This window comes from Telopea speciosissima, chromosome 8 (genome assembly GCF_018873765.1).
Source record: "Telopea speciosissima isolate NSW1024214 ecotype Mountain lineage chromosome 8, Tspe_v1, whole genome shotgun sequence".
Lineage (NCBI taxonomy): Eukaryota > Viridiplantae > Streptophyta > Magnoliopsida > Proteales > Proteaceae > Telopea > Telopea speciosissima.
Window position 1 is genome coordinate 28,061,439 of NC_057923.1, and position 144,179 is coordinate 28,205,617.

The 144,179-nt window shown below is 42.8% G+C and overlaps 1 protein-coding gene and 2 long non-coding RNA genes across 3 annotated transcripts; 2 read left to right on the forward strand and 1 right to left on the reverse strand.

The window, feature by feature from the left end:
• The first annotated feature begins 40,019 nt into the window (after positions 1-40,019).
• Positions 40,020-61,215, forward strand: LOC122672932. The gene is made up of 3 exons (XR_006334514.1): positions 40,020-40,033; positions 48,278-48,282; positions 61,036-61,215. It is a non-coding gene; the product is annotated as an uncharacterized LOC122672932 (long non-coding RNA).
• Positions 61,216-63,028: 1,813 nt separating this feature from the next.
• Positions 63,029-89,224, forward strand: LOC122672768. The gene is made up of 3 exons (XR_006334474.1): positions 63,029-63,040; positions 77,370-77,377; positions 89,089-89,224. It is a non-coding gene; the product is annotated as an uncharacterized LOC122672768 (long non-coding RNA).
• On the reverse strand, positions 86,289-91,856 carry LOC122672767. The gene is made up of 8 exons (XM_043870256.1): positions 91,426-91,856; positions 89,177-89,314; positions 88,959-89,027; positions 88,796-88,867; positions 87,937-88,019; positions 87,162-87,293; positions 86,659-86,872; positions 86,289-86,401 (listed from the first exon to the last, which is right to left on the reverse strand). Exons 1-8 carry the CDS (start codon positions 91,843-91,845, stop codon positions 86,357-86,359), a joined length of 1,173 nt encoding a protein of 390 aa, XP_043726191.1. The 5' UTR covers positions 91,846-91,856; the 3' UTR covers positions 86,289-86,356.
• Between the last annotated feature and the right edge of the window lie 52,323 nt (positions 91,857-144,179).

A 144,179-nucleotide genomic window follows, 5' to 3' on the forward strand; every position in this document is an offset into this window, starting at 1 on the left:
CACAGCCATGTTTGGTCATTCTCTGTGATGTCAGAACCCAAACCAACTCCTAAATGGTTAACCAAACTTTGAATCCCTTAATCCCATCCCATTCAGCTCTATTCAAGTGTTATAGCCCCCCTGAGATCATCCATGGTCAAATTATGGCCAAACCGGCAGCCAAATTCTAATTTTGAAGCCAAAATCCCGTGTCCCACAGGCACTGGGAGTTTGACCCAAACGCCCAGTCAAACGCCCAGTGATGTTGTTTGGTCCCAGATCTGTTTCCAGTCTTTTGGACCATCACCAGCAGGTCTAGAATAGTCTGGATAACATGTAAATGACCTAAAAACCCTACCCCATTAATCCTTACTGTCATCCATACCTTGGGTGCACAAGTGGGCCCCACAGAGCCAGGAACCCACACACAAACTTAGCCCAACATGAACTGGGAACCTTAGTATTGTTTTATGGGATTGTTGGGACTGTGTTTAGGCAAACTTAGTTGTTAGACTCTTAAACAAAACATGGGTTCTGTATCTCTGGGTGATGCACTGGGAGTTTGACCCAAAGGCCTAGTGCAAAGTCCTAGAGAATTATAATTACTGATTATGTATTCGAAACTAGATCCAATCAAACCTAGACCAACCCTAGGACATTAACCTACTTTTAAACCATGTTTGACATATTTTAATGGTCCAGTTAACTTAGTTTATAACCCCGAGCTCGAGGTGCAATGTCAGATACCGGCTAGGACCAAGCTGACTGAAGAGCAAGTGGGACTAGTACAAGGTGAGTGGAATTACATGACGGGTGTAGGTGTAACATGACTGATGAGTCATGACAACAACAGTAACATTATTTACTGTTTTACTTATTAAATTGCTTTATATTCTTATTGACTCTGATATGTATCTGATGGCTATTGGAATTGAATGTCAATGTTATACTTGTGGAAATGCTAGATTAGATGTTATAGCCGGCTTGGAAATGAGGCCTGTGGCAGCCCGTAGAATGGGATGCGGTTGACACCACCTGACTCATACTATGCCATATAGAATCATTGGACTAGAGTATCATCACCCGTGCTACGAACCCTTGTCAACAGGGGTTAAGGTGTTGGATGTCTGTGGGAGAACCTATATCAAAAGAAAAAGGAAAAGAGAAAAAGGAAAAGAAAAATGGAAAAGAGAAAAAGAAAAAGAAAAATGGAAAAGAGAAAAAGGAAAAGAATTACTTTTCACCGAAAATGTGATTACTTGGCTGAATGCCAGAGAAAGGAAAAAAAAGGTTATACCAAATGGTGAAGGGTGATCCTATAGGCTAATCCCAGAGGGCTGGTCGGGCTGACCATGGAGAGCATGCTGGAGCTGACTGGTCCTCTCCGACAACTCAATGGATGCATCGCAGGACGGGGTTAGAAGCCTGCACCAGGGATACATGTATTAGGGATTGTAGTAGCACTTTTACCCACCTTAGTTGTGATGCTAGGTTGCTAAATAATAAAATGGATCGCATTGCATGTAGGACTCATTTGGATGTGCTTGCATGTGCATGCATGGTTATATTTCATTCACAGGCTCGGTGGAGCTCACACTCTTGTATATTTCTTTTGTTAGATGATATTGCAGGTAGATGTTATGATGGCGGGGAGGCTCATTTTGAGCAGGAGAGTCATGCTGATTATGACAGTGTGTGTTTGGACCCGGACGGAGGTTATCCCTCTGGTGCGGGTGATTACGTGATTGTTGAGGATGGCCCTTGAAGGGCAAACAACTGACTTCTTCTAACCTAGGGATTCTTTTGATGTAGATAGGAATCTACTGACTTTTTCCCTTTTTGTGTAGCTTTATTTGGGGTGTATGTTGTCTTGCCCTTTGTGATTCTTTTGTAAAGCTATTGCTTGGAAGTGTTGGGACTGCCAGTCGTGTGATGTGAGAGAACAAGAACAAAAGCAATGTTTGTATATATTTGGCCTTGATGGCTTAGTGTAATTAATAGCTTCCACAACACTTTGATGTTTCTATTTTATCCGTTGTTATGGGTGTGTGGGTTTGTGAATGTTAGTAATAGCTTCTGGATCCTTGGGGTTTGGCGGATTGCTGCCGTGCAATTTGGGTCACCTACCTAATCCTCCCAGGGGGTGGTTTGGGGTGTGACATGACCACCCGTCACCACCCATCTCATCTTTGCAACAAGAAAGAGATAGAATGTTAGAAACTGGAAAAAAAAAACAGAGATTTAAAGAGGAAGAAAGTTAGAAACTTTTTTCTTTTTTTAAAAAAACCACACAAATTTACCTTATCTTCTTCTTCTTCTTCTTCTAAGGATAAGAGACGAGGGATGAGAGCAGCAAACAAAAACTCGGGCGCGGATTTTGAAGTTGTGCTTCTTCTTGTGTCTATTAAAGTCTAACTTCAAAATAAAGCAAGGAGAAGAGGCGAGGGAGGAGAAGAGATGGGGGATGAGAGCAGTAAGCGAAAACTCAGGCAGGAATTTTGAATCTTGAAATTTAACTAATGATTACGGTTTTTATTACCCCTGCCGTATATACATATACACGTGTTTGCTTGTTATTGGTCACTTAACCACTCATTCCACCGCGGCTAATAAAAACCATGGCCATATACCAATACTTAGCCATAGTTAATAAAAACTGCAACTATATATATATTTATATAATCCAAGAGTAGTCACAAAAATTATATTAAATAATAAATTAATATTTTTAAAAAAAAAAGATATATACACACACAAATCATATAATGTATTATATCTTTTTTTGGGGGTGAAGTATAGATATATCTACAAAACAAAAAAATATATATATTTTGAAAGTGGGATCCGATGACATTGAAATCAGCTCAATCGAAGTTCTAGGGAAAAAAATTTTGTTTCGAGAGTCGTCATTGGCCGACAATGATATGATCAAAACATTGTGGGGGGACCATGGAAAATTGATAATCCTAGGTCTATACTACCTATATTTTTTAAAAAAGTGGTATCTAATGACATTGAAATCAGGTTAATTAGAGTTCCAAATTAATGTTCAAAGACCCTCATTGGCAGAGGCACACACACACACACACACACACACACACACACACATACTATCAAACCTGCCCCTGATTGACTAGGAATTTTGGATGAAGGATAGGGACCTCTGACCAGTCACCCAAACACATTGTGGAGCATCACTCCAATGGTTGAATTCAATGGAGAACCCCCGAGGATGTCCTCCTACATACCTATCAGAAGATGGGTTGCAGACCCATGCAACTGTACTGCTCACAGCATGATGTACTGCATCAACCCCAGGTACTCTCTCTCCTATTCATATATGTGGGGCCCACACCTATTCAGATGTGTGTCAGACCCTGGATAAGGTGCTAGTGCAATGCCCAAGCCATAGGCCAAGCACCTGTGCAAGCCCAGGGCCTATACGGCAATGCTGCAATCTTTGGGCAATGCACTGGGCGATTGGCCCAAAGGCCCAGAGAATTGGCCAGAGTGGCTGAAATTGGTTTATTAAACTCCAGACATGTGGGGACCACCCATACAGACCATGAACACCCTTTAGAGGTAGATGAGAATTTTAGAAACCATTACCCACCCCTGGAGCCATGTGGACCCCACCAGTGTAGTCAGAATGGCCCAGAATGCACTTAAAAATGCATTCTTGGGAAATGGACCCTGAGGCCAAATAGGCCTTAGTCAGCCCACCTCTATAAATAGAGGGGGGGGGCAACTGCCATTTCGTCCTTGCTGCTGTAGCTGAGATAGAAAGAGAAAAGAGAAAGAGAAGGAAGAAGAAGAGAAGGAAAGGGAAGAAGGAAGAAGGAAGGGGGACCTATGCTGCATACTGAGCACTGATCTAGCTGCATACAACCTCCAGGTAATAATCACAAACACTATATGTTGCTGTTCTCTATGTTTGATCTCTGATCTTTGCTCTGATGGTAGTATCCCTGGCTGGTAATGCTCAGAACACCATGGGAATGCCTAGGGAAGCATCAGATCTAACATGCAAAGCCATTGCATGTAAGATCTGATCATGATATATCAAGTTGTACTGCTATTTCTACAGCTGGGACTGAAGTCAGTCTCAGTGCTTGACTACACTGCACAGTTGCACCCAGAACAGGCAGTCTGGGTATGGATCTTTGCATGCATGGTGATCCTTGTATATCTTAGCATAAGATCAGTGTCATACCATGAAAATACACGTGAAACAAGCCCTGCATGCAGCCTAAACTGGATCCTTGAGCTTGAGCTCAGCCTGGACAGCTTTCTCTGTGCTGCCAGAACACCTCCTGGCTTCCAAATGGGAAAACCAAACCCAAAATTGATTGGACCAATGGATTGTACTTTAATTATGGTCTATAATCATTCCCCATGCATCCCAGATCAAAATCATGGCAGCCCCTATTGCAGAATCCAAGAAAAAAAGCCTGAACCTGTGTCAAATAGGCTCTGAGCGATGCACTGGGCGATTTCCCAATCACCCAGTGAGACGCCCAAAGATATAAACTGGGTTCAGACTGTGCCTGCCTTTTTGGACCTCACCAGTGATCTATGGGCAGTGTGATGGGGTGGTAAATGACCAAAATACCCCTCTCCACTTATGCTTGTTGTCATCCATACCCTGGGTACTCAAGTGGGCCCCACAGGGCCAGGTAACCATGCCCAGGATTAGTTTCAGCTGAACTGCTGACTTGGGTACTGGTTTGTGTGGTTGTTTGGACCATGTATTGGCAGATCATGCTATCGTGTACCACGTCAGTTAAATTCCACATCTCTGGATGATGCATTGGGAGATAGACCCGAAAGCCCAGTGCAAGACCCAGAGGATACCCAAGTAATACCAGTATGAATACCAAGTCAGACCAGTAAGCCTAGACCAACACTAGCATATTAATGTAACTTTAAATATTAATTGACACACATTTATGACCCGATGAATTAGGTTTTGATCCCATGCTCGAGATGCACAGTCAGACACCAACCAGAACAGAACTGACAGCTGAACCAGTAGGACCAGAACAAGGTGAGTGAAATTACACCGTGTGTGTAAATGCAACATGGCTAATAAGTCAATACAAGATATAATGATTTTATTACACTGTTTACTTAATCCAATTACTGTGAATTCTATTGAGTAAAGAATGCTTGTTTGGTGAGTACTGTGTATGGATAATCAATGTTGTATGCGAATTGCTAGACTAGATGCCGTAGCCGGCTTGGAAATGTGGCCTATGGTAGCCCGTAGAATGGGATGTAGTTGACACCACCCAATTCATACTATGCCATATAGATGCATTGGGCTAGAGTATCATCACCCGTGCTATGCACCCTTGACAATAGGGGTTAAGGTGTTGGATGCCTGTGAGAGTGACCATATGAAAGAGAAAAAGAAAAGAAATGAAATGAAATGAAAAGAGGAAAGAAAAGAGAAATGTTATACACCAAAAATTTGGTTATGGGCTATAAGCCAGAGAAAGAAATGTGATATGTGAAAGAAAGGATGGATGCCTCACAGGTTAATCCAGAGGGCCGGTCGGGCTGACTTTGGGAAGGGATGCTAGAGCCGACTAGTTTTCTCCGACAACTCAATGGGTGTATCACGGGAAGGGGTTAAAAGCCCACACTAGAGATACATGTATTGGAGATTGTAGTAGCACTAACCCACCTTAGTTGTGATATTAGGTGGCTAATAAATAAAATAAACTGCACTTCATGTAGGACTCATATGGATGTGATTGCATGTGCATGCATGGTGATATTTCATTCACGGGTTCGGTGGAGCTCACACTCTGTTATATATATTTTTGTTAGATGATCCTACATGTGGATGTTATTATGGTGGGGAGGCTTATCTCCCGGAAGCGAGCTATGGTGGTAGCTGATGAAGACCCGTGAGGGGTGCAGCTGACTCTGTTTTGACTGTGGGACTCCTTTTTGTTTTTTTTTTGGAGTTTCCCTCTTTTGTACAGCTTTGTTTTTGGGGCTTGGGTTGCCTTGCCTTGTTTATATTCTTTTGTATAAAGCTGTGTCTGATGGAGTTAGGAGCTGCAGATGTTCTCGGAGTGAGAGAGTGAATGAACTAAAAATACTGTTGATGTATATATTTTCCTTCCTTTGTTTTCCTTTTTAAATTTAATGTTAATATAGCTTTCCGCAGCACTCTGTGTTTTACATGTTGTATTACTGTGGATGTGTGTGTCTCTGAATGGATTAACAGCTTCTAGATCCTTGGGGTTTGGTGGATTGCTGCAGTGCAATTCGGGTCACAATCCTCCCAGGGGGTGGTTTGGGGTGTGACACACACACACACACACACATTTATATATATATATACTAGTAAACTTTCACGTGCAAATGCACATGGACATTTGATCGATGGTGGGGAGAGAAAATGTATCCAAGTGTAGAGATCTAATATAATGGTAAAATGAAACGTATTGAACAAATTAATAGAATTTGAATTATTTGAACAATTTATTCATATTTCAATTAAATATCAAAATTCCTTTTTATATTGCTATCACCATATTTAAGATTATCGATACTACTTGTGATTGCCGAGGGTAATATATCCTAAGTGTCCAAAAAATGGTCTCTACTATAATATTTTTACCCCTTTTGCCCTTTGGACTGATACACCAAGAGCTACAATACTCCATTGCATAATGTCCCCTTGAACATGAAATGTCCAAACCAAACGAGATCACCATTAGAACACATCTCTATGGACATTAGATATGTTTGTCACAAGAATTTAAGAAGCAACTTATGAAAGATGGATTCATAATATAGAATGGTTTTAAATCACCTTCCAACTTCCAAGCACTACAAGAGAATTACATTTTAGTACCTCTACTTTAATACCCTTGCATCTCCAACAAAAACTCTAGGACATGTGTGATAAGAAACAAACAATGCTCTCCTTGGAGTTACAGAGTTGAATGGGGAGAGGACAAAAAACCAAGAACTTTTGCATGAGAAAGTCTCTTACTAATCCTATGGTATCTTTACAACCAAGTTTTTGAAAGAAATACATGTTACACAATTAGAGATTGGAATATATAGGAATCAAGAGCAAAGACCAAGGACTTTTGCTTGAGAAAGTCTCTTATTAACCCTATGGTGTCTTTACAACCAAATCCTCAAACATAACCACATGTAGACAATTTTTTTTTAACAACCACACTTAATTAAAGAATAAAAGCATGCTCATCCATGGGTAAACTTATTATAGATTTATGCCTCAGATTACATGGCAATGACAGAACCCCATCTTCAACAGGACTTGCCAGACGCTGCATTTCAAGACTGTACTTCATTGTTAATATTAAATCCTCGTGAACACATAGTTCTTGTCCCATATAAAGTGCATAAATTGAGTTCCTATAAGAAGGAATTGTGACCTTAACTGTATCTTCGATATTGTCATTCCATCTAGTTGCTTAATCATTTCTATCTTAAGAAATACTTAAGGCTCCATTTGGTTGCAAGGGGAATTAAAGGGAAGGGAAATCATTCCATATTTGGTTATTAAAATCCACTTTACTTTGCATCTAATTCCCTTTGGTTTAAAATGTAACATAAATATTACATGTAAAATATATCATTATTAAATATGGTACGAAATTTATGTAGTTTATACAATCACATGGGGTAATGATTACAAAAGGTTTTTTTTTAGGTTTAAAAATTTTCCCTTCCCTTCCCTTTGATTCCCCTTGCAACCAAACGGAGCCTAGGAGTGTCGGGATTTACGAATGCCTACAAATAAAACTGGCCTATTAAATACAGCGAATAAATGATCGCTGAATCATGAAACTGAAAGACAACGAAGAATCTAAAATCCAAACTTAAACTATAATAACTATTTCTACATCCAAAACCCTGAATTTTTGGAAATCACACACAATAGAGAAAACAATACCAATAAATTGCAGAAACTTAGAAGAAAAAAAAAAGTTAGTTTGAAGCCCTAATTTGATCGAATGAAGAGCTCACCTAAAAGCGTTTTAGATTCTTAGTTTATAATTGGAAGACTTTGGCAAGGACTTTGGTTTTCAAGTAAGAGTAGAGGATCGATGGAAAGAGAGGTGGATTCATGGATTTGATTTTCTACTCTCCCGCCATGCAAAACCCATCCCTTGTAAGAGAACAAATTGTACTTGTCAAGAAAGGGGTCGAAGAAGAATCATACTGGAGAAGATAAGTTTCCCCAATTATCGTACGTTACCCATCTTTTCTGTTCTGTGTTGTGGTCTTTTACATGGAAACGTCGTGTTTGAGGGACTGAATCTGGATCCTATCCAAGCGTGTGCATAATATGACTTTTGAGAGAGAGAGAGAGAGAGATGTATTAGTGTTGGGATCCTATCCCTAAAAGGAGCGTGTGCATAGATATACGATTTTTAAGTGAGAGAAAGATGTGACTGTAAAGAGAAAATGGGAGGGATTAGAAAAAATAAAGATGGAGATGAATCGTGACTCTTGAGAGAAAATTGGAGGGATTAGAAAAAATAGAAATGATTAAGGAGGGGTATTTTTGTCATAAAAAAAATATACAAAAACAAAAAGTAATTTGAACTTTTAAAAGTAGTAATGATAATGATAATATATATATTGATTTTATCTTTCGTTGCTCTGATTCTAATTTTATTGTTGATTATTGGACTTTGAGAGTTTGTCATTGCATCTGCGATCCTGGTTGATATAGAGATGTAGGTGTACAACCGTCACATTTTTCGGGGATTTTGGAAGTGGGGTGTGACACATGATCCTCTTAGGTACTGGGTCTCGGTGACACATGTTTATCACAAACCTAATTCTGGCAGTAACACCTGAGGGAATGGACAAAAATAGATTATTTATCAATACACATCCATATGTGTACTCAAATTTGTACTCTGACATCAACATGTCTAGGCGCACCCAATGTGATGACCATATAATAAGGGTGTCTAGCCCAAACCCTAGTCGTGACTCCAATTTAAAATATATACTTAAGGACACATAATGCTAAAAATATTTATATTGCATGTGATAAAATTAAATTAAAATAAATAAACGGTTCATTTTAAAATAAATCGGATTTGATGGACACATAAATCCAACAACCTGGACCTGTTTTGTTAAGCCGTAATCCCCCAAATAGAAGCCAACTCTAAATATAACACTTACTAATTGTTTCCTACTCATAATAGGAAATCGGTTCCACAACATCTTAGCAGCCTGAGAAGACTCGATATACCAAAGATTCAGTTCCCAAATAAGAAAGGGGGTCTCCTCACAACCTCTAAATTAATATAGTTCTACACAAGAAAGTTCCTCCACATCTATTCCTTCTCCCAAAAGGAAACTACTAACTAAGGCAAGACGATGATCCAAAGAGAGATTCTCATCACCGCCTCACAACACAAGGTACTTCACTATGAATAGACTCTCGCTCGAACAAGTACAGATCGAATTCAAACTTGTATCATTTTACTCTGCAATTCTTCATTGTTGCCAGAAAACTGACTTAGAGATCAGAGGCCACTCCAATCATCTCTAATGTCTTCTCTTTGAATCCTGCAAGTCTGCCAATGTTTGCAGTTTATGCAACCGCCATTGTAGTTTTTCTGCTGCAAAACTCATAATAGGACATTTATCAAAAGGGGTTTTTTTCACGTACCTCCCTGAGGTTTGACATAATTATGGAAAAATCCCTCACTTTTGCAAAATTCTACGTGCCCCCTAAGGTTCTTAACAGTTAACATATTCCTCCATTCCGTTAGTCTAGGTCTAACAGTGTTAAAATCAAGGGGAGAACCGACAAAATTACCCTTACAAGAAAAATTTAAAAACAAACCTACAACTTATCTTCCCCAAATCGATTTGGGGAAGATGAGTTGCAGGTATTGAAGAAGGGAACACCATTGATCTTCACCATTGGGCTTTCTCGGGACTTAGGTTTTGATAGGTTTTGTTTTTTTCCAGAATAGAGTTTTGGATACTGTTGCGTCAAGAAATCGTCGAGCGGTCCTGCGAGTGCCGTCACCTGCCAGTGGACCAAAGGGGTCAACAGAGAGAACCGGTGTGGTCCCGGCCTAGGGCTCTCCGATGCCAAAGTTAGATCTCCTGGCGCAAACAGATGAATAGTGATTATTCAGTATGAGTTTTGATGTCCCTCGATGGGGTTGTGTACCTTGCCTTTTATAGTAGCATATGGCGGTGTGGAGAGTCCCAGTTTGATGGCAATTGTGCCGTTGAGTGGATAGAGGCCCTGGGTAACGGGGCTCTATCCTGATTGGCCATCTCCCCGTGGGAGGGAATGTCCTGGTGGCATCAGGATCCTTGGTGGATAGATACCCGCGTGTGGTGATAACGTCCTTGGTGCTTGAATCCGTCTGGATGACGTGACTTCTAAGCGGTGGCCTAGAGTCCTGGTGGTGACATGAGTCTTGTAGCGATACGATCGGGTCATAGGTGAGTGGCCCCCACCTCACGTTTGTGTCCACGATGCTGTGCCTGGGTGAGAGGCCGCTCTTGGATGTGGCCGCGCCTGGGTGGTGGTCGCGCCTGGGTGAGGCCGCGCCTAGGTGAGAGGCCGCGCCTCGGTGTAGCCACGCCTGGGTGAGAGGCCGCGCCTGGATGTGGCCGCACCTAGGTGAGGCCGCGCCTGAGTGGTGGCCGCGCCTGGGTGTGGCCGCGCCTGGGTGTGGCCACGCCTTGGTGAGGCTGCGCCTGAGTGGTGGCCGCGCCTGGGTGCAGGCCGCGCCTGGGTGCAGGCCGCGCCTGGGTGCAGGCCGCGCCTGGGTGCAGGCCGCGCCTGGGTGTGGCCGCGCCTGGGTGCAGGCCGCGCCTGGGTGTGGCCGCGCCTGGGTGCAGGCCGCGCCTGCTTGGGTGTGGCCGCGCCTGGGTGCAGGCCGCGCCTGCTTGGGTGTGGCCGCGCCTGGGTGCAGGCCGCGCCTGGGTGCAGGCCAGGCCGCGCCTGGGTGCAGGCCACGCCTGGGTGTGGCCGCGCCTGGGTGAGAGGCCTCCTGGGTGTGGCCACGCCTAGGTGAGGCTGCGCCCGAGTGGAGGCCACGCCTTGGTGCTGGCCGCGCCCGGGTATTGGGACCCTGGTTCGTTTCCCTTGGTTCTGGAGCGGGTCGCCCTGTGACACGTGGCGGCCGCTGATTGGCCCGATGAATATTGGATGTATCATTTGCCCCCCACTCTCTTGGGATAGGATGTCCAAGAGAGTAGATGCCTTTACATAGTGAGGGGTCCGCTGCAAACAGACTTTCCTTGCAGGGCTTGCCTGTAACTCTAGTAATGAGGTAGGAGAGGTTGGGGGTTCAAACCGTACCTCCTACACTTTTTCTTTTTGTTTTTTGTAGGTATATGTTCCTTCCTCTCCCTTCTTCTTTCACTTCTCATTTCTCTTTCTTACTTCTTGTCTCCCCTTTTGCTCTCCTTTAATTCCTCCTTTTTGTCTTTTGTCTTCTCTTTGGTGCCCACCATGTGCTTGTTTTTGGGTCACCTCCACTAGTATCCATTTTGCTTGATTTTGGGTCCTTGTGTTGGGGTTGTGTTATCTTGGTGCCTTGGTTTGCTTGAAAAGCTTGAGTGGTGCTTGGCTTGAGTGCCTTCCCTCTTGTGATCTCTATTACTTGATCGTGCCCCAGTGGTGTGGCCGCGTCGTCGTGTGCCTGCCTCCCAGTGCGATCGCCTTCCCCTTGAGGTAAGTTCGGACCCCTTCTCTTTCTTTTTTCTTTTTTTTTTTTTTTTTTTTTTCTTTATGCAGGGCTGCGCCTAGGTGAGGCCGTGCCTGCGGGAGCGAGGCCGCGCCTGTGGGGCGTGAGGCCGCGCTTGTGGGGCTTGAGGCCGCGCCTGGGGTGGCCGTACCTGCGGGCGTGAGGCCGCTGGGTCGCCGCTCCTGCGTGAGGCAGCGCCTGGGTGGCCGCCGCCTGCGGGTGTGAGGCTGCCCCTGGGATGGCTGTGCCTGTGGGTGTGAGGCCGCGCCTATGGTGGCCACGGCGTGGGTGTGATGGACCCTCATGCTTGTCCACTCCCCTTTTTCTTGTCTGTGATGGATCTGCTGTTTATACTTTGCAGGTGGTCTTCATTTCATTTTTCTTGCTGGCTTCTTGTCTGGGAGATCGTTGCTCTGAGCAAGTAGCTAGTCTGCTTCATTATTTTATCCATGTCATCACCTAATGACTCTGATCTGACTGCGGTCGTGGTTGGATCCCTTGAGGAGTCTTCTTCCCCCGCGGATACTTTTTCTTCTTTGCCTTCCCCTGTTGGTAGTGAAGGGGAGGAGGAGGTTTCTGGAGATTCCACCCCTAGTAGGGGTCGTAGGGCCTCCAGAGCTTCTATTTCTGTTGGTGACCTTAGGAGTAAGTTGGCTTTCATTCCTAGCGTCTTGACTTCTTCGGACTTGGCGGTTCGCATCCTGGAGAAGACCCGTGATTATGACTTCTCAAGGTTCCCTGAGGTCACTACGCTGCTACCTGAGACTGCTATAGTGGCTCGTGTCTCTCCTGAGGATGATGTTGTGGTGACAGAGGAGGGTGCGGTCTTACCAGAGGAGAGTGTTGCTTGTCCGGCTGAGGCTGATATGATGTCTCCTTCTGGATCAGAGGCTGCTCCTCCATTAGATGCCCCCTGATTTTATAGATGTTCTTTCTGGATGTTGACTTTTTTGATAACTTTTGGATTGTGATGCTTGCTTTTGTATGTACTTGACTCTTTCTTTAGATGTTGATATGGTTTGATCCTTGTCGCTTTGATATTGATTGCATTGTCTTCTGGTGATCGTTTGCGCGCCTTAGGCGTAGAGCCTCAGTGTTGGTATGACGCCTTAGGCATACAGCCTCAGTGGTGGCACGTCGCCTTAGGCATGTCGCCTTGGTGTTGGCATGTCGCCTTAGGCATGAAGCCTCAGTGTTGGCATGTTGCCTTAGGCATAAAGCCTCAATGTTGGCATGTCGCCTTAGGCATGAAGCCTCAGTGTTGGCATATCGCCTTAGGCACGAAGCCTCAGTGTTGGCATGTTGCCTTAGGCATAAAGCCTCAGTGTTGGCATATCGCCTTAGGCACGAAGCCTCAATGTTGGCATATCGCCTTAGGCACGAAGCCTCAGTGTTGGCATATCGCCTTAGGCACGAAGCCTCGATGTTGGCATATCGCCTTAGGCACGAAGCCTCAATGTTGGCATATCGCCTTAGGCACGAAGCCTTGATGTTGGCATATCGCCTTAGGCACGAAGCCTCAATGTTGGCATATCGCCTTAGGCACGAAGCCTCAGTGTTGGCGTCTCGCCTTAGGCACAAGGCCTCGATGTTGGCATATCGCCTTAGGCACGAAGCCTCGATGTTGGCATACCGCCTTAGGCACGAAGCCTCGATGTTGGCATATCGCCTTAGGCACGAAGCCTCGATGTTGGCATACCGCCTTAGGCACGAGGCCTCGATGTTGGCATATCGCCTTAGGCCCGAAGCCTTGATGTTGGCATACCGCCTTAGGCACGAAGCCTCGATGTTGGCATACCGCCTTAGGCACGAATCCTCGATGTTGGCATATCGCCTTAGGCACGAAGCCTCAGTGTTGGCATGTTGCCTTAATGTAGTGGCCGTGATTCGATTGAGTGGTAGGAGAAGACAAGTATTCTTGCAACATTTCTTTATTTTGACTGAAATTCACATTGTCCTTGATGTCGTCTACTGCTACTCCTACTGCTACTGCTTCTGTTATCACTACCACTACTGCTATGCTTCTACTGGTAGTACTTCTTTAGATGTTCTGAGTTCCAGGTACGGTCTACCTTCTTGCCCCCTGGAGTCTTCAAGCGGTAAGTCCCTGGGCGTATCTGCTTGGAGACTATGTAGGGTCCTTCCCAGTTGGGTGATAGCTTCCCCGCCTTCTGTGGCTGCGATGCCCTTGCCCGCCGTAGTACTAAATCTCCCTGGTGGAATAGCCTTTCCTTGACCCTGGCGTTATAGTACCTGGCAGTACGTTGCTGGTAGGCGACGTTCCTTAGTAGTGCTCTTTCGCGGACCTCATCTATAAAGTCTAGGTTGGCCCGCAGTCCGTCGACATAGGTGCGTTCATTGAAGTGCAGAACCCTATGGGACATGGCGCAGACCTCTACCGGTGCCAATGCTTCAGTGCCATATGCTAGGCGGAATGGGCTCTCTCCTGTGGGCGTCCGCACTGTAGTTCGGTATGCCCACAGGACGCTTGGTAGCTCTTCTACCCACTTGCCTTTGGCTCCTTCTAGCCTTTTCTTGACTCCTTCCAGTAGCGTTCTGTTGGTGACCTCCACCTGACCATTGGCCTGTGGGTATGCTACCGACACAGGCCGATAGTCGATGTTGTAGCTGTGACAGAATGCTTGGAATTTAGTGTTGTTGAATTGTTTCCCATTGTCTGAGACGAGGATCCGTGGTACCCCGAACCTGTAGATGACGTCGTCGCGGACGAACTTCTCCATCTCTGTCTCTGTTATCTTGGCCAAGGGTTTAGCTTCAACCCACTTGGTGAAGTAGTCGATCGCGACGACCAGGTACTTTCTGTTTCCTGGTGCTGCGGTGAAGTTGCCCAAGATGTCTAGTCCCCACATGGCAAAAGGTATGGGGTTGAGGATTGATGTCAGCTTGGTGGCGGGTAGATGGGGTACTGGGGCGAACAACTGACATTGCTCGCACTTCTTGGCATATTGGATGGCCTCCTCTTGCATTCGTGGCCAGTATAGTCCCTGGCGGAGGATTTTGTAGGCTAGGGCTCGTCCCCCCATGTGGCTTCCACATATCCCCTCATGGACTTCGGCTAGGGCGTACTCTGCCCCCTTGGGTCCTAGGCACCGGAGTAGTGGTGCTGTTGCCCCCCGCTTGTACAGTACCCCATCTAGGACGGTGTACTTTGCAGCTCTCATCTTGATCTTCCTTGCTTCGGCCTTGTCTTCTGGTAAGACATCGTTCTGGAGGTAGTTGAGTAGAGGGTCCATCCAGCTAGGTCCCTCCGTGATCTCGTTAACCTGCTTTTCCTTATACGTTGGCTCATGCAGGATCTCCACATAGACTGCGCTAGCCAAATTTCGGAGTTCCTCATTGGCTAGCCTGGATAGGGCATCAGCGGCGGCGTTCTCCTCCCTAGGAACTCGAACCATCTCAAACTTCTCAAAACCCTCGATCAATGCTTGAGCGCGTGCTAGGTATGATGCCATCCTCTCATCTTTTGCCTCATACTCTCCATTCACCTGATTCACCACGAGCTGGGAGTCGCTCCGGGTGGATAGGTGTGTGACTTGGATGGCTTTGGCCACCCGGAGTCCAGCTAGTAATGCCTCGTACTCTGCTTCATTATTGGATGCTTGGAAGGTGAACCGCAGAGCATATTGGATACGAAATCCCTCGGGGCTGGTTAATATGAGCCCAGCGCCGCTTCCTGCCGCATTGCTCGACCCGTCCACGAACATGTCCCACGATCCGTGATCCTTCTCTTCGGGCTCCAATGTTTGTGACTCGATCTCAGACTGGGTACACTCTGCAATGAAATCTGCAAGAGCCTGGCCTTTGATGGCTGTCCTTGGTTGGAACTTGATGTCATGCTCACTTAACTCCACCGCCCATGCTATCAATCGTCCGGAGACGTCCGGCTTGTGCAATATCTTCTTCAAGGGTAGGTCTGTGAGGACTGTGATGGTATGGGCTTGGAAGTATGGTCGTAGCTTCCTGGCTGCCATTACCAATGCATAGGCTACCTTCTCGATCCTAGTGTACCTGGTCTCTGCCTCGATCAGGACATGGCTGACGTAGTAGATGGGCCTCTGGACTTTGTCTTCTTCTTTCAGCAGTACTGCGCTGACCGCGACAGGGGTGGCGGCCAGGTAGAGCTGCAACTCTTCGTTAGGTTCCGGTCGCCCAAGCAGGGGTGGGCTCTCTAGGTACTCCTTCAATTCTCCGAACGCCTTTTGGCACTCTTCCGTCCATGTGAAGTCCTTAGGGCTTCGGAGGTTCTTCAATGTTTTGAAGAATGGTAAGCACTTATCACCTGATCGTGACACGAACCTGGAAAGGGCGGCGACCCTTCCATTCAACCTCTGCACTTCCCTGACCGTTCGAGGAGGTGCCATCTCTTGGATGGCCTTGATCTTGGATGGGTTAGCTTCTATTCCACGGACTGAGACCATGAACCCCAGGAATTTTCCTGATGTTACCCCGAAGGCGCACTTTGCAGGGTTTAGCTTCATCTGGTTCCTCCTCAGTACTGTGAATGCTTCCTCTAGGTCGGTCAGGTGTTGGTTGGTGTGGACGCTTTTTACGAGCATGTCATCCACATATACCTCCATGTTGCGCCCGATCTGCTCCTCGAACATCTTGTTGACCATTCTCTGGTAGGTGGCCCCTGCATTCTTTAACCCGAACGGCATGACGTTGTAGCAGTAGTTCTCTTTGTCCGTCCGGAATGCGGTGTAAGACTCGTCATCCTCATACATGAGGATCTGGTTGTATCCGGAGTAGGCGTCCATGAAACTCAGCATCTCATGGCCGGCGGTGGCGTCGATCGAGGTCGATCCGGGCGGTGGGTACTCATCTTTTGGGCATGCCCTGTTCAGGTCGGTGTAGTCGACACACATCCTCCACTTCCCACTTGGCTTTGGTACCATGACCACGTTGGCGAGCCAGGTTGGGAACTTCTCCTTTCTGATGAACCCTGATCGGCTTAACCTCTCGACCTCCTCCTTGATTGCTGCTTGTCGGTCAAGGGCGAAGTTACGCCGCTTCTGTTGAATGGGCTTCCTGGTTGGGTCGACATGTAGTCGGTGTTCCACTATGGAACGTGGTATTCCTGGCATGTCGGAGGTCGACCATGCGAAGACATCCATGTTCGCTTGGAGGAGGTGTCCAAGCCCTTCTTTCTGTTCCTTGCTTAGCAACGAGCCGACCTGAACGACCTTGGAGGGGTCATCCTGGCTGAGGGGCCATGGGATGAGGTCTTCCACTGGCCTTCCCCTTCTCTCTGTCAGTTCATCTCTCTGGTCACTGATCATGCTCTCTAGGCAGAGTGCCATTCCACGTGTGTTGCCATTATTCTTTTTCATGAAGGTGGCGTAGCATTCCCTTGCTTTCTTCTGATCTCCTCGGACTTCGCCTACCCCATTCTCGGTGGGGAACTTCATCTTCAGGTGAAGTGGTGATATGACTCCTCTAAGGGCTGTCAGTGATGGTCGCCCTAGGAGGCCGTTGAAGGACACCACGGACTTGACTACCATGAAATTTACCATGATGGTTACTTGTTGAGGGTGTACCCCGAAGGTGACGGGTAGCTCTATGGTACCTCGATGGAGGCGGTGGCACCGAGAATCCATGGGGATAAGTGGGCTCGGTTTGAGCTGGTCGTCCCCGAACCCGAATTGTCGATAGGCGCCCAAGGAGAGTACGTCAACGGACGCCCCTGTGTCTATCAGACTCGTGCAGGTCGATTGGCTACCTCCACCTGTACTACCAGGGCATCTTCATGCGGGAAGTTTAGTCCTTCCAGGTCTTCATCCGAGAAGGAGATCACCGCCTCAGTCCTGGCTATCTTGCTGGGCTTCTCTGCCACTCCCACGAACCTGGCATGGGCTTTAGCTTTTCTGGTGGACTCTTGCCCTGGTCCTCCAAGTATGGTGAGGATAGGAGGTCCCTTGGTGCCACTAGGTTCTGTGGCATCTCTCCGCTCTTCTGGGCGGTCTCTCTCTCGATCTGTTCTTCTTTCTTCTCGTCTCGGCTCCACTCTGTCTCCGTCGCGACCTCTATCTCCTTGGCCTGAGCGGTTGTCACGTCTCCCCTTCACATACTTGTTCAAGCTTCCTGCTTTTACCAGTTGTTCTATCTCTCTCTTCAATTGATAGCACTCCTCTGTGTCGTGCCCATTCTCTTTGTGGAAGAGACAATATTTGTTAGGGTTTCGCTTCTCTGGCGCTGCTAGCATGGGTCGTGGCCAATGGAGTAGGTCACGGTCCTGGATCTGCATGAGTATCTGGGACCTGGTGGTGTTCAGTGGTGTGAACTCAGGGGTGCTTGCCCTCTCGCTTCTCTCTGGGCGGCGGTCTGTCCTCCTAGATGGGCGGTCGCTCTTCTCTTGTCGGCGCTCTGTCCTCGACCTCTTACTCTCGTTGCGGTCATCAGGTGCTGACCTCTTGTTGTCCTGTGGCTTGGCCTCGATTATTTTTGTTCTAGCTTGTAGTACCTCGGCCATATTTGCAAACTCGTTGCACCGCTCCAGGAGTTCTTTCATAGTCCTGGTCTCGTGACGTGCCAGGTCCTTGATCAAGTCCAGGTCCCTAATACCTCCTGCTAGGGCTGCATGCTGTGTCTGGTCATCCAAGTCTCGAACCTCCAGGGACTCCTTGGTGAACCTGGTAACGTATTCCCTGAGAGATTCCCCAGGGTTCTGTACCACGTTTAGTAGATTGACGGTGGTCTTCTTCTGCTTGACGCTGCTTTGGAAACGGGTGACGAACTGTTCGCATAGCTCTGCGAACGAGCATATAGCTCTCGGTCGTAGCCTGGAGAACCATGATGTGGCTGCTCCCTTAAGGGACGCAGGGAATGCCCGACAGGATACCACGTCCGACCCCCCATATAGCGTCATGATGCCATTAAAGTAGTTGATGTGGTCATTAGGGTCAGTGGTACCACTGTAGAGTTCAAAGGTGGGTAGTCGAAACCTGGAAGGTAGTGTGGCTGACATGATCTCTGCCGAGAAGGGGTGTTGTCCAGGTATGGAATGTGTCTCGCCTTTGGTCTGCTTCTTCAACCCTTCCAGCTTCTCATCCAGGTCGCGGAGTCTTTGATCGAGCTCCTCGTCCCGTGTCTGCCCCCCACGCCTGGCCGGACGTTCGCTGCGACCTCGTTCACGCTCTCTCCTGGATGTCCCCTCCCGCCTTGAGTGTTGGTGGGATGGGGAATGGTCACGCCGTGATGAATCCTGCCGTGAAGGTGAGGGGCTTTCCTCTCTGTAGGTCCGGCTTCGTCGTGGTATGTGACTTTCTTCCAGTCGTCCGTCGAACACGGACCTCCGGACCGATCTCTGCGGGCTAGACACCCTCGCCCTGGGTGTTGGCGTCCTCCCACGTTCTGACCGTGGTGAGAGGTCTCTTGTTCTCCTGGGATGCTGGGAAGGCTCCCCCCGCTGCGGAGTGGGGGTTGCCTGTCGCGCAAGTCTCTCTGATCTCGCGCCCCTGGGAGATGATCTCCTAGGGTTTGGCTCTTGTTGAGGTATGGACTCCACCCTTGCTGCTGGTGAAGTCCTCCGACGGTGAGATGTCGCACGCTGCGTCAGGTATTCTCGAAAGAGTCGTTGTTCACCGAGGATCTGTCGTTGCAGGTCGTTGATCTGACCCACAGTGGCTGGAGCATTGGGGTCAAGTGTCACCTCCACCACCACATCGTTGGCCTCGTCATTGTTGGGCTCGGCGATCACGAACTGGTCATTAAGGGGGATCTCCTCCTCCAGAGGGACATGGTCCTGGTCGTTGGCTCTGCGGCGAGAGCCCTCTGGGGGTGGTGATCCATTCCTTGCTCCGTTGTTGGTGGTGGTAGTCTTCCTTCGTGCCATTGAATGAGTATGGAAGCGAGCTAGTAGTCGTAATGGCTAGCGTCGTTCCCACAGCACGGCGCCAATCATTGCGTCAAGAAATCGTCGAGCGGTCCTGCGAGTGCCGTCACCTGCAAGTGGACCAAAGGGGTCAACAGAGAGAACCGGTGTGGTCCCGGCCTAGGGCTCTCCGATGTCAAAGTTAGATCTCCTGGCGCAAATAGATGAATAGTGATTATTCAGTATGAGTTTTGATGTCCCTCGATGGGGTTGTGTACCTTGCCTTTTATAGTAGCATATGGCGGTGTGGAGAGTCCCAGTTTGATGGCAATTGTGCCGTTGAGTGGATAGAGGCCCTGGGTAACGGGGCTCTATCCTGATTGGCCATCTCCCCGTGGGAGGGAGTGTCCTGGTGGCATCAGGATCCTTGGTGGATAGATACCCGCGTGTGGTGATAACGTCCTTGGTGCTTGAATCCGTCTGGATGACGTGACTTCTAAGCGGTGGCCTAGAGTCCTGGTGGTGACATGAGTCTTGTAGCGATACGATCGGGTCATAGGTGAGTGGCCCCCACCTCACGTTTGTGTCCACGATGCTGTGCCTGGGTGAGAGGCCGCTCCTGGATGTGGCCGCGCCTGGGTGGTGGTCGCGCCTGGGTGAGGCCGCGCCTAGGTGAGAGGCCGCGCCTCGGTGTAGCCACGCCTGGGTGAGAGGCCGCGCCTGGATGTGGCCGCACCTAGGTGAGGCCGCGCCTGAGTGGTGGCCGCGCCTGGGTGTGGCCGCGCCTGGGTGTGGCCACGCCTTGGTGAGGCTGCGCCTGAGTGGTGGCCGCGCCTGGGTGCAGGCCGCGCCTGGGTGTGGCCGTGCCTGGGTGCAGGCCGCGCCTGCTTGGGTGTGGCCGCGCCTGGGTGCAGGCCGCGCCTGCTTGGGTGTGGCCGCGCCTGGGTGCAGGCCTCGCCTGGGTGCAAGCCACGCCTGGGTGTGGCCGCGCCTGGGTGAGAGGCCTCCTGGGTGTGGCCACGCCTAGGTGAGGCTGCGCCCGAGTGGAGGCCATGCCTTGGTGCTGGCCGCGCCCGGGTACAGGCCCGCGCCTACTTGGGTGCAGGCCACGCCTGGGTGTGGCCGCGCCTGGGTGAGAGGCCTCCTGGGTGTGGCCACGCCTAGGTGAGGCTGCGCCCGAGTGGAGGCCACGCCTTGGTGCTGGCCGCGCCTGGGTATTGGGACCCTGGTTCGTTTCCCTTGGTTCTGGAGCGGGTCGCCCTGTGACACGTGGCGGCCGCTGATTGGCCCGATGAATATTGGATGTATCAGATACCATCTAATAAACAACAAAAATCTATACCTCCAGAACAGAGTTTTGGGATTTTGACTTGTGGATCAGATAGCCATGAGATTTCCCTTCACCAGTACCTAGCGTGATAACCACCACCCAAAACAACCCCAGCTCTCTTGCAATACCACCACCACCACCCATAATCCCAGTTTCGTTAACACCGCTTCTTGCTACTAACCCACTTCCATTGTCGACGTCCGTCGCAGTCCAAGCCCAGTTACGGATGCACCTGATTCAGTTCTATCTTTGCCGACAGTTCTCGGCCTCTCTATGGACGACCCTTCTCTCCACTGGGATGACCCTTTACTGCCTCATCTTCTGTTGTTGCAATCGGAGGATTGGGATTCCATTACATGGGGTTTCGGCGAAAAAGACGATTTTGCTTCCATGTCCTCCCAAAACCCCAATCCCCCTCACGCTCATCGTCTGACTCCTACTTCCCTGTTTCTTCCGTTGAGCATCCTAATTTTAATGCCTCTGCTGTGTTCTCTTCCAATCGAAATCCAAGTTTGGATTTGAACCACGACTTCGACTATGTACAGTTTGGATAAGCTCATTAGAGCAGCTGAATGCTTTGAATTAACGCAGTTGCAACTTGTTCAGGTATTGAAGAAGGGGACACCATTGTATTCTGTTGAGGTGCCAAAAATTAGTTGAAATTTCAAGGGATCCAAACAGATAGGCTAGCGAGTTTTCGTATCATTTATTCTTGCCCGTCCAGTAGAATCTACACTAGTTTGATCTTGTACTCATTTGCAAGAAATGACAACATAGATCTACACGGATCTGTCGTCCAATTCGTTGTTTGTAACAATCCCATATGATCTGGATTTCATGTATTATCTCCAAGTCCTAAATTTGGGACATAACAGACTACTACGAACCATCCCCGATAGCTTGGGAGGCCTTAAAGAAGTTAGAGTTCTTGATCTGAAGAAGCACGGACTATGATGAAGATAGTACTATGGAGTGAGGAGAGAGAAGCCAAAAATAGAGAAATAATGATCAACAGAATACAATGGTGTTCCCTTCTTCAATACCTGCAACTCATCTTCCCCAAATTGATTTGGGGAAGATGAGTTACAGGTTTTTTTTTTTTTTTTTCTTGCAAGGGCATTTTTGTCGGCTCACCCCTTGATTTTAACACTGTTAGACCTAGACTAACGGAATGGAGGAATATGTTAACTGTTAAGAACCTCAGGGGGGCACACAACATTTTTGAAAACTAGGGGTTTTTCCATAATTACGTCAAACCCTAGTCGTGACACCAATTTAAAGTATATACTTAAGGACACATAATGCTAAAAATATTTCTATCGCATGTGATGAAATTAGATTAAAATAAATAAACGGTTCAATTTAAAATAAACTGGGTTTGATGAACACATAAATCCAATAACCTGGACCTGTTTTGTTAAGCTATAATCCCCCAAATAGAAGCCAACTCTAAATAAAACACTTACTAACTGTTTCCTACTCAGAATAGGAAATCAGTTCCACAACATCTTAGCAGCCTGAGAAGACTCGATATACTAAAGATTCAGTTTCCAAATAAGAAAGGGGGTCTCCTCACAACCTCTAAATTAATATAGAAGTTCTGTGCAAGAAAGTTCCTCCACATCTATTCCTTCTCCCAAAAGGAAACTACTAACTAAGGTAAGACGATGATCCAAAGAGCGATTCTCATCACCGCCTTACAACACAAGGTACTTCACTATGAATAGAGTCTCACTCGAACAAGTACATACCGAATTCTAAGCTGTATGATTTTACTCCGCAATTCTTCATTGTTGCCAGAAAATTGAGTTAGGGATCGGAAAGTCCCCTGGGAGTCTGCTCCGATCAGCTCTAATGTCTTCTCTTTGAATCTTGCAAGTCTGCCACCATTTGCAGTTTATGCAATCGCCATTGCAGTTTTTCTGCTGTAAAACTCATGATAGAATATTTATCAAAAGGGTTTTTTTTTCACGTACGCCTCTGAGGTTTGACGTAATTATGGAAAAATCCCTCAGTTTTGCAAAATTCTGCGTGCCCCCCTAAGGTTCTTAACGGTTAACATAATCCACCATTCCGTTAGTCTAGGTCTAACAGTGTTAAAATCAAGGGGTGAACTGACAAAAATGCCCGTATAAGAAAAATTAAAAAAAATCTGCAACTCATCTTCCCCAAATTGATGTGGAGGGAACACCATTTATCTTCACCATTGGGCTTTCTAGGGACTTAGGTTTTGATGGGTTTTGCTTTTTTCCAGAACAGAGTTTTGGAATACCATCTCATAAACAACAAAAATCTATACCTCCAGAACAGAGTTTTGGGATTTTGACCTGTGGATCAGATAGCCATGCGATATCCCTTCACCAGTACCTAGCATGATAACCACCACCCAAAACAACCCCAGCTCTCCTGCAATACCACCACCACCACCCATAATCCCAGTTTCATTAACACCGCTTCCTGCTACGAACCCACTTCCGTTCTCGACATCCGTTGCAGTCCAAGCCCAGTTACGGGTGCACGTAATTCAGTTCTATCTTTTTCGGCGGTTCCCGATGTCTCTTTGGACGACCCTTTTCTCCACTGGGATGACCCTTTACTGCCTCATCTTCTGTTGTTGCAATCGGAGGATTGGGATTCCATTACATGGGGTTTTGGCGAAAAAGACGATTCTGCTTCCATGTCCTCCCAAAACCCCAATCCCCCTCACGCTCACCGTCTGACTTCTTCTTCCCTATTTCTTCCGTTGAGCATCCTGATTTTAATGCCTCTGCTGTGTTCTCTTCCAATCAAAATCCAAGTTTGGATTCGAGCCATGACTTCGATTGTGTACAGTTGGATAAGCTCATTAGAGCTGTTGTATGCTTCGAATTAACACAGTTGCAACTTGTTCAGGTATTGAAGAAGGGAACACCATTGTATTCTATTGAGGTGCCAAATAATTAGTTGAGATTTCAAGGGATCCAAACAGATAGGCTAGCGAGTTTTCGTATCATTCATCTTGCCCGTCCAGTAGAATCTACTCTAGTTTGATCTTGTACTCATTTGCAAGAAATGGCAACATAGATCTACACGGATCTGTCGTCCAATTCGTTGTCTGTAACAATCCCATATGATCTAGGTTTCATGTATTATCTCCAAGTCCTAAATTTGGGGCGTAATAGACTAATACGAACCATCCCCGATAGCTTGGGAGGCCTTAAAGAAGTTAGAGTTCTTGATCTGAAGAAGCACGGACTATGATGACAATAGTACTATGGAGTGAGGAGAGAGAAGCTAAAAATAGAGAAATAATGATCAACAGAATACAATGGTGTTCCCTTCTTCAATACCTACAACTCATCTTCCCCAAATCGATTTGGGGAAGATGAGTTGCAGGTTTTTTTTTTATTTTTCTTGCAAGGGCATTTTTATCAGTTCACCCCTTGATTTTAACATTGTTAGACCTAGACTAACAGAATGGAAGAATATGTTAACTGTTAAGAACTTCAGGGGGGCACGCAACATTTTTGAAAACTAGGGGTTTTTCCATAATTACGTCAAACCCTAGTCGTGACTCCAATTTAAAGTATATACTTAAGGACACATAATGCTAAAAATATTTATGTCGCATGAGATAAAATTAAATTAAAATAAATAAACGGTTCAATTTAAAATAAACCAGGTTTGATGAACACATAAATCCAATAACCTGGACCTGTTCTGTTAAGCCGTAATCCCCCAAATAGAAGCCAACTCTAAATAAAACACTTACTAACTATTTCCTACTCAGAATAGGAAATCGGTTCCACAACATCTTAGTAGCCTGAGAAGACTCGATATACCAAAGATTCAGTTCCCAAATAAGAAAGGGGGTCTCCTCACAACCTCTGAATTAATATAGAAGTTCTGTGCAAGAAAGTTCCTCCACATCTATTCCTTCTCCCAAAAGGAAACTACTAACTAAGGCAAGACGATGATGCAAAGAGAGATTCTCATCACCGCCTCACAACACAGGGTACTTCACTATGAATAGAGTCTCACTCGAAGAAGTACAAATCAAATTCTAAGTTGTATGATTTTACTCTGCAATTCTTCATTGTTGCCAAAAAAATAACTTAGGGATCGGAAAGTCCCCTTGGAGTCCGCTCCGATCATCTCTAATGTCTTCTCTTTGAATCCTGCAAGTTTGCCAACGTTTGCAGTAAATGCAATCGCCATTGCAGTTTTTCTGCTGCAAAACTCATGATAGGACATTTATCAAAATTAATTGTAAATCTCAAACATATGGCCCACCAACAAGAAGTTTTTCATTTGGCGTTTCAATAGTGTTTGTTGAGTGAATGCAGAGACCGATTTCTCTAGAACAATACATCAGGTTGGTCTAAGATTTGACTATGGATCCATGATGACATTTCCCCCCGAAACCCTCCATTGTATACCCTTTCATGTATTTGGCATTTCCACTTGTTTTTGTAGTCATTTATTTTATTTTCAACCTTCAACCATCATTCAAAATATGTATATTTATTTGCTTGACTCCATGACATATGACAAGGGGCATAATACCTAATCCACAAAATTTCGGCTCTCAACAAACTACCACATTATAGATATTGGGGCCATAGGAAGGCCTTCCTGAGGGCGCATCAAAGAAACCTTTGCCAAAACATCTAAAGCCAAGAACATATAAGAACATAATTTGAACATATTCAAGAGTTTATATGGATCAATGGATCCTCTTCGAATATCTTGATGAAATGATATTTTTTTACTTCACAAACTTATGATAATTAGGGAGTTTTCTTATATGACTCACCCACAATGCAAAAGTCTTCCGTAAAAACCCAATTTTCCAAATGTGGCAGATTAGATGAGTTTGAAAGTTTTGAACAAATGGAGCAAGGTCCCCTATTCATATATCAAGTTTCAGTTTAGACATGATTACCCAAATGACGAAAAGCTATCGATATCAAGTATAGAGAAAAAAAATTGAAACTTCAAAATGTATGATTGAGAAGTTATGAATGATTAAAAATATAAAAAAAAAATTGTCAATACACGAGAGAAATCATCCAAAACATTTTCTATATATTCAATGGTCAAAATTGTCACATAACTCTTCTATGTGATAGGTGGACCACCAAGGAGACTCCTTCCTACAACAGCTCAAGAAAGCTTTAGTTTAATAATTTGGATTTTAGAAAGCAAAAGCACCCTTCAATCTAATATAATTTATTTTAAGAAATTAGTATAGTACTATCAATTCAGTTGAATAGATGGAACACAACTTGGATTCTTGACATCTCAATCAAATGTATTTACAATGTGTAAACCTTCTTTTAAATCCCCCTTGTTTTATTCTTAAAAGTTGTTTTTAGTCAAAGGTAAAAATGATTTTTTAAGATAAATTGAAGTGATTTATTAATATATTATTATCAAAAGTTATCATCATCTTTGCATAGTTTTTGAGTACACATCAAATAATAAGATTTACCTTTATTGGAAAAAAAGGTGTTATAATAAAAGGCCAAAAACATAAAATAATAAATTATTTAATAACTTAAGGGGTGTCGATAAGAAAATCTCAATGTCAATGTAAGATTTGTTTATGCTCGTCTTTCAAGACTATAAAGATGGCAAGGGAAAAAACAACATGGACCATGACTAAAGGACTTAATACATCAAGAAGGAGGAGTAGATCACCTACAAACTTATAAGTCAATTGGCAAGTAAAATGAAATTAAGGACATACTCAGCTACCTACCCTCAAGTTGCTTCCTAAAAAATATGAAGTATGTACCCTTCTTACCGAACTTTTTGTTTTAATTAATGAAGTATAACTTAAATACATTAGTTAAAGTAGGTATATGTTGTTGATTTTAAAGAAAATTGGGCCAAACATTCTAAAGAAAGAGGAGTTTTAGTAGATTAAGGAAGAAGTTTTCCTTCTATTGGGTAAACAATATCAACAAACCCATGGCAATGAATTGGATGAGGAAAAATGTCGTTTGCTTGTTAATTACTCTGGTATAAAAATTTCTTTATTTTTGTCCATTGCAAGAAAATAATAATTTGATGGACTTCTAAAGTAGATTTGATGAGGAAATTAATTAAAATGTCCACTGCATGCCAAGAACAACAAATAACGTGAGAAGTTAAATAAAGGTAAATATTTGAATTTGGATTAAGTACTTAACAAAGGGGTTTTTTTTTTTGATCAATTCAAATCACTACTTACTTTTCCTGTCTTATTTGGTGTATGATATATTAACTAAGGGTTTCAACTTTGGGTTGGAATTGGGAATTGGATCGGAACCAACCCGTAAGGAAATAGAACCGACCTACTCAATAGTTTATTGATTCGATTCTGAATCTATCGATAATTTATTAGTCTTTTAATGATTCTAGAATCAATAGACCAATTAAGAACCATTGGAACCAAAACCAATGGAATAGAAACAAATTCACAATCATGGGGATTGGGGAGGGTTTGACCCTTTTTCTTCATCACATCTATGTAGACATTGGGTCTCACATGTCGATCGATCTTTAGTCAATATGTTGAGATATTTTTGTTATTTGAATTGAGTTTGTCTTCCTTTTTTCCATATAAAACAATGGATTTGAGAATTAGGAGCCCACATGGGAATTCATTTAAAAATACTAAGATCCAATGGACATTTCTTGTGGTATTATCTATATTTCATTTCACAAAATGGAAGTTACCTAAGAGTTCCAATTCATATAATATGATGATCTGCAATACAGCTGCTTACCTAAGAGTTCAAATTCAATTAATAATGTTCCCCTTCTAATGTTGGAAGTTTAGGGGATTTAAATTTTTTTTTTGAATTAAAAATATTATTTATGCAAATTTTGTTAGTCTTGGTTTTATTAATTTACATTGCATTTGACATCTTACAATAGATAATATCATTTTAAGCCTACAATCATCATATATCATTGAAAAGTAACATTTAATTTCAAAATTCTTCCACCTAACCATTATTTTAAGTTATAGTTTATATTATTCTAAACAAATCACTAGTTATATTCATAAATTTGATTTAAGAACACTGTGGCACTAAGTCTATGGATGTAAATGGATAGTTGAAAATTCATGTTTGATCCGTATTCAAATCCATTTAGGGGTTTTTGAATCTGGAATTTTGGTTTTTGAATCTGTTCGAAAGATAGTCGAATTTGGATTTGGATAGTTTCATTTAGGATCGGATAATATTTGGATAATTTACTATCCGATTGTAAAATGCGATTGGTTTAATATTTTTATAAAAATTGATGATATATTACATATTACCCTTATTATAAAAACTTTTATAATGATATTTTGGTAATCAAAGTCGGTAAACAGTAATCAGAGTCGAAAATCGACAATCGGAGTCAGAAATCTATAATCAATACAAGTCAAATTCGTTTACTAATCGGATAGTTTATCAGATCAGATAATATCTGGATACCCGATAAACTCCCTAGTTCGAACATGATATTAATTTTAAACATTCTGTCGAATATCGGATTGAATACAAATATGTCATTCGGTAAACAGATACGGATTCAAATAGTAGTAAATCCGAATAGAATCCAATCCGTTCCTAACTAATTCCCAACTTTAATGCAAAAATAAGCCCTCACTCATTGTTTTGTTTCCATGTTGTAGTTTTTCATACAACAAAACTAACCATCTAAGCGGTGATTTTATGTTACCACTTAAGTTTCTACCAGTAAACAAATGTTACCATTTAAGTAAATATTTGATAAAAATGGGTAATTATGGAATGTTATAAAAGGTAACAAGGAGTCATAGCCGTCAAGATTATTTGAATTAATTTAAGTGGTTCAATTCAACCATATGGTCAATTTTTTGTTAGTATTTTTCTTATGTATTCTCAATGTGTCTTATCTTTGACTTTTTCTTTTTTATTTAAGTGTTTCTTTTCCGCCATGTGTAAAAATCTTGTTGGACTAAAATATAATAGGTAGATTGGGGAGGGTGAAACCTACCCATCTCCAAAGTTAAACGTAAAATGATTGTTTTGCAAGACTTTTGACTTAGCATTTATGCTTATCCAACTATTTGATTAAGTCGATAAATTGACTATCATTTTAGCACTTTATCTATATTTTGATTTTTTTTTGTTGTTGTGAATTGCTACCTTTTTAGTATAGGACAAAGTTTTCCTCCACCCATAGAGGATGGTTCACCAACCATCCTAGTATTTTAGTATATTCAAAAATACCCTCTCAATATCCATTTCTGCCTTCTCCCGCCCTTCAATGAATGGGATCCCATTTCTCCAGTCGTTCTCTCTCTCTCTCTCTCTCTCTCTCTATATATATATATATATATATATATATATATATACTAGTAAAATTGAACGTGTGGCAAAAATAGTAATTTCAAATAGTCAGATAGCAAATACATAAAAAATTTAGCAAGTTCTCCCCAAATAAGTTTTACAGTTCATGAAAAAGATGTAAAAGGTATTACATAAAAGCTCAACTTTTTATTTCACCTAATTCTAGAATCTTCAGAAACTTGATGGGTTTTTTTTTTTTTGATAAGGCAGAAACTTGATGGGTAACATATGCCCATATGTTACTGTAATATAGAGTTCTAGCTGTAAATCTCTAAAAAATTGGACTATCATGATTCCTACAAGATATTTACTCGCAATGAATGATTCATGAGCACAAAACATGTTCAATATATCAAATAGTTAAAAACAAAGAAATAAACAAATAGGAAAGACTATTCATCTAAAGAAGCATGTTGGTGGATGATGTTCAAACAATAATTAGAGTTGAAGCTCTCCCATAAAGCTGATTGCTGTCCTCAGGGCCTAATCAATGGAGAGGTCATCTATCAAATGTAAAGGTAGTGCAACCAAAATTTTTGATCGTGATTATGTGGGGGGGGGGGGGGAATGCACGCTGCCAAGCCTCTGCGCACACCTCCCTCTCTCCCTGCCCTGGCCTTTGCGCACGCCCATGAGTGCCCTTGGCAGCAGCCTGCGCATGGGCTGCACGCGAGGGGCCTATGCGTAGGCTATGGCTTGCGGGCTGTTGCTTACGGGCTGCGCAATGGGTGCATGCGGTCTGCCCATGCAGGCTACATACACCCTTTTGGTTTACCCTCCAGTTTTAATTTTTTTTTTAAAAAAAGGGTTTTCTTTTTCAAAACAAAATTTTTGTTTTGTTTTGTTTCTTGGAGGAAGTAGATGGGTGAAGAGATCCCTCTCTCCACCCACTTGCAATTAAAATGTGATTTTAATTTATCAAGGGTTTGGATATATGTTATCACATGTGATGTGGTGGTTCAATAATTGAAGAAATCCATGGTTTTTGGTTTGCTTGCTTTAATGATGTCCATGCATGATATTATGTTATAATGTGATTATGGGAATGACATTCTAATAATATGGATGGTAATTTGATATATGTGATGCATTGGGGTTATGGGTGGATGCGATGCTTCTTTCTCTTTCTCTATCTCCCGCTATCTTTTTTATAAACAAATGTACTCCACCCCATGGGCAGCCCAAAATGGTGGGTTGGCTTCTCCATGTGGGATTTCTTTATTTTGAAAAAGAAAGTGTATAGAATATTTTTTCTAGGTTTTCATTGTAATTTTAGAGGAACTAGGACTCCCAGGGCATGTTGATGGTGATCCACATGTGGCGCTCAAAGCTTATGGAGATGCAAGTCACCTACTTTGAAGACGTGATCGGGCGGAGGAGATGATCGAGGCGTGGCATCCATGGCATGATTGATGCACCCATAAAGAAAGTTATTAGTTTTTATTTTTATTGGGAGGGTTTTTTAATTGCTTCTGATAAAAATGCCGCCATCCCATAATCACTTTTAATTAATGTGGATTAATTATGTTATTTAATTCCATCCATGATATGTATGTGAGAGTTGATTAGTCCCTCTTTAATCATAATACATGTATGATCTGGACTAGTCTAAGTCAGCAGATATGTCCATGGTCTCCTATTGAATATAAATGTAGAAATTGTGTGATATGACCCCGCATAAGCCGACAGGACATTGCTAGGCTCTTTATCGCATGGTTATCTATATTTATCTCTATCTAGATACGTTAGGGTATGGATAGTGAGAGGGCACTGCGACAATGGGTCATCTTTCATGATTCTATGATTCTAACTAATGCAATAGGTAAATACATGATTTTGGTGTATGTCAACCGACAGGATCTAGGCATGACACCCAGGTGGCCGAAAATATTAGAAGCCCATGAGGCGGACAGCTTAGTCCACACTACCACGGTGTGTATAATGAGTCCTGACCGGGTAAGTTATGCATACAAGGGTTTTAGGTATCCACTTCATCTTTTGGGTCATGAGGGAGACCCAAATCTTGAAAGACCATTGATGTGTATGCTCAATTTTTTTTCAATGGTTGTTAATAAGCATGTGTTTTTTACTTGTACATGTGTAGATCATTATTCAATGGCTGTCGTTAATTCCAACCTGTTAATACTCATTAGTGAATACAAATTAAATGGTACAAACTATGTCGATTGGTACCGGAGCATTAAATTGCTCCTGACTGCAGAAGGACTATACACAGTTCTCGATGAATAAGTTCCTCCTCAACTCGACCTGAATGATTTTGAGGCATATGAGGAGATGCAGGATTTCCTTAAGAAGGACTCCAAGGCATCGCTTTATATCCTAAGATCATTGGAGAGGTCAATATTGGACTCAGTCAAGGATATACGTACCTCAGGCGGTAAAATGGATAAGCTTGTTGAATTGTTCAACAGGCAGTTGACACACATCCATTTTGATGTGGTGAGTCAAATCCATAACTCCAAGATGTCCCAAGAGACTCCAGTGATGGACTACATCATGAAAATGATCAATCTGTTTGAGAAACTGGAATCCATGGGGACTGATTTTGGTTTGCGATATAAGACCAATGTAATCTTGGCGTCACTCACTTTTGCCTATGCACCCTTTAAGATGTCCTACAAGATGTCAGATAAGGAGGCTGAAGCTTCCTTGAAAAAGGATAAGGTTGAGGTCAATGCAATTGATGTGAAGTCTTCTTCAAATGGGAAGAAGAAGAAAAAGGAAAGTAACGGTAAGCCCCTAAAATCCAAGGGTGGAAAGTCTGGCAATAAAGGCAAAGGCAAGTGCTTCTATTACAAGAAGGAGGGTCACTGGAAAAGGAACTGTCGTGCATACCTGGCTACTGTGAAAGATAAAAAGCCGGATGAAACTGAGGCTACTAAAGAAGGTACATGCGATGTTCACGTTCTTTATGAGTCTAATTTATCTTTTGAACTGACCAACTCTTGGTTGGTGGATCCTGGTTCCACTGTTCATATTTGCAATGATTTGCAAGGGTTCAAGGAGACAAGGAATCTAGAAAGAAATGAGGTGCGTCTTCGGTTGGGCACTGGAGCTTAGACCATGGCGATGGCTATGGGGACTTTTATTTTAAATTTTAGTTTTACTTGTTTAGTTTTAAAGGATTGCTACTACGTACCCTCTTTTAAGAGGAAGATTATTTCAGTTTCAAAACTTGTTTTGGACGGGTATAGTTTTTTCTTTAATTCTAAATTAGTTATTTGTTTTAATAATTCTTTTGTGTCATCTGGATATATGCAAAGTGGATTGTACTTCCTAGATTGCCCTATTAGAATGAATGTTGTTTTAAATGTTGATTTGAAACGGAAAGCAGCTCTAGTGAACCCAACATATCTGTGGCATCTAAGATTAGGTAATATTAATTTGGACCGAATCAGTAGATTGGTGAGGGATGGGCCCTTAGAGTGTCTGAGGGTGGAACCATTTCCTACCTGTGAGTCATGCCTTCAGGGTAAGATGACCAAGAAACTCTTTAACAATAAAGGTGCTAGAGCCACAGATCTGTTAGAGTTAGTACACACTGATGGGTGTGGACCCATAAACATACAAACAAGGTATGGGTATGAGTATTTTATAACTTTCACCGATGATTACTCTAGATATGGTTACATATACTTGATGCGTAGCAAATCAGAAGCCTTTGATATATTCAAAGAGTTCCAAACCGAGGTTGAAAGACAGCTTGATAAACGCATCAAGTCCTTACGATTAGATCGTGGAGGGGAGTATCTATCGGATGATTTTAAAGAATACCTCATATCGCAAGGGATAGTTAGTCAACTAACTAGTCCAGGAACACCACAACAAAATGGTGTATCCAAACGACGCAATTGGACCCTATTGGATATGGTCCGGACGATGTTCACTTATAGTGAGCTGCCTCTCTCTTTCTGGGAGTACGCTTTAGAAATGGCAATTTATATCTTGAATAGGGTTCCATCCGAGTCTGTAGCTGTAGACACTGATTTTTTGTCACCCCCTAATTGGCGATGATGACAATGGGACATGGACGATGGACGACGCACTCTCCCTCTTTTTTGACCCAAGATACCTGACCCATAAGACCAAGGGCCATGTTGAGCACAAAATGGCCCATTTTAGGCCCAAAAATAAGGAAAAATGGCACTGCGCTCCCACGGCGCCGTGGACTCTTCCCACGGCGCCGTAGACGCCTTCACATGGCACCATGGGGATTTGTATCGAATTTCCACGGTGCCATGAGGGGGTGTGACATCAGCTCGCTGATGTCACCCATAGCACCGTGGAAAAGTCCCCCACGGCGCCGTGGAGGACTTATCCGGCCAGGAGAGAGAAGGGGTCCCTCCCTATAAATAAGAAGGTCCCCTCCCACATTTTCCAAGGAATTTTGGGTGGAGAGACCCTCCCCAAGTGATTTCTAGCCTCTTTTCCTCTCTTTTCACCCTCATTTCTCCTCCTTCTCTCATGAGAGTGTGAGTGCTTGAAGTTTTCTTGTGGCGGACAGATCCTTCGATTGTCCCTCTGAGTATAGAGCGCTTTTGCTCCTTGGTGTTGCTATCCCGTCTGTGCACAGATAACCATCAAAACTCCTTTATTACAAACGTTATTCTGTCTGTTTACCCCTCTCCAAATCACTTGAAAGAGCCGTTACTCTGCCGAGAAAAAATCGGCGTCAGTCCATTCATCTATCTCCCCTGAGCCAGGGGAATACAACCATACAGGTATAATTACTGCATTTTTGTTGATTCAATGTAGTCCTTTCATATTTCATCATTTTAGTCCGCATTTGTCATATATGTAATGCAGTTTATTATGCTTTAGTTCAATTCATAGCATCTGAATGTAGTTCATAATATCCCCCATCCCCGTAATAAAAGAGAGAGAACATTCGTCCTTATGTAGCATCTAACACAGAAAGACCGGCTTTGGTCGGGCGAGGTAGGTGCCTAACACCTTCCCACACTCGTAACCTGACCCCTTACCCGAACCTTTGGTTGGACCATATGGAGTCACGTAGACCGATTCCGCTCACAACGGATAGGGCTACACTTAATGGGTCCTAGGCCCTAACTCTAGGTGGCAACTTCACATTACATTAGCTTATTTTAATGCATGATCCCAATCCCCTATTTATCAATATTATACATTGACAATATTATCCATATCCATATACACACACACATATATCTCCCAAAACCCTATGTCGTCATATACCATAAGGGCTGAGGAACCCTCGTCCCGAGGACCACGGTACTTACAGTGGCGACTTCACTGGGGACTTGGTGGACAAATGTCCACCTAAGGTCAAACTCTCTAAATAGGTGCTATCAATAAATGACAAAATGTTCTCTCTAAACTTTTATAAAAAAAATAATAATAAAAAAAATAATAATAATAATAAAAAAATTATATATATATATAAATAAATAAAATGTACAAAACAAAATACAAAAAAAAAAAAAAGAATAAATAAAAACCATAATATGTTTGTCTGGCTAACCCCTGTGTGTACTAACCGCATCATGCATAGTACTCGAAGTGAAATCAAACGGCGAGGGTACTCCCTGTCGTGCCTTTAACCCCGGGGAGGTGAGGCACGTCATACTAAGTACTCTGAGATCGGATGATAGCCGCTTCCTGTACCACTTTCTTGCACACTTACCCCCGTAGTTAGTCGTTGGACCCCATTAGTAGTCATGGGTAATTTGCGGCGAAGCTACAGCCCTTGATATTTACTATACGAGTTTAGAATCACCAGCAAGGGTATTCACTAGTGTGTTGTGGAGTGCTTTACCACTCAAAAAAGGCACTAGCTCGATTACTCTGAGTTTGTGTGACCTATTCTCCAGGTATATCAAAAGAACCAAGTGCCTACAATTCGCGATCACGAGCGATAGGTATATCGGTTCTGTCAAGGGTGGCCTTGTTCTGTCCTATGGAAGCCTACCCATTACATGCATCATGTAGGAAAATAGACCACATATGATTAGGATACGATACAAACAAACCTTTGTTAGCTGTAAGAAAGACCGAGTTTAGGGTCATTTGACGATTAACCTGGTTTTGATATGAGATGCCACCAAAGATAAGGAATTCCATAGTCCCACGATGGTCCCTCAAAGAAAAATGGAAGTCCACTTCCATATAATGGAACCTTACATGTCCCTCAAAAAAAAAAAAAAGAGGGCATCTCATTTTGACTCCAGACATAATCGTCAATAACCCGATAACTAGTATCTTTCTTTTGTTTGTTTTTTTTATGTTGTGTCCGAAAATGCTTGGGCAATGACGGCATTCGAAGTCTGGTCTCAGAAGGAGTCTGCTGAAACTCTGATGACCACTCCGATTACTTGAGTCGAATAAAATAATAAAATAATATGAAACAAATGTTATAAAATACCAAAAAATCATAAAAACTCAAACGGAAAAAATGACAAAAAAAATAAAATAAAATTCTTTTTTAGCCTTCTTAGGGTCTAAACTGGGTATTCTTCTCTCTTTCGTAGAAGCACGATTCCATCCTTATCCATCTGGATCCGACGTGGAGGAAGGTTGACTCGAGCCAGCCCACCATTCTCCTCAAGATCCCTGATTCCTTCTCATTCTTCTAGTTCATCTTCTGAGATATCACTTGTGAGTAACATGAATCCTCCGGAGGACCACTTGTCTGAAAGTCATGTCGAAGATCGAGTGGATAGGCTGCAAGTAGACATGGCCGAAATGCGGCAACTCATGGCACAACTAGTTCAGTCGGTCAATGAACTATCTAAGGGTGGATCCATAGCTGGACCAGTAGAGCAAGAAGTCTGAAAAACTAACCCCGCAACCCTCAAGACTCCAATCATCATACCAGTAGAAGAAGGGGAAGATAGCCACCCTATGGACCCTCCTGAGACTGAAAGGGAGAAGAAAATGAGAGAAAAAGTAGCCGAGTTGGAAGTGGTTGTCAAGGGCAAAGTCAAAGAAAAATTTGAGGAAGACCTGGTGTTCTTTCCCGAGGGGAAAATCCCCGAAGATTTCAAATGGAAATTGGATAAGTTTGACGGATCGGGAGATCCTAGGGCTCATCTCAAGATTTTTGCCACCATTGCCAGATCATGGGGACTTTCTGAAAACCAAATGGGACAGACATTCTTGTATTCTTTGGCCAGATCTACTTTGAGGTGGTTAACCCAGCTTGATCACACTCAAACCCAGTCATGGGCCTCTGTGGTTAAAGCCTTCACTAAGCAATATTCGTACAACACCGAGATGGATATTACTCGAAGAGAATTGGAAACCTTGAGGCAAGAACCAAGTGAAGAGTTCTCAAACTACATCATGCGGTTCAGGGAGAAGGCCACAAAAATGTGGAACCGCCCTACTGAGGAGGAGCAGGTCGAGATATTGTTAGAAAATCTATACGGGGAGTACCGTAAAAAGATATACTACCAACATATCAAGACATTTGATGCTCTTATGACAATTGGGAAGAAGATTGAAGATAAGATCTTTAAAGAAAGGCAGAATCAGGGTATGACCCGTGAAGCATCAGGAAGCTATTCGGCGAGGAAAAGTCCAAGAGCCAAAGGAGGAAATACTGTAGGGACAAGCAGCCAGGCCGTAGAAGTCTAGGTGGTAGCCGTAGGATCCACTCCTCTTGTGATCCAAACTGAATCTGAAGCATCTAGGAGGAATTTCAACTTTGAAGGAATGACACCCTCGTTGTTATTCACCAAGCTCAAGAAGCAGGGACTGATCAATTTAGTTCCTCCTAGGCCTGTGGATTTGAACAATCCACCTACCTGGTATAAGCCCAATCTGTACTGTCATTACCATGACCAACAAGGCCATCATACGGATAGATGCCTAGCTCTTAAGCATGAGATCCAGGACTTGATTGAAGAGGGCAAAAGTGAACTTCAGAAGAAGCAGCCGTCAAATGTCACCACAAATCCTCTGCCTAACCATGGAGTAAACATGCTTCAAGAGGATGCCGAGCAAGCAGATCCTACCACTTTGATTCATCCAGTCGGGAAGAGGAAGCTAATGAAGGCACACGTCTATATAGCAATGTTGACCAAGAAACTTAAGGAGGAAAAAGAACCACAGATTCGACAAGAGGTGTCTCAGGAAGTGGATCGGCCTGATTCCCCTTTCTATCATCCAAAGTCAGAAGGTGCCACATGGGTAGAATACCAGATACCTGCATGGAAAATCTCACAACCACTGGTGAAGGGGACCTATTCCCCAGAGTCATCTATAGGGTCAGTAAACATGTTGCAAGAAGCGACACCATTCCAAGATCCAACTACATTGATCCAGCCCATCCCGTGGTATTTAGGAAGAGATGAGCAGTCACGGCAAGCACGGGCAAAAAGGATGCAGGTTTACGTTTACTGCGCCCGAACCAACTGTGATAGGAATGTCCGAATAGGCGGACAACCACGTGATCAAGGCAGAGGTGTAGCATCCATCAACCGGCTACAAAAGTTGGATTTCTTGGAGTATGGATTAGAGGATCCCGAGACAATGACAACATTGTGCAAGTATGGTTTCTCATCATCCGAAATATGTCACCTGGTTCCTGAAGAAGAAGAAGGGAATGAAATCATCAGAGTCACACCTCAGCTCCTTAAAGCAGTCTTAGCACTGGCTATTGGACAAGCTTTGACCGAAGAAGTCTCTCTTATCCATATAGGGGGGGCTACTGACAACAGCTTAGATGAGGTAGACGACCGAGAAATCCACGAGGGATGGATAGAGTATGCCGAGCAAAGTCCAACGATGGAGGACGAAGGAGTAGAAGTGATGGATTGGATAAATAACATTAGAAGCAATGGTAATAATGATCCTACCAGCCTTATTCAACCCATATCATCAGATGAGGATGAAAGCAGAGATGGTGAGGAGATATCAACTCCAGAGGTCCCCGGAGGCGATTGGACGGTGTCCAGAGAAGATTTCGAGCGTTGGAGCATGAGCGCCTTCTACCAGGTCGCAGATATACTTGATGTTTCCACCATTACTCAAGAGATCCTGTATAAGGCTACTTCTCTATTTCCATATCTGGTGTGTAGTAACTTCGCAGCACGTTGTGAGAACTTGGTGATGCCAAATGACAGCGATGTACTCGCTCGAACCCTCCATGAGCTGAAAAACATGACTTGGTTAGTCAATGCTTTGGCCTGTGATCTGTTCGAAACTCCTCCAGAAGACCTGGTCTTGTATTCGGATTCATTCTCCTATCCGGATCCACCCCGAAGAAGTGAAATATGGGACGCATGGATCAATGATATCGGCCTCAGGGAATTTTAGAATGACCCCACCAGGGGTATTCTTCCCATGGACATCGATGTTGAAGGGGAAGAGCCGTTAGAAGAAGAACAATCATCTGAAGAAGATGAAAGTGAGCAAGAATCTGCATCAGAGGAATCCAATGATGAAGTGTCCGAAGGGGAAGAAGAAACGGAGGATGAGGAACCTTGGCAACCAAGGACGCGTCTGGAGAAGTACCAGAACATTTACGGACCCACACCATGGGAATTATCATTCCAGGTGAACAAGATCCACCGGGATGTGGATAAAATCCAGGAAATGCTCATGAGAATGGTGGTCTTGGATGATAAGTACCAAGAAGAGCTTCAACAGCTGGAACCTATTAAAGAACAATGGGCACTCCCTCAAGTAATTCATCATTTGGAAAACTCTGTAAAGCTAACTTTAGCCTTGGCACAAGACCTATGTGGGACTCCTCCCCCATCTCCGTATCAGGGTAACAAAGAATACCATGCGTGGGCAAGAGCACATGAAGATTTCTATATGTGTCATGTCAATGAGGGAGGAACAATAAATGACCCAACAGGGAATATCCACCCAGTTATTTCAAGCCCAGAAGAGAGGTCCAAAAGTTCAGTTTCTCAAGGAGAAAAGAAGGACCGTAACTTCTATAAGTCATTGGCGGAAGCAAGAAAGATGTACCAAGCGGCTTCGGAAGCCTTTCATGCCATTAGCCAATTGATACCAGAAGAATCTCATATAGTCCAGCAGGTTGCTGAAAAGCAACAAACCTTATCAGGAATCCTAAATCAGGCCCGGAAGTCTATTGTGGCCTTATCTGGTGAAGAAGGTAAAACCCAAATTTTTCCCAAGGGTCCTCTTATCATCACTGATAATGACGAAGAAGATGGAGACTTTTGCCCAGTCCGGTTGGTCATCAAAGAAAGAGAGTCAGATGTGGCAGAAACCAGGAGTGGCCAAAACTTCAAGAATAAAGAGTTGACAATGGAAAAACATCGGTCTAGCCAATCAACGGCAGTTGTTGAGCCAGAAAACCGAGTACTAGACCAATTGAAGAAAGCCCAAGCTAATATCTCAATCTGGGGTAACCTAATGGCGTCACCAACCCATCGAGAAGCTGTTTTGAAAGCTCTTACCAAGGTTCAAGTGCCATAGAAATGAGGCCTGAGGAATTATCTCACATAGTGGGGGCCACTTATGCCATTCAGTCACTCTTTTTCTTAGAAGATGATTTACCCCAGGAGGAAAGAATCACAACCGGGCACTTTACATTACGGTGGAATGTAACAAGAATCAGGTCCCCTAGGTTCTGATAGACAATGGGTCCGCCCTCAATGTAATGCCCCTTAAAGCAGCCAGATGCATGGGTTTATCTCTAGACAAGATGAAGTCGTCCAGTCAAACCATCAGGGCATACGACAATTCCAGAAGGGAGCTAATTGGGATTCTTACCACCAGTGTCAAGATTGGACCAGCCTGCTTTACCATAGACTTCCAAGTCATCGACATTTAAACATCCTTCAATATGTTGCTTGGAAGACCATGGTTGCATTCAACAGGAGCCCTAGCATCAAGTCTTCATTAATAGCTGAAGTTCATAAATGACCAGAAAGTAATTACCATCTTTGGAGACCCAGAAATGCTACACACTTTGGCCAACATTGAAGTAGGTGGTTCATCCTCACAGGAAGTGCAGCTGGGTGGGTTTGAAATTGACCACATTTATACTACCTTTGCAAGTGAAGAAGATCAGAGTTTAGGGAAATTCTTGACGATGTGGAGCGAGGCCTCTGCAAAGATCATGAAAAAGATGAAATATTTCCCTGGATTAGGATTGAGAAAGAACCAACAGGGGGTACCGGCATTCCCAGAGATACCAGCCAATGCCAAACATTGTGGATTAGTGTTTAACCTGAAGAACCCAAGGAAGAAAGCCACAGGACAGAGGGACAATGCAGCGAATGACACGCCATACTTCAAAACTCTGAACGGGTACTTCATGAAAGAGGGAGAAGACTTCCCTTACTGTGGAAATCAAGAGCCATGGTTCAATCAAGAGCAGGGCGAATGTCTACCAGGACTTGAAATATTCTTTAAGAACGAAGTGGACTGGATAGCCATGGAATTGGATCAAGCCAGCAAGAAGGAAGTCATAGGGGATCAAGGGATCGGTGAGCTGTTCGAAATGGCGGTGATCATTGAAGAAGAGGAAGAAGGACCGGCACCACATCTTCTCATACAACCTCTCCAAGGATCCATAGCGAATTGGGCAAGAATGATGGAAGATTTCCATATTAATGAGTCTGAAGTTGTAACCAGCTCTAGCATAGGCCTGTCTAAGTCTGTCTTTGAGTCTGTATCTGAGTCCTGTGGAAATGTCCAGTCCATTGGGTCTGTCTGTGCTCTTCCCCTTATCATGAATGAAATTGCTGATTCTGAGTATGTTTCTTCTTCTTCTTCCTATTCTTCTGATGATGATAATGTCCTAGAACATCATAATTTGTTAGAACAATTGGAGCAAAGAAGAGCTCAACCCGTCCGAGAGGACACCCACCCCGTAAATATAGGGACCAATCAATGCCCTCGAATAATCAAAATTGGTGCTTCTCTTAACAATGACGAAACATCCCAAATGATCTCTCTCCTCAAGGAATTTGAGGAAGTCTTCGCCTAGTCCTACAAGGATATGCCCGGCATCGATCCAAAGATTGTGCAACATGAACTACCAACATATCCGGAGGCTCGCCCAGTCAAGCAGAAGTTAAGAAGGATGCGGCCGGAATGGAGTGAGAAGATCAGGGAAGAAGTCATCAAACAATGGAATGCAGGATTTCTCCAAGTAACCCAGTACCCTTAATGGTTATCCAATATTGTCCCAGTCCCTAAGAAAGATGGGAAGGTCAGAATGTGTGTGGATTTTTGTGACCTAAACAGGGTCAGCCCGAAGGATGATTTTTCGGTACCCCACATTGACATTTTGGTAGACAACACTGTAGGCCATGCTCTACTGTCCTTCATGGATGGTTTCTCAGGATATAACCAAATTAGTATGTGCCCGAAGGATAGGGAGAAAATTTCCTTCACCACACCCTGGGGTACATTTTGTTACAAAGTAATGCCTTTTGGGTTGAAAAATGCTGGGGCAACATATCAAAGAGCGGCCACGGCTATCCTATATGACATGATACACAAAGAAGTAGAGGTATATGTCGATGATATGATAGTCAAATCTGTTGACTGACAAGGCCATTTTACAGCTCTCAGAAAGTTTTTTGAAAGAATTAAAGAATACAAGCTAAGGCTGAACCCTCAGAAGTGTGTGTTTGGGGCCAAAGCAGGAAAATTACTAGGATTTCTTGTCAGCGAAAGAGGGATAGCAGTGGACCCTGACAAGATAAAAGCCATCACGGAAATGCCACCACCCCGGATAGAAAAAGAGGTACGAGGGTTTTTGGGCCGCATCCAATACATCAGTAGATTCATATCTTGGTTGACATCCACTTGTGAACCTATCTTCAAACTCCTAAGGAAGAAAGAGTCGAAAGAATGGAACGAGAAATGCCAAGATACCTTTATGAAAATCAAAGAGTATCTACTTTCTCCTCCTATACTTGTCCCTCCAGTGTTCGGTGAACCTTTGCTCCTATATTTGTTAGTAGGAGAAACAGCGGTCGGGTCAATGATGGCCCAAGTTGGCAAGGCGGATGGAGAAGAACACGCAATCTACTATGTAAGCAGGAAATTCCTTGAGTATGAAACTCGATATGCTCCAGTAGAAAAGACATGTACATCTCTGGTTTGGGTAACTAAGCTCCTGAGGCACTGCATGGTGTCACATCCCGTCAGGTTGATCTCTCGAATTGATCCAATAAAGTACCTCTTCGAGAAACCAGTATTGACAGGGAGAATGGCTAGGTGGTTGTTGTTATTATCAGAATTTGACATAACTTATGTCAGCCAAAAGTCTGTGAAAGGGCGGGCAATCTCCGACCATCTAGCAGCATTTCCCTCAGAGGATAATTCCTGAGCAATAGAGGACCTCTTCCCAGATGAAGATTTGCACTCCATAGAAGCCGAACCAACTAGAGGGTGGCAATTGTACTTTGATGGAGCCGCCAATCAAAAAGGATTTGGCGCAGGGGTATTATTGATAACTCCAGAGGATTTTTACTTGCCGATGGCCTTTAGATTGGAATTTAGTTGTACAAATAACATAGCAGAGTATGAAGCTTGTCCTATTGGATTAGAAATGACTCTGTCTGTAAGGGTTGACAAAATTAAAGTTTACGGAGTTTCCTCCGTTGTGATCTATCAAACACAAGGAAAGTGGAAGACTAAGGATGAGAAGCTGAAGCCCAACCAAGTTTATCTGGAACAACTGATGCAATGCTTCAAGGAAGTTTCTTTTGAGTATCTACCTAGGGATAGCAATCGGTTTACCGATGCTTTAGCCACTTTGGCGTCCATGGTAGAATGTGATACTCGGGACAAGATCCAGCCCTTCCTAATAGAAAGAAGGACCCGCCCAGCATATGGAGAACCAGTCAATACACTCACCGAGGATGGAAGGCCTTGGTATGCTCCAGTGGTCGACTACATCAAGGAAAGGAGGTACCCTGAAGAGTTTTTAGAAAGAGAGAAGAGGCATTTGCGAAAATATGCTACTCAATTCATCCTCCAAGAAAACTTGTTGTATAAGAGGTCTTATGATGGTATCCAACTATTATGTGTAGATGAGGATCAGGCTCAAATCATTATGGAAGAAATCCATCAAGGAATATGTGGACCACACATGAATGCAAGGATGCTGGCCAAGAAAATTCTCAGGATGGGATACTATTGGGTCACTATGGAAGCTGAGTGTGCTGCCTACGTAAGGCGATGTCATAAATGCTAGCTATGTGCCAACATTATTCATATTCCTCCGACTGAGTTGCACTCATTAAATGCCCCTTGACCATTTTCTACCTGGGGAATTGATGTAGTTGGTAAAATAACTCCAAAGGCTTCAAATGGACATCAATTCGTGTTAGTCGCCATCGACTATTTCACAAAATGGGTGGAGGGTCAATCTTATGCAGTTCTAACCTCCGCCAAGGTGGTAAAGTTCATAAAAGAGAATCTCATTTGCAGATACGGTGTGCCGCAACAGTTGATTTCAGATCAAGGCCTGCATTTTAGGGGAAAAGTGGAAGAACTCTGTAACCAATTTGGCATTAAGAGGCATAAGTCTACTACTTACCGGCCACAGACTAATGGAGCAGTAGAAGCAACCAACAAAAATACGAAGGTCATATTGCAAAAGATGGCAGACACACACAATGACTGGGTAGAGAAACTTTCACTAGCCTTATGGGCATATCAGACATCCATCCGAACCTCTACTGGAGCTACTCCGTATTCTCTGGTATATGGGACGAAAGCCGTATTACCGGTAGAAATTCAGGTCCCTTCTCTTCGAGTCTTACTCGATAGTCAATTGGCAGAAGGGGAATGGGTAAGGGCCAGATATGAAGAGCTCAATCTCCTGGATGAGAAAAGGATGAAGGCCATGGACAATCTCAAGAAATATCAGCAAAGAATGGCTAGGGCATTCAATAAGGGTGTCCGCACTCGAAGCATTGAAGAAGGAGATTTGGTCCTTAGAGAGCAGCGAGCTCCAATCTACGACCCAAGAGGAAAGTTTCGACCCAATTGGAGTGGACCCTATAAAGTCAAGACCATATTGCCAGGACAGGCGGTCCAACTCTCTGATCTTGAAGGAGAAGATCTTCGGGGTCTGGTCAATATGGACCAGCTAAAGAAGTATTTTGTCTGAGATATGCGAAGCAATTTGAACTACGTTCGACCTAAATCCTCCGAAGGGATACATAGGCAACTCGATGTATTCGGGTACGGTCTCAAAAAAAAAAAAAGAGAGAGGGCATTGTATTGGTTTCCTCCCATAAATTCCGCCAGCCGGCGTCCCTTGCACATATGAGTAAATCCCGCCATTTGGCCTTCTATTCCTTGACCTAGCTTAGGAGTAAAGTCATCTAGAGCTGGTTATTAATAAAGGATTTATTCATTCTGTGTCGCAAAATGCTAACCCAATCCTTGATGCAGGTAGTATGAGGGGACCAAAGAAAGAAGGACTCGATGAACAGTTGCGTCAGTGGACTCTCCGGATGAATGTGGACGAGCCTACACTTCTAAAGGATCACCATCTGATAGTATTGGGAAGAATCGATTGCTTCAAGCTCCATCATGACTTACTAAGGGAAGTGTTAAAGTGCTGGAACCCCCAATTGCATGCGTTTCGCTTCGAAAAAGTCTGGCTGGCTCCGACCATTGAAGAATTCCGGGCTTGCATGATGTCACCCCCTCGAGGAAAGTTGTTCCTCCCAACTATGAAGAAAGAACAGCTTTTCAAAATTTTGGGAGATTTCTTTGCCATGAATAAAAAGGAGTTAAAGCAAGTTCTCAATTATGACAAGGTGGATGCGTCGAAAGTTGTGAGGATCTTCAACAACAATGGATTTGAAGAAGAAAGACAGATCCAACGCAGAAAGCGAGCGTACTTATTCTGTATGATTGGGAGGTACTTGTTAGCATCTTCGGGAAAAGGCATGTCTCCAATAATTGCAGAAGTGGTTAGGAAAATTGAAGAAGGATGCAACATCGCTCCTACCATTTTAGCAGAAACATTCAAAGGATTTGATACAATGAGTCAGTCTCAGAAATACGAAACAGACTTCCTTCGTGGATCTCCGACGGTGTTCCTAATATGGCTGATGGAAAAACTAAAATTGGTAACACCAATTCCGTGTCCTCGCCTCTGGCCTATGCATTATCAAATAAAAAGGGAAAAGTCAGAATTCCACAAGGTCCAAGACTGGAAGAAATATTTGGAAGAGAAAGATATCCAAGAAATCCAATGGAACTGCCCTTGGATGAAGGCCGAGATAGAAAAACCAGAAACAACAGGGTACAATTATGTGAGATTCATGAGTTTAACTCACACCAGTTTTTATATCCCTTCCTTAGTATCTCCGAGGCAGGAATAACCTAAGATGGAGAATTTCAGAACTCCAGAGATGTGACACAAGAAGTGGTGATTCTGTTATCCGAAAAATGTTACAAATAAGTGATATCAATTTGATGTTCCTATCTTTACTTGTTTGTTTGTCCTTTCTCAATTTCTCTGTCCTTTCTCATAAAATAAAACCATTTACCAATGGAATTTGTGCTTCTAAGGAAAGGGATGGAGTCTCATGTGCATGTCAAAGAAAGAAATATCCAATGAATTCATAAACAATTCGTTTATGTGTACAAAAAAAAAGAAGAAGAAAAGTGTACATAAAAATTGCACCAGTATCCATACCAAAATGTAAAAACAAAAAAAAAACAAAAAAAAAAGAAGAGGGGAAGGAGAGTAAATGTACATAGTTGTAACAATACTTCCAAATAAAGAAAAAAAAAAGAACAAAAACAAAAAAGAAGAGGAGCGGTCACAACTCAGGGGAGTAATCGTCAACATCCAAGCCTTCCCCCTCTCCGCTTTGGGACGCCATCAGGGCATCCCTCTTGACCTCAGCCCACATAAGGTTGAGCTGCAACTGCTCATTTGCAAGCCTGAGTCTCTCAATCTCTCTCTGGCAATGGTCGAGCTCAACCCTCTAAAAACAAAAAAAGGAAGAAGAGAGAGAGGAAAATCAAAAGATAAGCATAAATAAAAATAATAATAATAATAATAAAAAAGAGAGAGAGGGGGGGGGGGGAAAGAGATGAAGCATTACCATCCTATGGCCCGCGTCCACACGCGAGATGATCGTCTCATCCATGCTCGCCATCATGCGCCTCATGTCGGCGTATCGGTTCGCATCCACCTAAACATGTCAATCATCCAAGATGTCAAGAATTTGAAAAATAACAAAAGTTAGGAAAGTTGGATGTGCTTACCCCATCATAAGGAAGAGGGAGGCCTAGGTCCGTGTCTGCAGCCCGAGGAGGTGGTAAAATGACCTCAACCATCCCAGGCTCGTGGTGGCGAATAAACCACGAATGATACCCTGGAATGTGGTCATCTGGACCAGAAATCCGTAGGGCTGGAACCTCTCCAGAAGGCCCAACACCTGACTCCACCTCCCCTACTTAGGAGGCGCGAGAAGAGCTCCCACCACCATAGACCCCTGGAATCATGGGGTGACCTAGAAACTGTCAAAAAAAAGAAACAAATCAGGATAAAAGCTAGCTTAACAATCTGAGGAGAAGAGGGAAAAATGGAGAAAATCCCACCTGAGGCCCCTCGTGGGTGAGGGGGACGCAGACTGTCTCTCGGAGAAGGAATTCGATATAGTCTGTCTCGGCTAGCACCAACCCAGTCGCAGGCTCACCAATCCTCCAGTGCTCGATCTCATCCCGATCCATCAAGGCTGGCTGATGGACCCGAGCAGGAGGAGGGCAGGGCACCAAACGAGCCTCAGACCACTGCGGGGACACTCGCTCTCCCAAGTAAAATGCAAACCCCCATGGGCCCTCGAAGAGGACCCTGCGAGTGGAGGGAGCTGAGGCCCTATCAAACAAGTCCGGCTCTAAAATCATCTCCCCCAAATAAGGGCGGAGAGAAGCCTGTCAAGTAAGAGTCAGGATTAATGCAAAAAAAAAAAAAGAGAGAGAGAAAGAGAAGAAAATAGAAAATAAGATAAACAACCACTTTAGATTTACCTCGATAGGCTGCAGCTCATTCAGGAGGCCACGAATGGACCCAAGGTCCTTATGGTAACTGCTCCTAAGTAAATGGAACTTACGTCATCGCGTAGTCTGAGGAAAGGTGGTTCCGGGGTCATCCCTAGGTCTGAAAGTGGGGACCCAGAACCGAAGGATCTCATAGCTCCACGTCTATAATAGATAATCATAAATGAGCTCAAATAAATAAGAATGGGATAAAAATAAAAAAGGGAAAGAGAGAAAGGAAAAGTTGAGAGAACTAACCCATAGGACATAGCAGCATCCGATCAGGTTCGGCGACCCCACAACCAGATAGTCTAGCATATCTAGGAAGTAGGCGTACGTCGAATCCCCCCAATCGTAGCCCGAGGCCACGTCAAAGGGCTCAAAAAAGCGAACATATACGGCATCGGCTGTCACCGTACCAGTCATATCGCTGAAGATCACCTCCGACAGCAAGAAGAGGAGGAAGCATCGAGCCTGCTGATCCTGAAGGATGGACGGCGACTGGTCTGTAACGACCCTCTCATCCCAGGTACCCCTCAGGACCGACGCAGGGATCTCTCTCCCTGTAACGGCAATCCCCAACTACTGCATGTAATACTCCAGGCGCTCTGATGGCTCTGTCAAGGCTTTGATCCTCTCCTTCAGAGTCAGTGTCACGGGTACCCCACCAAAGGGTAATCCCATGATCATGTAAAAATCTAGGGGGGTGACCGTCGCCTCACCAAAGGGAAGGTGAAATGTATGGGTGCTCGGCCACCACCTCTCTATCAAAGCCCTCGCAGTCCGACTGTCCAACTCGTGGGCTAGGGATGAGGCGATGTGTCCCAACCCAGTCCGAACTACCCGCCGCTGTACAGCCGGGCAGAGTATACGGTACCACTCTGAAACAGCCTCCAGCCCACAATACTTCTTGGGCGAAGGAAGGGGGCTGCCCTACAAAGAAAAATAAGGCAAATGGTTAGCCAAAATAATTGGGACAACAATTAAATAAATAGTAAAAAAAAAAAAAAAAAAGAGAGAGAGGGAGAGACTGTAAAAAGGGGGCATTACCTCGGTTTGCATGCCAAAAGATACTTAGGATAGTGTTTGATGGCATCGCTTTGATTTATGTGCCACTAGGTGCCTAGTATGGTATCTAGAGGCGTTACCTCGATTTGCATGCCAAAAGATACTTAGGGTAGTGTCTGATAACCTTTGCTTTGATTTGAGTGCCACTAGGTGCCTAGGGTGATATCTAGAGGCGTTACCTAGATTTGCATGCCAAAAGACACTTAGGATAGTGTTTGATGGCATCACTTTGATTTGCGTGCCATTAGGTGCCTAGGATGGTATCTAGAGGCGTCACCTCAATTTGTGTGCCAAAAGATACTTAAGATAGTATCTGATGGCCTTTGCTTTAATTTACGTGCCACTAGGTGCCTAGGGTGGTATCTAGAGGCATCACCTAGATTTACGTGCCAAAAGACACTTAGGGTAGTGTCTAATGGTCTTGCCTTGATTTACGTGCTACTAGGTGCCTAGGGTGGTATCTAGAGGCATTACCTAGGTTTGCATGCTAAAAGATACTTAAGGTAGTGTTTGATGGCATCGCTGTGATTTACGTGCCACTAGGAGCCTAGGGTGGTATCTAGAGGGGTTACCTTAATTTGTGTGCCAAAAGACACTTAGGGTGGTGTCTGATGGCCTTGCTTTGATTTACGTGCCACTAGGTGGCTAGGGTGATATCTAGAGGTGTTACCTAGGTTTACGTGCCAAAAGACACTTAGGATAGTGTTTGATTGCATCACTTTGATTTGCGTGCCACTAGGTGGCTAGGGTGATATCTAGAGGCGTTACCTAGGTTTATATGCCAAAAGACACTTAAGGTAGTGTTTGATTGCATCACTTTGATTTGCATGCCACTAGGTGCCTAGGATGGTATCTAGAGGCGTTATCTAGATTTGCATGCCAAAAGACACTTAAGGTAGTATCTGATAGCTTTGCTTTGATTTGCGTGCTACTAGGTGCCTAGGATGGTATCTAGAGGCGTTACCTAGATTTGCATGTCAAAAGACACTTAGGATAGTGTCTGATGGCTTTGCTTTGATTTGCGTGCCACTAGGTGCCTAGGATGGTATCTAGAGGTGTTACCTAGATTTGCGTGCTAAAAGACACTTAGGATAGTGTCTGATGGCCTCGCTTTGATTTGCGTCCCATTAGGTGCCTAGGGTGGTATTTAGAGATGTTACCTAGGTTTGCATGCCAAAAGACACTTAGGGTAGTGTTTGATGGCATCGCTTTGATTTACGTGCCACTAGGTGCCTAGGATGATATCTAGAGGCGTTACCTAGATTTGTGTGCCAAAAGACACTTAGGGTAGTGTCTGATGGCCTCGCTTTGAGTTACGTGCCACTAGGTGCCTAGGAGGGTATCTAGAGGCGTTACCTAGATTTATGTGTCAAAAGACACTTAGGGTAGTGTCTGATGGCCTCGCTTTGATCTACGTGCCACTAGGTGTCTAAGAGGATATCTAGAGGCGTTACCTAGATTTACGTGCCATTAGGTGCTTGGGGCAAAATCTAGGGACGTTACCTCAAATCTATGCGGTGAGGTATGAAGCTAATATAAATAAAATGCATAAATTGAAAGGGAAAGAGTAAGAGTACTGACCTGGCCCCATTTGGAGTGGCAACCATGGCGGGCAGTGTTGGCTAGGGTAACCCCTGAAGGATACCATGCAGCTCGTGCATCACGAGTAGTAGTACCGAGTAGTGGCTCTCGGTGAGACTGGCGTCCTCGTCGGCGGAAAGACATGATGTGAGTGAAGTCAAAAATCAAAAACAGCAAAGCTTCGCAGCAGAAATGAGAGTGAAGAAATGAGGGAGGGAGCCCTCTATTTATAAACTCTCCATCATGTGCACGACGCCGCGGAATTCTCCACGGTCCCGTGGGACAGCGGCCCACGGCGCCGTGGAGGTTTGCTCATGGAGCTGTGAAGTCTGGCACGAAGCCGTGCACGCAGGGCCATGCAAGCACGGTGTTGCCCATACACAGGGCTGTGCAGACCCCCACACGACGCCGTGGACCCAAAAAAAAAAAAATCCCCAGTGAAATCCCTCAATACTGAATGCTTCGATCGAGTGGTGCCTTATCACCCTCCAAACTTGATGGTTTCGGTCGAGTGGCACCTTATAACCATCCAAGTTTGACTTTCGGTCGAGTGGTGCCTTATCACCCTCCAAACTTGATGGTTTCGATCGAGTGGCACCTTATAACCATCCCAGTTTGACTTTCGATTGAGTGGTGCCTTATCACCCTCAAATTTGATCTTCGGGCTGAGTGGTGCCTTATCAAGATCTTCAGTCGAGTGGTGCCTTATCACCCTCCAAACTTGATGGTTTCGGTCGAGTAGCACCTTATAACCATCCAAGTTTGACTTTCGGTTGAGTGGTGCCTTATCACCCTCAAATTTGATCTTCGGGCCGAGTGGTGCCTTATCTAGATCTTTGGTTGAGTGGTGCCTTATCACCCTCAAAATTCTATCCTAGTGGAATCCCTCATATTCGATCTTGTGGGCCGAGTGGTGCCTTATATAGATCTTTGGTCGAACGGTGCCTTATCACCCTTAAAAATTGTTTGAGCAATGCTCACAAGATAAAGATTTGGTTCTTCCGAGTTTTTCTTTTGAGGATTATTGAAAGATTTCATCGTGATTAACCGCCTATTTTTAGCAACTCTGTCGCCTTTGAGCAAAGCGTCAGCAATACATGCTCTTGGTGACAAAATTAGTCGATCTTTTATCTTTACCCTTCGGCTGTTGGCACAGGCCTCGGCCAAAGAGGGGCAAACTGTAGACGCTGATTTTTTGTCACCCCCTAATTGGCAATGATGACAACGTAACATGGACGATGGACGACGCACTCTCCCTCTTTTTTGACCCAAGATACCTGACCCATAAGACCAAGAGCCATGCTGAGCACAAAATGGCCCATTTTAGGCCCAAAAACAAGGAAAAATGGCACTGCGCTCCCACGGCGCCGTGGACTCTTCCCACGGTGCCGTAGATGCCTTCCCACTGCATCGCGGGTGCCTTCCCATGGCACCGTGGGGATTTGTACCAGATTTCCACGGCGCCATGAGGGGGTGTGACATCAGCTCACTGACGTCACCCACGACACCGTGGAAAAGTCTCCCACGGTGTCGTGGAGGACTTATTCGACTAGGAGAGAGAAGGGGTCCCTCCCTATAAATAGGAGGGTCTCCTCCCACATTTCCCAAGGAATTTTGGGTGGAGAGACCCTCCCCAAGTGATTCCTAGCCTCTTTTCCTCCCTTTTCACCCTCATTTCTCCTCCTTCTCTCATGAGAGTGTAAGTGCTTTAAATTTTCTTGTGGCAGACAGATCCTTCGATTGTCCCTCTGAGTATAGAGCGTTTTTGCTCCTTGGCGTTGTTATCCCGTCTGTGCAAGGATAACCATCAAAACTCCTTTATTACAGACGTTATTCTGGCTGTTTACCCCTCTCCAAATCACTTGAAAGAGCCGTTACTCTGCCGAGAAAAAATCGGCGTCAGTCCATTCGTCTATCTCCCCTGAGCCAGGGGAATACAACCATACAGGTATAATTACTGCATTTTTGTTGATTCAATGTAGTCCTTTCATATTTCATCGTTTTAGTCCGCATTTGTCGTATATGTAATGCAGTTTATTATGCTTTAGTTCAATTCATAGCATCTAAATGTAGTTCATAATATCCCCCATCCCTGTAATAAAAGAGAGAGAACATTCGTCCTTATGTAGCATCTAACACAGAGAGACTGGCTTCGGCCGGGCGAGGTGGGTGCCTAACACCTTCCCACACTCATAACCTGACCCCTTACCTGAACCTTTGGTCGGACCATATGGAGTCACGTAGCCCGATTCCGCTCACAACGAATAGGGCTACACTTAATGGGTCCTAGGCCCTAACCCTAGGTGGCGACTTCACATTACATTAGCATATTTTAATGCATGATCCCAATCCCCTATTTATCAATATTATACATTGACAATATTATCCATATCCATACACACACACACACATATATCTCCCAAAACCCTATGTCGCCATATACCATAAGGGCTGAGGAACCCTCGTCCCGAGGACCACGGTACTTACAGTAGCTAAGACACCCTTTGAGTTGTGGAAAGGGCGTAAGCCCAACATTCAACACCTTAGGGTATGGGGTTGTATAGCGCATGTGCGACAGCAATAGACAGACAAGTTAGAATCCAGGACTTCGAGATGCTATTTCTTAGGCTACCCCAAAGGCACGATAGATTATTATTTCTATGACCCGGTTGACCAAAAGGTCATTATAAGTAAACACGTCACATTTCTGGAGGAAGAAATATTGACCAAGAGGTCCGAACCTGTAGTCATTAAAGAGCTATTGGATAGCTTAGAAACTTCACTTCCAGAAACGAGACTGAAATACCAACACCTCAAGAACCTCGACGCAGTGGAAGGACTATTAGACTACCCATTAGGTTTACTCTTCTAACCAAAGAGGACCAAACAGTGGAAGAGTTCCACATGGTATCGGTTGAATCGGATGATGATCCGATGACATACTCTGAGGCTCTTAAGGATGTTGATGCCACTAGGTGGCTGGAGGCAATGCGCTCTGAAATCGATTCGATGCATTCCAACAAGGTCTGGACTCTAGTCGATCCACCACTTGGCGTTAAGCCGATTGGATGTAAATGGATCTTAGGAAGAAGGGTGCGGATGGAAAGGTCGAAAGATTCAAAGTGAGACTGGTGGCAAAGGGCTATACCCAGAAAGAGGGTATAGACTATAAGGAAACCTTTTCACCAGTGGCGATGATGAAGTCCATCAGGATTTTATTGGCTATCGCGGCACACTTTGATTATGAGATCTAGCAGATGGATGTGCAAACTGCATTTCTGAATGGATTTCTGTAAGAAGAAATCTATATGCAACAGCCAGAGGGGTTCTCTTCCTTGGAGGAAGAAAGAAAAGTGTGCAAATTGCAGAGGTCCATTTATAGACTGAAGCAGGCTTCCAGAAGCTGGAACATCAGGTTTGATCAATCAATCAAATTGTTTGGTTTGATCAAAATATGGATGAACCATGCGTTTACAAGAAGATCAGTGGGAGGACAGTACGTTTTCTTGTCTTATACATAGATGACATATTGCTGATGGGTAACTTCGTCAGTGAAATAGTGGTTATCCACAACGTTTTCGATGAAAGACCTTGGTGAAGCTAGCTATATCCTTGGGATCAAACTCGTGAGAGATCCCCAGAAAAAGATGCTAGGCTTGTCACAGGCTACCTATATAGACAAAGTCCTGGCCAGATTTAGCATGGAGAACTCCAAATGGGGAAATGTCCCTTTCCAACATGGAGTCAGTCTTCTAGATCTCAATGTCCTCAGTCTCAGACAGACATTGAAGAAACGAAGAGGATTCCCTATGCCTTAGCAGTAGGGAGTCTTATGTACACTATGTTGTGTACGAGGCCAGACATTTTCCATGCGGTAGGTATGGTAAGTTGTTACCAATCTAATCCTAGACGGGAGTATTGGAGTGTTGTCAAGAATATCCTCAAATACCTGAGGACTACGGAATATTTCTTGGTTTTTAGATCTGATCAGTTGTCAGTTCTGGGTTACACAGACTCGGATTTTCAAACTGACAAGGATGACAAAAAATCCACGTCTGAGATGGTATATCTAAGGGGTGGAGGTGCCATTACATAGAGGAGTGCAAAATAGAAATCTACAGCCAATCCCAATTTTTAAGAATAGCCGCATCATGATGTGGCTAATAAGGTGTTTGGGTCAGGAAGTTCCTAACGTTTCTGGAGTAGTCCCTGATCTTGTCAAAGGCCCTATTCTCCTGTTATTTGACAACAGAGGGGTCATTGCACAAGCTAAGGAGCCTAGGGCTCATCAAAGGAACAAGCACGTGCAGCGGAAGTATCATCTCATCAGAGAGATTATCCAGTAGAGCGACGTGAGTATCTCCAAAGTGGACACAACTGAAAATGTATCAGATACCATGACAAAGGGTTTATCTCCTAGAGTGTTTGAAAAACACATGGAGGGCATGGGTTTAAAATGTATGGGAAATTGGCTTTGATGTACAAGTGGAAAATTGTTAGATTTATGTGTCCATCAAACTTGGTTCGGTCCGGTTCATTCCGATTTTGCTTTGTATTGAACTTTTATACATTTTAGTTTAATATTATCATATGCGATATAAACTTTTTGAGCATTATGTGTCCATAAGTTTTACTTAAAATGATAGTCACGACTAGGGTTTGGGCTGGGCACCCTTATCATATGGTCATCGCATTGGGTATGCCTAGACATGTGATGTTAGGGTACGAATGCGAGTACTCACATGATTGATGTGTGTATTGGTGAAGAATCTACTTTGTCGATTTCCTCATGTATTACTGCTAGATGTAGGAAGGGATAGACATGTGTCACCGACACCCTTTGCCTGAGGGAACCCTGTCATTGCAAAGTGTGATCGCATTCTTTGGTTCATCAATGACTGAGACTCAAGTGAGTCAAAGTCGGTGTTCTAGGAATACGTGAACACTTTGTGAGTGAAGGAGTTACTCAACATGGTCACCACTGCCCGGTTGAGGAACACCAAGATTGAGACTGTTTGTGTATAGTCGGATCGAAATCTGGATCCAGTGCCGTTTTGGAAATGGTTTTTGTAAAATCTATTTTACATAAAATAATAGATTATATATGATTCTTTGAAGAAAGTGTTTTATCGAGTTTTGCGGGACCTGATTAGATGCACAGACACTCTTATATGGACATGTACTATGGAATGGGGTGTGATAGTACAAGTGTACATGCCCTAGATTCCATAATGATGGTGTTGATTAGTGGGAGGGTTGTACATGATAATTTGTTATCATGTAGGCTTCGTTTGGTTGCAAGGGGAATTAAAGGGAAGGGAAGTGAAATTTTCATACTTAGAAAAGAAACTTTTGTAATCATTACCCCATATGACTATATCATTAACCCTAAATCATACCATGTTTGTTCATAAAATTTCACTTTACTTTGCATCCATTTCCCTTTGGTTTAAAAAGTAAAATAAAAATTACATGTAAAATGTATAATTGCTAAATATGGTAAGAAATTAAAGTAATTTATACAATTACATGGAATAATGATTATAAAAGTTTCTCTTTTTTGTTTGAAAATTTTTCCTTCCCTTCCCTTTAATTCCCCTTCCAAACAAACGTAGCCGTAGGGAGTTATTTAGAATTTACTATATTAATTGGTTCTTTATTTAATTAATGGATATGATGCTAATTGTAATTATCCATAAATTTAAATAATGTAACTAATTAAATCATTCCCTATTAGATTCTACTTCTTCACCTATTAGAAGCACTTTGAGTTTAAACAGAACTGTCAAACAAAGACAGAGAGAGTTAGACTCTCACAAGGTTTTATCTAAATCCATCTAGGGATTTAATTAAACCCCATTATTATAAATCGGGACCAAAACGCAGAGGGGGAGGAAGGTCTCCACGTTTTCTGGCTCCCCCCCTCTTGGATGTGTTTTGGTCCATCTTTCCCTCTTGTGATCTCTTCTTCTTCTTCTTCTTGTTTCTCTCTTCTGTGATTGAGAGTTAGAATTTGAGAAACCCATATCTGTGCTTGAAGAATTGAAGAGTATCTAGGATTGGCTTGAAGAACCTTGGCTGCACCATTGGAGGTTCAGAACTGTTTACTTGGAGTGCTCATTGGAGGAAGAACCACTGTCTATTGGAGGAGCAACAATTAAGGCTCATTAGGTTAGCAGTTCTATATGAATTCCTCTTGATTTTAATTATTAATTATTTATGGGATGCGAAAGAAACCCGAATCGATTTATTTTTGTTGTGCATTCGGGTATGGGATGGATCCCTCTTTCCATGTGATGGATTAGAGATGAATTTTCTCCATCTGTTTTGGGTTCCATAATTGCATGGGACACAAAAGAGAAGGGTAGGGCATTGGTTTATCAGACCAAATCCTAATTGGGGTGCACCAGGGTTCCCATGGGCGACCATAGGAAACCCTAAAATTTAAATAGGGCACCCATGGGCGACCATGGACTAACCCAGGGCGTGCAATACCCTAATTGATTTATAATTGGTTTCCCTGGGAACCATGACTTGATCTCAGGACCGTAGTTTGACCTACACACCTAGCCTTCCCCCAGCGAGTCACTTGGAGAATGAAAGGAGCCGACTCATCAAGGAGGTCAGGGGCATGTATCCCAAGAACCTCATAGCACCAGACCTATCAAGGAAATAAGAAAGCGATATCAAGAACCAAACAAAGATTGAGGGCTTAAAAAAAAAAAGAAAGGAGAGATCAGGGGAGCGAAGCATACCCAAAGAACGTAGGCGTAGCCGATCAAGCCAAGAGCGCAAAAGGCAAGACGATCCAACATCCTCAGAAAGTGAGCATAGGTAGACTCACCCCAGTCAAAGGACACTGCCTCATAGAAATCCTCAAAGAAACAAGCAAGAATAGTGTCTGTGTGGCCTCGCCCGTCACAGAAAAGAACATTGGAGACAAGATAAAGGAGAAAATTCCTAGCAGCCTAATCCAATAACTCCCTGGGGGAGTTGTCATCAATGACACGGTTGTCCCACTCCTTCTTCAGGGAGGACAAGAGAATGACACAAGATGTCATTGTGAAACCTAGGAGATCCCCAATATCCTTAAGGAACCTCGTTTTAAGGGAAGGAGTCACAGAAACAGGTTTCCTAGTGAAGGGGATCCCTATAATCATGAAGAAGTCTAGAGGAGTGATGGTTACCTCCCCAGCAGGCAGGTGAAATGTATGACTTGACGGCCACCAATGGTCTACAAAAGCATGAACTACGGGAGTGTCCAGCTTGGGCAAAACTACCTGAGCAGTATGCCCCAAGCCAGTCAAGTCCATCCTCTCCCTCATAGCAGGATGAAGGCGCAAGTACCATGACAAGACGTCATTGGTACGATAGTACTTCTTGTAACCAGGGGAGTAAAGCTCCTACAACATATTGGGTGGCAATCAAATACTGAACAAGAATATGCATTGCATAAAAAGAGAAGAAAAGGCGAGCACCACTTACCTTCTTGAGAGCTTGACCCCAGATGGTGTAGCACTTGTGGAGCGCGGTGTCCACCAAAATACTGCCTGTGTATCACTCCGGCTTCAGATCGCTGGACAACTTGGAGAAAGAAGATGACGGGCTGCCTCGTTTGGATGAAGAATGGTGAATGGCTCACAAGGGAGATGAAAAAACCAGGAAGAAAGAGAAAAATGAGAAAAAGCAGGGAAGAGAGAGGGGAGAGCCCAAGAAGGAAAACCAAGCAAAGGGAGAGGGGGAGGTGAGAAATGAGGTCCACCCCCCCCCCTTTTATAGAAATTGTGGACTTGGTAGCCCCGCAGGCTTTGGGTGAGCGCCTAGTGGCACCACGTGGCACCATCGCACAGGCCCACGGCCTGGCATGGAAGCGCCGCACAGGTCCGCGGCCTCATGTAGCAGCACCGCGGCTAAAAAAAAAAATCTTGGGGTTATAATGCCATCTCATCGTATATTCTTGAAAAACCGGTCACAATGCCATCTCATCTTATGTTTTTGAAAAACCGGTTGTGATGCCATCTCATCATATGCTTTCTAAAAATTGTTACGATGCCATCTCATCGTATGTTTTCCAAAAATTGGTCGCGATGCCACCTCATCGTACATTTTTCCTCAGCGGTAGCGATGCCATCTCATCGTATATTTTCCAAAAATTGGTTGCAATGCCACCTCATCATACATTTTTCCCCAGTAGTTGCGATGCTATCTCATCATATGTTTTCCAAAAAGTGGTCGTGATGCCATCTCATCGAACTTCTTTTCCCCAGTCGGTCACGATGCGGTCTCATTGTTGCACATTTCAAAATTTGGTCGCGTTGCCGTCTCATCGTTGCACATTTCAAAAATTCGATCACGATGCCATCTCATCGTTACACATTTCAAAATTCGATCGCGATGTCGTCTCATTGTTGCACATTTTAAAATTCGATCGCGATGCCATCTCATTGTTGCACATTTCAAAATTCGGTCGCGATGCCGTCTCATCATTGCACATTTCAAAATTTGGACGTAATGCCGTCTCATTGTTGCACATTTCAAAATTCGGTCGCCATACCGTCTCATCGTTACACATTTCAAAATTCAATCGCGGTGCCGTCTCATCATTGCACATTTCAAAATTTGGTCGCGGTGCCATCTCATTATTTGGTCGCTATGCCATCTCATCTTTTGGTCGCGATGCCATCTCATCGTTTGGTTGCAATGCCATCTCATCGTTCAGTAACGATGCCATCTCATTGTTTGGTCACGATGCCATCTCATCGTACGTCCCCAAGGAAAAATTTGGTTAGCATGCCTTTCAAATTGAGCATCGCTCAAAGCCATTACCCTTTTTGAACTTTTGATCACCCATTTGCTGAGATAGGTTTTGGTGTTCAGAACTACAAAAAGAATTTTCATCGAATGGTTTGTTGAGATAGGTTTTATCATTCACCAAGCGATTTACCGAGTTAGGTTTTATTGTTCAAAACTTCGTTACCTATGAGCAAAGTGGCGATAGTAGTTGCTCAACCAGAGGAAGTTTACCGAAAGGTTTACTAAGGGACCCCTATTACCTTTGAGCAAAGTAATAGAGTAGTTGCTCGACCCAAGGAGGATTACTGAAAAGTTTACCAATGGGACACCGTCACCTATGAGCAAAGTGACGGTAGTAGTTGCTCAAAAGATTTGTCGAATGGTTTATCAAGATGCGGTTCTATCGTTCAACTCCACCACCTATGGGCAAAGTGGCTGTGATGCATGCTCTTGGTGACAAAATCAAGCGGTCTTTGTATTTGTCCTTCGACTATTGTCACAAGTCTCAGCCAAAGAGGGGCAAATTGTAGACGTTGAATTTTCCCACCCTCATCAATGACGACAACCGGACGCGAAAGACTGGTAATTCCCTTTAAATACTCCTTTCCTTTGGGGTAACTCGGACACCCCCTATTCCATTTTGTTTCCACCCATGGTCCCCTCGCATCCCCCGGAATGACCCCACACGACACCCTCGCCTGAAACCCTAACCCAGCGACATCACGCGCGGCCATAATACTGCGCAGTAGCATCGTGCACGGCCGCAGCACTACTTGGCAGCACCGCGCTTGGCCACGCGATGTCGTGGCCAAGCACCGCGCTCGACCGCAGCACCACCCCGCAGCGCTGCGCTTGGCCGTGGTGTCGTGTGACAGTATCGCTCCCGGTTGTGGCGCGGCGAGGCAACGCCACATCCAAGGAAATTTCCCCCTTCGCGGCATCGTCAGGGTACGGAAATGAGATTTTTTCATCCGGCAGCACCGCCAAATCTCCCGCGGCGCAGCCAGACAGATTTTTGCCTATAAATAGCCCCCCGCATTTCAACAAGGTCCCAAGTGGAGGAGAGAGGGGACCCCAGAGCTCCACTTTTTCAGTTTTTTCCTTTTTCCTATTTTTGGGGCCCTGCCCCTGTCCGGTGTTGAGCCTTCGAGCCTAGTCCCTCTGTCTGGAGTCCGGGTCCTCCGGACTCGCCTTTCCTAACCCGATTCTGTCCAAAAACCCGAAACCTCCAATGGCCTAGTCCCCTTGCCCGATGTCCTAATCCCCAGTTTTTGAAGCACTTTTCGACGTCGTTATTCTGTCTGAGAGCCTAGTACACGACACCCTAGCTTTCGAAGCTCTCCGACGCTGTTATTCTATCCGAGGTCTCAGTGCCCGACACTTGTACGCCGTTATGCTACCCGACATCCGGGTAAGCACTCCCCAAATATTTTTTTGACGTCGTTACTTTGTTCGACAAAGGATAAACCAGTCGTCTGCCTCCACCTGAGCTGGGGGACGCAATTCATCCTGTATAACTGCATTGATTTAAACGCATACAGGTATTTAACTCTTTCATCGCATTTTAATTCTGTGACAATGTAGACTTTTAAATTACGACTGTGTAGTGTACAGTAGTTAATTTAATTAAGCAGTTTGCGCATCATTTTAACCGTACATGTGGGAACAGGGCATTTATGAAGGAAGAATATTTGAAAACCAGCATTTAGTAGAAAGACCGGTTTTACTGGGAGAGGTGGGTGCCTAACACCTTCCCACTCTAGTAACCTGACCACTTACCCCGAACCTCTGACCAGACTAAACGAAGTCCCGTTGCCCTTCACAGGGCTACACCAATGGGTCCTAGGTCCTAATCCTAGGTGGCGACTCCATTTCATGTAATTATATGACCCTCATCCCCTGATAAATCATAACCATTTGAGAAGACGCATTCCTTCTCTCTCCAACCGAGGAGCATAACCACCAAACCTCCCACCAAGCTGCTGTGTGGAAAAAACCCACAGTGGTTCCTGGGGAAAGGAATGGATCCTCACATGCACCAAAACCAATTTATTGAAAGAAAAAGCACCCACCTGGTATTGGCAACATCACACACTCTTTTGTGATTGGATTGCCTATGAATATTCAATAAAATTCACTACGGCATCCATAAATGAACCAACAATTAATCATGCAGAGCAAACCATTGCATGACCCAACAATGTTGAAATCCATTTTATCTTCTTGTTCCCCATACTTCCACGTATACTCCCACACAATTTCCGTTGCTTTCCACATAGATTTTTGTTCTTTATCTCTATCCAACAAAACTAACTTATCTGCACAAAAGCTATCATAACGAAGTATACGGTGTGGTCGATCCTTTGCTCTTTCAAGCTACAATTTAACGAATGATGGGTCTTCTTCTATCAAACTGAACCAGCTTTTACAAACGCTCTTGAATCACATAAGAAACTCTATGGGGAGCCTTGACAATATTGTTGAGATAATCTCTGAAGGTAGATGATGATGATGATGCTTAACTTGTTCATCTTCCATTTGGTTGGGTGGGTGTCACTTTGTCTTTCGATTTCTGTAACTTTGGTAGATAAAGCATTCTTTGAGCAGTCAAACTAAGACATAATCGAAGATAGTCGAAATTAGATACTTTCGAACAAGAGGAGCGGCTCCTTTGAAATAAGATTATTGAGATCAATGGGATCTGAGAGATTTCCATAATCATAATCATAACCTATTCTTCTAGCATTCAACATGATAAACATAATCCGCTCTTACCATGATCCATCATCCATCTTAGATTGGAATTAAGCATGGCATACATTAATACTTCCATAACAGCATACTAATTAGCACACACATGCATGAATGGCATTCTATGCAAGTCACACAAAAACATTCCATAAATTAAGTCCAAGTGTCTAATCCACTCATAATTGTCGTATCATATACCCTCGGATTCCATGCACGTATACGCTTTGATCACAGGTGTAGGTTACTCTAAAAAGTTACATTTCAAAGAAGCTATAGGTGATTGAGGGTTTGTGGTTCAAGATCAAACTCAAAAACCCACAATACAGTGCATTCTGGCCTTTGCAGAGGATCCTTGCGGATGCTGTTTTCATCATCGACACAGCTCAGAATTGCTGTTCTTTAGCATAACTCGGGTCTATGCTTGGCCTGAGGTATTGGGGTCTATGAGGGGTCATTGTTGGAGTAATTTTAGTCTCCTAAACTCCCATGTACATAGGGGTCCAATCCCTATTGGGATCCATGCATTGGATTAAGTCGTAGCATCAAGGTCTCCCCAATTTGAGGTCCTTCAATGGGGTTTTCATGGTGGTTTGGCTATGGAATGGGTAAAAAATAGATTAGGATCATAAACTATCATAATTAACGCCTAATAGAAGGTCTAACCATTGTAGAGAAAGAAGCCCTATGGTTTGGATGAAGATTGGATAGATTCCAACACCAAGAATCTCCAAATTGGAGGTTATACAAGGGGTTTCATGGCAACTAAGCCAAGGGGCTGTGGATAGGTGATCCTAGGTCAATATTTTGTGTCCTTAACATCAAATAGAAGGTCTCATTACAGTAAGGTGAGAAGACCTATGGTTTGAATGAAGATTGAATGGACTTCCAATCAATTTCAAGTGAGATTAACCTAGAATTGATAGGGTTTAGCTTACTTACACTGGGGTAAGGGGGAATAAGTTCTAGGCTGGAAATGGGTTGTAACACCTCTTCTCCACCAGCTCCTAGGTCCAAGCTTGGATCTCCAATAGGTTGAGGTGAGGTTTGCACTCTAGAAGGGCTCCAATGGAGGTTGGGGCTCCCCTTATCTTTCTTCTTCTTCTTATTCCTTCTTCTTCCTTCCTTAGTCTCCCACATTTTCTCTCCTCTCTTAGGTGTTAGAAATAAGAGAAATGAGGAGAGGGATAAGGTTTTGGCTTGGTTTAGCTAAGTGAGTTAGGGGGTGTTTTTGGGCATGAAATGAGTTTTAAAGCTCATGGGATCCCAAATAGAACTTAGGATGTAGATCTTAGGGTTCAGTTGGACCCTTTAGGTCTTAAATAGGTTGGATTAACCCAGGGTGGAGCCCTAGGCTCGAGCCCAAGTGGTCCAAGACAAATCCAATTGGATCTAGGCCAATTTAGCCTCTGTGGAGGGTCCCTGCATCCTCTGTAGGCTTCCCAGAACATCCTCCGCAGAGGGCATTCTGGCTTGATTTGATTCCAATTGATAGGGGGCTTTTGTTCATAGATGTATGTACATATGAGGGGGGTATTAATGGACATAAATAAGTAAGGATAGCATGCTAAATTCCTAAAAGACATAATTGAAATTACAAGTTAGAATATGTATACCTTCATTCACCCGAGAAGGGTGGTTTTGGGTATTTCCTACGGCCTTCTTCACATTCTAGGCAGATGCACAGAGGGAAGTCAACAAGTGTGTGATTATAGATGAACCTTCCTCAGATTCTATTAAGGAATCTTTTCTCCACTGGTTTACCCATCCCTCGACGAAAGACTTTGTGTGTTGGCCTTACTCTGATGGCCCAAAGGTCACCGATGTAGTTGAGTTTCGAACCTACACACAAGTACTAATTAGTAAAGGTTTGGGTGTGGAAGTAACAGTGGCAGTGGGATCCAAATCCGGACCAAGTCTCGAATCAGTTCTAGAATTGAATACTGTAACTGATTCTGGTCAGTTCGGTTCGTATGTAGTTACAATTTGGTTCTAGTTTCTGTTCTTATCTGGTTACTACATCTGGTTACTATATCCCAAAAAAAAAAAAATTCATTGAGAGAGAGAGAGAGAGATCATTACTTCTGTACCTTCAATACACAATGTTATAGCCTTTGCTTTCCTTGGAACAATGTAGTAATACCAATGGAGGAGAGGAAGTGGCGAATTGGAAGAATGATCCCACAAGCTCTACCTTCGGCCTTCATTGTGTTTGTTCAAGACTCATGAGCATTGAAGAAGCTCAGAGAGAGATTAACTCCAACTTGCATGGAGGTTGAAATTGCAAGGCTGTTGAAGATGGAGACTCGACTATGAAGCTGCAACAACACTGCTAGAGACCGAGAAGATGAAGCTGTAAAACGAAAGTGGTGAAGAATTGAAGAGTTACGAAAGAAATCGTGATCATGGTTTAAAGTATCGACCAATACGATACGATACAGACCGATTCGTATCGGTATCGGTTGCTACCAATACGATACATACCGATATGTCTCCTTTTTTTTTTAATTAACTGTCTCGAATTGTATTGAAATGTATCGACCGATACGGGCCAATACGATACGATACGACCGATGGTATCGATACGTCCAGTAAAGGGTTTAGGGGATGGTTTAATACGTATTGACCGATACGGCTCGATACATACCGATACGTATCAATACATGCCGATACATACCGATACCATCGATACATTCCATAAAAAAATCATTTTCACTCACAGACTCGATACAATTCCTAATCTAATGAAAAAATGAAGGAAAACTCTCAACCAATAGTCTAAAATCTTGCATTTAATCTTGGTTTTTCACACTTTTAAACTAAAAACGAATCAAGGAGTGCTACAACATCATCCTTTGCATCATCCAATACTCTTCAGGACTATAGACGATTACAACATGTGAGAAACTTCATCTTTTATAACAATTTCAATTTAATGCACTTGTTTGGTTATACATTATTCACCATTTTAGGTTTTATGCATGACACTTATTATATATTTCTTATTTATATTATTTTTTGTTCCAAAAGTGTATTTCCATGTGTATCTTGACCATTTCTATGCATATTTGTATTGTTCGATATGTATCTCTGAAACGATACAATACGTCTCTTAAAATCACCCGACCGATACGATACCTGGTACCAATACTTTAAACCTTGGTCGTGATCATGAAGAAATCTATATTTAGTAAGACGTAAAACTAAGGAGTAAGTGAGTCTAAGGCTTTAAGGCACTAACAGGTAACCATCAACTTAGAGTCTTAAACCATTAAAACTGTAAACCTAATAAACTATTAGGGTTTTAAGTTAACTTTTAAGGCGGGTATTCCGTTAGATCCATCGGTTTAGTCGGTAGATCCGGATCCGAACCGAATTATAAGACATTTTCAGATCTAGGACTTACCATATTAGATTCGGTCCAAATCGATTCAGGTTATTCGGTCAAAATCCGGATTGGGTATTTGGTTCTGATTACTCATTGACACCCTTACCTTAAATACGAAGTTTAGCTAATAATGGACCATAACTATGACAATTAAGCACTTCAAAGGATGTCATTTTTACATAGGCTCCATTTCAATAAAGCATCACCACATTCATATAGGATTCACTCTCCTCCACTCCCTTCCCAAATAAGCGTCTAGCCCAGTGTATGAATTTAGGGGAATTATTAACATAACAAGGGTCTGTTATTTATCCAAACATAACAAGCCACCAATTACCCTCTTGCAACTACATTAGAGGTGTAATTGAAAATAAATTTCTATGGATAATTGAGTAAAATCACATTCATGGCTGAAAATTGAAAGGAAATCATAGAAAACCAATAACTTTAACTAGATTTTATAATTAAGGGTTAAAATGTAATTGCGCACAGCCCATCTTCCCCAAAATCTATCCATCGTCTCTCTCGTCTCCAACCTCACCTCCCTCTCTTGTTTCGTCTCTCTCTCGCTTGTTTTCCTACCCCACACAAGACCAGCAGGGCGTTCTTCGTGAGCAGCAACTAAGACCCATTCCTCGAGTGTCTTCCTCTATTTCTTGTCTAATAATCTGAAATCTAATCACCCTCTGTGCTGCCCTAATCGTCTACTCTGCTAGGGCGAATTTGAGTATGAATTGGTTTTATTCCTACAGGACCTAGCTTGTTACTGTTTAGGATAAGGGGCATGCCTCCATTAAGGTATATCATTGGGCTTGTACTTACAGTTTTCTCCATATATTAGACTTTTGTATTTTTTATATGTTCTTTCTTGGTTGAATTTGAAGTTTTGAGGATTTTTATAGTTCAAATTAGCATGTTTGATGCACAATAATGTACCTAGATAACCTTTTAAGGGAGCTGTAATGGAAGAATTCTCAGCAAAGAGACAATTGTAGCAACTATAACACTCCATTAGGGAGAAAAAAAAATGCTTCTTGGTGTTTAGTATTTACAGAGAGTTATATGCTCAAAACAAAGTTCTTCTGATCAATTTATGAAGGCATTGGTTTTCTTTCTTTATCATCTTTTCTTAGTTGTATTGTATTTCCCCCAAAAAACATAAAAATGAACTCAGTAGTCCAGTGTTACCTGTTAATTGAATTAACTAAAGCAAAAAGTCTCCATACTAGTAATAAATCTCAATATCGAATTGCTTGTCATCAAATGATTCAAACTTACTATGAGTACTGAAGATTTGGAACCCTTCCTCCAGATTGGACCAAATATTGTACAACCTTCTTTTATGGACCTGCACATATGAACTTACTTTTTGAGGGGTTTGTGTGACCCCTAGTCAAGTCATAAACTATTACAATGTGTGTATCAATGGAAGTGGAGAAATTGAGGCTGAGCTTAGACCCTTGTACAGAAAGTTGTTGGTACATACTTATCTCAAATCAATACGTATGTTGAAATTTGATAGTTTCTATCACCTTCAGATTTGATTTGGTGACGTTTTGAATTTGCCTAGCCTAAATCCATGCTCTATGCAATTAAAAGCAGCATAATCTGTATGCCTGACTTGGTGTAGTCCAGTTTGATAGAATATTCTTTGAGGTTCCTTATCCATTTCATTGTCTTCTATTAATGATGTTCAAGTTTAAATCATTGTCCTCTATAACACTATGTGAACTGGAATACTTATGCTTTTCTAATTTGGTTTAATATGAAATTCCCTAAACTGGGGCTTATTCTAGGCCTGGCAAATCAGCAAGGAACACTGAAGCTGTCCCTAATGGAATGTGGCTGTTATGTGAAAGATATTGATATAAAGAGTGCTGTTTTGTGATTTGATTTTATCAGCAAGATGGTGTCTTCTCTTGTTTAATTTCATTCCAAGTCTCATGCAAACAGAAATTGATGAGATCGTAGACTTGATCTCCAAAGTTCAGGTGTTCCAAACCAGTCCCTTGTTTCTTCAATCCCTCTGCAAAACTGCAACTTACTTTCTGTTCCAAACATTGAAATCTTTCTTTGTACATACTGCACGCTCTCAAATCTCAAGTTGAGACTCTCATCTGAAACAGAAATAGGGCGTTTTGGAACACCTGAACTTTGGAGATCAAGCTTGCTGGTTTCACACGCAGGGGCTGAGACCAGTCTCCGTAGAAAATATTGAGCTGCACTTGTGTGTTCCCTTCCTTATTTTTGGAATGAGCAAGAACCATTTTTCTTTGCAACCATTTTTCATCGAGCAAGAACCATTTTTCTTTGCAACCATTTTTCATCTCTCTCTCTCTCTCTCTCTCTCTCTCTCTCTCTCTCTCTCTCTCTGGCTATATTTGGAAATGAAGATCTAATAGGCTAACTGTGGATTGGATTTGTTGATGTGGAACTGAAGCATTGTTAAGTCTTTGTTAAATAGTAATGGTAAGTAGATGCTAAAATATGCCATCTTTGAATTTTAATGATAATTCTCCTATTTTTATGACTGTTCTTATTCAATCAAAAATGTTCTCATTTGCTTTCTTGTATGTTAATCTTTAGCTCAAATAGGTAGAGAACTTTGGGATTCTCAAAAATGTGCATTTTTCTGTTGTTTCCAGATTGGTTCTTTAATAACTTTTACTAGTCATGCTGATGGATCCTTGCAATTGTTTGGCTTCAAGGGACAAGGTCTTACATTTTCCCCCTTGTTTTCAGAACTTGATCTTGGTAAGGATTCATATTGGAACATATTTTATTCAATTAAAATTGCTCTCATTTGCTTTCTTGTCTGAGTCTTTAGCTCAAATAGGTAGAGCACTTGAGGATTCCCTAAGAGATGGTGGTTCGAATCCATCAAGATTCATTGATTTTTTTTATTTTATTTTTTTGTGAATTATTGTGACATGAGTGCAAATGATAATTGTAGACATTATATAACTCAAAAGAATAGTCAAATATGTTGAAACGACCTTCCAGTACACCTTGTGGAAAAGAAAGATAAAAATCCCCTACTGCCTTTATGGCTTTTCAACTTGTCTAGCAAAAAAAAAATCAATGAATAAGTTGCAAGGAGGAGCTACAAAGAGGATCCTGAAGCTGAAATCTGGAATTTTTTTGGGGGTGCATTAAATATTTGAAGATGTAGATCTTGAGTTCATATTGGCTTCATGTGTCTCTCTACACAAGCAGGCCTGTGGATATGTGTGTAACTGTTTCCTTCTATGAGCAAAGTGAAGTTGCATAAAGAAAATGTATGTCATTTTTTTATGTGAAGGCATGTCCCGTTCAACATTAAGTTGCAAGGAGGAGTTACAAAGAGGACCCTAAAGCACTATAACTAAGGAAAGATTCGATTGAAAATGAAAGTACTAATAGATCAACTTTTGCTGGCAGGAGATTCCCACTTGCTGAAAATATAGTTTTTGATGAGTTTGGAATCAGATTAAGTAGTATTTCGAATTTCAACTTGCAGTGGGTCTTGGTGGCTCTCAAGAAGTTAATTTTCTTCAAACTATAGGAGACAAAATCCATTGCCCAACCATTTCACTTATAAAAAGAGGTGGTGAGTGAATGAAGATGCCATGATCGGGGTGCAAAATGATCACCCCACCCCTCGTGAAGGGCGGAAATCCTACCCTTGTTGATGCTTCCGTGCACACTATCATTGGCCCTATGCGGCAGAGTTTCTTAGTATCATTGACAATTCCACTGTAATACCTTAAATGTGTTACCATACATCAATTTCTGGTTAGTGAAACCAGTTTGTGTCTATTGTGAGTCTTACTGCTTCCAAACCCCCCCCCCCCCCCCCTTTTCAACCTATAGAAAGTGTTGCCCTTAACCTTAGTAGCATGTTTCAATTGGCAACCTACATGGAAAACCCAACTTTAGGTTGAAGTGTATAACTGGAGCTGGTAGATTTGGAATTGCATTTTTATACAATAGTAGTAAGCACAAAGTTGGATACTGTCTTTTGAATTCTGAATCATCTCATGAATCTTTTCATTTAACCTAAATTCAAGGGCATAATAAATGCAACCAAGGCACTACAAAGGTGAAATTTCTTCTAGATGGTGGCTGGGGATATATTTTTCTTAGAAGCTCATCTCCATCACAAAACACAGCAATTCAGCAGGTCAATGTATATACTTTGCAACACTATTGTTGTGATCAGCATTCAGCAAGCATACTTTCAGCTTTTGGGGAGACCTTTCCATTTCCATTTCCATTCTCAATAAATCAATGGCAGAAACTCAAGAACACTATCCTTCAGTTTTTTTCTCAATATTTTGTTCACAAGGTCTATATTTTAGGTTTTATTTTTCTGGTCTAGTTCGGTTTAAACCATTTAATAAAACGGTCTCAATTTTGAAACCATAATCGAACAATTTATTATATGCTTTCACGGATTCGATTTAAATGGTTGGTTTCAGTAAATGGTTTCTGTTTGATTTTGGCACATTTATGTACATATAAGAGTGTTGAATGGTCCGGTTCGGTTTAAACCATTTAATTAAACGGTTTCAATTTTGAAACCATAATCGAACCATTTATTAAACGTTTTCACGTTTCAATTTTAATGATTCGGTTTGGTTTCGGTAGACGGTTTTTGTTTGATTTTGACACATTTATGTACATCTAAGAGTGTTAAACGGTCTGGTTCAGTTTAAACCATTTAATTAGACGGTCTCAATTTTGAAATCATAATCGAATCGTTTATTAAACGTTTTCACGGTTTCAATTTAATGGTTCAATTTGGTGTCAGTAAACGGTTTTTGTTTGATTTCGACACATTTATGTACATCTAAGAGTGTTAAACGGTCCGGTTCGATTTAAATCATTTAATTAAACGGTCTCAATATTAAAACAATAATCGAACCATTTATTAAACGGTTTCTGTTTGATTTTGGTACATTTATGTACATCTAAGAGTGTTAAATGGTCCGGTTCGATTTAAATCGTTTAATTAAATGGTCTCAATTTTGAAACCATAATCGAACTGTTTATTAAATGTTTTCACGGTTTCATTTTTAATGGTTCAGTTTGGTTTCGGTAAACGGTTTTTGTTTGATTTCGACACATTTATATACATCTAAGAGTGTTAAACAATCCGGTTCGATTTAAATCGTTTAATTAAACGGTCTCAATATTGAAACAATAATCGAACCATTTATTAAATGTTTTCACGGTTTCAATTTTAATGGTTCAGTTTGGTTTCGGTAAATAGTTTTTGTTTGATTTTGACACATTTATGTACATCTAAGAGTGTTAAACGGTCCGGTTCGATTTAAATTGTTTAATTAAACGGTCTCAATTTTGAACCCATAATCGAACCGTTTATTAAATGTTTTCACGGCTTCGATTTTAATGGTTCGGTTTGGTTTCGGTAAACGATTTTTGTTTGATTTTGACACATTTATGTACATCTAAGAGTGTTAAACGGTCTGGTTCAGTTTAAACCATTTAATTAGACGGTCTCAATTTTGAAATCATAATCGAATCGTTTATTAAACGTTTTCACGGTTTCAGTTTAATGGTTCAGTTTGGTGTCAGTAAACGGTTTTTGTTTGATTTCGACACATTTATGTACATCTAAGAGTGTTAAACGGTCCGGTTCGATTTAAATCGTTTAATTAAACGGTCTCAATATTAAAACAATAATCGAACCATTTATTAAACGGTTTCTGTTTGATTTTGGCACATTTATGTACATCTAAGAGTGTTAAATGGTCCGGTTCGATTTAAATCATTTAATTAAATGGTCTCAATTTTGAAACCATAATCGAACTGTTTATTAAATGTTTTCACGGTTTCATTTTTAATGGTTCAGTTTGGTTTCGGTAAACAGTTTTTGTTTGATTTCGACACATTTATGTACATCTAAGAGTGTTAAACAATCCGGTTCAATTTAAATCGTTTAATTAAACGGTCTCAATATTGAAACAATAATCGAACCATTTATTAAATGTTTTCACGGTTTCAATTTTAATGGTTCAGTTTGGTTTCGGTAAATAGTTTTTGTTTGATTTTGACACATTTATGTACATCTAAGAGTGTTAAACGGTCCGGTTCGATTTAAATTGTTTAATTAAACGGTCTCAATTTTGAACCCATAATCGAACCATTTATTAAATGTTTTCACGGCTTCGATTTTAATGGTTCGGTTTGATTTCGGTAAACGATTTTTGTTTGATTTTGACACATTTATGTACATCTAAGAGTGTTAAACGGTCTGGTTCAGTTTAAACCATTTAATTAGACGGTCTCAATTTTGAAATCATAATCGAATCGTTTATTAAACGTTTTCACGGTTTCAATTTAATGGTTCAGTTTGGTGTCAGTAAACGGTTTTTGTTTGATTTCGACACATTTATGTACATCTAAGAGTGTTAAACGGTCCGGTTCGATTTAAATCGTTTAATTAAACGGTCTCAATATTAAAACAATAATCGAATCATTTATTAAACGGTTTCTGTTTGATTTTGGCACATTTATGTACATCTAAGAGTGTTAAATGGTCCGGTTCGATTTAAATCGTTTAATTAAATGGTCTCAATTTTGAAACCATAATCGAACTGTTTATTAAATGTTTTCACGGTTTCATTTTTAATGGTTCAGTTTGGTTTCGGTAAACGGTTTTTGTTTGATTTCGACACATTTATGTACATCTAAGAGTGTTAAACAATCCGGTTCGATTTAAATCGTTTAATTAAATGGTCTCAATATTGAAACAATAATCGAACCATTTATTAAATGTTTTCACGGTTTCAATTTTAATGGTTCAGTTTGGTTTCGGTAAATAGTTTTTGTTTGATTTTGACACATTTATGTACATCTAAGAGTGTTAAACGGTCCGGTTCGATTTAAATTGTTTAATTAAACGGTCTCAATTTTGAACCCATAATCGAACCGTTTATTAAATGTTTTCACGGCTTCGATTTTAATGGTTCGGTTTGGTTTCGGTAAACGATTTTTGTTTGATTTCGACACATTTATGTACATCTAAGAGTGTTTAACGGTCCGGTTCGATTTAAATCGTTTAATCAAATGGTCTTAATTTTGAAACCATAATCGAACCGTTTATTAAATCTTTTCACGGTTTCGGTTTTAATGGTTCGGTTTGGTTTCAGTAAACGGTTTTTGTTTGATTTCGACACATTATGTACATCTAAGAGTGTTAAACGGTCCGGTTCGATTTAAATCGTTTAATTAAATGGTCTCAATTTTGAAACCATAATCGAATCGTTTATTAAATGTTTTCACGGTTTCGATTTTAATGGTTCGGTTTGGTTTCGATAAACGGTTTTTGTTTGATTTTGACGTATTATGTACATCTAAGAGTGTTAAATGGTCCGGTTCGATTTAAATCGTTTAATTAAATGGCCTCAATTTTGAAACCATAATCGAACCGTTTATTAAATGTTTTCAAGGTTTTGATTTTAATAGTTCGGTTTGGTTTTGGTAAACGGTTTTTGTTTGATTTTGACACATTTATGTACATCTAAGAGTGTTAAACGGTCCCGGTTCGATTTAAATCGTTTAATTAAATGGTTTCAATGTTGAAACAATAGCCGAACCATTTATTAAATAGTTTTCGTTTGATTTTGGCACATTTATATATGTACAAGAGTGTTAAACGGTCCGGTTCGATTTAAATCGTTTAATTAAACGGACTCAATGTTGAAACCATAACTGGTTCATTTATCAAACGGTTCGGTTCGGTATTGGTTAACTCGAAAACTAATACGGTATTGGATCGGTATGTACAAGGATCGGCCATATTGGACAAATTTGCCCTTGATCTTCCTTTAAAAATAGATTTTTTAACAGATTTACCCCTTGTCCATACCGTGTCACTGGTACGATATCGGGATATTGTATTAGTAAAGTGCAAAACTAGTACGATACTTTGAACCATGGTTTTTTTCTTTGGCTTCAATTTATATGAGATAAGAATGACACGAGAGCGAGAGAAATTGAGATTGAGATTGAGATTGAGATTATTTATTTAACGGATTTAGATTAAGATTGTTTAACGGATCAAAAGAGATAGAGATTGAGATTGAGATTGAGTGCAAAAGGAGCAAAAGAGAAAGATTGAGTGCAATCTCCGTGAAAAGCATAGAGCAAGAGAGAGATTGAGATTCTATATAGAGATTGAGATTATATAATGTCTTTATACCTCTTTGAGTGCAATCTCCATGGATGGGGTAGTATTAAGATTTACATAATCCCAGTTACCTATTTGAATGCAATCAGGTTAGTTCCTATAAAAGAGGGAGAGAGGAAAAAAGGGGAAAATAAGAGGTAGTTGGATTCAGATCTTCTACGGCGGCCTAGGCTATAGCAGCCATCTTCCTGCCTTGAAATGTGCGCTTGACATCTGTAAAGTGAACAATCCAATGGTGTGTTTTAAAACTTTGAATTGTTTGAGCTAAAAACGGTTGAGGGCATTCAACCCAAGACGGACCGGTCTGATTTATCAAACCGACCGTGATTCAAACCGTTTTACTCTTTCAACAAAACAAAAACCCATCGTCCTCGTTTCCTGATTCTGAAAACCCTCAATTTGAAATTCCTAGCGAACCTGCGCATCCCAAACCTTCCCTCCTTCCTCCATCGTCCTCATTTCAAATCTGAAACCCTAGCACCTCAGTCTTCTTTGTGCGTAGCCCAAACCTTCTTCATCCTCTGGCTGGCGAACCTCGATTCTATCAATCTTCATTCTCACTTCATCTCTCTCTTGCTACTACTGTACTAGGGTTCCATCTCTTCTCACTCTATTCCGTAATCCAAGTATCCTCCTGAAATGGATCTTAGATGTTTTGGATTGAAATTCTTGGCAACTTTACCTATCCCATCCCCATCGTCAATTCTGCTTCTTAGCTTCTTCCAAACCCGATCAATAGAAATCCTCTCTAGTCCATTGAAATTCTTGGCAACATTACCACCACCCGAAAGTAACTTGTTCGGCAGTGACATTAGAAGAAGTTGGACTAGATATCGTCATCAATTTTGAATTAGCTCAAAAATTTCTAAACTTGCTTGGCGATATCATCTGTTCTTCCAATGGACTTTTTCTATGCGGTCTTCATTACTATAGAACCTATTACATATTCAACCCTGTCACCAAGGAGTCTTACCGACTTCCTCCTTGTACCAAGAAGCAGCAATCGTTCAGGGGTTTCGTTGTTGCGTTGGGAGACTGGCTTTTCCTGGTTACCTTATGAACAACAACCATCAACATTTAGTCTGCGTCAATTTGAGGGTGGGTGTTGCATCCACTCTGTTTTTATCTCCAATCTCAAAAGCTACTGAAAGAAATAGGAGAACATTAAAGTACTTTGAGAACAAAGCCACCAAGCAAGTTTGCAGGCCTTGGAAGCACATGCAAATGAAAATTCAGTCTTGATTTTGAAAAAATAAAGCACGAACCAGTTCTTTTTCTGACCCAAAAGAGGATGACAACTCCAATGACAATGGTCTAACTTGAAGATTAGCTCACAAACAGAAACCTAAATCATAGAAGAATGATTGAAGTTCAGAATTCAGAGTTTTAAGAAGTTGAATTCAACTATGATTTCTGAAATAGAGGGAGAAAACTGAATGAAAAAATAGAGAAGAATTATAGCAAGTAATCAAGCAAATCAATGGCAAGTTCCAACAAGTTTCAATCAAGGGTCAAAGCTGAAACTAAACTTGAAATAAAGCATTAATTAGAGTCCTGATGGAGTAGTGGAGGTACCAAGAACTGTGGCAGAATTGTAAGTTCAATCCCAGCATATGCACTTGCTCCAGGGAGTGAAAAAACAGAGAGGAAGAGGATGGAGTAGTAGAGGAATTGTAAGTTCAATCCCAGCATATGTAGCACTATTTTACAAACAAGAAATAATAAAAAGCAAAAGTTAATGGGAGCAGCAAAGATGGCTTGCAAGCATTAGGGAAGCAGACAATTATTAGGGATGCAGGAATTGAATAACATTTGTTCCAGAACCAAATTTTGATATAGCTCAAGAGAAAGAGGCCAATTCAAGAAAAATGAGAGTGGCCATTAACATTTTGATCCTATGCCAAGGTTGTGTACATATCATAAATTTACCTCCTGCTACCCATATGGTCAGAACAACACAACATTCATTAACCGATACAAAATCAAAATATAAATAAGTTAGCCCTGAATTGAGTTAAAAACTATGAATGAAAAGCAAAATAAATGAAAGAGAAACATATCAATAGCTAGTATCCATGTAAGATATGATTTGTTGGAAGTCACAAGAACACTAACCTCTGAGAGACAAGCCTCTGCAGCATTTCTCCAACCTATCAGGCTAATGAATCAATCACTTTCTCATTTTATTCATTCACTCACAATGGCAAAGGGCTCATTCACTCAAAGGAGGAGGAATTTATTCTCTTTTTCTGCAGTTAGAGAGTCAGTAAATGGTATCCATGGCAACTTAAAAGAACTTGAGGATGGTCTTTTGTCCACCTTTTAAAAGACATAAAATCTGTTAAAACACTTAACTTCCATCAACCACACCACATCCAACTAAAGAGTTTATTGGCACATTAGTTTTACATGATCCACCTCCAAGGGTTCCTACAACTAATTTCTTCACTCTGTTCTTTCTTCTCTTCTCTTTTTCAATTTCTTTCTTGTCAATGAGGATAAACCAATAGTCCAAGTTTCATTACAATCACCAAAAGTTTATAATCTAAAAAGAATTTCTAATGTTGTTCAAAACCAAATGTAAAACTACTCACAACATTCAGCAATCTAATGGTCATATTCTTTAATTATCTTTCCTTCTTCATTGAACATTTCTTGAAAATCTCAAGGTACATGAGCAGGTGGTTTATGTTTTTCTTGCTGGGTGTAACCCCAGTTTCTCTTCCATTTTGAGCTAAAAGTTTACACTCAATAGGAGTCCTGGTGGGTTCGAACCACCATCTACTGGGTGTAACCCCAGTTGCTCTTCCATTTTGAGCTAAAGACTCACCTAGCTCCATAAAAAACAGTAAAAAATTACTCACTGAAGAATGCTTGAACATGATAAAATATGCATCATGATGCTCCTAGAACTCAATAAATCTTGGCATGGTCCTTTAATTATTATCCAAAAGATATGGGGGAATTGCAACAACTCAAAAACATCCTCTTCTAAGTTATGTAATGATAATAACAATAATACTAATAACAGACAGCGTAATTGCTCAGTCAAGCTAAAAATCAATTACTTTGAACAATTAATAAGCGTTTAGAACACTGATCAAGCAACAATGAAGAATAAATTATTCAAGAGGGAGCCTATATGGTTTGATTTTAGAAGAAGTGCAAGCTGTTGCTACCATAGTTACAGCATAATGTAAATAAATTATTTAAGACCTAAAAAACCCTATTTCCTGGAAATTATGACACTCTAAGGCTGCAATGGCTTCATCCATTATCACTGGACTGGTATTTAAGGTCATATTAACTCCACTAACACAACTATAGTTGTTGAAACTGAACCAACTCCAGCAAATGACAAATTATATTGATCGCCTCTCAGGCTCTCAATAAAATATGAAAAATCATTTTTTCCCCATTTTGTGTAACAAAGCTTCATATTCATGAAATGGCAAAAATTAGTATCTATTTAGCTCTAAGGGATAATGAAATCCCATTCCATAACGCAAATATATGAATCATAAAAACGTGTCTTTGTACATACAGAGAAATCTTTGCAGAAAACCTAATGCAGTAACAAGATAAATCTCCCAGAACCTCCGAGAAAACTGGTGATGAAGGTGGTCTCTAAATGGGATTTGGAAATTCACTTCGAAAGCTTTAAATAGAACAATCAAGCAGGGGTGGACATTCCTTGGATCTGTGTTGGTGTGCGTTACAGAGAGAGAGCGGAAATCATCAAAATCTACAAGTAAATCAAACAATAACCACAGATTTACTTCACCAAATCTCGAAGGGAAGGCAGTACAATCATATAGATGTGAACGAAAAGTGGAGACAAGATAAAGAGAGAACGAACGTAATACATAAATCAGGAGATCTCTAACAAGAATGTCGAAAAAGATAATGAAATGCAGGCTAAGAATAGGAAAACTAATGAAAAAGGATAAAGTTAAAAAGAAAAACTTACTGAGTTTTTCTCCTTGTCCACGAAACAAAGCAAGTGAGAGCAGAGGTTTGCGAGAGAGACCGAGCGTGAGTCAGAGGAGCCGAATCCGTTGCCGTCTCTGAGGGTACTCCGGCAGATCGAGAGAGGTTCGCAGCAGGGACTAAAGTGTGAGGCTCGGGTTCGCAGCAGGGGTTCCGGCAGCGATAGATTTTGAGATTTCGTGAAGTAAATCGGCTTGCGTGAAAAAAGAGAGAGGAGTGGGTCGCGTTGCAGAGGGCGCCGTCGTCGTTTGATGGTCACAGCGGAGCAGATGGGAACCCTTCGTATCCGATGGGCGGCTACTCCGGCAAAGATCCTTGCGCTTCTCTGAGAGTGGGAGGAGTAGAGAGAGAGAGAGAGAGAAGTGCGGAAAGAGCGGAGAGAGAGGGTGGATGTTAGGGAAAAGTTAAAAAACTTTTCACTTAAAAAATGACCGTTGGATGGAGGTACGACACGTGTCAATCATCTAGTGTATGTTATGAAATGACAGAAATGCCATTTAATATGTCATTTTACAATATAAGTATTAGTTTTTAATAAAGAAAATGAAATGTCCAAATTGTCCTATCTAATTGATACTTAAATGTTTTATTCTTTATTACTTACCAGTCTTTTCACATTTTTGTTACATTTGGACAAGTAACCCACCCTTGTTACACTAATAACAACCCATGAATTTATGACCATAATTAGCAAGTGAATAATTTCAGAAAAATTGAATTGGGAATAATTAGTCCCAATCCAAATCCCTCTTTAAATTTTGTGGGAATTTTTTTTTAAAATTTATTGAATAATTTACTATTCACGAGCAATTAGCAAACAAGTATTTTATGGCCAGAAAATCTTAAGAAAAGGTCATTGTGGATAATTTACAAATAATATAACACCAAGGTTTACGAATCCTTACAAATTTTAATAAAATTATTCTAAAATCCTTACAAGTTTTAATAAAAATAATACAGCATCAAGGTTTAGAAATCCTTACAAATTTTTAATAAATTATATGAGACAGTTTTATGTCTCATATTTTCAATGTAAATGTTTAGTACGAAAATTAATTTGTTTCTACCGTTTTACTATAATCCAATTTTTTAATATTAAATTTATTTTTTAATTTTAGAATTTATTTTAGACTCAAAGGCTTCACTTTCCAATTTAATGTTTGGTTGGATTCTCCAACCATGCATATGGGTCCATATTTCTTATAAAGGTTGAGGCGCCAGAGCAAGTTCGGTCTCAATTAAAAGTCATATATATGAAGTTAAGCGCAGACGACTTTAACGTTAAATGCTCATGGCACACACATGGGTAGGTTGCATTCAAATAATGAATATAAGTGCACATGCACCTTAACACTCATGTTCAACCACATTTTAATTCCAATTAAAGAGAAATGTTATTTTATGTTGTGACGTGTCCCTGGGACCTGCAAAACAATGGTGAAACAGAGCACAAGAGAAACCTCGGAGTAGCCTACGGGGTTGAATTTTTCGATGCTTAAGTCAGACCAATCCAACAGGTAGGTACAATGGAGTAGTTTGAAGAAATGAAGAATAGTGATCCCCCTTATCTGACACTTAACTTTTCTATTTTAACCCTCCTATTTATAGGTCTAGGTTAGGGAGAGATTATGTCTTACTATGAGACAGCAAGTCTTGCATTCCAAGCTAAGTTTTTCATGGTAAGACTCATATTAACAGAGTGCTAGCTGGAGAGTCCACCATTAATAGGAGTTTCTATATTTTCGATTGGTAGGAGATCTTGCTTCCTTGTAAGATTATATTAATACTCGTTGGTAGTGGTATATTCGGATTAGGGCTTCCTGATCTGGGTTGACCGGATGCCATGCGGGTGTTGTCATTTTATACCATATAATGGCCACCCAATGGTAGCATGACACGTGGTATCGACAAGGTCAGTCGGCTTGGGTTATCGGGTATAGAAATACTCACCCAAGATTCGTAACTGATGAATCCAGATTTACCCTCATGGAAGCAAGAAGACGCTAGCACACCCATTAGGTTAATCCACCTATCAGCGTCAACTTTACTTATCTTCGAACATCACCTCTCACTAGGTGTAGCCATTCTACAGACAGTCTAAAGCAAAAAAGCAGTCACCAAAAGCGGTGATCCAGCAAGAGAAACCACTCTCCAAACTCTCCATGACATTTATGAGCATCCAGTGATGCCCGCCAGAGAGAGCTCCTACACATATAGGGAACCTCATCCCAATAAAAAGCTCTCCATATAGGACTCTCCACATCATAAACAGAGAAACGCTCCACCTCCTAGCGATAGGAGGGCTTCATCATCGATCACATCAGGACCTCAACCTTGACGCCACGCCCCAAAGGGATCAAACCTTATAAATGGGAAGGACACACTCCACAGAAGGAGATCGAACTCTTGGAACTTAAAATTGTTTCATCTGTTTGCTAAAGAGACCCAACTTATGCATCAGAGAGTACCTCGTCGGCGTCCCGCTGGCTCTCATCTCCTTTGTTTGTTTGTTGTTATATGTAGGACCCCACATGAGGATCCAGCGGAGGTTTCTTAATGCAACAGATTGGCGCCGTCTGTGGAACGATATTTGCAATCTAACTCACTTGATCACCCTCCATCGATGACTGAGACGATAGAAAACTTACAACCCAACTCCTCTTGTAGGAGAGGTAGTGGACGCCCTCCTAGGGGAAATGCTGGCGGAACCAGTCGCCCTAGGAGGATAGCTTCACGAGTGGAGCAGCAGACAAACCAGGAGGATCCGGCCATAGAGTTGGTGGCATTGATCCTTAGTGATCTTCCTGGAGGAGACACCGTCTCGGCGGCGAAGGAGCTCCCACCACCACCCCTATTCCAGCTATGATGATCCGGGAGGCGTTGGACCCTGATGCTCTGGCCACCAACGCACAAATCCGAGATCTGTAGCTCCAGGTCCTGCAGACCAATGCCTTCCTTAGAGACATTGTTAAGCAAGGAGGCTCTATCAAGTTCCCCATACCATCTCCACAACAGACACCTTTAGGCTGACTGGCATCTTCATCTCGAAGGTCAGAAAGTTGGCGAGGTCATCGCGACCATCTCATCTTGAGCTGATGGCCTCCACCATTTGGACGGATATACTCCCTATGCTTTCCCCGACGACAAAGTTTGCCTTAAGGAGCATGGAGCCTACAATTCGACCATGGCTCCAGTCAGAACTAAAGTGCCCCCAACTAAGGAGCACCACATGGAAGACCAAAGTATCCCTAGGGAGCACAACAGAGACTTCACACGGCACAACTCGCTTGACGGCCACAAAAAGACCCATGGATGAAGCTGCAGACCCAGTCAGTAGATCACAATGTCCAACAAGCTGATGAGCCAAGATCTGGAAAGAAGGACACGCGACCTTGACGCACGGCTCAAAAGCCTCAACAAGCCAACATTACTGCCCGGGCATTCTCTCCCAGGAGACCATCCATTCTCAGTAGAAATCATGAAAGTTGAGTTGTCTTACGGGTTTAAACCACCCAACTTCATACCATACGATGGGACAACAGATCTGAATAAGCACATCAACTACTTCAATGCCATAAGGACCATCTACGGTGGGGGCGACGCGGTCTCAATAGAGCTTTTCCTGGATCTCTGCGGGGGGCAGCAACCACGTGGTTCTTGCGTCTCAAATCAGATTCCATCAAGAACTTCATAGACCTCGGGAAGGCCCTTGTCTTGCATTTTCAGAGTAGCATCAGACCAAAGAAAACGACCATTAAGCTCCTGGCGATAAGGCAGGGGGCAAACGATCCCATCTGGGATTATGTCATGCGTTTTACTAAAGAGTCTCTGTTCGGAGTACGTCGCATCTTTGATAGCAGTTCAGGAGGCTGTTTGGCTCAGAAGGTTCTTACAGAGACTTAGTGTTTCTTCTCACTCAGACGACGTTGTGCTTACACATTGTGACAGCACGACAGCGCTTGCATTTGCGACCCCAAGTTTCATGGTAGAGCCAAGCACATTGATATATGGTATCATCACATTCGATACATGGTTGCACAAGGTGAATTCGTTCTGTAGCATATCTCCATTGGCAATATGTTGGTTGATCCTTTGACAAGCCCATTGCCAGAGATGTTTTCCTAGTTCACGTTAGGAACCTGGGACTCAGGCGGATTTGATGTATATTTTTCAGAACACTTTTATGGATGGACATTTATTTCTATTCCTCTTACATTTATTAATGCATATATATTTGTTTGAGCAATGTTGTGTGTGTACATTCATTACTGTAAAGATGTCACCAGGCATTGAATCGACCCACTCACACTGGTGATTCGCCTCGGCGCTTGAGAATAGTGAGCGAGATGAGCCCATGAGCATATGTGCTTGACGATGCCTTAATCAAAGGTAAGATGAGACCTTATTTGGTCCAACTTGGAAGATACCAAACTTCCAAGTAGCTTGTAAAAAGCTGGATGTCAGATTCCAGGCAGAAACCATTAGGATGACTGCGCTAGAAACTTAGGTTAGGCACTTGGCAAAGCGACTAGACTAAGATCCATATGACGTTTATATTTTTTTGTGAGTAACGTGCCCACCTCAGTGGGAGTTGCGCCATAACATGCATATCATACTACATGTGCTTATACCGACCGATAGTGAGAGTGACTGAATGGATCCCTACTTCGTCACTGTGTGAGCCATGTGGATTATAATAATCCCACAGTACCCTTATTACCTGAGACAATGTCATGAAGAGGACATCCAATGATGCTACTTTGACGTTCTCCTTAGGATCATAGATGATGCGGTCCAGCGGGAAAAGATTGAAAAAGCTGTTGGAAATAATTGGATTGACATGAGGGGCTCAAGGAAAACCATCTGATATTACACCTTTGTTTTATGACTCATTGCCCATGCAACTTGTTGTATTTGTGATCGACGTAGTCATGAGTACATTGCATATAAAGGGTTAGCATTGCTCATCATAATGGATCGAGAGTGCTAGATCTGGTGTAATTAGATTGTTTGGCGTATTTCGAGATTATTTGTGAGTGATGTACTATGTTGGTTAGATGGAAGCTTGATATAGTACTCCTACCCTATACTACCTCGATAGGTTGCACGCCCCATTTCCTGTATGAAGAGTTACACAATTGAGAGAGACTTGGATGCATAGCTAAACTAATGTGCCCCATGTGGGCGAGTGGGAGACGTAAATAGAACACGGGCCATGCCCGATCCAAGTCGCCCATAAGGGGCAGGCCGGACCCGACCCGACCCACTTCGCATGGAGAGAACCAACCACTTAAGTGGCTGGGTCTCTTCCCCCCTCTTAGATTGATTCCCAGTGGGAGTCTAAATAGGGGTAGGGGTCTTAGAGTTTTGGCTTTAAATAGAAAGCCTGTAACCCTAAGACCAAATCATATGAGAAACAAAATTCTCCCTCTCTCCAGTGTTTTGTGTTCTCTTTGGGATTCCATCTCTTCCCAAGGATTTGTGGTGTGGAGTTCTCTATGGATAAACCTTTCAAGACATTCGAAGATCATGAAGGAGACTATTCGAGTTCTTGAAACTTGTAACCAAACCTATACGAGATCCTCTTCTGTTGCATTCCCATCTCCGTTTAGGTAACACCCTAACGGGTGATGATTTATTTACACTTTGGATGCTATTTTATTCTATTTTTTCCTTTTTCCCTTGCAAATATAAATTATCTTCTATCCAGCTCCAGCTGCAATCTGATATGCTTAATGGGCCTTTAGCGGAAGAAGAAAAAGAGCTCTCCCATGAGCTATCCTCCTTGCTCTTCAGGGAAGAAAGCTTCCTCAAACAAAAATCTAGAATTAATTGGTTGGAATTGGGTGATTCAAACACTGCCTACTTTCACCGGTCCATGAAAGCCAGGGTAAATGCTAACTCCATTATTCAGCTTACATCTATTGATGGTTCATCTGCCACTACAGTCAAAGATATAAAGGATTTGGCAGTAAATCACTTCAAAAATACTTTCAGTGGTGCCTAAGAAGTTCAAGGCCTTATCTCTCCCAACTTACTTAACAAGTTCCTTCTAATTGAGTATCTAGATATCTTAGGCTCCATTCTGAAGGAAGATGAAATTATGGCTGCTATTCACTCTCTCAAGGTAAAAGGAGCTCCTGATCCAGATGGTTTCAGCATGGTTTCTTCCTGGCTTCTTGGGATATCATAAAAAAGGATCTTATTCAAGCTATTGAAAATTTCTTCTTTAACCCTAATCAAATCCAGAGTGCAAATCACACCTTTCTTTGCCTCATCCCCAAGAAAGAAGGTGCCTCAATCTTGACTAACTTCAGGCCCATTGCTCTTTGCAATCTGCTATACAAGTTCATTGCTAAGATTCTGGCTCGAAGGCTCAAAAGTGTAGAGGATATGCTTGTCAGCGATACCCAATCAGCATTCATCCCTGGCAGAAGCATCTCTGACAACATCCTCCTGTGCAATGAAATTGTTAGAGGCTTTGACAGGAAAAATCACTCTCCAATTATCCTTTTGAAGATTGACATCCACAAGGCTTTTGACTCCCTCCGCTGGAACTTTATTATGCAAGTGTTGACCATGATGGGATTTCCTTTGGTTTTTGTCAACTGGATTCACTTTTGCATCTCATCTCCAATGTTCTCAGTTCTGGTTAATGGAAATCCAGCAGGTTACTTTGGAGCTTTGGTGGGAATCAGACAAGGGTACCCTCTCTCTCCATTTCTTTTCACTTTGGCATTGGAAGTTATCTCTAGGAAAATCCAAATCAGCACCAACCAACAGCTCATCTCTCCTTTGCCCAAGTGTAAGGCCATTAAGCTAACTCACTTGGCTTTTGGTGATGACCTTATGATTTTTTCCTAAGCCTCTATTGTCTCACTCGAGTCGGCTTTGGTTTGTTTGCAGCGCTTCCACGAGCTTTCAGGCCTCCGCATCATCCCGTCCAAGTCTCTTTTGTTCTTCGCTGGAGTTTCTGATCTGGACAAAGCTGCTCTCTTAGAGAAATCTGACTTCCAAGAGGGGCAGCTTCCAGTTAAATACTTGGGTCTTCCTTTGATTTCTACTAGACTCTCAGCCCATCATTACACCTCGATATTGGATCTTATTCGGAAAAGGCTTCAATTGTGGAAAGACAAACTTCTCTCTTATGCTGGTAGGCTAGTTCTCATCAAATCAGTTTTGGAGGCATCCTATATATATTGGTCTGGCATATATGGTCTTTCCCAAGCCACTATCAAATCCTTGGAATCCCTCTTGGCTTATTTTCTTTGGAAGGGTACTGAATCTTCAAGGTTTCTGCATCCTCTAAGTTGGGCAATTGTTTGCCTCCCTAAGAAGGAAGGTGGTTTGGGTATTAGAAGAATCAAGGAAGTAAACTCGACTGGTATCATCAAGCTAATCTGGAAGATTGTTACAAAAAAGAAAAGCATCTGGGCTGATTGGATTTACTCGGTCCTTCTTTGTCAAGACTCCATTTGGATCGCATTGCCCTCTTCAGATGCTTCTTAGGTTTGGCGCAAGATCCTTGCTACCCGTCACTTGGTGCTTCAGGTCATTCGTTCTCAAATTGGTGATGGTCTCTCTTCGTATCTTTGGCTGGATCACTAGCACCCAAGGGGGATCCTCCTCCACTCAATCTCCCCCAGAATCATTTATGCCTCGGGCCTCTCTCGACTCTCTCTGGTGGCTGACATTTGGACCAGGCTGGCTGGGCTTCCCCCCCCCCCCCCTTCTATGGCCCCTATGCTTAACATTATCTGGAATGACCTCCATTCCATCTCTAGAAGGCCCATGGGAAGGGGGGACTGTGTTACTTGGTCGACAAACAACTCTAGCTCTTTCTCCTCTAAAGCCGCTTGGGATTTCATTAGGCAGAAAGGCCAATTGGTTACTTGGAGGAAGCTTCTCTGGTTCAAGCATCACATTCCTCGCCATTGCTTCACGGCCTGGAGGGTCTTCAATCTTCCAACCCAGTCTTTCCTTCTCTCCCTCGTGTTGCCTATGCTGGAACAATGTGGAAGATTCCGATCACCTCTTCTTTGACTGCCCTACCTCGGCAACCATTTGGGAAGGCATTTTGTCCAAGTGTTGGCCGGCCCCTAGAAGAATTCTTCCTTTCTCTCATGAGTGGATTTGGATTGATATGACATTTGTTGACTCCTCTATCTATGACAAGGTTGGAAAGATGGCTTTTTGCGCCACTCTCAATCATATTTGGATGGAGCGTAATATCATGAAATGGACCTCCAACTCTCGTACTTATCAGCAGATTTAGGATTCCATTTCCTTCAAAATTAAAGAGAAGTTGTCGTCTACCCCTCCCTCTTCTTGTTTTGACACCCCAAGGAACAGACTCATTGTTGTATCCTGGGGTCTCCCTTCTGTTTCTTCAACCTCCTCTAAGTTGTGGCCTAGGCCTGGAGTTCCTTGTTTGTTGCTGCCCCTAAGGGGCTCTTGTATTCCTGTTTCCTTTTTTGTAATTAAATTCTTTATTCACCCAAAAAAAAAAAAAAAAACTTAGAAATTTCTCCAAAATTCGGATGACATGTATTCCTGTCTTGCTAAAATGCTATGCAATCTATAGGTAACAGCTGGATGCCTTTTTATTTTTAATTTTTTTGTTGGGGGGGGGGGGAATTGCATTAATTTTACTGTGTCAAGGTAACAAATATGTAGTCACCCAGTTGAAGAACACAAGCAGTTAATGTAATTATGTGTTCCCTCCATCTACAGTGATTGTTTTCACGAGAACCAATTTGTACATGAGAGAAATGGTTCCCTGAAAATTGTGGATGAAACAATCAAATACTTTCTTAAACTACACTTTAAGCAGCAAAAAGATCTTGCAGTCACTGCGTTAATGATGCAGAAAGGCCTTAAATACTGAGATGTTCAGATTCAATGGAACTGTTAATGTGAAGGAAGTTAAATATGCATTTATTTACTCATTCAGCTAAACTCAGTTGATTAGTAAAGTTAAATGCATCTTAAGGATATCCAAAATTAAGAAATCAGGGGTTGAGTTCCATAATGTTACAATTGGGATTTGGCAGGTTTGTGTTGATGTCATGAATTAGACTGTATCAAAGGAACCACATACAAGTCCCTGACTGAGAGATGTAGAATGTATGTTAATAGAAAATATAACTAAAAAGTGATTTACAGCTTGAATTAATATTACTACAGCTTTTTACAGAGTCAAGGATAGCAATGCTGTCTGCGCATACATACAATATTCTTTTGATCATGAACCATCAGAACATCCTCTTATGGTTTCCTTGAGGAATTAACAACAGATCTGTATGAGGCAATCTTCAATGATGGCTATACCAACATGTACATTACTCCAATTTGTACTCTTCAAGCCATATCAGCACTTCATTCCTCTTCAAGGAAAAGCATCCATGAAACAACAGGAGAAGAAAATTTTTAGAAGAACTGAAAGAGAAAGCAAATTAAGGATTTTCTGTGTTCACCATTACCTATATTACTGGAGAGTGACTTCATAAAACAGAAAAGTGAAAATAAAATAACATCGTATATAATGAGATTATTGTTTGAAGAACCACATAAAACTAACTCAGAGCTCAACAAAACAGAGGAAATAGATCTATGAAACTGTAAGGGAAAGATTGTTCTGTACCATAATGAAGCTCCATGACCGCCCTGGATCATTGTAACGAGCAAGCAAACAGCCCTTCTTAGGTATGAGACCATCCCTAAGTAGAGCAGAGCGAAGTGCTTTCTCTTTCTCATGAACAATTTCCTCAGTTGGTCTTCCACTAAACTTTGTTACAGCAGCAATGCCTCCATCAACCTTTCTCAAGCTAACTTCATCTTGACTAGTGTCTGGCAAACTGATAAAATACATCATTATTAATTAAGCATATTAAAGCAACACATATAACTTAAGAAGGCTGTCTTCAAAGAAATAAATCTATTTCTCATTGTAGCACCTAGACACAACCTCCAACATAAAAAAATGCAAAAACAATGCAAAAAAAAAAAAAAAAAAAAAAAAAAAAAACGTTTTTCTATTACTGTCAACATTTATGTTTTGATCTAGACCCATTCCTCATTACTTTTCTTCATATAGTTCTAGTAAATATTTTCAGTTATGCACCAAAGCAAACATTGGAACCTTACCTGTTCAAATCTCTCTCCAATGGTAGAACTACTAGGATAGATATATTGGATAGTTCAGAATCGTATGCCTGAGTGAAAACAGGAGTAGTCATTGGGATCTTCTCCATTGAGGAATTCTTGCCAAATATATACCTAAAGAGATGCCGATTTAACTATAAAAATCATTTCTGAGACAACACAAAAAAAAAAAAAAAAAAAAAAAAACCTGCATTCTGCCAGTTACATAGAAATAGAATTCAAGATAACCAAGAAAATTTCAATGTGGCAGCTTAGTTGGAAGCCCTGGAGGACTCCACATGTCAGCCATTAGCCTTAAATTTCCACCATATAACATACACCAAAAAGGGAGCACCCGGTGCACGAGGCTCCTGCCACTGCGGGGTCTGGGGAGGGTCATAATGTACGCAGCCTTACCCCTGCTTTCGCAGAGAGATTGTTTCCAGACTCGAACCCATGACCACTTGGTCACAATGGGAGCAACCTTCACTGTTGTCCATGGCCCGCCCTCACCAAATATCATACATCATATGGAAAAATTAACTTATTTCTAGAAATTTGCACAGATGGCTAAATTTATGAAGGAAAGCCATCTATGAAGGAAAAGCCATACAGTGTAGTCCACATCATTAAGGTGCTACAAAACCAATTTGAGATGTGGCCTGTCCAGGGGATGGACTGTGTAACAAGCAGAAATCAAAGAGTTGGTACATATGTATATTGCCTGTTCTTATGTGTCCACTTGGGAAGAGAGAGGGGGGGGGGGGGGAGGACTCACCCAGTAACATAATTAAAGCCAGATGACCCAGAGAGCTTGTCTCCTTTTGTCTCTACGATGACAAATGGGGAGTATTTGCGCACCTGTATTTGCATTTGAAAACTAATCAATCAAACATATTCTCCTTCACTATTATAAATATATTAAATGTCATAACCATAAAAGCATTGATTCTAAGAGTCACCCCCCCCCCCCTTTAAAAACTACTATGGCTTTAAATTGTATTTCCTTTTTCTGAGAGAAAGTGAGACTTACGTTTTGTTAAGGGGAAGTAAACGACAGATGGAGAGATGCCCATGTAGAAAAAACAGCATGAAACAACAAAAAAAACAAGAAAAAGAAACAAGCAGCCGGCACCTATAAGTATCAAAACAAATCAAGTCTTAGATGTTTTGATGGTCAGCCCTTCTCCAGTCCTACTTTTAAAATACTGGAAACAAGAATTATGATAAAGGAATGGCAATCAAAAATGTCAAAGCCTCAGTGCTGGGAACCAACTTGGTCAGCAGAAAACCAAATACTTGATAGTTCACGTGGACAACCCAAACAAAACTAGGATTAATCTTGGGATACCTGAGTTGACAAGTTCAGGTTGATCAGATTGGGTTGGCTAATTTTAGTGAGAAATAAAATGTGACATTGGAATGCTGTGAAGCAATTAGATGACATGCCTAGGATACCTTTAAAAATAGTATTGGGATTGCAATTACTGATATTGGACTTCAAGTTTGAATGAAATGGGATTGTTAACCTCAGTATTATCTCTAATCAGTATGTAAAACTGTTTCCATCCAGATTGATACAGTACAAATTGACAAATACCTGCCACATCTTTCCGGAGTGAAAAAGACGTACCTACCTCATAATTTGCAATTCTCTTGAGGATTTGATACTTTGGTGATTCCAAATCTGGAGTCTTGTAAATACGTAGCTGCACAGAAATACAAACTAAAGATAAGAAGCATAGGTGTGTGGCCACTAAAATTTATATTTACCATACTTTCCATGAACAAAACTATTACCTGCCGTATAACATCCCACAAGCCTTCTACAGAAAAATAATCATTATTCTCTATGGAGTCCCAGATATCCTATGGACCACACAGGTAATTCTGGTAATCAGTACTTAAAAAAATTCTTTAAGTTATATAGAGAAAGAGCCTGGGGGGGGGGGGGAGATCCTGCATTTGTTTCTCTTTTCCCTTTTTTTCACCTTTGTGTCAAAGAGAGTACAGCTTACCACATGGCTGCAAAACTTTTGGGTCTCTGGATTGATGCCCATGATAGAAATTCCTGTGAAAACCAACTCTGGTTTCCAAGGAAGAAGCATGAACTTCATTACCATAGTCCATCTTGTTGTTATTTCACAAGGTCCTGTCTATAACAACTCGGTCAATCATAAATTAGAAATTATATATATTTATATAAACGAACACATATAAAATGACTGGATTTTATCCTCACTGAAAGAAGAAGTGTGCTATACTAAAAGGGCAAAAATGAATAAGGTCACCAATCATGACTCAGCACTGTTTGACTACATCTCTTATGTAGGTTGATGAATGTACAAAGTATCATTCAGCTCACCATAGAACAGCATAGAATTTGACCACAACCCAATAAATTAAGTGTTTTATAGAATCGATGGACATTGATAAAAAACAAATGCATCTTTGAGGAAAGGCCAAAGCCATTTCCCAAAAGAAAGAACAAAGGACACAGTAACAAGATCTAAGAACCTCAATGTGGCATTATTTGAAAGCCACTGTAGGAGATAGGAGATAACAATTTTCATCTAATTGTTCTTATTGTCAAGAAACCAAAACAACGGGGAAAAAAAAAATCATCAAGCAAGCCAAGCATAAAAGACTGTAAACTAACTTTAAGGTGACTCAGAACTCGGAAAAGGAAATGTTTAACCCAAACAGGGCGCTGGAGGAAAACCATTCTGAAAAGCCATCCCTGTTTCATAGTGTACAACTCGATACAAAAGATGAAAAGAGAGATGTAAAAAATGAGAGTAAGACAGGATGAAACAGGAATATGGAACATGATATCCCATCAAAATCAATTGTAGAGTGTCAGTATTGCTCTTTTTAAGTGCAGTCACAAACTGCAGCATCTGATTAAATTTTGTAAACCGGACATGGGCCAAGGGCCCAGTCCAAGCTGCCCACAAGGGGCAGGCTGGACCCGACTCACGTGTGGGAGAGAGAGACGGCCACTTAAGTGGCTGACTCTCTCTCCCCCTCTTCTCTTTGGTTGATTCCTAGTGTGAGTCTAAAAGGGGAAGGGAGTCTTAGGGTTTTTGGTTATAAATAGATAACTCCCCAACCCTAAGACTAAAATTATTGAAAACCAAATTTTCCCTCTCTCTCTTCTCTCCAAGTGTTTGTGTTCTCTGTGGGATTCCATCTCTTCCCAGGGATTTGTGGTGTGGAGTTCTTCTTCGTGGAAAAACCTTTCAAGATATTCGAAGATCGTGAAGGAAATCGTTCAAGTTCATGAAGCTCTAGTAACCAAAACAACGGAAAAAAAAAATCATCAAGCAAGCCAAACATATGAGACTGTAAACTAACTTTAAGGTCAGAACTCAGAAAAGGAAATGTTTAACCCAAACAGGGCACTGGAGGAAAACCATTCTGAAAACCTATCCCTGTTTCATATTGTACAACTCGACATGAAAGATGAACAGAGAGATGTAAAAAATGAGAGTAAGACATGATGAAACAGGCATATGCAACATGATATCCCATCAAAATCAATTGTAGAATGTCAGTATTGCTCTTTTTAAGTGCACAAACTGCACCATCTGATTAAATTTCATGTATGAGAGGTCAACAAGGAAGGATAAGAAGGCTAGTTGACATTTGTAATGGAAACTAACACGAAATTGGGTGAATATCATTATGAAGGAATGAATTGGCAAGAAGAACCACCTAAGAAAAAGCTGTTACTATACTTTCCAGGAAGTAAAAGAAGCATTCCTAACATGATGTTGGTCGATGGTGGTTACAGAGTATAGACATCCAAATTTAACAATTGATTAAAAGCAAGCCATGCATGAGAGAACTGACTCCAGATTCCCTTGACCGTATCTGATTGAATGCATAACCATGAAAGAAGAAAAAATGGGAATTCTAAAATAATTTTTGCCTATAAATTAATATAATAAGGGCAATGTCATCTGAAAAAGATGGAATCTATTAAAAAAAAATTATTCAACGTGCGGATTGAATAAATTTCTAAATGAAAATTCAAGATATCATTAAAACACTTTACTTTCCAAATTCTAAATCACACAAGCAATAAGAGTCATTTAAAGTTGGAAGCTTTAGTGCTACTGAGTCATTTAGTAGAACACCTTCCTTTTCTTCCCTGTTGGTCGTTTCTTTACCATATCTACTTCCATTCGAAGACAACGAAACAGAGCCGAACCAAAGAGAAGAAGTAGAAGAAAAACCAAACCATACACTAGGAAATTCATACCTGCTTCGCATTGTGCAATTGGAAATCCGGTTGGAAGAGTATCTTCAAGAGCGCAATATTGAAGAGATAACCATCAACTGTATTATGTTTGGTGATAGGGTCACGGAATCTGACAAGCTCATCGTACATGGTTCGATCGATCCCTTGATCATCAAAGAGATGTGGGAGATCATCGTACAAGAACTCTACGAGTCGATTGATGTCAATGGTAGTAGATTTTGGTGGGATTTGTTCCACTAAGCTCAGCTTCAGTGCCCACTTCATGTTCGGACGACGACTATCAAAGGCTGTGTTTCCATGTTTGGAATGTGTGAACCGACGGAGAGAAACTCCGGGAGCTGTTTGGATGGTTAGTCGCCGGGGACTCCATCGGAAACCAGAAACAGGTGGGAAAATTGGATCAGAAAGGTGAGCGGCCATTGTTCGATATTCCAGTTCAGAATTTTGCTAGCTTTTACTGACTGGGTGCAGTGGCGCTTCGAAGTGTTCTTCTCTTCCTGTGATTCTCTGAACCTTTCCGGATTCCGGAGTCAGGAGAGCCAAACAAAAAAAAATGGCGGGTATTTGATTCAGGAGGGTAGAAGTGTAGAGCCAAAAGCCACATGATCAGAATATCAGATTATTCCAATCCATTTAGTACGATGTTGAGAGCTGAATAGCTCTGATTGGTGCCTCTTTTACTGTTTACCCTTTTCTGTTTTTGCTTTTTTGGATAATCCTGTTAACCCTAGGGATGTAAACGGATCAGATTTGTCTTGGTTACGGATCGGATGTGATCGGATCCAGATATTTCCTTGTCGAATACGGATACCTCTAAATGGATTCGGATGGATTCGTATGCGGATCAAATTCAGATTTTCGACCATCCGTTTACATCTCTGCCTTATGTAACCCGGACCTTCCTCCCCCTTAGCGGATACAATTCACTCTCAATCCATATCTCTTAGATCATGATTTTATTTTCCTCATATTCTAAAACCGGTTGAATCTTAAAAAACTCTCAAGATCATTATTTACTTAATTTTTACTATTAAGTATTCGAATATTTTCCTGACGGTTTTAATTTTTTACTATTAAGTATTTGAATATTTTTCTGCACAGATTTTATCGGAGTGTTCGAATTTTTTTCCAGATATCTCTAAACAAATATGGATGTCACTAAAAGGATACAGATGCTGATCAAAATCGGATTTTTGATTATCCATTTACATCCCTAGTTAACTCTTCTTACTGCTATGACTTGTTGAGAGTGTGTTTTTTTTTTTTTTTTCATGTTCAAGTTCAATGATTCCACATCCATAGTTCCACCACAGAAATAAGGGTAAAAAACATCTTAAAATTTAAATGTAATTTCAAGCTCTGCCTATTACATCGAGATCGCAAGATCATTAGACATAGTAATGTAGGACTTGTCGTGTTTGATAATGATACATTATATTCTGTACACCAATCTTAGTCTTACACGTGGTTCTTCTTGGGCCACAAGCAAGATCAATTTTGGAGCGTGCCTAGAAAGAACCACGCTTGCAACGGTTACGGGAGTAGACCCACTAAGGCAGTTACATTACCTCCAAGTGGAGATCCCCCATGCTCCAAGAATCACCAGATCCTAAGATCCAAGGATGATCATGTCCTGAATGGGAGTTTCCTAAAATCGAGCTCCCAGAAAAGGAAACAACCAAAGAGGAAGGATGGCTTTAGATCCCCCAATCATTATAAATAAAGGGCCCAGAAGCTCCTATCAATTCATTCAATAATCAATAAAGAAATTGCATTACTTAACAGCGTCAACTTCGGTTTTTCCCAATTTTACTAGTTCAGTACTAGTTTGATAGTTGTGCCATTGGAGAATATCTCTTCGGCAGAATTCTTTGCACAACAGATTGGCACCGTTTGTGGGAACCGGAGAAAAAAGACCTGCGAAGATCCCACCATGACCAACACCAGAAATCAATCTAGGACTACTAGAGTCGTCGCCGCAGCAGCGGCTGTGGGATAACGTAGAGGGGGGTGAATAGGTTATCACTAGTGAAATGTTGTCCTTTTAAATTTTTCTTTGAATTAAAACAAGATAGAAAGAGAAATTGCGCCAATAGAGGACACACAGAATTTATAGTGGTTCGGCTAAACTTAGCCTACGTCCACTCCTCTCAACCTTGAGAGAATTTTACTAGTTACTTCCTTTCAGTATAGTAGGTGGGAAGAACACCTTTACAATATTTTTTCACGGGATAAGAGGATCCCAATCTTTTAACGATAAGAGAATCCTTGCAAAACCTAAGTACAGTCTAGGCTAATGCAACAATACTTTATAAACTCAAAAGCATAAATTAATACAAAGAGAATAAAGGTAAGAGTTACCTAGGCAAGGAGTGTGGTGTGTACTCCTTGCAAGTGCCAAATGATGTAAGAATGATGACCTTCTTCAAGACTATTCTGTAGAGTGCAAGCATATGAAAGTCTTTAAAGCTTTGAAGTCAACCTTGGAATAGGCTTAATGAGGACAAGAAGACTTCAATGAATGAGAGCTTGAATTGACTTTTCATCTTTCACAAAAGTACTAATTTGGACTATAATGGATGAGTGAAAAGGTCTGACATGTTCTCTATTTATAGGCTCATTAATGGCCTTTAGAACATGTGCAAAATGTGCTTTAACGGATCTATTTTTCACCAATCCGGTCGACCTGAAGATTCATCCGGTCGACCGGATCATAGTCGTTAAAAAACTAGCAATTTGAAGGCTACAGGGGCATCCGGTCGATGTCCGGTACCGGATCATCGTCCCACTTGATCTGGTCGACCGGATCATCAATGGGAACATACCCATGAGCCCACTGTGGGATCCGATCAATGTATACCCTGAGATCCGGCTGACCGAATGCTCAGACCGGATCCCAATCAAGGCATGATTTAGACAGTATGCTCGAGGGGATTGGTCCGGGGTTTTTTTCAACTGACTCCAACATGTTTAAGGTTCAAGGAGAGTTCAAGTTTAACCTCCTAAGGTCTCTAAATGATGCATATGCTTTATCATTTATTAAATGCAAGTGCACTTACAAGTATGCAGTGAGTGTATCTAAGTATGTGCACGCGAGCATCTTGATCTTGATTAAAGTCTTGGTCTCTATCTTCGAGTGATGTTCTTTAATCTTCAAAAGATCTTCCAAGATCTTCTTTTCTTGAAAAGCTTAGCATGTCTTTGATATCTTGATCTCCATGGCTTTGTCCTGAACATCTCGACTTCGTACTAAATGTCTTTTACTCTTTTGACTTTATTAGCCCTGTTGATATATAGACATATTGTTTGAGTTAAAATAATACCGCAAGCGTACGGGTCAATCGTAGCTACGGGTCGAACACGAGGAGATATACGCCACTCTATTTAACTAACTTAAAAGTAATGCAAAGTGAACTAAATTAAAGTGTTAAATTAAACTAATTAAATTAATAAAAATTAATGCATCCTAACTCATAAGCATCTAACAAAATTAAGGGATTAAATTGGCGTCCTAACACATGAGCATCTAACCTATCAAACTAAAGCGAATTGAAAGGAATAACAAAAACGCAGCCACACTTCATAATCACATAAAAAGAAATAAGGGAATAAAAGTGCATCCACATACCACAATCATATAAAAAAAATAAAAGAAATAGAGGGAGAAGAAGAAGAAGATAGAGAGAGATAGAGAAAAGGGAGAATGAGATTGAGAGTTTAGATAGTAAAACCTAGATGTGTTTGCATGAATGTAATTGAAAAGCTTGAATACTTGCATAAACTTACCATGGCTTCTTCTTCTAAATCTTCAAGTCTTGTCATCAACTTAAGAACTTAGACTAGAAGGCTTAAAACCTAAACTAGAATTAAGAAATTACAACCCAATTGAAGACTTAAATTGAAATTAAAGCATAAACTAAACCTATTACAACCATTAAATAAAAATCAAAAAGCAAACTAGAACTTATAAAAGCCAAAAATCACAACTTAGAAGGAGAAGAAGAAAAGAAATTTTACTAAGTGAATGAACTAAAAATTACACTAAAAACTGAATTAAAATTGAACTAGAAACTAACTAAAAACTGAACTAAAAAACTAACTTCTTACAACCCAAAGGGCAAGGGGTATTTATAGGGGGAAGAGAAGAGAAGGGAGAAGAGGGAAGTGTAGGAGAAATATTCCCTAAGAAAAGAGAATATTCTCTTCTCCTTCCTCTTTTACAATGCCTTGAATCCTAAGAAAAAGAAAAGAATAGAAAGAAGAAGAAGAGAAGATTGTTTACATAGACCTTCTATTTCTAGAAAAATAAACTTTCAATTCTAACAAGTGCTTCCTTTTCTTTGTAGATATCTTCTCCAAGCAATAAAATCAAAGCATCTTTGATTTTTCAACTTTCCATAGGTGAGAGAATATTTTTCAAAATAAGTCTATCCCAAGTAGAATTTCAGAAGTGCCCTTGAGAAGTTGGAGGAGAGAGAGAGTAAGGGTGATGACTAGGATTCCTTCAAGAATAAATAAAATACCCATTCTGTCCTTCAAGAAACGTGGAGCATGGGGTCCTTATATAGGCCTCACCATTGTGTTCCTTGCGAAAAATCACCCAAAATAGACCCAAATTTCGTCCAATTTGGAGTTCGGGAGCCCAAGATATCTCAAGTTGAAGTTGGACTGTCCAGAGCCCTCCAAATGGAATCTTTCGGGTACAAGAAATGTAATTTCTAATAATTCTGTTAAGGCCCCTGTAATCTGAACTTTCGCTTCACTTTGTCCCCAGCCGACTGTCAATAATTACAAATAAACCCCTATAGACCATTTTCGTGTTTCGTTACGGAAACGGCCATAACTTCTTCGTTTCAACTCGGAATCATGTGCCGTTTAAACCGTTGCGAAGCTGACTCGATGGGCTACGTATCCAAGCCATTAACACCTTTAAACACCTTAAAAACATTTTCTTAGCATCATCTCCTCCATTTTCATAAGAATTCACCTAAAACCTGAAAAGCACAAGAAAGCACCGAGTAACTCTGTCCAATATGGTAAAATGTATGCTTTATGCCCTAAGATTTCACACATAAATGTGCTCATCACATATACAGGACCATGTCTACATGTTTGTTATCATCAAAATATTTATGGAGGTGGGGTTAGAATTCCCCAACAATCTCCCCCTTTTTGATGATGACAAACATATGATTTGGCAGTACCATATAGCACAACATTCATAGCATAACAATCATAACTTCAAAGCAGTAGTCAAGTCATTTATCATAATTATGCATCATAAAATCAAAAGGTAAAATGCATCCAAATCATTATATAAATCATTATATCTTCTCCCCCTTTGTCAACAACAAAAAGGTGTAGAGAAGGTTCCCCCTGCAATAGCGAGTCACATGTAAAAAACAAAGGATGACAGTAAATTCAAAACAAGTCAACCACATAGTAATAAAGTCTAAAACAAATAGTCCAAATCAAAAGCACTCTCCCCCTAGAGAAGTGCAGCAGTTTAAAAGTTGTCTCAAATCTCAATATTACAATCCAAACTGTCTTTTTGAACTAAACATAAGTAAATAGAACTAATCATCTGCAGGAGGGGTAGAGATGTGGAAATGCTGAGTGATCATCTGAAGCTGAGCCATGATCTCCTTGTTATCTCCACAAAGAGCAGCAAACTGATCATCAAAGCCCTGGTGACGAGAGTCAAGCTTCTCCTAGTATGCAGTAAATTCAGCCCTGCTCACATATTCGTCATCTTCACTATCATCATCAGAAGCATCACTATCAATAATGGATGAAGAAGCTTGCTTGCGCCTAGCTTGACGGCCAGGAGGAGGAGGAGGAGCATTAGATCCACTAGTAGGAATGGCCATCTTCTTCAAAGTAGAAGTGTCAATGGCGGAGGGATTTGTTGTGGGAATCTCATCAGTGAAATCCCCTTCAAAATGCTTAAAGATAATAGTCAAGAGACGACTATAGGGAAGACTAGCCTTGGAGTCTCTCTCAGCCGCCAACTCCATGGTTTTCATAATCACATAGGGAAGACATATTTGATAGGTATTGGCGATGCACCAAATGAGATATGCCTGGAAACGGGTAATAGGATCTCTATGCCCACCAAGAGGGAGGATATTATAAGCCAAAATCAAATTTACCACCCTAGGAATGTCTCCAAGGTGAATAGTGGTGAGACCCTTGGTTTCCCCCAAATAGTTCTTAAAAATTGCATCATACACTTCATCCACATTCATAAAACCTTCTGGAGAGGTCTTGGTACGGAGATACTTGCGGTCTCCAGAGCCATCTACTCTAATGATTTGGGCCAATTCCACAGTGTCAAAGGAGATGGGCTTTCCCTTGACAAGAGAGGTAATGGTATAGTCTCCTTCAACTCCAACCACTTGGAGATTGCAATAAAATAGTTGAACTAGCCTAGGATAGGCTTTCTCTTGGGGATAAAGTATGGAATCCTAACCCAATATCTCAAAGAAAGTATTGATTTCACAAGAGAGAATATTGTTGAGTTCAGTGACACTTACTAGCCTTTCCCTAATGAGTTTCTTGAGTTGGAATTGTCTCCACCAAATCGAAGCCTCTCTCGAGATGAATAAAGTCCCATCATATGCATCTTTCTTTGAAGCAACGGTCTTTCTCTTCTTTGAGGATTCGCCTTTGGAAGCCAATGAGAACAAGGGTTTTGGAGAAAGAGAGATTTGAAAGGTTTTTGAGAAAAGAAGAGAAAAAGCTAAGAGATTTGATGGTAAAAATGAGTTTGAATCACCAAAAGTGTAAGAATCTGCAAGGGTTTTGTAAGATTTTGCCCTAAAAACTCAAGAGAGAAATTTTTGAAGAGGAAGAGGATGGGTTTTGGACAAAAAGAAATGATCCAAATGACCCACGGATTGGGTTTAAAAAATAGATTTTCCGCGATCCAGTCGACCAATTTCGACCATCCGATCGACTGGATGACTTAAAGTGTTCTTTTTAAGCCAGTTAGCCCAAGATTTTGATCGTAAAGTCGATTAGGGCAGGCTCAGGGGAATTTTCTCAGTCAAAAGGATTACACATACCTAATTCTCGTCGAAGATTGCAAAATCGTTCTTCGGGCAGAGGTTTGGTGAAGATATCCGTAACTTGTTTTTCAGTCTCAATGTGTTCGAGTACCACTTCTCCCTTTTGGACAGTGTCTCGAAGAAAGTGATGGCGAACATCTATATGCTTTGCTCTTGAGTGAAGAATGGGGTTTTTACTCAGATTAATGGCGCTAGCGCTATCACAGAAAATTTTGGAGGGATTGAAAGAAATTCCATAATCGAGAAGAGTTTGACTCATCCAAAGTATTTGAGCACAACACCTGCCGGCTGCAATATATTCAGCTTCGGTAGTAGAGAGTGCCACATAGTTTTATTTCTTGTTGAACCAAGAAACGAGACATGATCCAAGAAAGTGGCAAGTACCACTTGTGCTCTTGCGATCAATATGACAACCAGCAAAATCAGCGTCAGAAAAGCTAAGTAATTCAAAATCATTGAGCATTGGATACCATAATCCTATATTGATAGTTCCTTTTAAATACTTGAAAATTCTCTTAACTGCACTCAAGTGTGATTGCATAGGACTAGCCTGAAATCTAGCACATCCATAAACACTAAACATGATGTTAGATCTACTAGCAGTTAAGTATAACAAGCTTCCAATCATACCTCGATACCGAGTAGGATCAACAGGAGTTCCATTCTCATCTTTTGAGAGACTTATTAAGGTACTCATGGGAGTGTTAGAGGTCTTTTGGGAATTAATGTCAAATTTCTTCAATAATTCTTTAATATATTTTGATTGATTGATAAAAATCCCATTTTCAGTTTGTTTGATCTGAAGGCCCAAAAAGAAGTTGAGTTCACCCATTAAACTCATTTCAAACTCATTTTTCATGCAATTACTAAATTCAATACATAAAGAGTCATCAGTAGCACCAAATATAATATCATCTACATATATTTGCATTATAATTAAATTAGAACATTTACGCTTAACAAACAATGCAGTATCTATCTTACCAATGATATATGCATTTTCAATCAAAAATGTCTTTAATCTATCATACCATGCCCTTGGTGCCTGTTTAAGTCCATACATGTAAGTACAGTGGTCCTTGGGACGAGGGTTCCTCAGCCTTTTGGCGATAAGGATTGGCTTCGATGAATAACGGTGTATCGTTCTGATATATTATCATGGGGATTGGGATCATGCTTTATAAAGAAATAGAGTCGCCACCTAGGGTTAGGGCCTAGGACCCAATGGGTGTAGCCCCATCCGGAGTTAGCAAAAATGGGCTACGTGATTCTATATGGTATGGTCAGAGATTCAGGGTAAGTAGTTAGGTTACGAGGGTGGGAAGGTGTTAGGCACCCACCTCGCCCGGATAAACCAGTCTTTCTACTAGATGCTGGTTTTTGAATATTCTCCCTTAATAATGTATCCTATACTAATATGTAAGGCTAAGTTATGATGCACTAATCATGACAAAGAAAGAAAAGTTATTTTTTATGTACACTAAAACAAGTTACTTTAATTGTCTACATTATGCCAAAAATAATAAGAAGGAAAGATACAGATACCTGTCAAGAAATACACGAAATAAATGAAAGCGCACCGAGTGCGAAATATGTGATGTCCCACGGCTCAGGTGGAGACGGACGATCGGCTTCTCTCTCTCTTGTCAGACAGAGTAAGGACTATATGAGATGGGTTTCGCTACTCAAACTTCGGGTAGAGTAACGGCTATAAAAGGGATTCTTGTTATCTGTATGCAGACAGAGTAACGACTGCAAAAGGGGTTTTTATGTTATCCGTACACTGACGGGATAACCAATTTAAAGAGCAGAATCCCTCTAAATTTGGATGGGTAATCGAAGGATCTATCCCACTGAAATGACTTTACTCACTCACACACTCATGGTAGAGAGAGGGAGGAAAAGGGGGAAAAAGGAGCAGAAAAGGGATAGAAATCGCCTGTGGAGGGTCCCCTAGCCCGAAAAACCTTCAAAAATAAGGGAGGGGGACCCTCAGCCCTGGCCAGATAAGTCCTCCACGGCGCCGTGGAGATGTCCAAGTGCCGTGGGGGACTTTTTCGCGGTGCCGTGTGTGATGTCAGCAGGCTGATGTCACACCCCTTCATGGTACCGTAGAAATCAAGTACACGTCCCTACGGTGCTGTGGGAAGGAGCCCAAGGCACCGTGGGAGCGTAGTACCACTTTTTCAATCCTTTTGGGCCTTAAATGTGATCCTTGGGCCTATGGGCTTGGTCTATTCTGTAGAGTGCAAGCATATGAAGGTCTTTAAAGCTTTGAAGTCAACCTTGGAATAGGCTTGATGAGGACAAGAAGACTTCAATGAATGAGAGCTTGAATTAACTTTTCACCTTTCACAAAAGTGCTAATTTGGACTATAATGGATGAGTGAAAAGGTCTGACATGTTCTCTATTTATAGGCTCATTAATGGCCTTTAGAACATGTGCAAAATGTACTATAATGGATCTATTTTTCACCAATTCGGTCGACCTGAAGATTGATCCGGTCGATCGGATCATAGCCGTTGGAGAACTAGCTATTAAAAAACTAGCCATTTGAAGGCTACAGGGGCATCCGGTTGATGTCTGGTTGACAGGATCATCGTCCCACTTGATCCGATCAACCGGATCATCAATGGGAACATACCCATGAGCTCATTGTGGGATTTGGTCGATGTATACCCTGAGATCCAGTCGATCGGATGCTCAGACCGGATCCCAGTCGAGGCATGATTTAGACAGTATGCCTGAGGGGATTGGTCCGGGGCTTTTTTCAACTGACTCCAATATGTTTAAGGGTCAAGGAGAGTTCAAGTTTAACCTCCTAAGGTCTCTAAATGATGCATATGCTTTATCATTTATTAAATACAAGTGCAATTATAAGTATGCAGTGAGTGTATCTAAGTATGTGCACACGAGCATCTTGATCTTGATTAAAGTCTTGATCTCTATCTTCGAGTGATGTTCTTCAATCTTCAAAAGATCTTCCAAGATCTTCTTTTCTTGAAAAGCTTAGCATGCCTTTAATATCTTGATCTCCATGGCTTTGTCTTGAACATCTCGACTTCATACTATATGTCTTATACTCTTTTGACTTTATTAGCCCTGTTGATATATAGACATATACAGGACCATGTCTACATGTTTGTTATCATCAAAACATTTATAGAGGTGGGGTTAGAATTCCCCAACAGCGGCTATTGCTCCTCTAGCACCCCCCGCTGCTATCAGGAGGGGACCTTGGCTCGTCCGGGTGTCTCACGGCAGGGGGCTGAGGATCCTATCCCAGAGGGCAATGAACTACCACGCCAGGAGGGGTCTCATCTAGGATTTTTGGGGGATCCACCGCGGTACGTAATGGTGGAACAGTTCGATGCAATGTATACCCGTTGGGAAGATAAGATGGAGCGGATGATGGAGATGCAGCGCGATCTCTTGCAGGGGATCCCAATACCCCCACCTCCACCACAGGATAGGGAAAGATCTCCTTCCTTGGGGCATAGTGAGAACCACAGCAACGCAATCAACACTCGACAGAGAAACAGGGAAGTACAACGGAATGCCAAGAATCAAGATTCTCAGATGACCAAAGTCGAACAGGCCTTGAACGACAAAGTCTTGGAACTCCAAGACCAGATCCAAGAAGTCATACGGGGGAAGGGCCATGCCCTTAGCCATAACTTTCACTTCACCATGGATCTGGCATTCACGGATGAGGTGTGGTTTGAACCTCTCCCAAAGGGGTTCAAGATGCCAACCATAGAACAATACGCAGGCACCATGGATCTGGAGCACCACTTGGAGACCTTCAAGTCCCTACTATTCTTTCATGGTGCCTCAGACACTATCATGTGAAGAGCTTTCCCTTCCACTCTAAAAGGAGCGGCACGACAGTGGTTCTCACGACTTCCCCCATGCTCCCTTTCCAATTTTACCGACCTGGGGCGGGCCTTCTTGGCCCACTTCATGAGCAGCAGAGTTCACAAAAAGACAGTCGCCAACCTTCTAGCTATAAAGCAGCACCCCGACGAATCCATCAGGGGCTTTCTTACAAGATTCAATAAAGAGGCCTTAGAGGTACGAAACTTGGACCAGGTGGTAAAATTCCAAGCATTGCATAGCGGCATCCGAGATGTCGAGTTGAACAAGTCCTTGATCATGGATGAACTAGGAGATTTGTGTGAGCTATTCTCATGTTGTGAGAAGTATATCAATTTGGCCGAAGTTCTTGTGGCCGAAAAGGAAGACAAACCCGAGAAGAAGGCCTAAGAAAAGAAGGACAAACCCACCCAAGAAGCTGATTCAAAGCGCAGCCGAGATGACAAGGATGGTAGGAGAAAGAAGGATGATAGAAAAGCCTGGGTTCCCAAAGCTACTGATCTAGAATCAGAACTAGTCTACACGGCTCTCACTCATAACTGAGCTTATATCCTAAATGAGATAAAGGACCAGGTGACCTTGCGCTGGCCTGCCAAGATGGTGAAACCTACGCATGAGCGCAATAAGAATAAATACTATCGATTTCACCAGACCACGGCCATGACACTGAAGAGTACTGACAGCTGAAGGATGAGATAGAGGCCCTCATTCAAAGGGGACGCCTGGGCCGGTTTGTCAAGAAAGAGGGAGGCGATAGAAGATAAGGTTATCATGCTTGAAAATCCGAGGGTAGACAAAGATCGCCCCTGCCAGGGTCGATAAGGAAGAACAAACTCAAGGTAAGCCCCATGCAGAGAATGCACCCATGAGGGAGATAACCACCATATATAGTGGACCGGGCATGGGAGGAGAAACTTCTAACTCTCGAAAACATCATGCACGAAATGTGCTCCACACCGAGATGTCGAATAAAAGAAGAAGGACAGATCATTGCATAACCTTTTCTGATGAAGATCTGGCTAACATTCAATCCCCTCACGATGATGCACTGGTGATCAAGATGATTATTGCCAACTGCACGGTAGCAAGAATCCTTGTGGACAACAGGAGTTCAGCTGATATCCTGTACTATGATGCATTCAAGAAAATGCTCTGAAGAGAGTTGAATCCCCCCTGTATGGATTCAATGGGGCCCCAGTACAGGTCGAAGGATCGATTGAGCTGCTCGTGACTGTGGGGACGAAGCCCAAGCTTGCTACGATGAAGATGAACTTCTTGGTGGTGAAAGTGAATTCCACACATAATGGAATACTGGGGTAGCCAGGGCTCAATGCGCTACAGGCGGTGGTTTCCACTCCACATCTAATAATGAAATTCCCAACCGACCATGGGATAGGGAAGTCAGGTAACTTCCCGAAGAGGCTATGAAGGATACTTGAGAGCCAAAGGACAGCCTCAAATGCTTTTAATCAATCTAGATGACAACCGAGATGTCACCGAGCAAGAAAGAAGTGAACCCGCGGAGGACCTAGTCCCCATAGAAGTCATTGAAGGAGATGCGAAGTGTACCGTGCAAATAGGCGTAGGGTTGAATGGTGAGAGAAGAACTGCCCTCATAAATTTCTTGAGGGCAAATGTAGATGAATTCGCGTGGTCATCAACTGACATGCCGGGAGTAGACCGCAAGTTGGCCGAGCATAGGCTCAGTGTATATCCTATAGCCAAGCCTATATTCCAGAAGAAGAGAACCTTCGCCCCCGAGCGGCAGGAAAAAATGATCGAGGAGGTGACTAAGCTATTGGAGGCTGGTTTCATTGAGGAGGCCATCTACCCAGAGTGGCTATCTAATGTTGTAATGGTTCCAAAGCCCAATGGCAAGTGGCGAATGTGTATCGATTTTACCAATTTGAATAAACCTTGCCCTAAGGACTATTACTCTTTACCTCGCATTGATTTATTAATAGATGCCATTGTGGGCCATGAGATGTTGAGTTTCATAGACGCCTATTTTGGATATAACCAGATCAGGATGTATGAACCTGATATCTTGAAGACTTCCTTCATCGCGGGGAGAGATACATACTGTTATATCCGCATGCCCTTCGGGTTAAAGAATGTCGGGGCTTCTTACCAACGCTGACTGCGATCATCGAATTAAAAAGATACTTGGCACAACCACCCCTTCTGACTAAATCGAAACCTGGGGACACATTACATCTATACTTGGCCATTTCCACGGTAGCGGTAAGTGTAGTGTTGGTCCAAGGAGATGGACGGGCCCAGAAACCGATCAATTACGTTTGCATGGTGCTTCTAGACGTGGAAACCAGGTATAGCAGTGTGGAGAAATACGCTTATGTGTTAATCACAGTGGCCCAAAAGTTGAGACCATACTTCTAAGCCTACACCATTGAAGTGGTCACGAACCAACCTTTGAAGAAGATATTAGCCAAGCCCGACCATTCGGGAAGGTTAATAGTGTGGTCGGTAGAGTTGGGAGAATTCGATATCCAATATAAGCCCCGAACTGCCATTAAAGCTCAAGCCCTAGCAAATTTCATTGTGGAGTGCACATTACCCGAAGAAGAAATTCCCTCAAGTTAGGAGCCTGGGGAATTGACTGAACGGTGGACGCTGTTCGTGGATGGTTCATCTAGCGCACATGGGTGTGGTGCAGGACTAATATTAATAAGCCCTGGAGGATTCTTAGTGCAGTATGCGCTATGATTTGAATTCCAGATAACCAACAATGGGGCGGAGTATGAGGCCCTGATTGCCGGACTGAAATTGGCACAGAGTCTGATGGTAAGAAATATTGCCGTCCACAGTGATTCACAGCTGATAGTCAATCAGGTCCAGGGGGAGTGTGAGGCAAAGGAACCACGCATGGCACAGTACTTGAGCAAAGTGCATGACCTGATTACCAAGTTCACCCACTTCGAGATACTCCAGGCGCCTCAAGCACAAAATGCTTCTGTAGATGCCCTTTCAAGGCTGGCCACCTCAAATTTTCAAGACTTGGGTAGAACTGTATACATAGATGTGCTCGGTGCTCCAAGCATAGAGCAATCAGAGGAGATACTACCAGTCGAGATGGAGCCCTGTTGGATGGACCCTCTAGTAAACTATCTCCAAGAGGGCATATTGCCTACCGACAGGGAGGAAGCGAAGAAAGTAAGAATCAAGGCAGCACGGTACACGATGATAGTGGGAGTACTCTATAAGAAGGTGTACGCCATGCCTTACTTGAAATGTCTCCGACTGACTGAAGCGAAATATGTCCTGCAAGAGATACACACGGACATTTGTGGACAACACTTGGGGGGCATGGCACTTGCCCACAAAGTCATCAGGCAAGGATATTTCTGGCCCTATCTCCGCAAAGAAGCAATGAGTTTTATCCGTAAATGATTGAAATGTTAAAAGTTTGTGCCCATCGCGCGCCAACCTGCAACAAAACTCACCTCAATTTCAAGTCCGTTGCCCTTTGTGCAATGGGGCATGGATATACTGGGACCTTTTCCCAAGGCATCTGGGGGCAGACAATTTATGGTGGTGGCTGTGGACTATTTCACCAAATGGGTGGAGGCAGAAGCCTTAGTAGTAATCTCTGCGGCAAAGGTGTGGAGATTCTTCCTTCACTTAGTCATTTACAGATATGGAATCCCAAGAACTCTCATCACCGACAATGGAAAATAGTTTGAGCAAAAATTCAAAGAGTTTAACGATCAGTATGAAATTCAACTAAGGAAAACCTCAGTTGCCCACTCCTAATCCAATGGACTAGCAGAGGTAATGAATAAAATTCTATTAGACGGAACCAAGAAGAAGCTGGAAACAGCCAAGGGATTATGGGTGGAGGAATTGCCTAAGATTTTATGGGCATATCGAACAACAACAAGGCTGGCGACTGGTGAAACACCCTTCATGTTGACATATGGAATAGAGGCAGTAATTCCTGTGGAGATAGGAGAAACGTCCATGAGAGTACAATTCTACAATCCTGAAGCTAATGATGAAGAATTAAGGATAAACTTAGATCTACTAGAGGAGTTTAGAGAAACAGCTCTGGTAAGGAATGCGGCTCACCAGCAGCGAACGGCACACCACTATAACTCAAAGCTGAAAGTCAAAAGATTCCACCAAGGAGAATTGGTCTTACGCAAGTTAGAAGCGTCAGATCCGAGGTCCATGGGAAAATTAGCACCCAACTGGGAAGGACCATACAGAATCTCCAAACAAGTGGCACCAGGGGCCTTTCATTTGGAGACCCTGGAGGGGGTACCCATGCCACGGTCCTGGAATGTAGAAAATTTATGAAAATTCTACCAATAAGCAATTAACATAATGGTGAGTTGCACCATAGGGGCGTTTCCCCAATCCAGATGATGGTCATCCAACCATAATGGTGATTTGCACCATAGGGGTGTTTCCCTAATCAAGCTGATGGTCATCCGACCATAATGGTGATTTGCACCATAGGGGCGTTTCCCCAATCAAGATGATGGTCATCCGACCATAATGGAAAGTTGCACCATAGGGGCTTTTCCCCAATCAAGGTGATGGTCATCCGACCATAATGGTGATTTGCACCATAGGGGTGTTTCCTCAATCAAGATGATGGTCATCCGACCATAATGGTGATTTGCACCATAGGGGCGTTTCCATAATCAAGGTGATGGTCATCTGATCATAATGGTGATTTACACCATAGGGGCGTTTCCCCAATCAAGATGATGGTCATCCGACCATAATGGTGATTTGCACCATCGGGGCATTTCCCTAATCAAGGTGATGGTCATCCGACCATAATGGTGAGTTGCACCATAGGGGCATTTTCCCAATCAAGATGATGGTCATCCGACCATAATGGTGAGTTGCACCATAGGGGTGTTTCCCCAATCAACACGATGATCATCTAGGCACAACGGCAAGTAAAAAATGAAGAGTATAAGAAGTAAAAGACCAACAGAAGGAATACAAATGAAAGATGCTTAGATAATGAAGTTTCTTTATTGACATATCGAAATACCAATACAGGTCCAGATGAGATGATTATAGCATTCAAAGTTAATACAGTTACAAGGGTCGATTTATGATCGAATATGCTTAGGTCCAGATTCCCCTTCAGGAAGGAGAAAACGAGGCAAACTACAGATGCACCTAAACCACAAGCCTGATGTGCCTTGCCTTGATCCTCCTGAGCAGGATAATGAGGGGCACAGGAAGCAGGAGCCGAGGGGTATGAAACAGGTGTAGCCATAACAACATCGGATAGATGGAAATCAACCCTGACATTCATGAGGTAGTTCCACTTGTTCTAAAGCGACCCCGAGACATCAAGAGTGGACTGTTTTGCCAAATGGGAATCACCATCAGGGTGTTTGGAAGCTCCTCCAAAGCACCAAAATAGCCCTGTTGCCACTCCCCTACATCTGCAAGAAACGAAGAGCATGAAGAGCACGAGTGTGTCAGCGGTTTAGGTCCTCCAGTGCGCTGCTGGTACCAAATCATCACACCTGGAATCCTTAAGAGGTTAGGGTCGGCAGGAAATAGCCCCTTCAAGACTCTCAATTTCTCTGATGTAACATTCCACTCCAAGCATTGGCGAGGGTACACTACACACAGAGAAGGCCCCAAAGCCAAAAGACCCAAAGGACACTGCGTGTCGATTGAGGATCGAAGCTGTGAGGGCCAATGTCGATTGAAGATTGAATCCGAAAGAAGCATCTTTAAAGGGGTAAGCCTTAAAAAACTTGCAGCCTCTATATCTATAGAGACGTCGACACCCAAAGTGCCAGAGAAGACTTGGAGTTTCCATAGGAAAGCAGAAGGACGACAAGCATAAAGAACCCATGGATCTGGGGGAAACAGAAGTACAAGGAACAAAGCGCATAAGCCCTATTTAAAGAGCCAAGCAATGGTTCAAATTTGAAAAAGAATATCAAGAAACAACCACCCAAATTAAAGGGAATTTACGTCCAAGGCCACGTGCCCAAACCTTGTTGGTCCTGCGCTATTACCAAAAAAGGGAAAGGGTACAATTACGAAGGCAGCGATTCGGCTTCCATACCAGTTCCATTAATGGCGAGTTAAGCTAAACGTCAGTCAAGACGGAAATAATAAATGTTTGCGTGGGAAATCTACAAGAAATCTCTAGGGAAGAGATCCGCGCCATAATGGATATCTACATCATGTAGAAGGACAAACATCACAAATGCAAAGGAAATTGTTGAACTAAATAGCGTAAGGCAAGAAAAACCAAGTGGAATCAATCTTGAAATATTACCAAGGAAAATCATAATTTTATACAAAGAAAGGGGGCAGCAGTTGCCACCCGAGGTTCAGTATGAATATTCACAAGTATTTGAGCTTAGGACGAGGAGGATTAGGGGGCAAAGGCCCAGGAAAATTCCGAGGAGGAGGGAAGAAAGGAATTGAAAGTGAAGATGGATCTAGCATGACCTCCTTTACAGGAACACGAGCGTCAAAACCTAACTCAATTTCCCCCATTTGAAGTAGGGGCAACTTCCTTTATCCTATTGTATAAACGTTGGGCACCCTCTAAGGCCTTATCTTTGCAAAAACGTTTAAAGACCGCCGACTAAACCACATAGTTAATGGTAAGATTAGCTGCGACGTACCATTCAGCCCAAAGATAATCAGCAACGTTGTCAACAATATCTCGGGCAAACTCTAGCCGGGTCAGTAGATCTTCCTCCCAGCACTCGAGAGACTTATAGTGGTCGAGTTCACTCTCTAGATGAGAATAATGTCTCCTCAGCACGGTATTGGCTTTGGCATATGTTGTTATCCGAGATTGTAGTTCCTTCTCTCGTTCCGAAGCGTCAAGTGGCGCAATACCACGCGAGGGAAGATTGTCCTAAGAAAAAGAGAAATGTTATGGTCGGATGCATGTCAAGTCAAAAAGGGCAAGAGAGCACGAAAAATAAGTGAATCATGGTCTCCCTTCATTATAGGTCCCAGTAGCACAAGCTTACAGTTTCACCAAAAAAAAAAAAAAAAAAAAAAGAACGAAACGTCGACATATAACGCATCTGGGACGATTTGGGGGGTGGTCGGATCATCAATTGGGGCTGGCAGGGGATTCTTGTTTCCTTGCTCAGTGCTCTGGTCAGTAGCCTACTCATGGATCATCTCGGTAGGGGCCTCAATCCCCGTCTACCCAGGCACGGCAACGACAGTCTCCCCTGCGCCAATTGAGGAGCTTTACCCATCAACCGCGGTCCCGAACGATGAAGGAATTATAGAAGAAGAAGGAGGACGGGGAATGTCCAAATGACCAACCGAGGACGAAGGTTTGTAGGTTCCAGACTCCAACCGTACAAGCATATTTCGCACCTTGGATATACCCTCGAAGTTAAAGTCTGGTTGCCTCTCTTTTACTTGTTGCCAGATAAAGTAGGCTGTCTTTAACAAGGCCAAAGAAGATGTTGCCATATGACTGATCTTGTAGGCCTCGGAATGGAGATATTCATCGATAGCCTTGGCTCCCGCTTCCTCGACTTGGGCCTTCAAAGTAGCAATCTCGGCCTTCTGATGCTGGATCAGTCGCTCCTTCTCGGCCAGCTTCCCTTTGGCCTTCGAGTAAGAAGTTGAGGAGGACTTAGCCTCCCTCTCCACTTTTGCCCGACTCTCTTTAGGGTCCGCCAACACTTTCTCAGCAGTCTTTTTTCATGCCTTAAGGTTCGTATCTCAGTGTTCAGGAGATAAATCCGTTCATTACTATCCCGGGGGACCTTCTTTAAATTTAGCATTTCCTTCTCCGACTCTGCGTACACCGAGGTAATTTTTCTCTTATGCTCCACTAGTCTAGAGACAAAAGCAAGGGCCTAGAGCAAAAAGAAAACCAGCCGACAGAAAATGAGGGGTAATCAAATCATAAGACAGGAATGGAGTGTCACCTCATAAGTCCGCGTAAGAGTTGACCTCTCCAACGTATCGTCATCCATCTCAGACAGCCAATCCTGGTCGGCTGGAGGAATGCAGTTCAGAGCTAAATTCTCAACAGTAGCGACACTACCGATCACCCTCTGGTCGTTGCTGATCGACCACTTGGGAATGAATAAGTCCATACTTACTTTTTCTTTCCCTTTGTTCTTCCTTGTCTTATCTAACGATGGTGGATCCTTGAGAACTGAAGAGGATTCATCCTCCTGCTGCGTGATCAAACCTGAGGAGGAAGTCTTCCCCTTATCTGAAGAATCTATAATTTTGACACCCCAGGAACGTGGGGGAGGAAGCTTGGAGGACCCCTTCTTCGAATGACCCTTATCTAGCTCGGTTGGGAGTGTTTTGCTCTTCCTACTCTTGTCCAGAGGAGGGAGAACCTCATTCCCAGCCACTTGAAGATTTTCGCTCTCCATAAATGCAACAGAGGAAATTCCATTACAAAAAAATAAATAAAAAAATAGGGTGAGAAAAAGTTAGACTTGCACGGAACGTCATGGGGATGACGAAATGAGGAAGTCTCAAGATGCTCACCCCTGTCCAATTCATTCATATCTAGAGCATCAATGGCCTTAGCTTTGGCATGAGTCCTGTCAGCCATCATCTTCTCCAGGGTCAATTGATCTTCAGAGTCCAAGGGTGGAATCCTGTTCCCAATCGTGGTGTTGGGATAACCCCATACGGTGGGGCATTTGGGCCCTTCACAAGCCGCCCAGAAGAACCTCTGCTTCCAGCCATGAATGGCCGATGGGAGAGGACCCACAATTTGAACATCCCTCTGACGGAGATAATACCACCCCGGATGACTACTATTTTGATTCAAGGTGAAGCATCTGATGAATAGAGCAGGAGAGAGGCATCTGCCCAGCTGAGTACACCTAACAACAAAGGCCCCCACACATCTCTAGCAGTTGGGGACTAATTGACTGGGGGCAACCCTATAACGTCTAAGGAGCCGAGCAACGAAGGAAGGAAGGGGATATTGAAGCCCTACCTCGAAGGCATCTAGAATAAGACCAACCTCATGGGGCTGTGGTTGATTTAACCTATCCCTAGGGGATGGGACCCTGAGAACTACAGACTCCAGTTTATGGCATAGACGTTTCGGATCTCCAACAGGTTATACTCGGTCAGGATGGAAGGAAGCTCATCCACCTCTTTCCCAATGGTGGGATCCTATTGTGGTTGGCGAACCTGATAGCCCCTTCTCCCCAGTGATTTCTTGGAGTTAAGGCTAGAAGTACTAGCAGACGCACCAGAAGAACTTTGAGGAACAAGTATGGGAATCCTAGAACTTGCAGCCTCCACTGAGGGTGACCGAGATGGAGCCCCCCGGGTTCATTCCAGAGCCACTCCGTGGTATAACTTCTCCCCCTCATCCAATAGGGACTCTACCTCTAGATTAGATTTCAAGGTTGAACTTTTTTGGATTTCCCCATTTCCCTAAGATGAATAAAAATGCAGTTCAACGAAGGGAAAAGAGAATAGAACTTACTTAGGACGAGAAGGGTACGGTTGAAGAAAAAAGAAGGCACTGAACAAAGCAACTGCAGAAGCTTGGAGAGACGTCTTTAGCAGAGAAACTTGAAGGTGATGAGGGAAGAAGAGTAAGGGAAGGAAGAACATTTTATACCTTTGGGGGCATCAGCATAACCCTCATAAGATCCAACTGTTCGACCCCTTTTTTGAACGATCCAGATTCCAGGAAGAGGAAGAGACCCAAACATTGAAGAAAGACTACCTTTATCAAAGAACACCAAGAAAGCAAGAAAGTTTAAATTCAAACTCTATGACATCCCATCAATCACCTCTCAAAAGGCATGAAAAACGGAAGATATTTTTCTCCCATGTGCAAACAGCGGCTAGTGGTGACGCGGTTATAAAAGGCCTGCAGAGGATAAAATGTCCTAAAGAAGAAATGATTTCAAAGGGGGTTGATCCTCAGGTTATTGACATCACTGACATACGACCTGAGCTCCACACGATCCAACGTAGGATACCGAGGATACATATACTCCCTAAACCTTACCAAAGATAAAGGGAGTAGGGGGCAAATGATGCACTATATTCTGTACACCAATCTTAGTCTTACACGTGGCTCTTCTTGGACCACAAGCAAGATCAATTTAGGAGCGTGCCTAGAAAGAACCATGTTCATGACGGTTACGGGAGTAGGCCCACTAAGGCAGTTACATAACCTCCAATTGGAGATCCCCCACACTCCAAGAATCACCAGATCCCGAGATCCAAGGAAGATCATGTCCTGAATGGGAGTTTCCTAAATCCGAGCTCCCATAAAAGGAAACAACCAAAGAGGAAGGATGGCTTTAGACCCCCCAACCATTATAAATAAAGGGCCCAGACGCTCTTGTCAATTCATTCAATAATCAATAAAGAAATTGCATTACTTCACAGCGTCGACTTCGGTTTTTCCCAATTTTACTAGCTTAGAACTAGTTTGATAGTTGTGCCATTGGAGAATATCTCTCCGGCAAAATTCTTCGCCCAACAGATAATATTTACATTTGAAAAAGATTTAAGAAATAAATAAATGTCTCATAAGAAAGTAAAAATTTCCCATGGCCATTTGAGAATGTCTTGTGTACGTAAGCTATCGAACCACATCTTCATATTCTGTCCAAATCTTAATACTCTTACTAGTCCAATTTTTGAGCTACTTTAATCCTAAAAGAAGTCCTTTTACTTCTTCCTCTTGAGTTGTTCCTATGAATCCAAAGTCCATATAAGCAAAGATAAAGGTTCCTGCATTACCAGATTCGATGAGAAAACTCCCATCACAAAAAAATCAGTACATCAAGGTGTGTGGACTCAAGGTAGTTCTTAGGTAATAATTTCAAAGGTGGAGTGGGAGGAAGGGGTTATCTGGGGTGGGAAAGAGGTTTTGGTCAGCTATCCTAGGGTTGATATTATTCCATGATCTCATATAGATTGGGAGGGGAGAGGGAGAAGGTGCATTGGTTCCTGGTTAACCAAAGAAATAGCAGGTAATGTAGAAGATGGAAAGAAAAAAAATCCTTATCTAAAGGTTGAGGTGTTCTGGAGAAGAGGAGGTTAGTCAAAAGGTTTAAGATAGAAGTATCTTGGAGTCATTCTGTTCTTAATCCCAATGGACCTGCTGCCCAAATACGTTTAGAGAAAGGACATGAGAGAAACAAATGCCATGCAGATTCTTATTCAGCTTTACAAAAATCACAAAGATTATTAGTGTTGATAAAATGACTAAGAATATCCTTAGTTGCAAGGCCCTTATGAAGTAATTTCCACAAGACCATCTCAAATTTTAGGTGTACCAGAAACTTTCAAAGTAATTTCCAAATAGGCTTTGTGGGGTTTGCAATACCTAGATCAGATGTAGAAATGACATTGGGGAAGCCATGGTTTAAGAAGCCACAATTTTTATGATAAGAATCCCACTTTTTGCAGAAGGATTGTTTTTTTTTTTTTTTTTTTTTACGAAAAGGAGAAAACTTATATTAAAAACAGGGCAAATTTACATTTAGGTTATAAACAAAAAGAGAGCTTGACATAGCCGTTTTATCCGCTTAGGAATTAAGAAGAAACATTACATTATCATATTGACATTCTAAAAAAGTTATATCCTTAGCTTTGTATAGGGGTTGTTGGCCCGAGGGATTTGAGTAATTAATGATGAAATTGAAGATGGAAAAATGGCAAGAGATGAGGGGGATTGTTTGTTTGTATCGTGTTGATCTTGTTAGAATCCTATTTTGATAGGGATTAATATTCTATCTATTATGGACTAATATTAAGTTTCCTAATATCAGGCTAATTAATATTGGTCTAATAAAGGGGGTCATTATGTTATATTAGGAGTCCTATGTGGACTGGCTTTGGTGTGGGCATTTAGATTCCTATTGCGACTATGATGAGAGAGGCCCTATAGGAAATACTATATAAAGAGAGCTAGGTCCCCCTCTAGCCCATCAATATTATTGTCACACCTCAAACCACCCCCTGAGAGGATTAGGTACGTGACCCGAATTGCGTAACGGCAATCTGCCAAATCCCACGGATCTAGAAGCAGTTATTACATTCAAGGTCCCACATTCATCACTTTACCACAAATAAGATCAGAGTGATACAGATAAACTACAATTATAATAACAAAAGAGAAAGCGTAGCGATACGGGAATGATGATAACATATACATACATATGTTTATTCTGATACATTCCCCATACACCTACAAACTGGAAAGTAAAGCTGACAAGAACAAAAGCCAAAGAAAATACATACATATATATATATATATATATAGGGTGAGATAACTCAACCCCCCAAAAAAAGAAAAGACTAAAACCACACCACAAGCAAGACGGGGATAAACTCCTAACAAGTCAAAAAGGAGTCCTAAGACAAAAAGCATTAAATGCACTCCTCACTGGTCTTCATCAATAACCACCGAGAATGCACGCATCATTGGCACGACCTCCGTCGGGGTCCACACCAATATCATCATAACAATTAGGGCTCTCCTCCTCGTAATGAGCCTCCATGCCACAATGGCATCCACCTGCATAATCATCTAGAAGAAAAACATATATAACAGAGTGTGAGCCCCACCGAGCTCGTGAGCAAAACAGATCATCATTCATGCATATGCAATCACAATCCACATGATCCTACATGATATGCAAGTCCAGATTATTTATTAGCCACCTAACAATACAACTAAGTCAGGTTAGTGCTACTACAATCCCCAATACATGTATCCCTGGTTGGGCTTGGTTACCCTTTCCCGCGATACACCCATTGAGTTGCCGGAGAGGACCAGTAGGCTCTAGCATCTCCCTACCCAGGTCAGCCCGACCGACCCTCTGGATTAACTGCTTGAGGTAACCGACTCACTATAATTCCACCAAACTGGTGCATAATCTTTATGTGTGGTACTCACCAAAAATTCACCTTTTGGTGCTTCCCAAGCTTATAGCCAGAGGCTTCCCGACAAATCTGCCCTGGGGCATCCCAGCTGTGCTGAGGCTTCCCGACGTAAACGCCTCTAGGGTTTTACGGTAGTCCTCACAGTTATCCAACACCTTAACCCCTGTTGGCAAGGGTGCGTAGCACGGGTGATGAAACTTTAGCCCTATGTCTATATGGCATCGTATGAGTCGGGCGGAGTCAACTGTATCCCATACTACGGGTTACCACCGGCCTCATTTCCAAGCCGACTATGATATGTAGTCTAACATTCACAATCATCATGTAAGAATCACATTGTTGATCAACAGATAATCAATGTGTAATAATTCTTGAGTAATTGAACAGAATTTAAATAGCACAGCATTTATAATTTAAGAATTTAATTGCCGGCATGTTAATACAGTTACACATACATACACGATAATATTTCACTAACCAAGGTTTGGCTCTAAGAACTCAGTTGCAAATTCAGTTCCGACAGTAGTTTGGCTGTAGGCCTCGAGCGCGGGATCAAATCCTAGATATAAATCAGAAATTGTAATTTTAATATTTCCACCTATTTTTGGATGTCCTAGGGTTGATCTAAGCTCACTAGGTTGACCCGGTGTATAGTTGGTCTTCACTTGGAATTCTCTGGGCCTTGCACTGGGCCTTGCACTGGGCCTTAGGTCTATGTCCTGGTGCATCATCCAGAGTTGGTGGCCTAGGGGAAAAATGGTCATTTATTATATTGGTACATGATCCTAGGTTACATTGGTCTTACAGTGCTGTCCCCAACTTGACAGTGCTGCAGGACCAATCGCAGGCAGGGTTTCCAAGTCCTGCGGGGCCTACTTGGGTTCCCAAAGCATTCCCACATATGGATAGATGTGGGGATGGGCATTCTGGTCATTTTCCACCTCCCTACATTGTATCATGGCCAATGGGTGAAGTCCCCCAAGTCAGATCAGCAAAATAGCAAAATTTCACACACTGGGCGATGTCTCTGGGTGATGTCTGCATCGCCCAGAGATTTCAAAAACGTGAATAGGCTGAGTTTCCAAGGTTGCTGGCCATGGGCAGTGGTCACATCATTCCCCCATGCATGCTAGGTCATCATGTACCCCTAGGGGTGTTCTGTACACTAGTCCTTGTGGATTTTCAACTGGGTCCACCACTTGGCTGCCAGAGGCTGCCCAGACAGTCCAATGAATAGTAATCCACGATTTCTTCAGGTACCAAACTTGGTTTCAGCTGCATGCAAGGTTGATTTCAAGTTTATTACACTGATTCAAGTCTGTTACTACCTAGGGCTAGGTCCCATACAGTCAAGACAAGAAATCAGGACTCCAAACAGCCTGTTCTCAGTGTAACTGAGCAATGCAGCCAAACACAGCCTGGTTTCTATTCCAGATCCATAAAACAGGTATGAATATCATCATTAAACACTCAGATCTTCCATGCATCATGTTTGCATGGTAGATCTAAGGTGGTACTTAGCAGTTCCCAGCTGTTCTGGGCTGCCAGTGGTTAGATATCAAGCAAAACACAGAGATTCAAAGAAGGCAGCAAGTATGTGTATGGATTTTATACCTGAGCAGAACTGAGGAGGCACGAAATCAGGCCTAGGGGTGCAGGGGTACTCCTCCTTTCCTTCTCCATCCTTTCCTTCTTCGTCTTCCTCTCTTTTCTCTCTTTTCCTTCCTTTCCTTTCTCCAACGAATTGAATAGTAGCCAAGGGTTAAAATGAACCCAAGGCACTGGTATTTATAGGCCCAGCCTTGACTAGGGTCTGTTTGGCTGTTAAGGCCCTTTTCCAGAATGCATTTTTGACTGCATTCTCAGTCATTCTGGGCACTCTGGTGGGGTCCACAATGATCCAAGGGTATGAAGTGGTCCCTCAGACTTCCCTCAACCTATGGAGGGTGCCCATGTCCAATATGGGTGGTCCCCATAATTTAAATTCTTTAAATAATGCTGTTTTGCACTTTGGGCGATGTCTCTGGGTGATGTCTGCATCGCCCAGTGCATCTCCTAGAGATTTCAGCAAGGCTGAAACTCAGTGGGCTTGCACAGGGGTTTGACCTAGGGTCAGGGCCTTATACCCACATGTCACTTAGGGTCTTTTACACACATTTCTAGGGGTGGGACCCACAGTTATGAAGAAGAGAGAGAATAGCTGGAGTTCAGGCAGTACATTATGCTATGAGCTGTGTAGTTGTAAGGGTCAGCTGTCCATCTTCTGACAGGTATGTAGGAAGACCTACACAAGGTTTCTTCATCAATTTCAATCACTGGAGTGATACTCCACAGTGTGCTTGGTTGCCATGTCTGGGGTTCCTGTCCTTCAGTTAAGATTCCAGTCAGTCAGGGGCAGGGTTTGACATTTCTCCCCACCTTACAAAAATTTTGTCCTCGAAATTTGCTTACCTTGTAGTTCGAAGAGTTGGGGATACTTTTCCTTCATTTCTTCTTCACGTTCCCATAAAGCTTCTTCTATGGGATTGTTTCTCCATCGAACTTTTACGAAGGTGACCGTGCAGTTACAAAGATTGTGCTCTTTTCTGTCCAATATCTTTGTAGGCTGCTCTTCGTAAGTCATGTCCACGTCCAACTGTTCGGGTTCAGTTGATAGTACATGTGCCAGGTTGTTGATGTACTTTCTTAGCATCGACACATGGAAAACATCGTGGATGCCCAACAAGGATGGTGGTAATTTCAGTCGGTATGCTACAGGTCCCACCTTGTTAAGAATTTCATAAGGACCGATGAATCTTGGGCTCAGTTTGCCCTTCTTGTTGAAGCGTAGCAATCCCTTTGTTGGAGACACTCGAAGGAACACTTTTTCCCCGACTTCGAATTCAATGTCTTTCCTTCGATTATCTGCATAACTTTTTTGTCTTGATTGGGCCACCTTGATTTTCTCTCTTATGACATCCACTTTGTCATAGGTTGCTTGTATCATCTCCGGCCTGAGATATCTTCGTTCACTGACCTCGTCCCAATATAATGGCGTACGGCACTTCCGACCATAAAGTGCTTCAAACGGTGCCATGCCAATGGTAGAGTGATGACTATTATTGTATGCAAATTCCACCAGAGGTATGTGAGCATCCCAATTGTCATTCATTTCCAAAACACAGGCACGGAGCATGTCCTCCAGAGTTTGGATAATTCTTTCTGACTGTCCGTCTGTCTGTGGATGGAAAGCTGTACTAAGATTCAGCTGAGATCCCAATGCCTTTTGTAAACTCCTCCAAAATCTTAAAGTAAATCGAGGATCTCTATCAAATACAATACTGACAGGCATGCCGTGTAAGCAGACTATATTTTCTATATATAGTTGGGCAAGTTTCTCCATTGATTAACTCATCTTGATTGGTACAAAATGAGCTGCCTTTGTCAGTACATCTACAATCACCCAAATCGCATTCATGCCCTTCCTGGTGTTCGGAAGATTTATCACGAAATCCATAGTGATCCTTTCCCACTTCCATTCAGGTATAGGGAGTGGCTGCAATAATCCATACGGTCAGTGTCTCTCTGCTTTTATCTGTTGACAGGTGAGACACTTGGACACGTATATTGCTATGGTCTCTTTCATCCCCATCCACTAGTAATACTTCTTCAAGTCCTTGTACATCTTCGTACTTCCGGGGTGAATTGTATGGGGTGAGTTGTGTGCCTCCTTAAGGATTCAGTCTTGGACATCATAATCATCAGGCACGCACAATCTGTCTCGAAACTTCAATGCACCATCATGAGCCAATGAAAAATCTGGGTCCTTATGGATTCCTTGTTGTACTTCCCAAATAATCTTGGCCAGCTCGGGATCCAATGGTTGCTTTGCAATTACCTCCTCTCGTATCGACGGCTGTAAATCCATAGTTGCTAGTTGTATAGCCGTTCCTTCGATCACGAGTTCTAGATCAAGCTTCCGAGCTTCTTCATATAACTGTTCGCTTACAACCAAGGAAGCGAGAGATGCAGTCTGAGATTTTCTGTTTAACGCATTCGCTACAATGTTGGCCTTTCTAGGGTGGTATTGGATTTCACAATCATAATCCTTCACCAGGTCTAACCACTGCCTCTGTCTCATGTTCAGCTCCTTCTAGGTGAAGAAATACTTCAGACTTTTGTGATCGCTGAAGATTTCACTCTTTTCACCGTATAGGTAATGCCGCCATATCTTTAACGCGAAGACCACCACTGCCAATTCTAAATCATGAGTGGGGTAGTTCTTTTCGTGTTCCTTCAATTATCTAGAGGCGTAGGTGACCACTTTACCTTTCTGCATAAGGACACCACCCAATCCTGTCCTAGATGCATCAGTATATACTACCATTCCTCCAGTTCCATCCAGAATGGTCAAGATTGGAGCTGATACCAATTGGTTTCTCAATTCCTGGAAACTTTTCTCGCATGCTTCATTCCACTCAAATTTGGCACCTTTCTTTGTAAGTTTTGTCATGGGTGCCGAGATGCGTGAGAAATTTTCAATAAATCGACGATAATACCCCGCCAATGCTAAGAAACTTCGAATCTCAGTGGCACTCTTCAGAGTCTCCAACTCGAGAACCGCTTTCACCTTGTCTAGGTCCACTTTTATTCCATCCTTGGTGACGATGTGTCCCAGGAATCCAATCTGGTGAAGCCAGAATTCACATTTACTGAACTTGGCGTAAAAGCTGGTGCTCCTGCAACCACTGCAACACAAAGGTAAGGTGTCGAGTATGTTCTTCTTCACTCTTGGAGTACACTAAAATGTCATCAATAAACACAATGATGAACTTATCCAACACGTCATGGAATACTCTATTCATCATATCCATGAACGTTGCTGGGGCGTTGGCTAACCCGAATGATAAGACCAGGAATTCATAATGTCCGTATCGATTTCAGAATGCCGTTTGGTGAATGTCGCCGCTCTTGATCTTCAATTGATGGTATCCCAACCTAAGATCAATCTTGGAGAAAACTCTTGCTCCTTGTAGCTGATCAAATAGGTCATAAATGCGCGGTAACGGATATCGATTCTTGATGGTTAGTTTATTCAGCGCGTAGTCGATATTCAACCGCATGCTACCATCCTTCTTTTTCACGAACAACACAGGTGCTCCCTAGGGAGATACGCTGGGTCGTATAAAACTGTTCTTCAACAGGTCTTGAAGTTGGACCTGCAACTCCTTCAGTTTGATTGGCGCCATCCGATATGGTGCCTTGGGTACCAGTGCTACACTAGGAACTAGGTCAATCGCGAACTCTATGTTGCGGTCAGGTGGTAGCTAGGTCAGATCTTCTGGAAAAACATCAGGAAATTCTCTGACGACATCAAGTTCCTCCAAAGGCTTTACCTTCGCCTCGGTATCTATTACTGTGGCCAGAAAACCTTGCCATCCTTCATCCAGGAACTTTTGAGCCTAGACGGCGGATAGAGTTATCCTTTTGGGTTTCCTCACTGGCTCACTTTGATAGGTGAGAACTGACCCATCTTCCAACTTAAACACTATCTTCTTCTCCACACACATGATGTTCGCTCCATAGGTAGACAACCAACCCATGCCTAATATCACGTCAAAGTCCTTCATATCAAACTTTATCAACCGTGCGGTTAGATTCTTCCCACAAATTTCTACCTGACAGGGGTCATAGACTTCTTTCAAGTTCACGACACTACCCGTCGGTGTGCTGACTACTAATTTGTGCCCGATGTCTCTCGGTTGATCCTTCATCCTACTCGCAAAAGTGGTGGAAATGAAAGAGTGGGATGCGCCCAAGTCGAATAATACTCGTGCAGGTATGGTTGAGACACTCAGGGTACCTAGGGTTTGTACATAATTTAGGTTACATGAAGTGAACCAGTTATTCCCTATAATTTAGTAGTGTTCAGCAAACTTATCTGTCAATACATCGGGGTTTGCCTCAGCTTCCTCATTTATCATTTCAAACACCTTCCCTCGCGTTCGATTGTCCCGTGGCTGAAAAGATCTAGCGTAGGGCTAGTTTGGCAAGTTGTTGCTAGACCCACACGATCTGCATTCCTTAGCCATGTGCCCTTCCTTATTGTACACATAGCACTTATAGGGTGGAACAGCAGGTGTTGAGGCTTGGCTCACTTGACTTATAGCTAGTTGGGGTGGCGAAGCTGCTGTTGTTGCTTGACTCGTAGCCGATTGAGCAGGTCGATTGATAGCAGGGCAAAAAGGATTCTGACCCACGTTTGGCCTACGATATGGAGTCGGATTAGGGCTTGAACTTGTTCCTCGATAAGCTTTATTTGGCCACCCAAAAGTTTGAAAATTATTTAGCCTTTTGTTCAACCCAGGCGACGTCGTAGCCTTCTCTTTCTCTTTCTCTTTAAATCTATCTTCCATTGTCTTCGCCTTGTCGACCATCTGAGCATAATCCCGGATGTCCATAATTGACAGTACTGATCCAATCTCAGTTTTGAGTCCTTTCTCAAATTTCTTGGCCTTACTAACTTCCCCTCTCAGGTGCTCTAGAGCGAAATGGAACAGGTCTTCAAACCGCTGTTGGTAATCCAACATTGACTTGGTTCCTTGTACCAGTGTGGTGAACTCAGCTTCTTTCCTGTCCCTGAAACTCTTCGGGAAGTAGTTCTTGAAGAAAACTTCTTTAAATTGCTCCCACGTGGGATTCGAGTGAGTGGCTTCCAAATTTGGCTTAGTGGCCTTCCACCAAGCTTCAACCTCATTCTGTAACTGATAACCCACACATATCAGCTTCTGCACATCCGTGCACTCAAGTACTTCAAACGCCTTCTCTAGGGCACTAATCCACCATTTCGGCTACATTGCCTCGGAAGTTATCTTGGAAAACGTAGGCGGTTGGAGTTTCTTGAATCTCTCCATAACCTTGGCGGTAGAGTTTTTCGCTAAGTGTTGAGGCACAGGTGGTGGAAATAGTATGGCCCGGTTGGGTGGTGGAGGTGGTGCCGCACGTTCATGCATCATGGTTGCAAACTGCGTAGACATCTGACCAAGCAATTCTTGTTGTTGTTACATGGTCCGCATCATAGTGGTCATGAATGCAGTTACATCGTCGGCTGCCACATTCGGCTGAGGTGCTGCAACAATGGTTGGTGCAGCCGCTGGTGCCTCTGACGAAGCAGCCGATGCTTCAGAATTTTGAGCCTCAGTCCCATTTGGCAATTCAACCTTCGGTATAACACGAGGTTGTTTCCCTTTGCGACCACCTTGTGAACTTCTTCTTGTGTTGACCATTGTTGCTTCTCTGAAAAGAGCAACACACTCAATAATCCGGTACTTCCCTTGAGGTCAACAAAAAAAAAAAAAAATTCTCCCAGTTATATTGTGTACACACCTATTCCACTGTTCCAGTGAATTTCATGAGTCACACTAGTAAGGTATATTGTTAGATATGTCTTCTTTGTTTGTTATGAGGTGTTTCTTTCACTTTTATGTTCTGTTCTTAAACATTTTATATAATGATGTGCTATACATGACACTATATGAGAGACTTTAAATTTTTAAATAAAAGTCTTTTAGTTACATACCTAACCTAACAGGCAAGTAATTCTAGTTTCCTCCCAGTCACAAATTCCACCGTAAGTAGGTACTCTATGTCAGCTCTAACTTCCTCAGCTAAGGACAGATAGAAATCTAGTTCCCCTGGTCCACTAATAGCAGCAAGGGCTAGATAAAAGTCCAACCGATTCTCGGCTTGGGGTAGTACTAGACGTATGCATCTCAGTCTCTCTCGTAGCTGTCTAATATAGATCATGATGCTGGGGTCTCCAATCTTGGCTGAGGTAGTAGGTCCTATCATAAAGAGGTTCTAAGCATCAAGTTATACTTAATTAAAAGAATTAAGTACATGTCCACTGGAATTTAAGCGACTATAAACAATAAAAATATAATTGGGTTGGCTCGAGGTACCTTAGCGTCTAAAGAGCTCAGATTGACTAGACAACCTATTAGATCCTAATATTGGCTAACGTAGGTTGTGGGTATGGTAAGATCTACACTCACTGCACGTCGTAAATATGTATTACAACATACCTACATATCTATGTTCGGATTTACATTGCATCACACCACTCAGTTCATACAAACATAGTATTAGGCACATAATATTAATTATTTACACACACACTATTTCTTATAGGCGTACATATATTTATCTATCATTAGATAAAAATAAAAAAAAAATAAAAATAAGAATTTCAAATTCCCATGTGTTTTACACCAAAAATTCCTGAGTAGTGTTTATATTCCAACCAAATTGGGTCCATCTAATTATTTAATTTAATTATTTTTTTTTACGTATTATGGTTATTTTATAAAATTTCATATTTTCATGTTTATTGAGGTTATTTAAGTCAAATTCGAGGTTTCCATAAGCTGTTACACAAAAAATAGCAGCAAAATAATCTCTGGGCAATGTCTCTGGGCATTAGATGCATCGCCCAGTGCTATCGTCCAGAGAATCGGGGCTCAGATATAACAGTCCGAGAGGGCCCCATTTCATTTCATTTCATGCTTTTCCTAAACTCTAAACACCTAGGGCAGCTCTTTGGAGGGTAGTGTGACATTTTCCACACCAAATCCTCACTTTTCTTTCGGGTATTTCTTGAATCCACGCAAGCTTAGGTAAGATTCTTTGGTCCTTTTCTCTACATTAGGTCTTTTCTTGTTTTCTTCTTGTTCTAGCTAGGGTTTTATCAAACTTCTTTAGCCCTAACCATTCCTTTTTCTTCTCTCTTTGTAGCCTAATGTCTACAAGTCATCGTACGATAAGGAAATCTGTAGCACGCAAGAGGCTTTGGGTTGAGAGCGAAAACTCATCCTCATCTACGGTGCCACCTTCTTCACCTAGGGACGATTCTTCATCGGAGGAACCCAAGTTTGACCGATTTCTCTTCTCTAGGTATGAACATTTCAAGGATTGGGACAAGTTTAGGTCCCTAAAGATTGTGAATGGCCAGGTGGTACAGGTGGATGACTTCCATCAGTATAGTTTGTTTACTAGGTTCAATACTTTGGGTTGGGCCTCTATGTTATCCCCTACTGAACCTTGTTAACTTGGTTCGGTATTTCTATTGTAATTTGATGCCATCTGAGGCACAAGAGTTTGGACTAGAGAGCAGAGTGAAGGGAGTGGATATTAGGTTGACCATTGCCTCACTAGCAGGGATTCTGGGGCTGCCCAACACTGGGGAGAGGTGCTATTACAAACCCTGGGTTGACATTTCTGAGATGTTCTCATTGGAGACCAAGAGAAGGGTCTTTAAGGCTTTGTCTGGGTCTGAGAGCACACCCAAGTCAGAGGCTTCCTACAAACCTAGTGCTCGCATTATCAGTAGGTGTGTGACCTACAACATCTACCCTAAGGGCGGAAATAGGGGTAGCATTTCTATGCTGAGGGCTTATATTACTTACTGCCTATTGGGAGCAGGCAAAGGAGGTCCAGTGATAAACCTCCCATACTTACTGCTTTAGGTCATGCTATATCACGCACAGAACCCATCTGATGGGAACCTTCCATACGGGAAGTTCCTCACATTAGTCTTCCGGCACTTCGAGGTTCCTTTGGAGGGCGAGTATATGGAGAGAGGTAGGTCTAGGCCTATCAACAAGACCTCAATTCTGAAGATGAAAGTGCCAGGGGGTGATCCACAGGAGGAGGAGCAGATGGAGATGCCAGGAGATGAACAGCAGGGAGAGGAGCTGGGAGAGATGCAGGGTGACATTCAGGGTGAGGAGCAGGGAGACTTCGAGGGAATTGGCACACAGTTCACGGATTTGCCTGCTTATGAGGCGGTAGGGGCCATTAGCTCGCATGTGCCAGAGCCATCTGAGTGGGTACAGATGATGTCACAGCTCTAGGGTCTCAGTACTCAACTCACAGATATATCGACTAGGATGGATCAGGGCTTTACATCCTTGGAGAGCAGGGTGGTATCTATAGAGCAGCGCTTGGACTTTTGGGATAGGTTCTAGTGTGTTGACTCTCGCCAGTCACATCCTCCACCGAGCGACTTACCTCCGCCGGAGTAGTTCTTCCAGCCAGCATTGGACTATCTGTTACGTGGTCCAGACTCAACTCACCTTACTTTTTTTTTATAACTTATGTACTTTTGTTTTTGTTTGAGATGTATGTAGTTTTTTTTTTTTTTGTCAGCTTATGTAAATATTTCAAAGTAGTACTTTCAGTCAAAGCTTATGTAGTGGCTCGGCCACAGTTATCTTTAAATTAATGGAAGTATTGCATATTTGTCTTTTAATTACTTCTACCTCCCCTGTAGCTTTTACTTGATTACATGTTTTAATGTTGGTAGCTTATTAAACCTAATCTGCATCCCGTGAATGTAAGAAGAGCCTCACGCTCTGATACCAAGCTTTGTCACACCCTAAACCACCCCTGAGAGGATTAGGTAGGCGATCCGAATTACGTAACGGTAATCCGCCAAATCCCACGGATCTAGAAACAGTTATTACATTCACGGTCCCACATTCATCACTTTACCAAAAATAAGATCAGAGTGCTGCAGATAAACTACAATTATAATAACAAAAGAGAAAGTGTAGCTATACGAGAATGATGATAATATATACATACATATGTTTGTTCGGATACAGTCCTTATACACCCACAAACTGGAAAGTAAAGCTGACAAGAACAAAAGCCAAAGAAAATACATATATATATATATAGGGTGAGATAACTCAACCCCCAAAAACAAGAAAAGACTAAAACCACACCACAAGCAAGACGGGGATAAACTCCGAACAAGTCAAAAAGGAGTCCCAAGACAAAAAGCATCAAATGCACTCTCACTGGTCTTCATCAATAACCACCAAGAATGCACGCATCATCGGCACGACCTCCATCGGGATCCACACCAATATCATCATAACAATTAGGGCTCTCCTCCTCGTAATGAGCCTCCATGCCACAACGGCATCCACCTACAGAATCATCTAAAAGAAAAACATAAATAATAGAGTGTGAGCCCCACCGAGCTCGTGAGCAAAACAGATCATCATGCATGCATATGCAACCACAATCCACATGATCCTACATGATATGCAAGTCTAGATTATTTATTAGCCACCTAACAATACAACTAAGTCAGGTTAGTGCTACTACAATTCCCAATACATGTATCCCTGGTGTGGGCTTGGTTACCCTTTCCCGCGATACACCCATTGAGTTGTTGGAGAGGACCAGCCGGCTCCAGCATCTCCCTACCCAGGTCAGCCCGATCGGCCCTCTGGATTAACTCCTGTGAGGTAACCGACTGAATATAATTCCACCAAACCAGTGCATAATCTTTATGTGTGGCACTCAGCCAAAAATTTACCTTTCAGTGCCTCCCAAGCTTATAGCCCGAGGCTTCTCTGTAAATCTGCCCTGGGGCATAATAGCTGTGCTGAGGCTTCCAGGCGTAAACGCCTCTAGGGTTTTACGATAGTCCTCACAGTTATCCAACACCTTAACCCCTGTTGGTAAGGGTGCTAGCACGGGTAATGAAACTCTATCCCCATGTCTATATAGCATCGTATGAGTCGAGCGGTGTCAACTATGTCCCATACTACGGGCTACCACCGGCCTCATTTCCAAGTCGACTACGGCATCTAGTCTAACATTCACAATCATCATGTAAGAATCACAGTGTTGATCAACAGACAATCAATGTGTAATAATTCTTCAGTAATTGAACAGAATTTAAATAGCACAACATTTATAATTTAAGAATTTAATTGCCAGCATGTTAATACAGTTACACATACATACACGTTAATATTTCACTCACCTGGGTCTGGCTCTAAGAACTCAATTGCAAATTCAATTCCGACTACAGTCTGGCTGTAGGCCTCGAGCGCGGGATCAGATCCTAGATATAAATCAGAAATTATAATTTTAATATTTCCACCTGTTTTTGGAGGTCCTAGGGTTGATCTAAGCTCATTGGGTTGACCCGGTGTACAGTTGGTCTTCACTTGGAATTCTCTGGGCCTTGCACTGGGCCTTAGGTCTATTTCCCGGTGCATCATCCAGAGTTGGTGGTGTAGGGGCAAAATGGTCATTTATTGTATTGGTACATGATCCTAGGTTACATTGGTCTTACAGTGCTGTCCCCAACTTGACAGTGCTGCAGGACCAATCGCAGGCAGGGTTTCCAAGTCCTACGGGGCCTACTTGGGTTCCCAAAGCATTCCCAGATATGGACAGATGTGGGGAGGGGCATTCTGGTCATTTTCCACCTCCCTACATTGTATCATGGCCAATGGGTGAAGTACCCCAAGTCAGATCATCAAAACAGCAAAATTTCACACACTGGGCGATGTCTCTGGGTGATGTCTGCATCGCCCAAAGATTTCAAAAACGTGAAAGGCTGAGTTTCCAAGGTTGCTGGCCATGGGCAGTGGTCACATCATTCCCCCATGCATGCTAGGTCATCATGTACCCCCAAGGGTGTTCTGTACACTGGTCCTTGTGGATTTTCAACTGGGTCCACCACTTGGCTGCCAGAGGCTGCCCAGACAGCCCAGTGAATAGTAACCCACGATTTCTCCAGGTACCAAACTTGGTTTCAGCTGCATGCAAGGTTGATTTCAAGTTTATTACATTGATTCAAGTCTGCTACCACCTAGGGCTTGGTCCCATGCAGTCAAGACAAGAAATTAGGACTCCAAACAGCCTATTTTCAGTGTAACTGAGCAGTGCAGCCAAACACAGCCTGGTTTCGGTTCCAGTTCTGAAAAACAGGTATGGATATCATCATTAAACACTCAGATCTTCCATGCATCATGTTTGCATGGCAGATCTGAGGTGGTACTTGGCAGTTCCCAGCTGTTCTGGGCTGTTAGTGGTCAGAGACCAAGCAAAACACAGAGATTCAAAGAAGGCAGCAGGTATGTGTAAGGATTTTATACCTGAGCAGAATTGAGGAGGCACGAAATCAGGCCTAGGGGTGCAGGGGTGCTCCTCCTCTCCTTCTCCTTCCTTTCCTTTTTCTTCTTCCTCTCTTTTCTCTCTTTTCCTTCCTTTCCTTTCTCCATAGTGATCCAAGGGTATGAGGTGGTCCCTCAGACTCCCCTCAACCTATGGAGGGTGCCCATGTCCAATATGGGTGGTGCTCATAATTTAAATCCTTTAAATAATGCTGTTTTGCACTCTGGACGATGTCTCTGGGTGATGTCTGCATCGCCCAGTGCATTGCCCAGAGATTTCAGCAAGGCTAAAACTCAGTGGGCTTGCACAGGGGTTTGACCTGGGGTCAGGGCCTTGTACCCACATGTCACATAGGGTCTTTTACACACATTTCTAGGGGTGGGACCCACAGTTATAAAGAGGAGAGAGAATAGTTAGAGTCCAGGCAGTACATTATGCTATGAGCTGTGCAGTTGCAAGGGTCAGCTGTCCGTCTTCTGACAGGTATGTAGGAAGACCTGCACAGGGTTTCTTCATCAATTTCAATCACTGGAGTGATACTCCACAGTGTGCTTGGTTGCCATGTCTGGGGTTCCTGTCGTTCAGTTAAGATTCCAGTCAGTCAGGGGCAGGGTTTGACAATTATTATTCTCAATCTGAGTTTAAGGAGTGCATTCTAGAAATAGAGGGAGATATTTAGTATTCATCATCCCTATTGCATACAGTATTCCCATCAAGCCAGTGATCTTTGGGAATAGAGGGGAAGCACCTTGGTCTTTGGTCTTTATTTTCCATTTCAATTATCATCATTATGGATTCAAAACAAGGTTGGTGGTTCTGTCTTTCCCTTTTATTATTTGTTTACTTGTGTTCTTGAATGGCCTATGGAGATCCTGTTCTTATGGTTTCTGTTCCTTTTCGGATAAATAATATAACAGATCTGCCTTTTAAGCTATTATGTTAGATCTATTTTTTCTATGTTGTTATGTTAGACTGCTCTTTTCTATGCTGTTACGCTAGATCTGTTTGCTTCTCGACTGCTCTTGCTTATTTTGTTTCTTGTTGATCCTGTTTCTTTTGGTCTTTTTTTCCTTTAGCAGTATACTGTTACATAATTCTGCCCATCTTGTCTCTGTTCTTGGAATTGTAGGCAATGGATCTTTCAACCTGATTACTAATGTTGTAGCCTTTGTTTCTTTCTGCTCGTTGTTTACCTTTTAATTGCTATCATTTTCATCTATTTGTTTGTTTTAGTTTAGTATCATCTTGCATTTAATGTTTCCCTCTCGTAGCATAGTACTTTTTCTTTTTCCTGCATATAACGTTATGTTTGCTTGTGTAAGTTTTCTGGTTTTATGCTCTTTCCTTTGCTCATCTCTAGTAGTGCAGATTACTCCCTCGCTCTTGTTTTTTGGTTTCTCGTTTATTGTTTGCTTACTGCTTCTAGTGGTAGAGTGTTTTAGGATTTGTTTGATTGTTGCTTCAAGTGACATGCTGTTTTCATTCTAGTGTTCTACTGTTTCTTCTCCCTCGTGAATGTTGCTTTTCTTCATAACTATTACTGGTTCTCATTTCTTTGTAGGTTTCTCTAATAGCCTGTTATACCTCCCTTTATTTTGTTTCCTTGTCTTTTAGTTTCTATTACCATAATTGTTAGTAGCTTTGTGCTTTCCTTACTCTCTGAATCCTGCTACCTTCTTTGCTTGCTACTGTTAGTAGTTTAGCCTTTGCTTGTATTAGCTTGCTTAGGCTTTGGCCTTAGTGCTTTCTTCCTACCTCTCTGCTTGATTGTTCACTCCCTAATCGTTTGTCTCTCTCTCCCTCTCTCTCTCTCTCTCACACCTTCTTGGATTCAGTTGTTTGTTTGTATCGTGCTATCTGTTCTCTAGAGATTATCTTTTCTGGTGAGCACATAAATGTGTATATCTCATTTTTATCATCAAATTTGAAGCATTTTCTTAAATCAGAATTTCTCTGGAGTTTCTTTCCCTCTTTGGGTCTCTATACATGCATCTCTGGTCGGGTAATCTCTGTTCCCCTACTATCACTAGTTGACATGAAGGCGATCAACATAGATCCACGGAAGCGTGGTAGGATCGATTCTATCAATGGAGAATGCTATTAAATTATCTAGAACAACAGGGGAATCGATCGTTACCTAGAGTCTCGCAGATGCAAGACCTCCAACCGATGATAACCCTTTCTCAGTTGTTCCACGCACTACGCAAAGCTTGGCGTTCCCATACGATCAAGCCAACTCCTCCACACACAAGGGTTCTCTAAACCTAAGCTTTCTCCAAGATCAAACACCAAGAGAGGGAGAGGAAGAGAGAACGGTTCTAGGGAGGGGAGTGCTCCATCGATTTTCCACGGATGAGAGAGTGCTCTTTGAATATTGGCAATCTCATGAATATATGTGATTTGCCCTCTCACTCCTAAATTGGTAGCACACACGGGTAAGGAATATTGAGTTTCCTATTGGGACTCAATCACCAACCCATCCAATCTTTCCCACCAAGGAAAGATCCCTATTACTAGAGGAATCCAATATTGGGTCCAATATCCAATATTGACCCAACATCTTTCCTTTTCTAACAGTTTTCATTTCTTTGTAGGTTTCTCTAGTAGCCTGTTTTACCTCCCTTTATTTATTTTCCTTGTCTTTTAGTTTCTGCTATCATAATTGTTAGTAGCTTTGTGCTTTCCTTACTCTCTGAATCCTGTACCTTCTTTGCTTGCTACTGTTAGTAGTTTAGGGCTCTGCTTGTATTAGCTTGCTTAGGCTTTGGCCTTAGTGCTTTCTTCCTACCTCTTTGCTTGATTGCTCTCTCCCTAATCGTTTATCTCTCTATCTCTCTCTCCTTCTTGGATTCAGTTGTTTGTCTGTATCGTGCTATCTATTCTCTAGAGATTATCTTTTCTTGTGAGCACATAAATGTGTATATCTCATTTTGATCATTAAATTTTAAGCAGTTTCTTAAATCAGAATTTCTCTCGAGTTTCTTTCCCTCTTTGGGTCTCTATACATGCATCTCTGGTCGGGTAATCTGTGTTCCCCTCTTATCTCTAGTTGACATGTAGTCTTTTCGTAATACTCTAACTTTTGTCATGTATTGTATGGTAGCTTGTCTTTTTTGCAGAAGGGACAGTATTGGATTTCTTACTGAAATGGTGTGCCTGGGTTATAGCAATATCTGTACACTGCACCATTCTATGGGTTTACCTGGGAATTTATTTGCTTTATAATTGGTTGTATTACTTGATCTGGGATCATCGGTTGTATTTTTTGTGTTTGTCTTTAAAGCTTTTGCTGGTTTATCTCAATGTTGCTATAGTTGAGTGGAGCTCTATCTTGTGGTAGTTTATATTTTGCTGTGTTGGGCTTGTTGGAATTTTTTGGTATTGTGATTTTACGAACCTTTGTTGTAAGGATGGAAGAGGAGCAAAGTGCAAGTGCTATCGGTCTAGGCTTAAACTCAGGCACTTCTATGAAGGTAGACCTCAATCTTGGTGCTGATATCTGTACAGAGGGTGGAGGTGTTAACTGGGACCTTGTATTGGTGGGGAAGATCTTTGCTCCGACACGAATATCTGCATCTACCATTTCTAAAGCTTTATCGGTGGCATGGAATGTTCAATGTGAGTTGGAGGTCTGGCAGATCAACGCACATCTTTTCCTTCTTCAGTTGGAGCATCCTTGGGAGATAAACCTAGCCATGGTCAATGGACCGTGGCTAGTGAAGCAATTTCTAATTGTATTTCAACCATGGATAAAGGAAACTCCCCCCAGCTGTGCTTTGATTGGATGGACCTTTGAGTCCATGTGTTTAACCTCCCCTTGTATCTCCACACAAGGGTGATTGCTTAGAGAATCACTGGGTGAATTGGAGTGTTTCGTGTTGTGAGGCTCCTTGTCTCACTTAGGGATTACTCTAAATCCCTTGCTATTCGGGTCTCAATCCGAATTGATATTCCATTATGTACCGTTATGCGACTATCTTGTGCGGGTGCAGATCCAATATGGATAGGGCTTATCTATACCAAATTACCCACTTTTTGTTTCTATTGTGGATGAATCGAGCATGATATGTGTGGATGCCATGTTAGGGGTGATTTTATTCAGGGTTTTCGCTTATCCCTCTTCATACACTTACCAATGGCAACCAGAACATCTTGTTTTGAAACCTTGTTTGGAGATTGGCTCTGTCTTGGTGGGACTACAGTGCATCCTGTCCCTGCTATACAAATGACCTTTGCTATGAAGGCTATTCTAATTGATTAGGAGCGACGTTATATAAAGACAGTGCCCCCTATGAACCCAACAAAATGCAATCCCTGTGCAATTTGGTCTATTCCCTCCTTGGTCCTGAGGACAGGTTTAGACGCAGACCATGTCCCTCAACGACACCCGTATTTTTTGGGCCTCCCAACTTGAGGACTCACCAGCGCATGCCTTCAATTCCCAAACCATCTTATATGAATGGTCATGGAAGGGGATCCAAGAATAGTTGCTCTAGCCTGGCAGATCGTGGCAATCAGGAACCCTTTCTATATGGCTTGAAATTTGGCCCTCTTGAGCCACTTAAAGCCCCTTCTCAGGCTATTTTTTCTGATGATATTCCTGCGAGTATTACTGTGGGACCTCTTCCCTGTCGACCTATTTGTAGCCCACGTGAGGGCTCTGATATGGTTCACCTGGTCGTGTTCCTGTTAGCCCAACTCTACCACACATGGAACAAGCCAATTTGGATGGTGTTGGGCCATCTACTCCAATCCATATCACTTTTGTGGATGTATCTATTGTTGCTGCAGAATCTTTTGTTGGTTCTCAAACTACTCATAGTTCACCTACCAATAAGTCTTCCCAGGGTGTAGCTGTTACTAGCACGATGGCTCTTGCTACCACAGCCAAAATAATAGTAGTCACTGGCCCTGAGCCATACAAAATCCTCTCCTCTGTTAAAATTGAGGAAATATCCACCCCACAGTCTCCCCCAAGTGGCCGGTCCTTTTGGAAGCAAGGCTGATATTCTGCCTAGCTCCATAGTTTAAAACTTTAAGCGCCTTCAAATCTCTCAAGGTTCGGGCATAGACACTCCATTACTTACTTGGCATCCCCCTCTATAGAGTGCAATTCCCAACGTTAGACAGCGACAACTTCAGTTTCCTACTACATCAGATTCAGATTCTCAAAGGGTGTGGGTGGCTGCCCTCGACCAGCCCCCCAAGCTGCAATGAGCCTCCTATGTTGGAATTGTCAAGGAAGTGGTTGCCCCCTCACAATTCAATACCTAAGCACACTTTGCTCATCATCTTGGCCAGACTTGGTTTTCTTAATGGAAACTAAACAATAGCAGACTTATTTGATCAGAGTAAAGAGGAAATTAGGATACTCAAATATGATGTGTGTTGACCCAATTGGACTTAGTGGAGGGAATGTCCTTTTCTGGAATGACTTGTTCGATGTCAGTGTTTTGTCAACAAATTCTGACTTTGTTGACATTATTGTGTGTAACCAATCTCTTGACTCTATGCTACGTATTACTTTTGTATATTGTGAACCGCGGTCTGATAGGAGGCATATCTTTTGCAAGGAGCTAACCCAGCTTGGTAGAACTATCTCTGGGCCATGGCTTTTATTAGGAGATTTTAATGAGGTTCTCTCCATTAATGAGAAATTGGAAGGGGCCTCCAAAACTGTTGCTCAGATTAGCAACTTTCAATGCGCTTTGGATTCATGCAACTTATTTGAGCTTAAGTTCTCAGGTCCTCCCTTTTCATGGTCAAACAAGTGGCAAGGTAATGATCTTATCATGTCTAGTATTGACAAAGTTTTTGGGAACCCTGATTTCATCTGTGCCTTTAGTTTTGCTACTATTCATAGACATCCAATGATTGGGTCTGACCATACCCCCGTTGGTGTCCACATTATTCCTTCTATGAATAAAAAATGGCATTGCTTTAGATTTGAAGCAAAGTGGGAAGGTCATCCTGATCTAAAAATCACCATTGCTACTGCTTGGTCCACAAACTTTGATGGTTTTGCTTTATTCACACTTCACCAAAAAATAAAGAAATGTGGCTGTGCACTCCGGTGTTGGAGCAAAGCGACTTTTGGGAATTCCCGTGAAGAAATCTATAAAGTTCAAGAAGACCTTGCTTGTATTCAAGCCAACCCTAGCCGGTTTTCCATACAACATGAAGAGGCATCTCTTAGCCTTTGACTTGAAACTCTTCTTAATCCCAAGAAGAATGTTTTTGGGCACAACGGTCTCGAGTTAAATGCTTGCAAGCTGGGGATCACAATACAACCTCTTTTCATACCCCAGCTTCTCGGCGACGACAATTTAACTCTATCCATTGACTTAAGGATCAATTTGGGGAATGGCTATCTTTTAAAACCGGCCTTGTAAAACATATGGTCTCATATTTTGAGCATGTCTATGATTCTACTAATCCAGTAGATGCTTCCTCTTATTTGGATACTTTTTTTCCCTAAGGTGACTAAATCCCAAAACATCTCTCTTTGTTGGCCTTTCTCTATTGAAGAGATTAAAACAGCCACCTTTCAAATTGGGACTTATAAAGCCCCTGGCCTTGATGGGATGCCAACAAAGTTTTTTCAATCCAATTGGGATATTATTAGTAATGATGTTGTTGCTGCTACTCTTAGATTCTTTAATAATGGATATATGCTCCATGATTTCAACAAAACAACAATTATCCTTATACCAAAGCAGAAACATCCAGAAGTGATGAGTCATCTTCATCCTATTAGCCTATGCTCTGTTTATTACAAAAGAATTGCTAAGTGCTAAGTTAATAGGATGAAACCTTTCCTGAATTTTATTCTTGGACCATACCAAAGTGCTTTTATCCCTTACCGTTCTGATAACATTTACATAGCTCATGAAATTTTACATTCAATGAGAACCAAGATTGGATGGTTAGGATGTATGGCTATAAAGCTCGACCTTAGCAAAGTCTATGATAGAATAGAGTGGAAATTTCTTGAGGCAGTTCTCCACAAGTTTGGTTTTTCTAGGATTTGGGTACATTGGATTATGCAATGTGTTATCACTGTGGAATTCCACTTAAGGGTCAATGGTTCTATTATTGAGTGTTTTTCGCATAAAAGGGGACTCCGGCAAGGCTGTCCTCTTTGCCCATACCTTTTTATTTTGTGCTAAGAAGCCCTCACCCACCACTTCACTTTGGCAGCAAGTAATAACACTCTCCCGGGCCTTCAAGCCAATAGAACTGGAGCTAAGGTTTCCCACCTATTATTTGTTGATGATTGTCTCATCTTTGCTAAAGCAAATGCTACTAACTGCACCACAATTTTGGATATTCTTCGTCAATACTGTTCGGTAACAAGAATATTTCTTATCATGGATTGTGTTTGACAAAACTTATTTTAGGACTTGAGAAGATTTTTTTTATGATTTCATATTTTATATTTTTTTATTTGTACTAGAAGATATACACAAATAAATATATACAAACAAGGTTAGCCTGTGCAACAATTTACCTTTGACCTCTTGGTTCCATCTTATTTAGGTAATTAATGGTGTAATTACAATGACACCCAGGATTAATTAGGGAAGGCCCTTATAATCTCAGAATTGATGTAGTGATACCATAAATCCTTCATTGTTCGATGGTTTAGGTCAAATTGGAATCGTTACACAGCAGCAAACAAAATGGCCTAGTCGAGAATCTTTCAGCGGTCTATCCTTTGCTAATACGGGATGCCTTGTATCGCGGGACGCTCAAAGCTCTATCGTTGACGTACCATACTGGATAGAGTATCATTCTCTGAGGAAAACTCGAGGCAACATTTTTTTTTTCGATACACTAGCCCAAACGAATATGTCAGTTTTGACGAGGGACTATCGAGGAACGGATAGAGCCCTTTCTTATGACAGGCAATCTATATTAAGAAAGGTAGACCACCGAGAATCTCACTTTCAGCCCTACTATGTTAGTTTGTGGCATATCCTAATTGTATATGGTCTAATTTCCTACATGATGCATGCAATAGATAGGTTGAAAGGACAGGAAAAGATCACTCTTGACAGAACCAATATACCTATCGCTCATGGTCACGAATTGTAGGTATGTGGTCCTTTTGATATAGCTAGAGAATGGATCACACGATCTCAGAGTAATCAAGCTAGTGCCCTTTTTGGGTAGCGAAGTACCCACGACACACTAGTGAATACCCTCACCGGTGATTCTAGACCCATACAGTAAATATCAAGGGCTGTGGCTTTGCCGCTGTTGCGTCAAGAAATCGTCGAGCGGTCCTGCGAGTGCCTTCACCTGCAAGTGTACCAAGGGGTCAACAGAGAGAACCGGTGTGGTTTCGGCCTAGGGCTCTCCGATGCCAAAGTTAGATCTCCTGAGCAAATAGATGAATAGTAATTATTCAATATGAGTTTAGATGTCCTCTAATGGGGTTGTGTACCTTGCCTTTTATAGTAGTGTATGGTGGTGTGGAGAGTCCCAATTTGATGGCGATTGTGCCGTTGAGTGGATAGAGGCCCTGGGAAACTGGGCTCTATCCTGATTGGCCATCTCCTCGCGGGAGGGAGTGTCCTGGTGGTATCAAGATCCTTGTTGGATAGATGCCCGCGTGTGGTGATAATGTCATTGGTGCTTGAATCCGTCTGGGTGACATGACTTCTAAGCGGTGGCCTAGAGTCCTGGTGGTGATATGAGTCTGCAGTGACACGATTGGGTCATAGACGAGTGGCCCCGATGTCCATGTACATCACGTCCGCGTCCACGATGCCGTGCCTGGGTGCAGGCCCGCCTGGGTGAGAGGTCGCGCCTGGGTGTAGGCCGCGCCTGGGTGAGGGCATGCCTGGGTGCAGGCCGCGCCTAGGTGCAAGCCGCGCCTGGGTGAGGCCGCACCTGGATGCAGCCCGCGCCTGGGTGTAGGCCGCGCCTGGGTGAGGCCACGCATGGGTGCAAGCCGCGCTTGGGTGAGGCCGCGCCTGGGTGAGGCCTCGCCTGGTGCAGGCCACGCCTGGGTGGGACCCCCGATTCATTCTCCTTGGTTCTGGAGCGGGTCACCCTGTGACAAGTGGCGGCCGCTGATTGGTCCGGTGAATCTTGGATGTATCATTTGTCCCTTACTCTCTTGAGATAGGATGTCCAAGAGAGTAGATGCCTTTACATAGTGAGGGGTTCGCTGTGAATAAACTTTCTTTGCGGGTCTTGCCTATAAATCTATTAGTGAGGTAGGAAAGGTTGGGAGTTCAAACCTTTCCTCCTACACTTTTTCTTCTTTTGTTTTTTGTAGATATATGTTCCTCTCCTTCACTTTCTCTTCTTTCACTTCTCATTTCTCTTTCTTACTTTTTGTCTCCCATTTTGCTCTTCTTTAATTTCTCCTTTGCATTCCACTTTTTGTCTTTTGTCCTCTTTTTGGTGCCCACCATGTGCTTGTCTTTGGGTCACCTAGACTAGTATCCATTCTGCTTGATTTTGGGTCCTTGTGTTTGCTTTGTGCTCACTTGGTGCCTTGTTTGCTTGGAGGGCTTGAGTGGTGCTTGGCTTGAGTGCCTTGCCTCTGGTGGTCTCTGTCACTTGATCATGGTAGTGGTATGGCCGTGTCGTCATGTGCCTGCCTCCCCGTGCGATCGCCTTCCCCCTGAGATAAGTTCGACCCCTTCTCTTTCTTTTTTTTTTCTTTTTTTTTTTATGTAGGGTTGCGCCTAGGTAAGGCCACGCTTGCGGGTGTGGCCACGCCTAGGGTGGCCGCTCCTGCAGGCACGAGGCTGCGCCTGTGGGGTGTGAGGCCGCGCCTTGGATGGCTGTGCCTGTGGGTATGAGGCCGCGCCTATGGTGGCCGCGGCGTGGGTGTGATGGACCCTCATGGTTCTCCACTTTTCTTCTTCTTGTCTGTGATGGATTTGCTGTTTATACTTTGCAGGTGGCCTTCATTTCATTTTTCTTGCTAGCTTCTCGTCTGGGAGATCGCTTTCTCGAGTATGTAGTCCATTCCTCTCTTATCGTTCATGTCATTTTCGGGTGACCTTGGCCCTGCTTCAGTCGGGGTTGGATCTTCAGAGGAGCGTTCCCCAGGATCACCTTCTTCTGTGGGTACTCCATCCTCTATACCCTCCCCCGGTGCTATTGATGCAGGTGTGGGACCTTCTAGTGTCTCTGGTCCCAGTAGGGATTGTAGGCCCTCTGGGGCGGCGTCCTCAGCCTTCTTCTGATAGGTTGGGCCATGTTGCTAGCATCTTCTCACCTTTTGACTTGGCCTCCCTCCGTGAGGAGTTCCATATTCCTGCTGAGGTCGTGTTGCGTACTCCTGGACCTGGCGAGTATGCCTTCTCTCACCGTGCGGATGAGATCTGTCTCTACCGTTCCTTTTTTCTCCAGGGTCTTCACCTTCCTATCCCTCGCTTTGTTGAGTTGGTGTTAGAGCATTGGCACCTCACCCCTGGGCAGGTGTTGCCCAATTCTTGGAGGGTGATATTGGATTTCTATGTCTTTTTCGCCCGCCTGGGGCGTGCCGCTACTATTCCCCTATTCTCCCACTTTTATCTGTTGAAGAAAGGGAATCATGGATGTTATCACTTTGCTCGCCGCGTGCTCAAGGGGCCCTATGCCTTTGTGGAGCTTCTCACGGGGATCACTAGCATCGTGAAGTATTGGTGGGATCGTTTCTTTTTGGCCATGGTCCCTCGATGCCCACTACGGACTGTTAAGGAAGTCATTGACCTCAAGAGGGTCAACCAGGGGCTTGAGCTGAGTGATTTTGAGGGTGACTCCCTCAAGCTGTGCCTGGGTCGCGATCCGTTCCACGTCCAGGAGTTGGACTCGAAGGCCTTCCTGTCCCTCTGGAAGCTGAGTGCTGGTAAGAGCACTGTCTTTTGTACTTGATTGGCATGTTTGTATTTGAATATATTGTCATCTGACTGGTTGGGCGGTCTATGGAATGGATATGCGTCCAGACTTCAGTTTGCTCCGTGGCAATCTGTGAAGGAAGGCCACTTCTCAAGGTGGTCCATCTGCTGGAGTGATAGATGTTGGTGGTCCTTCTGCGCCTGTGGCTGTTAGAGCGAAGCGGAAGGGTGGTCCAGGACATACCCATATGACGAGCTCTGGTGTGCGTGTCCTCCTTCCCCGTACTTCTCCTGATGATGATGGCGTTTAGGGCTCTGTGCCTCGGCCTCCATCTGTCGCCCCTTCCAGGTCTTCTACATTGCCCCTCTCCAAGGGGAAAGGGGTGAGTTCCTTTGGTGGTACTGCCACTGATCTTCCCACGATGGATAAGTCCCTGGTGATCACCTTGGGCGTGCAGGAGGGCTTGACCTTGGCTGTAGCAGGCGTGTCGCGGGAGTGGGTGGACATGGGTAGGCTCCCTACCGCGAGGGTGGCCTTGCAAAGGCTTAGCGATGCGTGTCTGGCCCAGACTCTCTACCATGATATGGCTTCGGTGAGTTATCCCTTTTTTGTCTCGTCATGTTCGCTGCTCCACTTATGCTTAGAGTGTTTTATCACTTGCCCTGTTGATTGTAGGTCCATCACCGTGTTGATGAGGCGGTGCTTCGATTGGAGAGTCATGCTTCTCGTGAGGTGCATATACAGCGCACCCTGCGTGATGTGGAGAGGGAGCTCCAGGGACAGATAGATGCCCGTGAGAGGGCCGAGACCGACACGCAGAGGGTGTAGGAGGAGCTCCTGGAGGTGTCTGAGGAGCTTCGTGTGACCTCTACTGGTGCGGCCGAGAGCTCAGCTAGGGTTCTTGCCTTGGAGGAGGAGCTTCATTCGTTGAGGGGGAGTCATGAGGAGGAGCTGGCATCTGCAGGCGAGCGAGCTGTGGTTGAGTTCCAAGCGTCCTTGGCGTTCTCGACGCTGTATCAGGCGCAGCTTCAGCCTGCCTATGAGGGAGGGGTCCGGGACTTAGCCGCTTGTGTCTTGGAGGTGACCCCTGATTATGACTTCTCTGTCTTGGGGTTCTTTGAGTTTGCTGCGGTGCTTCCTGGTGTAGTGGTGGTGGAGAACGTTCCAGTGTCAGAGGTGGAGGCTATCCTGCCTGAGGGGGGTGCTGCTGCGCGCCTTCTTGAGGTGGACATGATGTCTCCTGCTGGGTCGGAGGTGACCCACCCCTCTGTGGTCCCTTGACCCTATGGCCATACCGATCTTGTAGATGTCTTGAACTTTTTCCTTTTTGAACTTGAGTTGTAACTATTATGACTTCTCTATGTGATCGCTGTTGCTTTTCTTTGATTGCATTGTCTCGTGGTGGTTGATTGCGCATTGATGCCCCACGACCCTTGATAGGCATGGGAATTTGGTAGTGGCGTTGCGCTTTGGTGGTCATCGGACCTTGGTGGCTTAACGCCTTAGGCGTAGAGCCTCAGTGGTGGCATAACACCTTAGGCATAAAGTCTCGGCGGTGGCATGACGCCTTAGGCATAAAGCCTCGGTGGTGGCATGACGCTTTAGGCATAGAGCCTCAGTGGTGGCATAACGCCTTAGGCATAAAGCCTCGATGGTGGCATGATGCCTTAGGCATGACGCCTTAAGCATGGAGCCTCAGTTGTGGCATGACGCCTTAGGCATGAAGCCTCAGTGGTGGCATAACGCCTTAGGCATAAAAGCCTCGATGGTGGCATAATGCCTTAGGCATAAAGCCTCGATGGTGGCATGACGCCTTAGGCATGAAGCCTCAGTGGTGGCATGACGCCTTAGGCACGAAGCCTCAGTGGTGGCATGACGCCTTAGGCATAGAGCCTCAGTGGTGGCATGTTGCCTTAGGCATAAAGCCTCAGTGGTGGCATGTTGCCTTAGGCATAAAGCCTCCGTGGTGGCGTAACGCCTGGGTGTAGTAGCAGTGATTCGATTGAGTGGTAGAAGAAGACAAGTATTCCTGAAACACCTCTTTATTTTGAATGAAAAATTTCAAATTGCCCTTGAAACAGTGATGTCGTCTACTGCTACTACTGCTGCTACTACTGCTGTTACCACTACCACTACTGCTACTACTTGACTGCTACTATTGATGGAGCTGTTTGCTTCTACTAGTAATACTTCTTCAGGTGTTTTGAGTTTCAGGTACGATCTATCTTCTTGCCCCCCGAAGTCTTCAAGCGGTAGGTCCCTGGACGTATCTGCTTGGAGACGATGTAGGGTCCTTCCCAATTGGCTGACAGCTTCCCTGCCTTCTGTGGCTGTGATGCACTTGCCCTCCGTAGGAATAGATCTCCCTGGTGGAGTAGCCTTTCCTTGACCCTGGCATTATAGTACCTGGCAGTACGTTGTTGGTAGGTGACGTTCCTTTGTAGTGCTCTCTCACGGATCTCATCTATAAAGTCTAGGTTTGCCCGTAGTCCGTCGACATAGGTACGTTCGTTGAAGTGCAGAACCCTATGGGATATGGCGCAGACATCTACTGGCGCCAATGCTTTAGTGCCATATGCTAGGCGGAATGGGCTCTCTCCTGTGGGTATCCGTATTGTAGTTCGGTAAGCCCACAGGACGCTTGGTAGCTCTTCGACCCATTTTCCTTTAGCTCCCTCTAGCCTTTTCTTGACTCCTTCCAGTAGTGTTCTGTTGGTGACCTCCACCTGACCATTGGCCTGTGGGTATGCTACCGATACAGGCCGATAGTCGATGTTGTAGTTGTGACAGAATGCTTTGAATTTGGGGTTGTTGAATTGTTTGCCGTTGTCTAAGACGAGGATCTACGGTACCCCAAACCTATAGATGACGTCGTCGCGGATGAACTTCTCCATCTCTGTCTCTGTTATCTTGGCCAAGGGTTTAGCTTCGACCCACTTGGTGAAGTAGTCAATCGCGATGACCAGGTACTTTCTGTTTTCCGGTGCTACAGTGAAGTTGCCTAAGATGTCCAGTCCCCACATGGTAAAAGGTATGGGGTTGAGGATTGATGTCAGCTTGGTGGCGGGTAGATGGCGTATTGGGATGAACAACTGACATTGCTCGCACTTCTTGGTATATTGGATGGCCTCCTCTTGCATTCGTGGCCAGTATAGTCCCTGGCGGAGGATTTTGTAGGCTAGGGCTCGTCCCCCCATGTGGCTTCCACATATCCCCTCATGGACTTCTGCTAGGGCGTACTCTGCCCCCTTGGGTCCTAGGCACCGGAGTAGTGGTGTTGTTGCCCCCCGCCTGTACAGTACCCCGTCTAGGACGGTGTACTTTGCAGCTCTCATCCTGATCTTCCTTTCCTCGACCCTTCCATTCAACCTCTACACTTCCCTGACCGTCTGAGGAGGTGCCATCTCTTGGATGGCCTTGATCTTGGATGGGTTAGCTTCTATTCCACGTACTAAGACCATGAACCCCAAGAATTTTCCTGACGTTACACCGAAGGTGCACTTTGTAGGGCTTAGCTTCATCTAGTTCCTCCTCAGTATTGTGAATGCTTCCTCTAAGTCGGTCAGGTGTTGGATGGCGTGGATGCTTTTCACGAGCATGTCATCCACATATACCTCCATGTTGCACCCGATCTGCGCCTCAAACATCTTGTTGACCATCCTTTGATAGGTGGCCCCTGCATTCTTCAACTCGAACGGCATGATGTTGTAGCAGTAGTTCTCTTTGTCCGTCAGGAATGCGGTGTAGGACTCATCACCCTCATGCATGAGGATCTGGTTGTATCCGAAGTAGGCATCCATGAAACTCAGCATCTCATGGCCGGCGGTGGCGTTGATCAGTAGGTCGATCCTGGGCAGTGGGCACTCATCTTTTGGGCATGCCTTGTTCACGTCGGTGTAGTCGATGCACATCCTCCACTTTCCACTTGGCTTTGGTACCATGACCACATTTGCTAGCCAGGTTGAGAACTTCTCCTTTCTGATGAACCCTGATTGGCTTAACTTCTCGACCTCTTCCTTGATTGCTGCTTGTCGATCGAGGGTGAAGTTACGTCGCTTCTGTTGAATGGGCTTCCTGGTTGGGTCGACCATGTAAAGACATCCATGTTCGCTTGGAGGAGGTGTCCAAGCCCTTCTTTCTATTCCTTGCTTAGCAGCGAGCCGACCTGAACGACCTTGGAGGGGTCGTCCCCGCTAAGGGGCCATGGGATGAGGTCTTCCACTGGTCTTCCCCTTCTCTTTGTCAGTTCATCTCTCTGGTCACTGACCATGTTCTCTAGGCAGAGTGCCATTCCACGGGTGTTACCATTGTTCTTTTTCATGAAGGTGGCATAGCACTCCCTTACTTTCTTCTGATCTCCTCGGACTTCGCCTACCCCATTCTCGGTGGGGAACTTCATCTTCAGGTGAAGTGGCGATATGACTCCTCTAAGGGCTGTCAGAGGTGGTCGCCCTAGGAGGCCGTTGAAGGACACCACGGACTTAACTACTATGAAATTCACCATGATAGTCACTTGTCGAGGGTGTACCCCGAAGGTGACGGGTAGTTCTATGGTACCTCTGATGGAGGCGGTGGCACCTGAGAATCCATGGAGGTAAGTGGGCTCTGGTTTGAGCTGATCGTCCCCGAACCCAAACTGTCGATAGGTATCCAAGGAGAGTACGTCAACAGACGCCCCTGTGTCTATCAGTACCCTGTGTACAGGTCGGTTGGCTACCTCCACTTGTACTACCAGGGCATCTTCATGTGGGAAGTTTAGTCCTTCCAGGTCTTCATCCGAGAAGGAGATCACTGCCTCGGTCTTGGCTATCTTGCTTGGCTTCTCTGCCACTCCCACGAACCTGGCATGAGCTTTAGCTTTTCTGGTGGACTCTTGCCCGGTCCTCCAAGTATGGTGAGGATAGGAGGTCCCTTGGTGCCACTAGGTTCTGTTGCATCTCTCCGCTCTTCTGGGTGGTCTCTCTCTTGATCTGTTCTTCTTTCTTCTCGTCTCGGTTCCACTCTATCTCCGTCGTGACCTCTGTCTCCTTGGCCTGAGCGGTTATCACGTCTCCCCTTCACATACTTGTTCAAGCTTCCTACTCTTACAAGTTGTTCTATCTCTC

Excerpts from the sequence above, each read along its gene's own strand:
- LOC122672767 (XM_043870256.1), bottom strand. The coding sequence starts at position 91,845 with ATGGCCGCTCACCTTTCTGATCCAATTTTCCCACCTGTTTCTGGTTTC. Across the intron at positions 89,028-89,176 it reads AAAAGTTTTGCAGCCATGTG|GATATCTGGGACTCCATAGA; the intron begins GTAAGCTGTACT and ends TGTGGTCCATAG. Across the intron at positions 88,020-88,795 it reads AGAGAATTGCAAATTATGAG|GTGCGCAAATACTCCCCATT; the intron begins GTAGGTACGTCT and ends ATGCAAATACAG.